Source organism: Balaenoptera borealis (assembly GCF_965194805.1).
Source record: "Balaenoptera borealis genome assembly, chromosome: 1".
In the NCBI taxonomy this organism is placed as follows: Eukaryota; Metazoa; Chordata; class Mammalia; order Artiodactyla; family Balaenopteridae; genus Balaenoptera; species Balaenoptera borealis.
Genome location: NC_138860.1, coordinates 150,068,160 through 150,195,185, shown reverse-complemented (window position 1 = coordinate 150,195,185; position 127,026 = coordinate 150,068,160). Strand labels below are relative to the sequence as shown.

Genomic DNA, 127,026 nt, shown 5'->3' with positions numbered 1-127,026 from the left:
AAACTAAGCAAAAAAGAGCTTTATCAGAAGGCTACTGGATGGCTCACTGAAATGATGGGGAGACTGGAGACCTAGACATGCATCAGGGGCAGCTGGGCACAGCCCAAGTTCTGCCATAGGCACTGTTTAGGGCAGACTCCACCCCAAGCCACACAGCCTCTTGCTGCTCACGACCGCAATGTGGGGCTCTGGTCCCCACTGCAGCCTCCTCCTGAAGTAATCTCTGACGGTCCTCACCCCTCTAACTCCCACCAGATTCAAGGCCCAGCTGGGGCACCAACCTGGCCCAGCCCAGACCCTCAGGGATCAGGTGAAGAGCAGCTGCCCCCTTCAGCTTCCATGTAGCTTGGAATTCCTCCAAGTAGGCCAAGTGTTTGGATTCAGAGCAGCCAAAAGTAGGCAGTGTCCACTACAGGTGTCAGCAATCTTGAATCAGGTAATATTACACTTTACACATGAAGAGACTGAGTCTCTGAAGTGTTTATCTACTGGTCACCCAGCTAGTAAGTGGGTACACTAACACCCACCTCGTAGGAATGGGAAAAAAATATGGATATGGGTCGTTAGCAAAGATTAATCCCCCTTTCCTCCTCAGTAGTAGCTCAGCCACGGGAAGAATTTTTTTTTTTCTTTTTATTATTTATTTATTTTGGCTGCACCGGGTCATAGTTGTGGCACGCATGCGGGATCTAGCTCCTGGACCAGGGATTGAACCCGGGCCCCCTGCCTTGGGAGCGCAGAGTCTTACCCACTGGACCACCAGGGAAGTCCCAGGGAAGGTTTTTAAAACCTTGTTCATATTCCCTATGACTCTGGAGCCGTCCCCTAACTTTCTGGCTATGTGCACAATTGTAATTTATTCCAAGAGATTGACTGCTACGCAGACAGATCATCATCACCATCCTCATCGTCACCACTACCACCACCATCATCATCATAGTCCTTTTAGCTCATTGGAGCCTCACAAAACCCTGTGTAGTAGGTATTACCTCAGTTTACCAAACGAGAAAACCGGGGCTCAGAGAGGTTTAGTGATTGTCCCAAGCTCACAAAGCAAGTCAGAACCCAAATCATGTCTAGGTCTCCTGTCTCCAGAGTCTGCTCTGTCACACGGCCTTTATTTCAAAGGAGCAGGCTGAAAGCAGGACATCCAGGATTCAACAGAGACACAGAATGTCAGGGCAGGAAGAGGTCTTAGCAATCTTTGCATCCTTTCGCTCTTTTCATTGATGGCAAAGCCGAGGCCTAGAGAGAGGAAGTGCCCTCCCCAGCCTCACACAGTGCCATCTATGAAGCCTCATTCAAGAGCCAGGGTTGAATGCAGTTCCCTTGCCTCCCCGTTTAGTGAGCATTCCCCACACCACTCTGGAGCTCATTTTAAAGTTGCTGTAACTGAGATGGACAGCAGGAGAATACGTGGCCCACGCAGCTGTTGGGATGAGGGCCTGGCTAAGGTGTGGGCCAGGAAGAAAGGGCATGGCAGCAGGATGGCCGGGAGGTAGGAGGCTTTGCACCTCCAGAACATCCTGTTCTCTCGTAACCAGGAAATGTCTCCAGACATTAGAGCCAATTATCTTCTCCTGGTTGGAAATGATTGCAAGAGACTTAAATTTGTCAGTTATTGGAATAGCTGGGGAGAGGGGTCTGAAGGCAATTATATTAGACCTGGACAGATCAAACTCGTGGGCCCAAAGAACTGGACAGTCTGCAATCGTTAGCACCTTGATCTGAGGCCCCCACCTAGATGCTAGGGAATTTCCATGTGCTTTGGCCCTTGAGGCTGCCTTCCCACCACACACGTGTCCCGCAACTGCATCCTGATTCCAGAGTCAGCTCAGACAGCATTCCTCTAGGAACACTTTTGAACTTCCACAGCCCCTACAACTTCCCTACGTCGCAGCCCTCACCACGCTGGGTTGTCAGTGTCCGTGCTGGTCTCTTCCGTTACAGACTGTCAACTCCAGGGCATGGAGTTGACATGGTCTGCCACCGGGGGACCTCAGCAAATGTTAGCTAACTGAATGAATGGATGGAGAAAAGGAGGAGAGAACATCCAAGAAGCCAGCCCTCACCCCAACTCCTTCTCCATTTCCAGTCTAAACTCCAGGCTAAGGGCAGCAGTCTCTGTCCTAACCCAACTCCTGAATTTGGCCTTTAGATCAGGTTCCTCTGGTAATGAAGCCTCAACTCCCCCGCAACTTATTCTGACCTGGCTTCCCCTTCTCATGATCAACTCCAAGGATCCTGAGTTGCCTTCAGCCTAACATCCCCAGAAGCTGAACTCCAGCCCTGAGAGCCCCATCTGCAGGTAGCCAGCAGCTATGCATGCCCTAGAGTAGCCATAAACTGGGCATGCCCCCTGGGCAGGCCCTGAGACAAGCACTGAAGACAGAGAAATGGACAAGGTGGTCTACTGGGGTCCTGAGTCTGCAAGGTATTTGAGATATATCTCAAAGAAGAACAGGCAAAATCAGAAAGGAATAGGCATCTCCGTGTGAAATTGACAGAAGCCCATGGGCCAGCCTGGTGCCCAATGGCACAAGGCTCCAGCAACCAATCTTCGCTGGGCTCTTAATAGGACACTGAGTAGGAGATGTGGAAGATATAGAGGCTGAATCAGACAGAAGCCCAACCCTAAGGTAAAACTAAGCAAGGAGGATGTCAGGACATCTAGAAGGAGGTGTTCTAGGAACACAGTCACACCAACATTCCAGAAATACTAATATTCTAACAAAATAATATCCCAGCACACCACATTCCTTCACCTTGCCATTCCATTATGGGGGGCCACTCCACCCCACCAGCCTTCCTCTCTCTGCCATTCCAATGTTCTGCCCTACCAACATTCCTTCATACCATCACTCCAACATTTTAAAAGACCATTATGTACTACAATTGAAACTTTCAACCTTCCAACTTCCTTTGACCTAAAGCATTTATTTGTTTTTTGGTTCACTTATACCAATGGCTCTTAATATTTTGGGGAATACAGACTCCTTTGAAACATTAAAATCCATGGCTCCTTCTCCCCAGAAAAACAATATATGTACACGTAAATTTTGCAGATCATTGCAGATTTTCAATGACTATGGGCAAGATAGTCTAGACTCTAAATTATGAACTGTTTACTTTTACCCTATTTTAATCCAGAAAGACATTTAAGTAAAACAAGATCATTAAGTTTACGACAGGACAAGATAAGTTTGAGAAAAACAAAATAGGGACGAAGTGGAGCCTGGAATGATGCAAAAAGTACAGAACATAGTGACAGGCACAGCTAAATTTGCGTCTCACGTTTTTAGCTCTAAGACTTCCAGCAGCCAAGGCAAAAAGGGAAAGCTGTTCACTTACACAGTTCACTGTGTACATGAGATAAAAACAAAGCACTTACTCCTCAGGAGACACACAACTATTCTTGGTCTGAAGATCAGACAAGAATTTCTCCTGAGAGCCTCACAAAGAATGACAGAATGGACCATGACCTCAACAGGGCTCTCACGCAGCCCCAGAGATGTGTTACGCAATAGAGAGACCAACTCATCCCGGTTTGCCTGGGACTTGCTCAGTTTTAGCACTGAAAGTCTCGCGTCCCAGGAACCCTTTAGTCCCAGGCACACTGAGATTGGTTGGTCACCTTATTTGTGAGTTAAAGGTCAGTCAAAGCTTACCTGGGCTAAGGTTCTACAGAATTGTGTGTAGTCAAGATTATTCTTGGAGAGCCTTTCAATCACCCATCAAGCAGGAGTATAGAACCATCTCTGAACAGCACAGCCAATTTGTCCTCTAGCAATGGAACAGGTTGCTGTTTCTTTGGGGAGGTTTCTGATGAAGAGATTGGCTTGCTTGGGGGCAAGAAATACTAGAATCGCACTCAGTGTGGTGAAATGTGCACACACCGTGGATTGTACGGGGCATGTAGGAACTGATACCAACAGAAGGAACAGCAGATTTACCTCTCCCATGACACAGTCATCCTGCGGCATATGCTGAGTGGGTGAAATACTTAATATATTATTGGGCTTTCTCTTTCCATCTCTCTTTTTATTCACAGCAAGTAAAGTTGAATTTCTGTCAGTTAAATAAAAACAGTACCCACCCCATGGGGTTTGTGTGAGAATTAAAAGAGTTAATATTTACAAAGCACTTAGAACAGTACCTGACACAGAGTGAGTGTTTGCTCTTATTATTAATATAGATACGGTGGCACTTCACTGTGTGTCCTACAGCAATCCTCGATATAAGTTGATAGCAATTTGGGAAAAAGATATTCTGTGGCAGGGACCAGTTTTAGGGCCCCAGCCCTCTGTAGTTGGAACTTCACGAAGGGATAATGTCTAAACTTCCAGAGGAGCTGAGGGCTGCCTGCCTTCAGACAATCTTCCCTGAGCACTGGTTCTGAATCCAAGATCTTAAGCGTGAGTGACGGTGAACACTGGTGAGGGCCTTGCCCCTTTCAGTCTACTCCTTGCCTTAGAAGATCCCCAAATAACCACCCAGAGAGCAGCAACTCACCAAGCTCCCCCATGGTCCAGACTGCACACTGCTCTCATGCAGTCTGCTCTGGTCCTAGGGCAGGTAGCCCTGGCTGGCTGGGATCTGTTCAGAGGCCTGCACAATGCGAAATGCTATGCAGATGTGAGAGACCAGGGTTAGTATACAGTGGTGCTAAGTTCAGAGTCCAGAGGGATAATGAGACTGGAGATTGGGCAATGCCCATAGGGAGGAAAGGAGGGAACACCTAGGCAATTAATTCAGAAGGCGTAGCGTGGGTCATACTTGATATTTAATTATGTGGAGGTCAACAATTGGTAAGAAATCCCAAGACAGCTGGGTTCCTGAATCCTCCTCCAGCAGAGCACACATTCCCCAGAGGCTTAGCATCTCAGAGATGAAAGAAATAATGACTAACTGATTAATTTAACAAAGAGTAGATGCTTACTCTGGTCTAAACAGTGGGCTAATTGTCATGAAGTCTGACCTAAGTCCTAAGGTGGAAGGTGAAACTTCCTTGACTGCTGGCCAAATCCCAGCTCTACCACTTACCAACTCTGTGATTAGCAAATACTGACCTTTTCTAAGGCTCAGTTTACGTATCTATTAAATGGGAATAATGCTAAATAATAGCTACACCACAGGATTGTCTTGAAGATTAAATAAAACAATAACTAACAAACACTTAGATACAAGTATATGTCAAACACTGTTCTGCTTTCCATATGTAAACTCATTTTTTTTTTTTTAGAAAACTGAATCTTTTTTCCCTTTACTGTTAATTGTAGTTGATTTACAATGTTGTGTTAGTTTCAGGTGTACAGCAAAGTGATTCAGTTATACATACATATATATACATATATTACATATATATGTGTGTGAGTGTATATATATAAATCTATTTTTTTTCAGGTTCTTCTTTTTTTGGTTTTTGTTTTTGTTTTTTGGGGGGATTTTTTTTTTTTTAATTCAAACTGTAAACTCATTGAATAACAATAATGCCAGGACGTTGGTACCATTCTTATTACCATTTTCCAGATGATGAAACGGAGGCACAGAGAGGTCAATTAAGTTGCTCCAAGTCACACAGCTAATAAGTGGTGGAGCCAGGACTGAAAGAAGGCAGTATGGCTCCAGAGCCTGTGTTCACGACCACTCTGCTGTCCTCTATGTTTTCAGTGGAGTGCTTAGCACAACTCCTTGCACATTGTAAGCACCCAATCAATGTTAGCTGCCAGTATTATCATTATATTTTTAACAGTTTTATTGAGGTATGCTTTATATATTGGGGTTATATTTTGACTATTAGAAAAGCCCTTCTCACACTGAGCAGAAACCCCCCTCAGATCATGCCTCTTCTCTGTGGGTTCCTGTTGTACCCCCAGAGCCTCCTTAGAGCCTGTCTTTCCCTTGCCCGGTTACAGCCTCTTAGAGATTTGCAGTCACAGGTCAGACCCATTACGGTGGGACTTGGTCTGGCTTCTTTCCTGTCTGTTGGTGACTCAGCCATTAGCCCATAGGATTTGATGAGCCTCTGACAAGTCCCAGGACCACAGCAGGTTGGGGGCGGTTGCCTCCCACCCCAGAGCACAGCACCTACACAAATAAACTACAAAATGTGTGGGGTCCAGTGGAATAAAAATGAAAATGCAGGGCCCCTTGTTCAAAAATTATTAAGAATTTCAAGACAGTGACGGCAGAGCATTAAACTGAGCATGGGGCCCTGTGCAAATGCATGGATGGCACCTCCATGAAGCTGGCCCTGGAAAGCACCCTGCATCTTCAGCTCTTCATCGCCCCACCCCACCCTCAGCCCGTCCTACCATATGCGCATGTGGAGGCAGGGCCTGGGAAGCTCCTGGCACACCTGAGAAACACAGGAAGAATTTGGCACCAAGAGAGTTAAAGCCCACTTGGGCTCTGGAGTCTATCAGTTAGTTAAACGCCTACCTTGAACCTCACTGGCTATAAGTCTCAGTCTTCCCCCCACCCTCCTTGGCTCCCTTTGTCAGAGACAGCCCTCTGGGTTTAGTGGATGGTGGTACAAACACCAGACTAGGAGTTGGGAACTTACCATTGCCTTGCTAGACCACTGGAGGCATTTCATGCCCTCTCTGGTGTCAGTTTCTTTACCTATTAAATTAAATGGTTAAATTCAGTATCAAATGAAATGTTTTTTCACTGAGCACTGACCAGGCAAGTTCGCATTATAATAATCATATCATTAAACTAACTACTTATTATTTGCCAGACACCATTACATTACCAGACATATGACACCACTGTACATTTCTCCATTTAATCCCCATGACAATCCTGAGGTATTTTCCAGAACTCTAAAATATGAACTTGACAGGGGTAGTGATTTTTGTCTGCTTTTTTCATTGATGTATCCCCAGCTACTAGAACAATGCCTGGCACACAGTAGGTGCTCAAAAGCTATTTGTGGAACAAATGAATGAGGAAACAGGCTCAGAGAGGCAGCGATGTGATTTGTCTAAGGTCTTATCATTAGGAAACGCCAGAGACAGGACTCGAATCCTGCCTGGCTCCAAAGTCTATGCTTATGCTTATTCACCTGACATGTGGGTGTGATTCTCATTTTATAGATGAGGAAATAGGCTCAAGTGAATGGGGATCTCTGCTGCCTCTCAAATCCTGTGTTTCTAAGCACACGGGCCCCACTTTGCAGGAATAACATTCCTTTGAAAACCGATGTCATTTGTCTCCTCTGCCTAGGACTCTTCAGGGGTCTAGAGAGTACTCTTCTCTTCTCACAGAAGCAGGGTCACTGGCAAAGGCACACCAGGCTCAAATCCTGCTCTGCTACATACTCACTGTGACCTTGGGCAAGTTCTCAACATTTGTGAGCCACAACATATTCATCTGTAAAATGGGTTCCATACTTCCTAGACCTTCCTCCAAGGATGTCCCCTCCTCCAGGAGGTGCCCTGCACACAGTGGGCCCTTAATAAACGTGGCTGTTATTACCCCACCCCAGAGCAGCTTCAGCTCGCTGCCACTGATGGCCGGAGTCCGCTGGGGCCTCCTGGAACCTGATCAGAGGCCACCGGCTTGGGGAGAGTAGGGTCAGCTGCTATTCTTGGAGTTGATGGAACCCAGCCGGGTTTCAAGTTCCCTCAAGGAGCCCTGACCCAGGCGGCTCAGCTGGTCATGTGAGCAGTGAGCTCTGACCTCAGCATGTTCTCCCGGGCCCTCCACATGGCCCAGGCTGGAGAGAACCCTGGGGCACAGAGCGTGCTGCAGGGAGACCATGTCCTCCTGAAGCTGACCTCAGCCTTTTAACTATGTTCATTAGCATCTACTTGGTGCCCAGAAGGGTGCTGTTTGGGGAATCTCCCAGAGACTGCAAAGAATTTTCAACATCTGGATGACAAGCAGGCTTAGACAGAGGAAAGAGGGATTAGGAGACAGGCAGGACTAAATTTTAACCCCAGCTGCACTACTTTCTGGGTCTGTGTGTCTCTTTGCAAGCCACTTTTTCTGTCTGGGCTTCAGTTTGTCTGAAAAATGGTGAGAATAAAAACTTCCTTAGAGGGTTGTTGAAAGGATGAGAGCATCTGGCACATAGTAGATGCTCAGTAAATGGTCATTATTTAGACTGTGAGCTCCTAAATGATGGGGAACTTGTCAGATTCAGCTATGTCTCCAGTGCCCAACCTAGGGCCCAACCGAGAGGACACTCTCAGTGTTGGTTGAATGAATAATGAGTTACAGAGGCACTAAATGGCAATACCTCATGGGGATCCCATCTTTCACCACACTCAAACCCACCCCCACCCCAAACCTCATGTAGAATCAGTCACCTCTGCATCAGCCCTGACAGGTGAGCATCTACCCTCGGCTTGCACACTCCTATGATGGGAAGTTCACCTCTTCCCATGTCTTCCCATTCTGTCAAGTAAAAAGTTCTTCCTTCTATTCAGACCTCTATGAACTGAAGTCTGTCTCCTTGCAGCCTCCATCCACGGGGCCTAGTTTTGCTCTCTGGAGCTGTACGGAGTAAGCCTAGTTCTACTTCCAGAAGAGAGTCCCTCAGCGACTTATTACACAATTAGAATGTGCCAGGCATTGAGCTAAGCACCTCACTTACTTTATCTCATTTAACCCTTTAACCCACTCTTTAGCCCTGAAAAGTAAATATTATCCCTACTTCAGAGGTGAGAAAAATGAGGCTCAGAGAGGTAACGTAACACATTTATATGTGGCAGAGAAATGATTTAAATCCAGATCCTTCTCCAAAGCACTACCTTTTCAATGCTCAATGGACCCACTGGAAAATAAGATTTATTCCCAGAGTCCCTTCCCTTCCCTTTCCTTCAATAAAGATTTATTTAGTACCTTATCTGTGAGGTCCTGAGCTAGGCCCTGGGAATAGAGATGAGTCAGACGTAATCCATGTGCTTGACACACTTACAGCCTATTCCAAACCCTGTGAAAAGAACTAGAGTCAGAAGCACAAGGACTGTCAGAGCATCACAGACCTTGGAAATCCAGGAGGGCTTCCTGGAGGATGTGACATCTGGGCTGAGTCTTGAAGGCTATTAGGAGTTGGCCAGGCTTGTCCCAAGTAGGGCAAGAAAGCAGGATGTTTTGGTGGAACTACTGTGCAAAGAGCTGAAGCTGTGGAGCCCAGACTGCGCGGGGGACCTGATGCCAAGAAGCTCAGACTATATACCACTTGAGCGGGTGCCTAAGAATCTCCTGGGATTTGCTTATTTAGAATCCTGATTTTTGGGAATTCCCTGGTGGTCCAGTGGTTAGGACTCTGCACTTCCACTGCAGGGGGCCTGGGTCTGATCCCTGGTCAGGGAACTAAGATCCCGCAAGCCACGTGGTGCAGCCAAAAAAAAAAATCCTGATTTTCTTTTAGTACGTCTAGGTGGACCCAAGAATCTCTGTTTTAAGTAGGTGCCCCAAGAGATTGAGGGGTAGGGGGTCACCGCTGCTGTAAGGGCCAAAAAGTCTTTGAAGGATTTCAAAGAGGACAGAATTCTTGGTCCCTATCTTTGGAACCTCATAGACTAACCAGGGAGACAAACAGGAAAATAAGTAATTATAATGAGGAGCAAAGACCATTAATTCTTAGAATTTCAAGAAAGATATTCTTATTATTCCAAGAGAAAGGTGTGGCATACTTGGACTTGTGATTCTTTAGCCATGAGGATATTAATATTGGTTTGCTGGCATTAAGTTACTGAGCATGTACTTTAGGGTGCCAGGGTGGCCCCGTGTTGGGTCCTTTTTCTTCATTGTTTCAAAACATTCTTTTTTTAAAAGACATCTTCCTGAATAGAATCCAAGAAAGAGTACCGATCCATTCATGTGCCAGCTCCGGCTTAGGAGCTTTTCTTGATAAGCAGTTAGTTTCAAAACCAGTACAGTCCTGCAGCTTACACCGGTTCTTGGATGTGCACAGAGGAGCCTGAGCCTGATTTGTCTTGGAGTGGTTGGGAGGCTAAGATGCCACTCTGTGCTGTTCATCTCAGCAAGCAGCCACTGTTGGCCTAGCATGTACCCAGGCTCAAGTCCCTGTTCTCCAGGAACTCAGAGTCTTGTTGGACGTGGACACCATAAATACACAAATAACACAGTGTGATCAGCACCGTGACAGATGGAAACTCCGGGCACTAGTGGGTAGAGAAAACCTCTATCCTGGCCTGGGGGATGAAGGGAATGCTTCCAGAACCTTAAAAGATGAAAGGCATTCTACTTAAAAGGTAGAAGGGCATTCCAGACAGAGGAACCAGCAAAACAAAAAGCACAGCAGTAAAAAACCAGCCTGGGTGTTTTTGTTATTACTTGTTTTTTTGGCTGGGGGGTGTGGGGGGCAGTGCAGAAAGTACAAGCAGTTCCCTGTTGCAGAAGCCTGTTAGGAACAAGATGGGGCTAAATACAGAGGAGGGACTGTATCATGGGGGTGGGGACACATGTGTTGGAGAAAGAATTTTGGCCTTTCCCCTTTAGACAGTGGGGAGGCCTGATTTATAAACTGTAACACAATCACCATTCCTCAAGCCTGGGGAGGGGCACCAGCTGGGAATAGTTTCCACTCTGGGCCCCCAGCAGGTGCAAGTCTTCTCAGGGACTCTGTCTCCACTGGGGCAGCAAGAGAAGGGAGGAGGCAAGGCAGGGCCCACCCCAGCCCCTCATCAGGCCTGCCTCCTGCAGCTGTTTGATGCCTGCACACCCCTAGAGAGCTGAGGCCCATCAGCTCCCTGGATGTGAAAAGAATGGCAGCAAAGGCAGACTGTTTTAGAAGCTAGACTACCTCACAAGCAAACATTGCCACTTGGAGAGAAAACAATTATCTAATTGTAAAATCTGGTCCCATAAAAATCTTTCTAAAGGAACAGTTATCATTCTGTGATAAGAGCTACTATTTAATCTTCTTAACAACCCTAGTAGAAGGCACTGTTATCCCCACGTGAGAGGTGACAAAATTGAGACCCAGAAGGTTGGGTAACTTGCCCAGGGTGGCACAGCCAATAAAGGGCAAAACCCACATTGGTACCCAGGTTAAGACCTTTAGACCTAGGAACTGGAAAGAGTCTGGTGCCACCAACCTCAATGTAGAATTCAAAATAAGAGATCTAAACTGCAAAACGAATATCAGGAAGCCAAGGCAGTTTTTTTTTTTCCCCCAAAGTGATTACTTAATGCTTTTTAAATACATAAAATTATTTTTTAATTTGTATTTTCTCATTCTTTAACACTTGCACTTAGTAATTCTTTGACTAAGCCAGAGTTGCCCACATCTGTAGGGCCTGAAGTCTAGGCCTTTTCCCTCTGCCATGCTCCCTCTCACAAAATTTTTCAAGCAATTTCATAAAACTTTGACAAATTAAAAATGTAAAGTATTTCTAAATTTTTTTAAAAATTAGCAAACAGCTTAAAAAAGTTTTTTTGTTCCCCTCGATCTCAAAGGCTCCAAATCAATACAGGTGGCTCCCCTATCCATCCATGTGCCCAGGCTAGAAATCTGGTTTTTTTTTAACCCCATGCTTGACTCCACCCTCCTCCTACTCCCACAGGCTCTTTAATCCATTTTCCACACTACAGTGATCTAATTTCCAAATGTCATCATCTCATTCTCCCGCTCAAAACCCATCAGTGACTCTGTATGACAAAACCCAAATCTCAAGACCCCCCAGCCTCCTCCTCTCTCTCTGGGACTCCTGATTCCCTTTCTCACAGCCCTGAGCACTACACTGAGATTTTAGTGAGAACACTAACGAGAACACAAACCACTGGTCAATTATGAAACTTCTTCCCCATTACACCATCCAGCTCAAGCCTGGGATGGAGGAAAAATGCTGGATATAGTTGCCTGCTGGCCAGAAGACAGAGTAATGATCTTGTCTGCTGAGACCAGAGTGTGAAAACCCATTTTCAAACCTTACCTCAAAGGTTGCACAGAAGTGAGAAACTCAACCATGCTGGCTCTTATCAACCTATTCCTTCCCATAGCAACCTGGATATGAAATGGCCTTGGACCCTGCTGGACAATATATTATTATTCTTTGCATTTTTAAAAAATACATGTATTTATTTTATTTTTGGCTGCATTGGGTCTTCGTTGCTGCGCACGGGCTTTCTCTAGTTGTGGCAAGCAGGGGCTACCCTTCGTTGTGGTGCACGGGCTTCTCATTGCGGTGGCTTCTCTTGTTGCAGAGCGTGGGCTCTAGGCGTGCGGGCTTCAGTAGGTGTGGCATGCAGGCTTAGTTGCTCCGCGGCATGTGGGATCTTCCCTGACCAGGGCTCGAACCCGTGTCCCCTGCACTGGCAGGTGGATTCTTAACCACTGCGCCACCAGGGAAGTCCCCGTTTCCACCTTTTGGCTTTTGTGAATGCTGCTACGAACATGGGTGTATAAATACTTCTTGGAGACCCTGCTATCAATTCTTTTGGATATAAACCCAGAAGTAGAATTACTAGACCATATAGTAATTCTATGTTTAATTTTTTGAGGAATCGCCATATTGTTTTCCATAGTGGCTGCACCATTTTACATTCCTACCAACAACGTATAAGGCTTTCAATTTCTCCACATCCTCTCCAATACACGTTGCAAAACTGAAAGCCCGAAAACATTAAGTGATGACAGAAATAATGATCATGTCATCAGCAGGCAAATGACAAGCTCGCCCCCTAGTGTCAAGTAAGGAAGATAACAGAAAAAGCAAACATTCTTAAAAGGCACAACCACCACAAAGAACATAATCTCTACCTTACCAAGAATCTGGAGCGAACACTAATAACACAAACTACTAATCAATCAAAATAGTTTATTCACAGGGACAGTTAAAAAGGTTCAGTTCTGAGGGACAAAACGTATCACCAGCCCTTGCATACAAATCCCTAGCTGAAGTTACCTTATTAGCTGTGCCAGATGAGTAGCCTGGGGATGTTAATTTTTACCGTGTGAATGTCTCCACTAAAGGAAGGCTTATGTTGTATCCTCTTTAGCAACCCTGAAGCATAACAGCCTTTAACTTTTACGTCACACGTAACTCCCAGTCTCTGAATTTGTTGAAAGATCTGACTCTAAAGGCAAAAAGGAAGCCCACACCCAATGATTAAGTCAGAGGGTGGCAGTCATGACTATAACTGTTCTTAGCTCCTTAAACCCGCTATTATGTAAATCAAGATACTTTCTGATTTTTTAAGCCCTCCCAACTAAAATAATGGTGATAATGATGATGACGTCTGATTCTTTCAGGCCCTGTGGCTGCTAATTTTTCCAACTCCCTGCTCTGTCTCTCCTGCCCACCCCTCCAATCTCTATGGCTCACTGGTTTGCTGTTTTTCACAGAGCTGCAAGAGTTTGAGAACCAAGATCCCATAAATGTGGATCACACCAGATAAAGGAATACTGATTGAAATACACATTTCAGACTACATCCCAGTAGGTGACACTCTGGGGCAATGGGTCTATACAATCAGAGCTACTGATATTAAATCCCAAGTCTTTCTGCTCCAGCAGGTCGACCTCCAAGGGCTGCATCAGAAATAGGAGGTGCCAGCCTCAAGCTGACTGTTGCCTAGGAGGGTGGGCCACACTACCCAAATGTTAAAGGCTGGACATTTTTCTGCTGCTCTTTGTGCAGCTGCCGGGCCCGATTTTTTAGCTCTTCAGCCTTAGCTTCGTCCTTATCGACACCATCCCCCAGCTTGTACATGCGGCTGGCATTGGCACAGGCCCAGACATGGCCTAGGTCACAGGCTTTCATTGAGTATTTGCATGCCAGGCCCATGTCCTTGGGAAAGCTGGGGGCACCCTGCAGGAACATGGTACTGAGGTTGAAGCAGCTAGATGCATAGCTGCCATCACAGGCCCTTGTGTAGTAGTCTCTGGCCCTCTCCAGATCGGGCTGGCCATCCTCATTGACCTGTCCATCATGTGCCAGGAGACCAACGTTGTGGCATGCCTCCAAGGACTTCTTTCCAGGCTTCTCACATGCCATCAGAAAGCAGCTGAAGGCAGCTTTCAGATCCTGGGTTAGTCCACCTGGGAGGAAGGAAAAAAAAGTCAACCTAAGCCAGGGCAGAACCTGAATGTCTCAGGCCAAAGTCAGGGAGCAATTCCTGAATAAAGTTTATATAGTTTGAGCTAAGGCAGCATGAAAAGAAGATGGCCTGGTATACTGCACACTTTCCAGCTTTTTTAGCCATGGAATCTTCTGTTCAAATGGTATCTTGTAAGGAAGCTTAAACAGGTAAAAAGGGTGAAATGATAATATCTACCTCTGAGGGTAACAGCAAGATCACAGCATCTTATAAGCACTTCATTAAACATTTAATTTTAATATATACTGAATGTGTATTATTTGCCAATTAATATGCTAGGTTCTAAGGAACAGATACTGTCCCTGCCTTTGTGAATCTTGTGGTCTAATGAGACAGACATTAAACAAGCACACAAGTAAATGTATGATTATAAGTGTGACAAGCATATGGAGAAAAAGTACAGAATGCTATGAGAATGTATCAGGGCTCTGAACTAGGAGGGAGGGTCAAGGAAAGCTTCCCCAGGGGCTTCCCTGGTGGTGCAGTGGTTAAGAATCCTCCTGCCAATGCAGGGGACACGGGTTTGAGCCCTGGTCTGGGAAGATCCCACACGCCTCGGAGCAACTAAGCCCATGCGCCACAACTACTGAGCCTGCGCTCTGGAGCCTGCGAGCCACAACTACTGAGCCCGTGAGCCACAACTACTGAAGCCCGAGCACCTAGAGCCCGTGCTCCACAACAAGAGAAGCCACCACAGGGAGCAGCCCCCACACAGCAACGAAGAGTAGCCCCCGCTCGCCGCAGTTAGAGAAAGCCCACGCAGAGCAACGAAGACCCAACGCAGCCAAAAACAAAATTAAATTTAAAAAAAGGAAAGCTTCCCCAAAGAAGGGACATTTGAGCTGTGATGTAATAGAAAAAAGAAGGAAAATAAAATAAAATATGGAGTGGAAAAAAAAAAAAAAAGAAAAGAAAAAGGCAAAGAAAATTGTTCCAGGCAGCAGGAATAGGATACAAAGAGAAAAGGAGCCCATGTGGCTAGAACCCAGAAATCACTACGGAAGGGAGGCTGGAGAGGCAGGCAGGGGCCAGATCATGGAGTGTCTGATGGGTCTCCTTAAGGACCTTGCACTTAATCCTAGGAGCAATGGGAAACTGCTAATGGATCACTTTAAGGAGAGGTGGTGACAGGGTTCACTTTTTTCTTTGTTTTTTGTTTTGTTTTGTTTTTTAATGGAACATTTCAAATCTCCATTCTCAAAAAGAGAAACATTTTAAGTAACTCAACATTTAGTTTTTAAAATCACTCCAAACATACCACCTAGAAATAACCATCATTATCATTAAGAGGACACTATCCCAGTCATCTTTATAGCATGTGTTCGAGTTAAATGTCGGCTGGCTGAATGGACAGCTAGACAGAAGTACAGTTGACCCTTGAATGATATGGGGGTTAGGGGCACCCACTCTCCACACAGCCAAAAATCCAAGAATAACTTAGAGTCAGCCCTCCCTAAATGTGGCTCCTCCACATCAGCAGACTCAACCAACAGAGGACTGTGTAGTACTACTGTAGTATTAATTATTGAAAAAAAATCTACCTGTAAGTGGACCTGCATAGTTCAAACCCGTGTTGTTCAAGGATCAGATGTAATTTGAAAAACTGGATTACACATGCTACTTGTAAATAAAAAATTTAACTTTGATTTTACTTGCATTTATCGTTAAGACAACCAAACTGAAGTGAAGCTGAAGAAACTGCTAACTTCAAATGAATATTTCAACAGAGAAATTTCCTAAATGAGCCCCTAGAGTTATAGATTATTAAAAGGTTAGCATCACTGTTTTGTTTTGTTTTGTTTTTTAACCAAATTTCAGACAGTATCGACTCATGAGGATGTTGTCACCTCACACTTCTCCCTACCTCTCTTGCCCTGCCTTCTATTTTTTGTTAGATACGTTATTTCAACTTCGGGAGACACAGAGCACAGTGGTTACCAAAGCCTGGGCTCTGTAGCCAGAAAACCTAGGCGCCAGTCCTGGCTCCATTACTTGCTGGCAGTGTGACCTTAGACAAGCTACCTAAACTCTACAAAGCCTCAGTTTTCCTCATCTGTAAAATAAGGACAACAGTATCTACTTCATATTCTGGAAGCTTAAATGTGTCATTACAAAGAGCCTAGTACATAATAAGTGCTCAGTAAATGCTGTAGTATTTTTATGCCATAAAGGTTTATATTATTTACATTCTATTCAGTAACCCTAATTAGCCCAACATTCATTCTAAATGGGATTCTGCTCATCACCAGTCTTTTCATCAGAGCTCCTCCATTCCTGAATTATTTCTCTTGATTCACCTACTTACTGGTTATCAGATAGTTTTTTCTAGAAAAGCATATAGATTCTACAGCCTCTGAGTTCTTTCCGTTTTGAGAATGCATTCTTGCCACCTTTCTATTTAAACAGTATATAATTAGGTCTTGCTTTTATATCCAGCCTGATAAATCTATGCCTTTTACTGGAGTGTTTACTTAGATTTAATGCAATTCTTGATATAGCTGGGTTTAAGTCTACAAGCTTATTTGTTTCCCATTTGTCCCAAATGCTTTTTGTTCCTTTTTTCCCTTTCTTACAATTCTCTTGAACTGTATATTTCTAATAGTCCATTTCATTCTCATCATTGGCTTTTTAGTAATACTTCTTTTATCAGTGGTTTACCTAGTGAAAATACTATATATACTTAATCACAATCTACCAAGAATTAATATTAAGCACTTCACATATAATGTAAGAACCTTACAATAGTACACTTTCATTTACCACATTTCTATCCTTTGTACTACTGCTGTCATGTTTTACTTCTAAATATATTATTTATTTGTTTGACTTCTATATAGTGTAAGCCCCATAACATATAACTATTATTTTTGCTTCAGTTTTTTAAAGACATTAAGAAATGAGGAAAAAATTCTTACATTTACATGTATATTCCAGTGCGCTTTCTTCTTTTGTATGGATCCTAGCGTCCACCTTTTTATCATTTTCCTTCTACCCAAATTTTTAACTTTTCTTGTAGTGTAGGTCTGCCAGCAACTCATTGACTCAGCTTTTGTTTATCTGAAAATGAATTTATTTCATTTCATTTATTTATTTATCTTTTTGGCTGTGCCACACAGCTTGTGGGATTTAGTTCCCTGACCGGGGATTGAACCTGGGCCCTCGGCAGTGAGAGCGTGGAGTCCTAACCCTTGGACCGCCAGGGAATTCCCCATCTTCATTTAAAAAAATATTTTCAATAAAGTAGAATTCAAGTTTGACAGTTTTTTTCTTTCAGCATTTAAAAGATGTTGTTCTTTTGTCTTCTGGCTTAATTACTTCTGATGAGAAGTCAGTGATTATTCTCACCAATGTTCCCCACAATGTGTTTTTTTCTCTGACTGATTTTAAGATTTTCTCTTTACCTTTGGCTTTCAGCAAATGGTAATAATGTGTCTAGGTATGATTTCATTGGTTACCCTGTTTGGATCCACTAAGCTTCATGGATCTGTGGAGTGGTATTTTTCATCAAATTTGGAAATTTTATACTGTTATTTCTACAAATACTTTTTTCTGCCCCAACCTCTTCTCTTTCTGGACTCCAATACATGTTATGTTAGATTAAGGGATAGTGAACCCCACAGGTTGAGGCTCTGTGTTGTTGTTGTTTTGCTTTTTCTCTCTCAGTGCTTCAGTTTACATAACATCTTCAATCCTGTCTTCAAGTTCACTGATCTTTCAAATTCACTGATTATTTCCTTCTGATGTGTCCAATTTGCTATTAAGCCTGTCCAGTGAATTTTTCATTTCAAATAGTACGTTTTTCAATTGCAGGATTTCATTTGGTTCTTTTTAATAGTTTCAATTTCTGTGATGAGATCTCCCATCTGTTCATTCATTGTGTCCATCTTTTATTTAAACCCTTTAATAAATTTATTTTCCTTGTTTAAAAATATTTGACTGCTAATTCCAACATCCCTGTCACATCTGGGTCTGTTTCTATTGACTGCTTTTTTTCTGTTTAGCAATTTCTTACTTTATGCTGGACATTGTAGATGCTACTTTGTTCACTCTGGTTTTGTTGTATTCATTTAAAGACTGTTATACTCTGGTTTCTCTTCAGATCACGTAAATCTTTCACCTTTTACTAAAGACTGTTGAGTTTTGTTCTCACAAGTAACTAATTCACTGGTGAATCAGCCTGATCCTTTTGAGGCTTGTTTCTAAGTTTTGGAACCTTTCTGCAGTCTGTATTCAATGAGGTCTCTCCACCCTGGCTGGTGGAATTCAAACAACTCCCAACACTGAAACCTCTGGAGTCTCTTTTCAGTTCACACCTCCCCAGTAGCTTTTCACTGCAAGGTCTCTCAGAGTCTCCTCCTATGCATGTGCAGCTTAACACTGAGCCAAAGACTTAAGAGCACCCCTATGTGGCTATCTGGAGCTCCTTCTCTGTGTAGCTCCTTCTTCTCTGGTATCCTGTCCTGCAAACTCTGGCAGCCTCAGTGGCCAGAAACTCTGACCTCTGCCTCATCAGTTCAGCAAGACTATCATACTCTACTTGGCTTCCACCTCTTTGTGCCTAGTCTGAAAAGTAACTCCAGGCAAAAAGCCAAAGCAATCATTCATGGGGCTCATCCTGCGTGTTTCCCTTTTCTCAGGAATCACTGTACTGCACTGCCTATTTTCCAATGTCTGAAAATAGTTGCTTCATATATTTTATTGAATCCATGGTTTATATCCTTAAAAGTTCATTTTAGTTGCCTTATGGAAAGAAGATTAGATACCTACATTAATGAAGCAGGAGAGGAAGGTGGCTCGGATAAATATGGTAGCAGGAAAGGGAGAGACAGGACAGATTTGAAACATATTTTAGAGCTAAACTGGCCACAAGCTACTAGGCAGGGAGAGATACCACTGGCTAAACTGGAAGACAACAGGGGTGCAATATTTGGGAGAAAAAGAAAACAATTAAGAATTCTATATTGGATTTGTTAAGTTTGCGATGCCTGTAAGAACTCCAAGTCAAATTTTCCAATAAACAGTCAACTATATGCAGTCTGGAGTGGTTTTGCCTAGAGATAAAGGTTTGTTTGCAATTATCATCACTAACTTATCATTCATCGCCACATCCTAGAGACCACCACTATTAACTTTTGGTGTATTTCCTCCTACTACCTTTTCAATGTAGTTTGGTCTTGTTTTTACATGTTGTAATCGTGTGTTCTTCACTCCCCATTAGAAACCCATCTTCATATGTTTTATTAAGAATATTTCATCAAAGAGATATATCAGAGTTACTTTCCACTTCCTTTCATAAGACATTTAAATGGCTTCACAAAAATAGTTAAAAGCTGATTTCACTGATGAAAACACCTGGGCAAAATATTCCTTGGGTCACTCTAAGTGTCCAATCCAAGGTAACTTCTGCAGCAACCAACATAAACCAGACCTGTTCACACTGATAGAATGTTTTACAATTTAACAAAGCAGTCACATATGAGTTCATTTGATGCTCAGAAAAATCCTATGAATAAGGTGTGAGCTGACCTTATTACTCCAATTTTGTCATTGAGGTATTTGTAGCTCAGGGAAGGAAAATGCCTTGCCTGATACCACACTGTCAATTAGCGCTCAGGATGAAAAGTGACCTCCCACTCTTCCCCACTGCCCCAAGCTATCCTTGATAAAAGGAGAGTTATTAACCAGTCTTTGTCAAGAAAGGACACTGGGTGTGTTTTCAGAACAGAGGGCAAATTCTCAGGCTCAGAACTAGGCAGGGGGGTCAACAGTATTGGTTTTTAGGCATGGCAGGGCCCAAGGTCTCCTAACCAACAATCCAAAAGAGTCTGAGGAGCAAAGATCAGCTAATGGGATCTCCTGTGACGACACCTGACCTCGAGGAAATTATTTAACAATGTCAGCTTAACAGAGGATCAAGTATTATTCTCTAAACACTCTGTGTTCTTTCACCTGCTTACCTGCTCTCTATTCTGAAGAGAAGACATAACTCTATTCTACCTCCAGCAAATAAAATCTGCTCTGTCCTTTAAGAACCAGTTTCAATGCCTCCTCCTCTCAGCACCCCCTGATGATGACATGCTCCCAGAACTGAACCCCCAAAGTACTTTACATGTCTCTCTATAAAGACACTTATCAAGCTCTCCCAGGTTAACAGGTATTAGTATAAATACTTCTTCCCTGGGGAGGGGGTGAAAAAAAAAAAGATTTCTTCCCCACACTGGTCCATCTTTGCTTCACTGTACAGAGTAAATACTAAAAATTTGCTCAACAAAGGAGCACTTAAGAAAAAAAAAAAGTCTCAGTGCACAATCATTAATCATATAAGTTTGTCAAAGAGAAGGGAAAATAATTTCACAACCTCCACAATCTCTTTTGTTCTCCTTAATTCAATAGGGAACTCAAAGTCCCTGTGGAAAATGCAGTAAAATATGATATAAAGACAAAAGGAACCCAAAACTTTACCAAGACACAAATTCAGAGACTAAACAGCTAGGAACATTTTTATTTTTGCACAGTGTATTATATAGCTGAGTTCACATCATATGTAATTTTGTGTTCAGCTTTCTTCACTGAACATTATATCATAAACCTTTCCTGATGTCAACAAAAATTATTTTAAAACATTATTTTTTTCTTTTTTCACATCTTTATTGGAGTATAATTGCTTTACAATGGTGTATTAGTTTCTGCTGTACAACAAAGTGAATCAGCTATACATATACATATATCCCCATATCCCCTCCCTCTTGAGCCTCCCTCCCACCCTCCCTATCCCACCCCTCTAGGTCATCACAAAGCATCAAGTTGATCTCCTTGTGCTATGCAGCAGCTTCCCACTAGCCATTCATTTTACATTTGGTTGTGTACATATGTCAATGCTACTCTCTCACTTCATCCCAGCTTCCCCTTCCCCACCTCAAGTCCGTTCTCTACGTCTGCGTCTTTATTCCTGTCCTGCCACTAGGTTCATCAGTACCACTTTTTTAGATTCCATATGTATGTGTTAGCATACGGTATTTGTTTTGCTCTGACTTACTTCACTCTGTATGACAGATTCTGGGTCCATCCACCTCACTACAAATAACTCAATTTCATTCCTTTTTATGGCTGAGTAATATTCCATTGTATGTATGTGCCATATCTTCTTTATCCATTCATCCGTTGATGGACATTCTGGTTGCTTCCATGTCCTGGCTGTTGTAAACAGTGCTGCAATGAACATCATGGTACATGTCTCTTTTTGAATTATGGTTTTCTCAGGGTATATGCCCAGTAGTGGGATTGCTGGGTCGTACAGTAGTTCTATTTTTAGTTTTTAAAGGAACCTCCATACTGTTCTCCATAGTGGCTGTATCAATTTACATTCCCACCAACAGTGCAAGAGGCTTCCCTTTTCTCCACACCCTCTCCAGCATTTATTGTTTGTAGATTTTTTGATGATGGCCATTCTGACCGGTGTGAGGGGATACCTCATTGTGGTTTTGATTTGCATTTCTCTAATGATTAGTGATGTTGAGCATCGTTTCATGTATTTGTTGGCAATCTGTATATCTTCTTTGGAGAAATGTCTATTTAGGCCTTCTGCCCATTTTTGGATTGGGTTGTTTGTTTTTTTGATATTGAGCTGCATGAGCTGCTTGTATATTTTGGAGATTAATCCTTTGTCGGTCGTTTTGTTTGCAAATATTTTCTCCCATTCTGAGGGTTGTCTTTTCATCTTGTTTATGGTTTCCTTTGCTGTGCAAAAGCTTTTAACTTTCATTAGGTCCTATTTGTTTATTTTTGCTTTTATTTCCCTTACTTTAGGAGGTGGGGCAAAAAGGATCTCGTTATGATTTATGTCAGTAGAGTGTTCTGCTTATGTAGAAACATTATTTTTTTATTTTTTTTTTTTAAATAAATTTATTTATTTGTTTATTTATTTTTGGCTGCATTGGGTCTTCATTGCTGAGCCCGGGCTTTCTCTAGTTGCGGCGAGCAGGGGCTACTCTTTGTTGCGGTGCGTGGGCCTCTCACTGCAGTGGCTTCTCTTGTTGCAGAGCACAGGCTCTAGGCGTGCGAGTTCAGTAGTTGTGGCACGTGGGCTCAGTAGTTGTGGCTCGCAGGCTCTAGAGCACAGGCTTAGTAGTTGTGGTGCACAGGCTTAGTTGCTCCGCGGCATGTGGGATCTTCCCAGACCAGGGCTCGGACCTGTGTCCTCTGCATTGGCAGGCAGATTCTTAACCACTGCGCCACGAGGGAAGTCCCAAAACATTATTTTTTAATGGGCTAAATAACATTCCAGCTGCTGGAAGTAAATTATTTATTTAACTAAACTGCTACTGTTGGCACATAGATTTTTTTAAAAAAATAACTAATATAATGCAGTTATATATTACTTATAAATTATAAATTAATGAAAATAAAATTCTGCCAGATAGATAATGCTGGGGTGAGAATCTTTGCATATAATCTTTATTTGCATTTCCAGTTATTTCCTTAGGAAAAGATACTAGGAGAGTTACTAAGCCAAAGAAATGCTCCTCTGCTCAAGCAAGGGAACCTGATATTCCTATTAATGCTAAACTTTCTTCAACTTTGAGATTACCACAGACCCCATGTCCCATGTGAAGGCAGAAATAGCGCACACAGCTCTAGAGATTTAAAAAGACATCCTCTTCATCAAACTTTCACTGAACATCCTTCTAACCAGGCTTCACTGGGTACTGGGAACAAGGGATCATCCTCAAGAAGCTCATGCTCTAGTGAGCAAAAACAGAGTTCCCTGTCTAAAGTCATATTCCCTATTTGTGGTGGTTTTAAAATATACCCATAAATTCTTTTTCTTTTTAATTTATTTAATTCATTTATTTAAATAAATTTATTTTTGGCTGCGTTGGGTCTTCGTTGCTGTGCGCGGGCTTTCTCTAGTTGTGGCGGCGAGCAGGGGCTACTCTTCATTGTGGTGTGCAGGCCTCTCATTGCGGTGGCTTCTCTTGTTGTGGAACACGGGATCTAGGCGTGTGGGCTTCAGTAGTTGCGGCACGCAGGTTCAGTAGTTGTGGCATGCAGGTTCAGTAGTTGTAGTTCGTGGGCTCTAGAGCACAGGCTCAGTAGTTGTGGTGCAAGGCTTAGTTGCTCCACGGCACGTGGGATCTTCCTGGACCAGGGCTCGAACCCGTGTCCCCTGCATTGGCAGGCAGATTCTTAACCACTGTGCCACCAGGGAAGTCCCAACCCATAAATTCTTGATATTCCTTCCTTCAACAGGTGGAATTTAAGTTTTCTCCAATTAGTGTAAGCTAAACTTACTGACTCATTTCTAATAAACAGAGTGGGGTAGAAATGAAAAGTATGTGACTTCCAAGGGTATAGTATAAAAGACACTGTGGATTCCATCTTGCTCCCTCTTTGGATCACTCACTCTGGAGGAAGCCAGATGCCATGTCACCAGGACATACAAGTAGCCCATGAAGAGATCCATGTGACAAGGAACTGAGGTCTCCTGACAACAGCTGGCAAGGAACAGAAGCTTTCACCAACAGCCACGTGAGTGAGCCAGCTTAGGATTGGAAACTCTGGTTCCAGTCTAACCTTCAAAGGACTACAGCCCTGGCTCCCTGGCTAATGTCTTGACTGCAACCTCACTGAGAGACCCTGAGGCACACAGCTCAGCCACTCCCAAATTCCTGACCCACAGAAACTATGTGAAATGATAGGTTTGTTGGGATAATTTGTTATTTAGCAATAGATAACTTAAACACTACTGAATACCAACTGCAATTAGGTCATGAGGAGAAAAGCAGATGGAAAGGAATTAATTATTGGTCCCTTCCTCTGTGCCAGGCACATGCTGATGCCTTTACCTACATTACCTTATTTAATCCTGACAACAACCCTACGAAGCAAGTACTATTTTTTTCTCCATTTTACAGGTGATATAACTGATGCACAGAGTTAACGTGACCGGCTCAAGGTCCCACTACTTGCAAACAGCATTCCTTAAGGTCTGCCTGACTTGAAAGGCTGTGCTCGTCCCTCCATCACTTTGCTAAACTCTTGACTCCAAATTTTCCTACAACATGCTTCCCCAATGCCTGTGAGGACCCTTCTGTAAAGAGGGCTCAGTATGAGCCTCAGGATGTGATGTCAGCACTACCATCAATGATAAGGACCAAAGAAAGCAGGCCCCTCCTTACCTTTCCCAGTCACATAATAGGCCCCCAGTTTGTAGCAGCTATCACTGTGTTTGTTCTCTTCACAGTTGAACTTCAACACCTTGGCAGCCTCATCAAAATTCTTCTGGATCCCTTCCAAATAGTCCACCAGACGATAGCAACCTGTGAGGAAAGGGCAAAAGCTGCTGTTCAAGTCTGGGGCAGTGGGGAGGGTCCAGGTGTGGCAGGCCAGATGTGCCTTTTATTTAGGACCAGGCTCTCTCCTCCTGAGGTGTGGCAAGGTGAACTCGCCACAAAGAATGCAGGTCGTGTTCAGCCACTCCTACAAATGGCACTGTCCACCCTCAGCCTAGGACAGAGCAATGTACAGACTGGGGAGACCTTGGCCCCGCACTGGCTCCACCACTCACTAACCCTCTGTTCCCTGTCAGCAAGGCCCAAAGACGCACTGGCTTGCATAATGAAACTTTGCTAGCTTTAGAACTTCTCAGGAAGTTCAGCAGTAAAACACTGAGAACCAACAGGGTCCATGAGCTAGTCTTCATAGCTGCAAGAAAGGGATGCTTTGATGACTATACCTTAATCCTTGGCCAGGCTGGGTACATTAAGAAGAAAGAGTCGAAATGGCAGCTACCAAAGGAGTTGGAAATAGACTCCCTCTCCTTGGCAGTCTCTAGTCCCAGCAAGCCTCTCCTTAAACATCTCTCTCCTCTGTCCCTTTTTTTTCATCCACAATAACACCCATCTCTTGTTCATTTTCATTCAACAAATATTTGAGCATCTATCTGCATCAATGTACAAGACATTGCTTTAATTGCTGGGAATACAGTCACTTGCCTGCCTAAAAATTACATTGTAGAGGAGGAAATACAATAAATAAGTAAATAGGTTAAGCAAGATGCATTCAAACCTTAATAAACAAATATGACTGAACTAAAACAGGATAAGATAGTTCGTTGTGCATGTTGGGGGAATGGTTAACATAGACTGGGCGATCAGGAAGGGCCTTATTGGGGACTTCGATGTGTAAGCTGAGATGTGAATAACATGAATGAACTAGCTATTTAAAGACAATGAAATGGGAAGGAGGCAGAAAGTCTCAGGCACAAGGAACAGTAAATAAAAAGACCCAAAAGAGGGAATAAGCTTGGCACAAATAAGGTATAATGTGGCTGGATCCAGGAAGAAAGAGGCAGGAAGTGAGGAGAAGGCAGGGACCAATCACAGGGCCTTATAGAAGATAGGAAGAAATTGGGATTTTACTCCAAGTCAATGGCAAACCACTGGAGGGTTTTAAGAAGGGAAGCAATATGATTCGATTTGCATTTTTAAAAGGTCATTCTAATATATATGTTTGTATGTGTCTGGATGAATATGGAGGAAGTTAAGTGTGAAGGGACACACTTCAACACTGATAGTAACAAAAATGTGTTACCTTGTCATTTAAAACTCTAATAAACATTTAAAATAACAAAATAAAAATTTAATTATCAGTCTGTGAGTAGAGAACAGATTTTAAGGGAGTGACGGTGCAAATGGAGAGTCAAGTTAGAAGGCTATTTCAGTAACCCAGGTGAGACATGATGATTTTGAAGACTAATATAGAAGTAGCTATAGTAACTACAGCCTCCTCTCGGGCTCTCCTTCTAAAGTGCTGCAGCCTGTCCTTCTTATATGCCCACCCTCCCCTACTTCACTGCTCCGTACATCTCCAGAGTACAAAAACATGTATGGCTTTCCACTGCCTACAGAATAAAGTCTAAAAGCCTTTCCGTAGCATTCAAGGTCTGACACACTCCATAAACAAGACGAAAAGACAACCCTCAGAATGGGAGAAAATATTTGCAAACAAAACGACCGACAAAGGATTAATCTCCAAAATATACAAGCAGCTCATGCAGCTCAATATCAAAAAAACAAACAACCCAATCCAAAAATGGGCAGAAGATCTAAATAGACATTTCTCCAAAGAAGATACACAGATTGCCAACAAACACATGAAAGAATGCTCAACATCACTAATTGTTAGAGAAATGCAAATCAAAACTACAATGAGGTATCCCCTCACACCAGTCAGAATGGCCATCATCAAAAAATCTACAAACAATAAATGCTGGAGAGGGTGTGGAGAAAAGGGAACCCTCTTGCACTGTTGGTGGGAATGTAAATTGATACAGCCACTATGGAGAACAGTATGGAGGTTCCTTAAAAAACTAAAAATAGAACTACTGTACGACCCAGCAATCCCACTACTGGGCCTATACCCTGAGAAAACCATAATTCAAAAAGAGTCATGTACCACAATGTTCATTGCAGCTCTATTTACAATAGCCAGGACATGGAAGCAACCTAAGTGTCCATGGACAGATGAATGGATAAAGAAGATGTGGCACATATATACAATGGAATATTACTCAGCCATATAAAGAAATGAAATTGAGTTATTTGTAGTGAGGTGGATGGACCTAGAGTCTGTCATACAGAGTGAAGTAAGTCAGAAAGAGAAAAACAAATACCGAATACTAACACATATATATGGAATCTAAGAAAAAAAAATGGGTTCTGAAGAATCTAGGGGCAGGACAGGAATAAAGACACAGATGTAGAGAATGGACTTGAGGACACGGGGAGGGGGAAGGGTGAGCTGGGACGAAGTAAGAGACTGGCATGGACTTATATACATTACCAAATGTAAAACAGATAGCTAGTGGGAAGCAGCCGCATAGCACAGGGAGATCAGTTGGGTGCTTTGTGACCACCTAGAGGGGTGGGATAGGGAGGGTGGGAGGGAGACGCAAGAGGGAGGAGATATGGGGATATATGTATATGTACAGCTGATTCACTTTGTTATAAAGCAGAAACTAACACACCATTGTAAAGCAATTATACTCCAATAAAGATGTTAAAAAAAAAAAAAAGGTCTGACACACTGTGGCCCAGGGTCCCCGTCAATCTTATTTCTGACTACATTCTGACTTCAACCTTCCAAAAGAGCATTTTCTTCTCTTCCTCTGCTCCATTTTATCAACACTACTTGCCTATCCCTCCTGACCTCTTCCAGAAGTCTTTCCCAACCATTCTGCTCTTCAGTGACTCCAACTCCTGTGAAATCTCCCTACACTCAGGACATAGACCAGCCCTCAAAGAACAACCCTGGGTTCTTTTTAAGCCATCATACACTGCAGAGCAACTCTGTAGTTGGTCAGCTTCAAGCTAGACTGCAAGCTATTTGAAGGTAGGGCCAGTGCCATTTTTTCCCCCCCTTTATAAAAATGAAGTAAGAAGAAGAAAACCACCCAAAGATACTGACTGCTCTGTGTGGCCCCTTCTGGACATCACCATCCACCCACACACTGAAGTCAACTCAATGTTCCCAGAACACACGGGGCACATTCACGCCTCAGAGCCTTTTCACTAGCTGTTACCTCTGCCTGGCATGATTCTCCCTTACCTTCTTCAACACTGTTCAAATGCCACTCTCCCAATGATTCTCCCTGACCACTCAATTTAAAATTGCCCTCCTGAACTCCTGATACCTCTCAGTCAGTTCTTTTTCCCACTGCACTTACTACCTTCTAACACACTATCTCATTTATTTTCTTATGTTTATTGTCCAATACCCCCTACTAGAACATAAGCTCCACGAGGACAGGACGTTTTATCAGTTGACTTATGTAGCCCCAGTCCCTCTACTCCAAACGCCCGCGCGCTTCTCTTCCTTCCAGCCCGGCCTCCAGGCTCGGTGCCGCCGGCAGAGTAAGCCCCGGCTGCGAGCCCCGCAAGTCACGTGGAACCCATCCCGCCCCTCCCCAACACACAAAGAGCCGTCCGCGTCCTACAGACCCCGCGTCTCCGGCCCGCGGCCCCTTCCAGATCCTCTCAGAGGTCGCTCGCGTGACCCGTCCAGCCTCCCGTCCCTGCGCACCGAGCCCTCACGTGTCCTTAAGGCCGTGCAGGCGGCGCTCACCGTCCGGGTCCTTCTCGCGGTAGCACTGGTAGTTGCACTCCACCTCCATGTTCTCCAGAAAGGACTTCACCTGCTCCTCGTCCTGGAAGTCCACCACGCCCGCCATGGCTCTTGCTCGCCCAGCCAAAATCACCCAGCCAGTCTGCTCATGGCCACGCCGCCCGCCCGCCCCACGGTCACGTGAGCCGGCGGAGGGGCGGGGCCTGGGAGGGGCGTGCCGCCGAGGTCCGCGGTCACCCGGGCGTCCGGAAGGCACCGTGCCCGGAGCCTAGGCTCTCCTCTGTCCTCATGCTGTTAGTCTTTGGCTGTCCCATCTTTCCCTCTGGTCAGCCCACTCCTGAAAGTGGTAGCAGTCTTTCTGCAGCACTGTGTGCCAGCCTTGTGGTCTTAATGCTTCTCTGCCTGCAGTCATTTATTCCATTCATTCGTTAATTCGGTGTTCCCTAAGCGCCTCTGTGTGCGTCACCAAGTGCTTGGCTTTAGTAATACAACAGCTAGGAAGTATGGTCCCTGCCTTTAAAGAGCTTGCAGTTTAGTAGGAAAGCATTTGTTTATTCATTCAGCAAGTATTTTGAGCACCTACTATGTGCCAGGTGTAGCTAGACAAACCAGTGTTCATAAGTCTGTACAAGTGCAATGAAAAATCTGGTTCATCTCTGCTTTCCTAAGCAGAGCTTTATACTAATACTATACTAATTCTCATGGCACTCATTGTGACCCTATGGGGTAGGAATTATTGTTATCCCCATTCTCCCAATGAGGAAACTGAGGTACAGAGAGGTTAACTTGTCCAAGGTCACACAGGAAGTGAGAGAGTTGTGCCGTAAATCTTTTTTAAATAAAAGAATGGGTACAGGAGGAATATGTCAAAGACATAGGAAGGAGGAGAGGAACTTCAGCTGGTTTTTGCTTTTTCTCCTGCTCAGAATCATTGGTTCCATAAAGCCTAGACTGAAAGCTCTCCAAAGACAGTCAGTTCCTATTCATCTTTGAGTCCCAGCCATTCCTCCTCTAGAGCCCTCAGTGGAGCTCAGTCCATGGTTTCCCATCACCTATAGCAATGCTTCCCAAATGGCTTCATTATTAACCTATCCCTAACGGCATCAGAGAGTGGACTACTTCCAACCACGTCCTTATTGTAGAGCAGCTGACTGTACGTGGGAAATGTCTTTGAAATCCCAGTTTTATTTTAAAAGTTCATTTGTTTTTACATTCAATTCCATAATACATCCTTCGTAGCATAACACATTCCAGTTGCTATGCCACATTTACTAGTGGTTTCTCAAACCCCCGATCACCTTGGGAGGTTCCCTCAGTACACATGTCTCAGATAGAGAAGCCCTGACCTTTGATTTTGAGTTCACCTTCCTTTGGCTGGCCTCCAAAGCCCTGTACAATCTAATTCTAGCCTCATCTCCTGCCTCTCCTCCCCCATATCCCACCCAACTTTCTGTTCTTTGGATGGGTCCCAGGTTTGTGTCCCTGTTTACTATTGCTCTTGATGCGTGGACCACCCTTCTCAAATCAGAGAACTTCTCCTCTGTAATGTCTTCCCAGATGCGACAACCATACACTCCTAGAGTAGATTTAGATCCTCTGACTTCAGTGTTCCACCCCACTTGGTCTATTCTGACATAATGTAGTAGGGGATGACTGGCTTTGGAGGGCAGACAGATCTCAGTCAGAGTCTATGTCCCATGTTTACTAAATTGTGACCTTGACCCAATCACATGTGTGAGCCTGATTCCTCTTCTGTAAATGAAGATCCCTTGTGGGCTTCCCTGGTGGTGCAGTGGTTAAGAATCCACCTGCCAATGTAGGGGTCATGGGTTTGAGCCCTGGTCAGGGAAGATCCCACATGCCGCAGAGCAACTAAGCCCTTGTGCCACAACTACTGAGCCCGCATGCCACAACTACTGAAGCCCACGTGCCTAGAGCCCGTGCTCCGCAACAAGAGAAGCCACCACAAAGAGAAGCCTGCGCACTGCAACGAAGAGTAGCCCCTGCTCACCAAAATTAGAGAAAACCCACACACAGCAATGAAGACCCAACGCAGCCAAAAATAAATTAAATAAATTAAAAAAAAAAAAAGAAGATCCCTTGTATGGCTGTCAGTAGGACTAAAATTGCATGTATGCAGTATGCTTAGCACAGTGCCTAGCTCAGAGTCATTCCTGTTCTAGAAATGTTTCTTGTCAAGCCCCAAAAGTCATGAAAGTCTGTGTCCCAACCAGACTGTGAGCTCTATATCTGTGTGCTGGACACAGGACCAAAAATAGAGCAGAACTTGGTTGAGGGTGATGTAGATAACTAAAGTCAGGGACTGGGCCACAAATATGTAATACTTTTTCCTTAATCATATTTGCTGAGTTGAACTGCATTGAAATGAGACAGCCTAAGCAGTAGAGGGCGATAGAGAGTTGGAGAAAAGATGGAAGAGAGGCTGGGCCAACTCGGTCACGTATTTTTAAATGAAATATAAGGTCATCAAAAGGGCAGCTAGCTTCTTTTTTTAGGCCTGTCCTTATCTCTGTAGTTTTATTCCCCTCTATTATAAATGCTTGCATTTACTTTTAAAAATATTTATTTTAATTATTCAAGTGATACATGAATATATGTTTATTGTAAATTAATCTTATGTTTTTCACCTAATAACCCTTTTTGATAAGCATGATACAGCTTGTAGACTGTTGCAGACAAACTGAAGGTCCGAGAAGTTAAGTGATTTACCCTAAAACACACAGTGAGAGGACCAGGAGAAACCAGGCCTCTTGGAATCCTAGCAACCATCCCAGATCCTAGAGGAAAGAATTCAAGGGCATTATAGTTCTCACTTCCTGACTCCAGACTTAGATTCAACTAATAATATTAATTGGTCACTAATTATGAGTTTAGTACTTTAGATATATTATCTCATTTATTCTTCACAACATTACACTTCATTCGTTCAACAAACATTCCCTGGATGTTTAATAATGACTAGGTCTTAAGGGATGCAAAATTGAAGAATGCAAGATTTCAACAAGAACATGCAATTCTTAGAAGAGCAAAAGCACTTGTCAACAAATATATGGTGAGATGCTCCTCCTAATCATTAAAGGAAGGCAAAGTTAAAACAGTGCAATGGTTTTCATCTCAGATTAACAAAGATTGGCATCCTGTGTTTGTGGTGGTGCTGAGAAACCAGCATTGCCATACGCTGTTGGTGGGAATATAAATTGATGCCTCCTCTTTGGAGAGCAATTTGGTAATATTTATTAACATTTAAAATGTGATTATAGGACTTCCCTGGTGGTGCAGTGGTTGAGAATCCGCCTGCCAATGCAGGAGACACAGGTTTGATCCCCGGTCCTGGAAGATCCCACATGCCGTGGAGCAATTAAGCCCGTGCACCACAACTACTGAGCCCACGAGCCACAACTACTGAAGCCTTAGCTCCCTAGAGCCTGTGCGCCGCGACTACTGAGACTGTGTGCTGCAATTACTGAAGCCCGTGTGTCTAGAGCCCGTGTTCTGCAACAAGAGAAGCCACTGCAATGAGAAGTCTGCGCACCGCAATAAAGACCCAATGCCGCCAAAAATAAAAATAAAATGTTAAAAAAAAAAATTTTTTTTTAATGTGCTTATATATTTTGGGGAGGGTGGGAGAAAATATTTGCAATCTGTCTTTACCACAATGGACTTGTATCCAGAACATATAGAGAACACCTACAGCTCAACAATAAGAAGATAACATTTAAGAAAATGGGCAATGTATTTGAGTAGACATTTCACCAAAGAAGACATATAGATAGGTAACGAGCACGCAAAAAGACACCCAGCATGGGGAAATGCAAATAAAAATCCACAATGAGATACCACTATAAAATTACTAGAATGGCTGTAATCAACAAAACAAACAATAGCAAGTGTTCATGAGGATGCAGAAAAAACCTGGAACCCTTATATGTTTCTGGTCAGAATGTAAAATGCTGCAGTCACTTTTTATTTTTGTTTGTTTGAATTTTACTTTGTTTAAGGACACTTAAAATGAGATCTACCCTCTTAAATTTTTAAGTATAGAAATATATTATCGTTGACTATGTGTACAATGTACAGTGTTGTACAACAGATTTCTAAGAGCTTGTTAATCTTGCTTAACTGAAACTTTATGTCCTTGATTAGTAACTCCCAGTTTCCTCTTCTGCCCAGCCCCTGGCAACCATCATTCCTCTCCTAGATTCTATGAATTTGACAATTTTAGGTACCTCATATAAGTGAAATCATGCAGTATTTGTCTTTCTATAACTAGTTCATTTCACTTAGCATAATGTCCTCAAAGTTCATCCATGTTGGGACTTCCCTGGTGGTCCAGTGGTTGAGAATCCATCTTGCAATGCAGGGGGCGCTGGTTCGATTCCTGGTCAGGGAACTAAGATCCCACATACTGCAGGGCAACTAAGCCTGCGTGCTGCAGCGAAAGATCCTGCGTGCTGCAACTAAGACCTGACACAGCCAATCAATCAATAAATATTTAAAAAAAAAAAAGTTCATCCATGTTGTAGCATATTGCAGAATTTCCTTCTTAAGGCTGAGTAATATCCCATATATATATATGTATATAAAAAACACTTTCTTTATCCATTCACCTGTCAATGACATTTAAGTTGTTTCCACATCTTGGTTAGTGTTGTGGAACCAAACTAAAATGAGTCACTTATGTCAGGGACAAAATGGAGATGGTCAAAGCAAGCACATAGGGAAAACTTAATCTAACCTTACTGGAACTTACAGCTCTTTTCAAAAATCAGCAGAGGATACCACCCAATCCTCAAACACCAAGTCTGTTCACACTATTTCTAGACTTTGTTCACCTGACTCAGCTGCCTTGATGCAAATAAGAAAGAAGACCACTAGGCAATCAATCAGCTGAAAAAAACCAAATAACTTCCACACTTACACCATAAAAATTCCTTAATCTGTGAGCAACTCAGAACTCATTGCTCCTTGTAGCCTTGAGTTTCCTCACTTGCAGGTTGAAAGCCTTGCAATAAACTCATCTTTCTGCCTTGTTTTATTCAGTATGCAGGGTTTGATCTTTGACACTGTGAATAGTCAAAACCAAACTCTGTGAACAGTGCTGCAATGAACATGGGGAGGTGCTAATATTTCTTCAAGAGGCTGATTTCAGTTCTTTTGGATAAATGCCCAGAAGTGGGAACGCTGGATCATATGATAATTCTATGTTTAAATTTTGGGGGAATCTCCATGCTGTTTTTCATAATGGCTGCACCATTTTGCATTTCCATCAACAGTGTTCAAGGGTTCCAATTTCTCCATATCCTCGATGTCACTTGTTGTCTTTTGTTATTTTTCATAACAGCCATCCCAATAGGTGTGAGGCAATATCTCACAATACTTCATTGCGGTTCTGATTTGCATTTTCCTGATGATTAGTGACTTCTGAGGCATCTTTTCATATACCTGTCGACCATTTGCACATCTTTGTGAGCTAGGGACCACTCAAGTCCCTAGCTCATTTTAAAATCATGTTATAAGTTTTTTGCTATTGAGATGTAGGAGTTCCCCACATATCCGGGAGATTAACCCCTTATCAGATATCTGGTTTGCAAACATTCCCTCCCATTCCATAGGTTGCCTTTTCATTCTGTTGGCTGTTTCCTTTGCTGTGCAGATGCTTTTCAGTTTAATGTAGTCCCGTGTGTTTATTTTTGGTTTTGTTGCCAGTGCTTTTTGTGTCATTAAAATGTGCTTACATTTTTGACCCAGAAATTCAACTTCCAAAAATGTATCCTACAGAAATTCTTACACAAATAAATAAATAAAATTTGCTGCAGGTTTTGTTGTTGCTGCTGCCGTTATAATAGAAACAACAAATATCCAAGGATAAGGGCTTTGACTACAATGTAGACATTTTAAAAAAATGAGAAAGGTCTTTTCTACCAACCTTGAAAGATGTTCAAATATATTATTAAGTGAGAAAAAAGTTGTATAGAATAACTTAATTTTTGTTTAAAAATAATCTTTTTATATTCACAGAAAAAAAACCTGAGAGGAAATACACTGAACTGTTAATAGTTAACTTTGAGCTGGGAGAAAGGGAGGAAATAGTGTACAAGGAACTTCCAGTGTTTGTATTCTATCTTTATTTTTATAATGTTACTTTTGTAAGCAGAAGAAAACAATAAAAGAAAATTTTATGGAGATGATGTCTTTTCTGGACATGTTCACTGTCTTATGGGTCATTTCAGGATAGCTATTAATATATCCATTTTATAAACGAGGTTCAGAGAAGTAAAGTGATTTCTTCAAGGTCACACAACCCGCCAGTTCTCCCCCAGAGGTCAGTTGACAGTGAGCTGACAGGACGCGCCCGGTGCTGAGAGAGAACCAATCACATTTGCTGTGAGGTCACTTTGAAGGCCTGCGATTGGCGCTGGTGTCTAAGCTGAGCCGGCAGTCAGCAGCCCACGCAACTGCGGGTGGCAGGAGGCTCAGGATGATTACACTTTCCTGGGGTTGTTCCGGGGGCACTAGTTCTGTCCTCTATAGGTCCCCTGGGGACCCTCAGCATTGGGTGGGCTAGCCGTGGAGACGCCCTGCCCTTCTTGCTGTTGCCAGTCAACCCCCCAAGCCCGTGCCGGCCTAGCCTGCAGCTGATCTCCCTGCATCTCTCCCACTGAACACAGGAAAAGGCCGTGACAGGTGCCAGTCCTGCTCAGACTCCCGTTTCAGCAGCGGTGGTTGCATATCATAAAGTCCCCGCTTGACCTGCCTGGAGCCAGCACAAGCGATCAGAGACAGGCTTTATGCAACCTCTACTTCCCTGCCTGTCTTTGAGGGTCCCAGGCTGTGCTGCAAGCTGGAGAGGGCCCTGCTTTATAGAGAAAAAGAAGGAGGGAGGTCCAGAGAGAGGAAGGGGTTTGGCCCAGAGTACACAGCAAGTTAATGACAGAGCCACAGACCCCTCCTTCAGGACAGTAAATTGGATGGTAAACTTTCCAACTTTACCTTCACCTCCTCCTAACAAATACCTTCACTCTTCTCTGACTCTGGCTTCCTCTGTGTCTCATGCCTGTAAAGCATCATCTGAAGGAGCAAGGTTTATCAAGAATGATAAGGACTTTAGAATCACGCTAACCTTGGAATCCCACACTTGCTGTAACACCTTGGACTTACTTGGCCTTATTTTCCTCTCTGCCATGGGATGTTAATCTCTACTCTACCTTAAGAATAAATGAGAAATTGAGAGGCAGTTTGGTAACTTAGTGGTTTTCAAAGTATGATCCCTGGACCATCAGCATCAGAATCACCTGGGAATTTGTTAGAAATGAATATTCTCCAACCCTACTCCAGATCTGCTGAATCAGAAACTTTGGGGCCCAGCAATCTATGTTTTAACAAACTCTCCAGGTGATTCTGATACATGCTAAAGTGTGAGAACCACCAGTATACAAAGGGTAAAACTCTTGGGTTTGGAGTCGGGCAGTTATGCGTTCTTCTAAAAGTGTCTTTGTTCTGCCTGTTACTATTTGGGAGTCCTCAAGCAAAGCATTTCACCTACATGCTCCTTAGTTTACTCATCTGGGAAATGGAGGTAATGGTTCTATCTACATAACAGTGTTGTTTATTTATTCATTCAACAAAATTATTTTGAGTGCCTATTATGTGACAATCATTCTAGGTTCTAGAGATACAACAGTGAACAAAACAGACAAAAATCTCCGACCTCATGTAATGTACATTCTAACAAGACTTTGAGGATTAATTAAAATAATTATAATAATGTATAAAGCTTAGTACAACATGGGCACATGTTAAGCATTCAGCAAATGGCAGCTATTATAAATGATGGAGAAATTGCTTGTAAGCAGTGACATGCTCTATTAGACTAAATTGTGAACTCCTAAGAATTGTCTGATTCATGCCTGTGTCATCAAAATCTAACATAGGGTGCTCGCCTCGGTAGCACATATACTAAAACTGGAATGATACAGAGAAGATTAGCATGGCCCTTGTGCAAGGATGACACGGAAATTTGCGAAGCGTTCCATATTTCTCAGAAACTAACACACCATTGTAAAGCAATTATACTCCAATAAAGATGTTAAAAAAAAATTTTTTTTTTTAATCTAACATAGGACCTGGTGCTGAGTAGGGCTCGGTAAATATTTGATGAATGTATGTACAAAAGTCAGAGATTAATGATATCTCTCTTGTCTGAATGGGTTTCTTTTATAATCCTTTAGAGTTGACGGCTCACCAGTAAGCCATACCCTCCATAAACCTTCCTCTCTCCCTATATTTGTATATCTCACTTGGTCCAGTTATTGAAAGGTAATGCTTTCCACATTAACATGTTGTGATGGGTCTGAAATGTAGTTGTTGTATGATAAATGTGTATAGAGTGAATGAGTGGATGCCGGAAGAAGCATAGAATTATATTGGAAATAGCACTGAAATAGGAGTCAGGAGGCTTCAATTATAATTCCAGTTCTGCCACTTCTATAGTGTTTGGTCTTAGCTAAATCCATTTTCTTTTCAGATCCCCAGTCTCTCCATCTGTAAAGTGGGGCTTACAATCCCTACCCCACCACAATGCTGGAAGAAGACAGACTAACTTTGGTACCTAAGTTTTAAGGATGTCTCACACAACCGTGAATGTGTTGTCTCCTTATCGTACCTCTTAAGAAGAATTGCTGAAAGCAGTAAAGGAGATAATGTATATCTCTTTGCAAACCTTAAAACACTGTAAAAATTAAATAAGATACTATTTCAAATCAGATAATCTACAATTTATAGATTATAGGTTGGAAACATCTCCTAATCCTTGATACTGAAAGTGTGATCTGCAGCATTGGCACCATTTGAGATCTTGGTAGAAATGCAGACTCTTGGGCCCCAGCCACACCAACTGAACCGGAATCTTCATTTTAACATCCCCAGGTGATTCAAATGCACAATAAAGTTTGAGAAGCACTGCTCTAAATCAGACTCATAGGACATACGCATTGAAAAGATTTTGAAGATCATCTTCAACTCCCTCATTTTACAGATGAGTACACTGGAGCCCTACAATGAAAGGGATTTTTTCTAAAAGGCAGATCTAACTGTGTCACCCCCCCACGTTGGAAACCAATGGCTCCACATTGCCCACATCCTTAGCTCAGCAATTAAGGTCCTCTCATCTGGCTGCTGCTGACCACTCCACTTAATAGTTCCCCACAGATGTTAGACAAACCAATCACTCTGATCCCTGCTCCTCTGCTCTGAACTCCTCAGGCTATTTTCTCAGTGTGGGCTGCCCTTCCCACTTCTCTCCAGCTTCTTGACACCAGCTCAGACTATGACACCCCCAGTCCTTATTTAGGACACTGGTTGACAGTGGGCATGGTTAGCCAGCTGAGATCTCCTCTACCTCCTGAAGCACTGTGGCCATTATCTATTTTTACATTACTTGTTTTACCAGTCTGCGAGCTCCTTAAGGGTAGAAACCAGGTTTCAGGTCCCAACACAGAGTCAGGCACTTTGTAAGAGCTCAATTTATCCCATATGACTAATGATCTCTAACGTGTCTTCCAGGTCTAACTTTCTGCATTTTTAGACTGTGAAAACCCAGACAGCAGTGACTTGATAGTCTCTTCCTTTTCCATCTAGCTCATGAGGCTCCATGTGCGTGAGCACAGCAGGCACTGATTCACCACCCAGGCTGACTGGTTCAGCTGTTGCAATAGTAGTCATTCCCATGATGTGCCCCACGACCTGGTTCACTGCAGCATGTTCAGGGAAGCCCAAGTGACCCAACGGGTTGCAACACCAAGGGCAGGGAAGGGATCAGGTTTCAGAGTAAATCATTTCAACTCTGGGCTGAGATTTAGTGCCTTCTAAAAATGCTCACAAGGGCTTTTCTGGTGGCACAGCGGTTGGGAATCCGCTTGCCAATGCAGGGTACACGGGTTCGAGCCCTGGCCTGGGAGGATCCCACATGCCACAGAGCAACTGGGCATGTGCGTCACAACTATTGAGCCTGCACTCTAGAGCCCACGAGCCACAACTACTGAGCCCACGTGCCACAACTACTGAAGCCCGAGTGCCTAGAGCCCATGCTTCGCAACAAGAGAAGCCACCACAATGAGAAGCCTGCACACCGCAGTGAAGAGCAACCCCCGCTCACTGCAACTAGAGAAAGCCCGTGCACAGCAACTAAGACCCAACACAGCCAAAAATAAATAAATAAAGTAAATAAATTTTTTTTTTAATGAAATAAAAAAATAAAAATGCTCACAAGAAAAGGGAACCCTCCTACACTGTTGGTTGGAATGTAAATTGGTGCAGCCACTGTGGAAAACAGAATGGAGGTTCCTTAAAAAACTAAAAATAGATTTGCCATACGATCCAGCAATCCCACACCTAGGCATATATCTGGAGAAAACTATAATTCATAAAGATACATGCACCCCAGTGTTCATTGCAGCGCTATTTACAATAACCAAGACATGGAAGCAACCTAAATGTCCACTGACAGCTGAATGGATTAAGAAGATGTAGTATGTTTACACAATGAAATATTACTCAGCCATTAAAAAGAATGAAATAATGCCATTTGCAGCAACATGGATTATCATACTAAGTGAAGTAAGCCAGAAACAGAAAGACAAATACCATATGATATCACTTATATGTGGAATCTAAAATATGACACAAGGGACTTCTCTGGCAGTCCAGTGGTTAAGACTCCATGCTCCCAATGCAGGGGGCACAGGTTCAATCTCTGGTCGGGGAAATAAGATCCTGCATGTCTCGCAGTGCGGCCTAAAAAAAAAAATCAAATATCACACAAATGAACTTATTTTCAAAACAGAAACAGACTCACAGACATAGAAAAATTTACAGTGCCCAAAGCGGAAAGGGGGTGGGGGAGGGATAAATCGGGAGTTTGGGATTTGCAGACATAAACTATTATATATAAAAATAGATAAACAGCAAGGTCCTACTGTATAGCACAGGGAACTATATTCAATATCCTGTAATAAACCATAATGGAAAGGAATATGAAAAAGAATATGTATATATATGTATAACTGAATCACTTTGCTGTACACCAGAAACTAACACAACATTGTAAATCAACTATACTTCAATTAGAAAAGTAAAATTAAAAAGTAAATGTACAAAATAAAATTAGGTACTTTACAAAAATAAATAAATACAATAAAAAATACAAACGCTCACAAGATTTCAAGCTGTGTCCCAAAAGTCAATTCCTGAGGCCTCCTGTCTCTACATACGGACTGATACAAGTAGGTGCTCAGTACATGTTGATAAGTGAATAAATGAATGAATGGGTAAATTGTTCTGGACTTCTAAACATAACCAAATGCTCTCAAAAAAAAACCAGTTGTGCAGGGAGAGAGTTATAACCAAATGTCACATAGCATTAAAGATGAAGTATAAGTTCCTTACCTTTGCCCACAAGCCCTGGTGTAATCTGGCCCAGCCTGCCTTGCCAGCTTTGCCTCTTTGCCTCCCATACATACTCTTTTTGCCTCATCCCAAACGATTTGTAGACCCTAAACATGTCATCTGGTTTCATGCTCCAGTGCCTTTGCATGCATGTTTCTCTATACCTAGAGTACTTTTTTCCCCCCCTCTTAATTTAGGTAATTCTTATTTGTCTTTCAAAGACCAGGTTAAGTTGTACCTCTTCTAGGAAGCCTGCTCTCACCCCTCAAATGGGCTAGATGCCTCTGCTGTGCTCTGGTAGGTGCCCTGCTTCTTTTTATGAGTACTGATCATAGTCTTTTGCTGTTGTCTACCTTTTCCCCCCAAAGACTTGAGCACCTTGAGGACAGGGACTAGGTCTTATTTATTTCTGTGTCCTCAGTGTCCAGCATATGACATGATACAAAGGAGAGATATTTACTGGGTACATTATCCACTCTCCAGAATGGAGAGTAAAAGAGTTATCATTAGTCAGGAGATTTGCCACCCACAGAATTCCAGGTTTAAGAAGGGCTTTGCAAAGTCTCATTATTTAATACTTGTTAAAGAATAAATTATTTACATGCATATGACCTCCTAGAAAAGGGCTAAGACAGCGAATAGTAAATGACAGGCAGGGATGCCTGGGGAAGTGGAATTTGACCACCACCACCCACCCCCCCCATGTCCATGGTAGATGCAGGAGTAGAAAGACATGGACAAATGACCGCTACAGAAAGATACAGTGGAGACAGGCCCCAGCAGTCTGACTGGAGTGACACTTCCAAACTAGCTGCCACTATTTCCTTTCTCCTACCCTGCCCTGGCAGAGAGTGGCAGAAAGGTTAAAGACAAGAAAATGTGCACCTAAAGTATGATATCTGGATCAGTTACCAGACCCGGGAAGCAAGTTAGTTCTATAACCTGGGGAAATTCACTCGTCTAAGCTTCAGTTTCCTCACTGTAAAATAGGAATAATAATATCTAGCTTGCAGAATTGGCAGGAAGATTTTATAATAATAGTTAATACTTATATAACACATATCATGCCAAGTCCTATTCTAATACATATACATTACGGCATATTATATATATGTATGTATATATACACATATATAGTAACTCAATGAATCTGGAACTCTATGAGGTAAGTACAACTTTCATGCAAACTTTATAAATAAATAAACTGAGACACAGAAATGCCACATAACTTTTCCAAGGTCATACAGCTAGTAAGTATGGAGCCAGGAGTAAAACCAAGGCATATTGGCTTGCTCCAGAGTCTGTGCTCTTAACAAGTACTGTACTCTATTTGCCTCTTCAGTAAGATAATTGTGTGAGAGTGAAGGTGTCTGGTCCATAATAGTACATAAGAAACAATGACAATAAGCAAAGTAATCCAGTACCTGTAGTTGATGAGATAGCATAAAACAGATTAATACTGAGGTACAATATTACCTTATTACTCTTTTAAAAAATGTCTTATCTTTAAACTGTTACATACTCCTGAGATTGGAAGAAGGTTTTCTGTATGAACAGTCTGGGCTATTTTAAGATGCCCTAAAGGTAAGGCGGCTTTGCCTTCTCCTGAGGAACTGGAACAAGTTCTTAGCACTTCAGCCAGAGGGCATTTGAGGGACATGAAGATCCCATGAAATTAATTCCTCCAGTCAGACCCTGAAGACAGAGACAAATTGAATCCAGTCAATGCTCTCAAGGAACTCACAACTAAATTAGGAAGGCAAACAAAAGAGACCATCTCAGTATAGCACTGCTGTGGGGGGAAGCTCGTAAAGGACATGTAACTTAATTATGGACACAGCAATCAGGAAAGGCTTTTCGGAGGAGGAGGAGACACATGAATCTAGTATCAAAGGGCAAGTGGAAAACATATTTGAAGAAAGCAAGAAGGGGTTTCTTGGCAGAGGGAGTGCTATGAACAAATGCATAGGGGCTTGAAATAGCACTCTATATTCCAAGAACTACAAGTAGTTCAGTATGGTTAGAACAGAGTAGGAGACACGAAATGGTAGTGCCAAGACATAGGCAGAAGCCAGATGGGGAAGTGCCTCACTTGACAAATTAAGGAGTTTAACCCTTATCTTATAGGTGATGTAGAGCCACTGACTCAAGTTCCAAACAAGAGTATAATATGGTTTAAAAGATAATCTTGGTAGCAAAAGGGGGTTAAATTAGAGGTTTAAGACTAGAGACAGCTTTTAAGCACATGAAAAGATACTCAATATCAGTAGTCATCAGAGAAATGCAAATTAAACCACAATGGATACAATTTCACACACTGGGATGCCTGTAATGAAAAAAGATGAACAACAACAAGTGTTGGCAAGGATGTGGAGAATTTGCAGCCCTTACACATTGCTGGTAGGAATGTAAAATGGCGCAGCTGCTTTGGAAGACAGTTTGGCAGATCATCAAAAGTTAAATACAGAGTTACCATATGACTCAGCAATTCTACTCCTAGTTATATACTCGAGAAATGAAGACATACATTCACATAAAAACTTTTACATACAGTTTCTTTTTTCTTTTAAATTTATTTATTTATTTATTTATTTTTATTTTTGGCTGCGTTGGGTCTTCGTTGCTGTGTGTGGGCTTTCCGTGGTTGCAGCAAGCGGGGGCTACTCTTCATTGCAGTGCGTGGGCTTCTCATTGCAGTGGCTTCTCTTGTTGCGGAGCACGGGCTCTAGGCGCACAGGCTTCAGTAGTTGTGGCATGTGGGCTCAGTAGTTGTGGCACGCGAGCTCTAGAGCGCAGGCTCAGTAGTTGTGGCGCATGGGCTTAGTTGCTCTGCGACATGTGGGATGTGGGATCTTCCCCAGGCCAGGGCTCGAACCCGTGTCCCCTGCATTGGCAGGCGGATTCTTAACCACTGCGCCACCAGGGAAGCCCCTACATACAGTTTTATAGCAGCATTATTCATAATAGCCAAAAAGTGGAAACAATCCAAATGTCCATCAGCTGATGAATAGATAAACAAAATATGCTACACCCATATGGAATACGTAATAGAATACTATTCAGCCACAAAAGGGAATGAAGTTCTGATACATGCTACAACATAGATAAGCCTTGAAAACATAATGTTAAGAGGAAGGAGCCAGGGCTTCCCTGGTGGCGCAGTGGTTAAGAATCTGCCTGCCAATGCAGGGGACACGGGTTCGAGCCCTGGTCTGGGAAGATCCCACATGCCGCGGAGCGACTAAGCCCGTGAGCCACAACTACTGAGCCTGCGCGTCTGGAGCCTGTGCTCCGCAACGGGAGAGGCCGCGACAGTGAGAGGCCCGCGCACCGCGATGAAGAGTGGCCCCCGCTCGCCACAACTAGAGAAAGCCCTCGCACAGAAACGAAGACCCAACACAGCCAAAAATAAATATAAATAAATAATTAAAAAAAAAAAAAAGAGGAAGGAGCCAGACAAAAGAGCCACATATCATATGATTCCATTTATATGAAATGTCCAGAATAACCAAGTCCATAGAGATATAGATTAGTGGTTGCCAGGGGTTGGGGGTAGGAAGGAATGCGGAATGACTGCTATTGAGTGCAGGTCTCTGGAATTAGTGGTGATGGTTGTACAAGTTTTTGAATATACTAAAAGCCACTGAGTTGTATAAAAAATGGGTAAGTTTTATGGCATGTGAATTATAGAAAAAAAAAAAAAAAGACTGGTGGCAGAGTGACCAGTGAGGCTACTGAAATGGCCTAAGCAGCAGACTTCAAACAGGGGAATCTACACCCCTGGAGGTTCATGAAGACTTTCCAGGGGCCACACAAGCATAAATAATTCCTACATCCCCAACTTTTATGTGTACATTCTTTTCTAAAACTAATCTGCCTGATAATGTGCCTTTTATTTCTCCTCTTTCACAATAGCTATTCTCTCATCTTCAAAGGAAAGAAATGCCACTGAACTATCTTGAGTATTGCTATAAGAGTATTGCCCTGGGAGTAAAAATGTCTGGAGCATCATTGAAAGGATGATTTGAATATACAGGGCTTCTGCTGGAGAGTCCCAGGACAGCAAAGCAAGAGTGTTCAGTAAGCAATAATTAAACTGATAGTAAAAATGTAGATGTCAAATTAAAAATGTGTGAGGAGGACTATAGTTTCTCAAAATTCTTCTGGAGAGTACCAAAGGATAAAATCTAGAATTAGCTTTACCTTAGGATCCCCTGGGGTGCTTAACATTCAAAACTCCAGTTTTGTGGTATATCCAGGCAATGGAACATTACTTAGCATTAAAAGAAATGAGCCATTAAGTCATGAAAAGGCATGGAGGAAATGTAAATACTTATCATTTTCATCAAGTAAAAGAAGCCAACCTTAAAAGGCTATATATACTGTATGATTCCAAGTATACAACATTCTGGAGACAGTTTCTCCAACAAAACTGTGGAGAGAGTAAAAAGATAAGTGGTTGTCAGGGGTTGAGGAGAGGGAGGGATAAATAGACAGAGCACAGAGGACTTTTAGGACAGTGGAACTACTCTGTATAATACTATAAGGGTCCATACATCTAATTATACAATTGTCCAAACCCATAGAATGTACAGCACCAAGAGTGAAATTCTAATATAAACGATGGACTTTTAGTGATTATGATGTGTCAATGTAGGTTCATCAGTTATAACAAACGTACCACTCTGGTGTGGGATTTGATCATTGGTGAGGCCATGCATATGCAGAGGCAGTGGGTATTTGTGAAATCTCTGTACTTTTCTCTCAATTTTGCTGTCAATCTAAAACTTCCCTAAACAAAAAAAGTCTTAAAAAAAAAAAGTCTCCTGTTCTGGAGACCCATCCCAATCCAGTTAAATCAGATTATTTAGGTGGTAAGCAAAGGCCTTATAGTTTTGAAACCCCCCTAGGTGATTCTGAAGTGAAGTCAGGGTTGAGAACCACATAAGCACTTGTGATAGGGATATTAAGGAGGTGGGAACAGGTTTGAGAAATCACCCATGGAATTCTTGGTCTGGGAAGGGCCTTACAAAGCCTCAATATTCATTGAAGAATAAATTGATAATTTACATATGGCCCTGTAGGAGCTAAATTGGTGGAATTTGGGTGATTGCTTGGTTGCAAAGGGTGAAGGAGAGGAAGGTGTCCAGGATGACTCCCAGATCACTCTTAAAAACTCATTTGTGAGCATCTGCTCCTGATATAGGGAGCACAAGAAGGGGAATAAGATTTTGGAAAAGATAGGGAATTAATCTTTGAGCCTGAGGCTATGAGATATCAGTGGGATATCCAAGAGGAGTCTTTCCTTTCTCTGTTCATTGTTCCTTTTTAATTAAGACAAGACAAGAAATACTTAATTGATTTTTCACCCACATTTCTCTTCTCTGGAGACATAATTTCTGATTCCACAGTCAGAAATGCTCACCAGTTCTCCCATAAGGGCTTGGAGCATCATGTGAAGAGGATTTCTCATGTACATTCTAATTTTTCAGAGTTCCTGTGGCCCATTAAATACTACCTACTCTTTGTCCACCCTGGAGGCATAGGTATCTAGGGAAATCAAGACTCCGGCTGGGTAAGTTCGGAGCCAGAATGTTAGAACTGGTAGAGGGACCTGGGAGGTCACCCTTCCTGACCATGTACCCCCTCAGGACATTTTACAGATGATCACATTGAGCCCCAGAGAGAGGAAAGATTTGCCCAAGGCCTTAGCATTTCAGGGTTCCAAATGAAATGATAAACTGGGATTTGATAAAGGTATCAAATCCCACCTCCCCGGTGTCAGAGCCAAGGACTGGAAATCAACCCGTCCGACTTCTGGCATAGTGTTCCTCAGTCTTATCCTGAGCGTACACTTGTGTCTCAGCAGCACAGAGAGCTATAAAATCATTCTGTTTTTCTCCTCAAATAACCCTCATTTGCCTTCTGGCATCTGACAGAAGATACTAGGAAGGAAGGATAGAGTGGCAGAGTGACTTTCCCAGTGTCTTCCTGGACCAGTATCATCAGCATCTCCTGGGAACATGCTAGTGATGCAAAATCTTGAGCCCCAACCCAGACCTAATGGATCAGAAACTCTGGGGGAGACACATAGCAAACTACTTTAACAAGTGCTCCAGCTGATTCTAATAGACACTAAAGTTTACAATGGATTCTAATAGAAAATTAATTCCACATTAGAAAGACCTCCTGTTCACCAGGTCCTTCCTGTCCTAGAGAAAAATTCCAATTCTTTTTTTTAAAATTTTTATGTATTTATTTATTTATTTTTGGCTGTGTTGGGTCTTCGTTTCTGTGTGAGGGCTTTCTCTAGTTGCGGCAAGCAGGGGCCACTCTTCATCGTGGTGCGCGGGCCTCTCACTATCGTGGCCTCTCTTGTTGCAGGCTCAGTAGTTGTGGCTCACGGGCCCAGTTGCTCCGCGGCATGTGGGATCTTCCCAGACCAGGGCTTGAACCCGTGTCCCCTGCATTGGCAGGCAGATTCTCAACCACTGCACCACCAGAGAAGCCCAGAAATTCCAGTTCTTTCCAAGGCTCTGAGGTAGTGGAATGAGCTCTGGGGTCAGAATTAGTTCTTACATGGCTGACTTGTGAGGTTTCCTATCTCTGAGCCTGTGTTTTCTCACCTATCAAATGAGATAGTCACCGCTTTTACCAGCCCCAGGGGATTGTTGTGAGGCTTGAATGTGAGGCTGGCTGATAAACTGCTTTCTAAAACACTGCTGTGACTTTTTAAGAGAGTGCTAGAGTTAATATTTGGATTGCTACTTTCAGTTTGAAAAAAATCCCTTTGATACAGCCTACCTCTACACAGAGAATAGCCAGCCCACCAACTAAGGTGGATTTCTCTTAATAGATAATGCTTATTGGAAACTTCTGCCCTGAGTCTTGGGTTCTGATGAGTGGTTGGAATGGAGCTCAGCACCTCATGCTCAGGAGTAACCAGCTGAAATTTCATCATACCCAATAAGTTTGTTTTCTCCCATATTGTTAAGGAGGAACTTGTTTATTTCTAACTGGGAGTCTTTTTCATTATCCAAGGGAGTAGTACAAAAGGCAGTAGACCTTTAGAATGGTCCCCTCCCTTAAAGATTCAGGGCACTGACTATTAAAAATAACAGGAAATACTGCCTTGGAAATAAGTGAGTTGTAATGAAATTCCTATTCTTTGCTTTTGTCGTTTCCCATTTAACTTTCTTGAACCACTGACTTTCAGAATTAGGAGGAAACTGAACAATCATCAAATCCACTTTAAAACTCATTATAGAACTCCCGTCTATTATATCCCCAATATTTTGTCTCTTAGCCCCTTTTTGTACACCTCTGGTGACTGAGAGTTTACTGCCTCACAAGTACACAGCCCATTCCATGTGAGACAGTTCTTGCTCTTAGAATGTTCTTCCCTTTTTTGAGCTAAAAATCTACCTTCCAATAGTTTCCCATCCTCTCTTTGCCTCTAGCTTTGCCTTCTAGAGCAAAATTGATATTCTCCTCATAATAAAAATTACAGTTATCATTTAAGAATAAAGGAATCTTCCAAATTCTGTAAACAATTGACTTTCTAGAGAAATAAATTATCATAAACCCTGAATACCTTAGATTCAGCCTTGATTATAGTCAGAGACCAAAGGCCACAAGCTTCAATAGCCGGAATTTTTAAAGGATACAAGTGTTTTTGAGAGGGTGAAGCACTCACTGAATTAACTATTAACTTCTGTTTACATAGATAAGAGGAAAGAATAGTGTTTAATTATGTGCCATTTATCACTGAATTTAAGTTAAAGCTATACTTAGTCTGAATCTTTTCCCATGAAATTGAATTTCTATGTTTATAAAAGGAACGGACCTTCCCAATAATATCAAAAGGTTTATTTTGATAGTTCCAAAGACTCTTGATTTGTAATCTTGAGATTACGAGTTGTTATAGGAAACTATGTCTGTTGTAGAAGATGATGTTTGTTCACTTAGTTATAAACTCTGTTTGCCAAAGGAGGTTGATTATATTCACCAAACATGATGAGTAACTACTGATCTAGTTCTGATTAACTCGACAATAATAAAAGATTGTACAGAATCTCTTAAAATTAACATTGATAAAGTCATTCCTCATTGTAAAAAAATTGTTTTAATTGTAAAATAAATAAGCAGCTCTAAGTCTTTTAAACTTTATTTATTTACTTTTAGAATAGGTAACACATTCTCATGATTAAGAAAATCGTAAGATACGAAAGGCTAGTCTATGAAGAGTCTCTCTTCTACCTGTGTCCTGCCGTCCACTTGTCCTCCCTAGCAGCAATCAGACAATCAAGGATGTCAGTTTCTGTTAAATTCTTCCAGGGATATTTTCTGCATATACAAGCAATCATGAATACATATTACTACCACCACTTCTTACAGGGAAAATAGTATGCAATATACATTGTTTAGGACCTTGCTTTTTCCCTTAACAATAGATCTTGAAGATCATTCTATATCAAAAAACTTTCTTGTTCTTTTTTATGGCTGCAGAGTAAGCTTTGTAGGAATACACTATCACTGTATTTAACCAGTTTATTAATAAACTCAATGTTTATGAATAAACATTTAAGTTGTTTCCACTCTTTTGCTATTACAAACAAAACTTGTACATATGCTTCAGCATATGTGTAGATTAAATTTTTAGAAGTAGAGGGAATTCCCTGGCAGTCCAGTGGTTAGGACTCCGCACTTCCACTGCAGGGGGCACGGGTTGGATCCCTGGTAGGGGAAGTAAGATCCTATATGCCTCACTGCGAAAAATAAATAAATAAAAAAAATTTTAAATTAATAATAATAAAAATAACGTCCTTGTGACTTAAACATTCTAAAAAACAATTTTTTTTTAGAAGTAGAATTGCTGGGTCAAAGGGAATGTACATTTAAAAATTTGATAAATACCACCTCCGAACTGTCCTCCATAAAAGTTGTTCAAATTTACACTCCCACCAACAAAATGTGAGACTACCTGTTAAAACCACCACCACACAGTGTCTTATCAGTCTTACAAATCCTTGTCAATCTGACAGGTAAAAAATAGTATTTCAAAGAAATTCTAATTTGCATTTCTCTTATCTTGGGTAAGAGTGAGCATTTAAGAGCCATTGCTATTTCTTTTTCTGTGAACTATTAGTTCATGTCTTTTGCACTTTTTCCCTGTGGATTTTTGTTCTTAGAGATTTCAACTCCGTTTATAAATATGACAATTACCCATTTTCCTATGATACAAAATGCAAATATATATATATATATTATATATATATATATATATGTATAGTCATTTTCATCTGACTCTTCTTATGGTGGCTTTTGCTTGACAGATATTTTTTATTTCCACATAGTTGAATTTATCAGTCTTTTATAGCATCTAAGTTTTGTTTTGTACTTTAAAAGACCTTCCTCACTTTGAGATTATAGAAACTCCCGTGGTTCCTTCAAGAAGTTTTTTTTTTTTTTTTTAACATTTAAATCTTTGATGTATTTGAAATTTCTCTTGGTGAACAGTGTGATGTGTAGATCCTCGTTAAATTTTTCTAGAATAACTGGCTATCCAGTTATTCTAACACCAAATGTAATGCCACATTTTTTACTGATTTGATACCTTTATTATACAAAATTCTCATGTATATTTGGATGTATTTTTGGCCTTTCTATTCTATTTCATTGATTACAGGTCAACTGTGTCTCCATTCTTTCTTGATGGCAGAGTCCTGATTTTTTTATGGTGATTTTCCTCCAATACCACCAGGTCCTCAGGGGAGGTGATTCTCAGATCGGACACAGACAGTAAATCATTATTGGTCTAAGCTAATATTTGTGGTCTTATTCCCTTTGCTATTTGCTGGTTTATTCATGGCCAGTAGACTTGAGGGGAACTCTATTGAATGGCTACTAGGAATAATAAAAATCTATTAGACATACAAAGGGGGATGTTTACAAGTTGGCAGTTGGATATATAAGTCTGAAATTCAGAAGAGAGGTCTGGAGTAGAGGTGTAATTTGGGGAATTGTCATTACATAGATCGTATTTAAAGTAATGTGATAGGATAAAATCATTAAGGAGTGAGTATAACTGGAAAAGGTAAGAGGTCAAAGTATTGAGCCCTGGGGCACTGCAGTATTTAGTGTTTTTTTTTTTTTGGCTGCACTGAGAGATCTTAGTTCCCCTGACCCGTGCCCCCTGCAGTGGAAGCACAGAGTCTTAACCACCAGACCACCAGGGAATTCCTGGCACTGCAGTATTTAGAGGTCAGAGAAATGTGGAGAGACCAAGAGCAGCCAGTAAGACAGAAGAAGAACCAGGGCAGTGGAGTGTCATAGTAGGCAAGGAGGAGGAATTGATAAGCTGTGTCTAGTGCTCTTGGTAGGTCAAGTAACACTGATTACTGATCGTTGTGAGTAAATGGACATCACTGCTGACCTTGACAAGAGCATTTCAGTGGAGTGGTGAGGGGAAAGCTCAACTGGACAGGGTTCCACAGGAAATGGGAAAAAGGAAGTGAAGACATCAACTACAGTACAGACCACCTTTGTGAGACATTTTGCTGTAAAAAAGAGCAGAGAAATGGGGGCTGAAAGGTCAAGCTCAGTCAAAAGAGGTTTTGTTTTGTTTTAAGATGGAAGAAATACATTCATTTTGATATGCCAATGGGAAAGAAAAACAGAAAAATCATGACATAGAAGAGAGGAGAATTGCTGGATAGGTGTCTTTGAGAAAGTGAAATGGTAGGAACCTAGCACTGTGCTACTCAAAGTGTGACCTGTATACTAGTGATGGTCCACAAAAGTTTGTCACCAGTTTGTGACAGAAATCAAGAGTAAATATTCAGAAACTTTTATAGCAATTTGACAGAAAAATTTTATGCCTATTGGATCTAATAAAAAAAAAAAATCTGACTGGCGTAGTCAAATTCATAGAGACAGAAAGTATTATAGAATGGTTGTTGTCAGGATCTTGGGGGAGGAGGGAATGAGGAGTTATTGTTTAATAGATACAGAGTTTCAGTTTTGCAGGATGACAAGAGCTCTGGAGCTGGATGGTGGTTATGGTAGCACAACAATGTGAATGTAGTTAATGCCACTGAACTGTACACTTAAGAATGGTTAGGAGGGTAAAAAATCTATATCTATATCTATATCTATACTTGGGCTTGCATTTTGTATGTCTTTTTAAATTTAATTTTCTAGTAATTTTTATTGCATTTTACAAAAATATAGGTTTATGGCTAATTGCGGGGAGAAAACAAGTCCTTTTGCACAGATAGTTTGAGAAGAATTGAGGAGGGTTTGACCTTAGCTAAAAGGCAAATAGTTCGTTTGTAGTAAGGAAAGGAAGGCAGAGTATAGGAGCAGAGTTACAAGCAGAGCAGAGTTATAGGTAGGTTGCAAGTTGTGGTGGTGGTAGTGGTGGCGGGAACTTATAGACGTTCTCTTTTGTTTGCTTCATTTCACAGTAAACTGGAAGCGACATCATCAGGTAAGTGAGAAGTATTGGGGGCTTCCCTGGTGGTGCAGTGGTTAAGAATCTGCCTGCCAATGCTGAGTACACGGGTTCCAGCGCTGGTATGGGAAGATCCCACATGCCACGGAGCAACTAAGCCCGTGCACCGCAACTACTGAGCCTGTGCTCTAGAGCCCGCAAGCCACAACTACTGAGCCCACGTGTCACGACTACTGAAGCCTGCGTGCCTAGAGCCCATGTTCTGCAACAAGAGAAGCCACCGCAGTGAGAAGCCCACGCACTGCAACGAAGACCCAACGCAACCAAAAATAAATAAAATAGATAAATTTCTTTTAAAAAAAAAGAAGTATTGGAAGTTTGAAGAGAGAGATATGAAATAGTTATCTAGTGGGGTAGGGGAGTGATGAAACTGGAGAAATGTAGTAGGATAGTCAAGCATTAAGGGCTTATTTGATGATAATGATATCAAATGTAGGTGGAGGCCAGTGAGTATGATTTTGCATTTTTCTCCACTCTACCCCCTTTTGCTACAGGATTACAGTTTCCTCAGGTGAGTACAGGGAAAGGAAAGAAGGACTGGAGAAATGAAAGTGAATACCTAGGACTGATTTTCATAATGGACATAGAAGCTAAGCTGTTCATGAAAGGAAATGAGGACATAGGATAGTGTGAAGAATAGTGAAAAGGTAGTAGGATTCTGAGTCTTGGTGGAGTTGAAGAATTTTTGGAGTTGGGTATTAGAGGAAGTGAGCTAGAAAGGAAGGAGGTTGAGGTGGGAGTGTTGGGTGATTAAAACTGAGATTATAGAGGAGTTACAGTTACTGGAAATGTGAAGACCTAAAGTATGAGCAAGGAAATGAGAGGCTGAGGCAAGGGTGATCCCTAGAGGAGAGGAACCTGAGAAGTTAGGGCATTGGAGGAATCATCTGAAACAACTGAAATCACCAAGAATTATGACAATAAGAATGAATGACAATGAACCAGAGCACGGGGGTCTATAGGTGACCGAAAGGAGTGACAGCTCAAATCTCCTGTTACGTCGTATATATATATATTTTTTTTTTACGTCGTATATTTAAAGCTCTTGTTTGTAAGCTCTAGTTATTTGAGTAAGTGTGTCTCCTTTAAGGGCTTGGGAGGGGGAGAAGCCAGAAATCGGGGGCGGCGCAGCTGGTGGGGGTTATTGTTGGGACTCCTCCGCCGAGTCTGCGCAGTGACAGAGAGGAGGCGGGGCCAAGCTCCGGCTGGCGGGCGGGGGCGGGGCCTCGGGGGCGGAGTCTGCGCTCCGGGTCGGGCTGCGGCTGCGGCTGCTGTCCTTCCAGCTTGTGAAGCAGGGAGGCCGAGGCCTGGGCCAAGCCCGGAGCCGCCGTTCGTCGGAGCCTCCTGGAGCCCCCGCGCAGGTTCAGCCTGGGGGCGGGCTCAGGCCCGGCCCGCCGCGGAACCCAGGACAGAGGCTGCATGCCCGAGGACCAGGCCGGCGCAGCCATGGTGAGGGAGCGAGGCCTGCCTGAGCCGCAGCCGCCAGCCACCCTGGCCCCCGCGGCCCTGCCCTCTCCAGCTCTGATACCCCGTCTGCTCCTGCCTTTACCTCCCCACCTTGTTACCTCCCCCTCGGTGACCGACTCCTTCTTCCCCTTGGTCCCCGGCCACCTACTGGGTTGACAACCCTCCTCCCCCTTAATCTCTCTCCACTCGGTGACACCCTTTTTTTAAATCACCCCCAGTGACAGCTTCTTTCGCGTTCCCCTTTGCCTATACCTCCTCGTCCTTTAACCCGACCTTCCTTTTCTCCTCTACCATTTTGCCTTGTTCTCTCGGGAAGTCTGCGCCGTCCTTCTTTTTCCTCCCTCTTTTTCGCTCCTGCTCTTTGCTCTCGCTTCTTACCCCCTTTCACCATTTTATTTCCACTGCCCTCTCCTCTCTGTATCCTTTCTCCTTTTCGTCCTCCACCATCCACATTTCCTCTCCCCCTTATCGGATGTCCTCTCTTCCCCGCTCTCACAGCTGTCCCCATTTCCTTCTACGGGATTCAAGGGTCTAAGCAGGAACAATTTGAGGACGATTGCTTCCCTGGAGCTGTAGGGCGGGCAGATAGGGGGTCGCAGGCTTTCTTCTTCCTTTTCTTTTTTGTAGAGGGAAGAGGGAGATTGGAGGTGTTGGAGAGAGCCTGCAAGCCTTATTACCTAATGTCAGTGCAAAACCTGAGTGATAGTGTGTTTTGGAGTGATGGAGTGAGGCTTGGGGTGAGGGCCGGCATGCATACTATGGCCTTATGAGATATCTAGCCTTTTGACAGAAATAACTTAAAATGTTTTAAAATGAATGTTTTTTTTTGAGTATCTTTTAATGTGGAGGTACAGTTTGGGAAATTTAAAAATATTTATTTACAAGCTTTACTATTACTCAGAACAAATGGGTTTTGTTTGGAGGCAGAGACCAGAGCATCTGGAGACCGAAAATCAGCTTGGCAGTCAGATTGTGACAGTCTCTTTAATACCTTGTATTATCTTCATTTGTTTTGCCCTCTCTGCTTTTAGTTGGGAGAGCCTTACATTTGCAAATTTTCTCTCTCCTTCCTGTTTCTCTTACCTGTTTGAAGCGTCAGTGGGTTTTTCATTGAGTTGGGTTACACATGGTTTGCAGTTCATTTAATGAACCCATTGCTCCATTATATGCAGCAATCTAAATTTTGATCTCTGGGAGGAATAAGACATTCTACTCAAAACGAAGTCCTGATAATTATGTTCTCCTAGGAGGTTAGTTAATTTCTGTTTTTTCCCCATCTGCTTTTTTGGAAAGTGGTTTATTATAAAGTTATTTAATCGGTGAACTTTCCCTAACTCACTGACTCTGCATTTTCAGGTTTTCATTCTCGTGTCTGCCTCCACAACAACCCTTCACATTCACAACTCATCACACTGTCATTGTATGTTAACCTGTTTCTTCCCCTGAAATGTGAGTTCTTCTAGGCAGTGACTATGCCTTACTTAACTCCTGCTGTTACCAGTGCCCAGGCCAAGTAGGTGCTTGAATGATTTCACTTTATGGTCTCATTTTCCTATCTGACAAATATAATCTTGAACTGAAATCTGAGGCAACTAGTGGACTACACAGAAAGAGTGAGTTTGAGAATCTTATTTTTGATGCAAAAAGGAAATTTAGTAAGATGTGATGATCTTCTTTTCAGAATAAAGAGCTGTCCCATCAGATACACCAAATGGCTAGATTTTTGGAAGTGTTAGCCTTCCCACTGAGAATGAATGTATGAGTACAGAGGGAGTTATGAACTCCTTTTTGGGTATTTAGGATCCAAAAGTGCCGTTTGAGCTGGGCCTGAAAGGTGAATAGGATTTATATAGATCATTTTGGGTAGGGGAAGAATGCTTTGTTGTGCATGTGAGTAGAAAGTAATTAGGATGTATTGTAGGTGGCAGGATTACCTTTATGTGACATGAAGAATGCAGGAATGAGGATGTGTAGTAGGAAATGAGACTAGAAAGACATTAGACATGGTTATGGTTTAGACTTTGTCTCCAACTAACTGGATTTTTCCTTACTTGTTAAAACACATACACACAGTGTAAAAGTATATGTATGGGAGAGGCGAAGAGAAGGCAAAATATTAGCTTATTATGAGCTAGGAATTATTCGTAGAGGCTACTTAAAAAAATTTCCCTGTGTAACAGGTGTAGTAGGCACTCAATAAATACAACCAAACATTATTATAAAGCTTCGTACTTTATATTTTTCAAAATTTTCATTGTTATGTTGTGTTTTGAATAGTTAGGGATGGCTTCCCAAAGGATCCTACTTTCAGGAAGAAACGTAAAGGATTAAATTACAGGAGTTGTGTTGTGGAAAACTAGATAGAACAAATAGCACATGTGAATGACCTGTGATAGTACTCTCTCTTGCCTGTTAACCCTGCATATCCAGGAGTTCTCAGCTCAAGGAAGTCAGGGAAACCCCAACTGCCCTGCCTACTCATCAGAAAAAACTCCCAAACAACCCTAAGTCACACACCTCCATTATGTAACTCTCTTTCATAGAGTACACATCAATTGTAATTTTGTATTTCTTGCTATGACTTTTCGGTTAATGTCTGTCTCTACCCCCAGACCATAAAAATCATTGATACAGAAGTGGCTTTTGACTAGCTTCTGAGGGCCAGGTAATGTTCTAGGCATTGTGGTTACAGTGGTTTAAAAAAAAAGACATGGTCCCTTGGGGTAAGGAAGATAGACAGTAAACAAATGTATAATGAGAATAGTTATAAATGCTAAGAAGAAACGAATCAGGGTAAGGTATAAAGTGACATCTATTTGTGTATGGCAACTATTTTAAATAGTATGGTTAGGCAGCAACACTAATAGCTAATATTCATTGAACATGACTGTGTATAGGCCCTGTTTTAAGTGCTTTACATATTTTATCTCATTTAATCCTCATAGCAACCCAATGAGGTAAGTATTAGCTCTTTGAAGGTAGAGACCGTGTTTGTTTGGCTCATATTGTACCTTTAACACCTACATAGTGCCTGGTGCATAATAAGTGCTTAATAAATATTTGTTGAATGGATGGATGACTTTGGGGAGGATCAGAAAAAGTCAGGGAGGCTTTGTTGAGAAGGGACATTTGAATTGGAGTTTTAACTTCTGGATTTTATTGGGTAAGAGCTTGGAAAGGAAAGCCATTCTTGGCAAAGGGACTAGCTTGAGCATAGAAGCTGAAACTGAAGGATGTATGCAGGGAAATGTATGATTCTAGCGTTAAGGGTGTGATAGGATGCAAGACTAGGTGAGCCTAGGGTCAAATTATGGAGGACCTTGAATCACAGGCTCAGGAGTTTGGGCCTCATTGTAAAAACCTTGGGTACCTTGAAAGATGTGAAGGAATTATCATAAGAGATTTTAAGGATGATCACTCCAAATCAATATGAAACATGATTTGGAGTGGCAAGAACTGTTGCACTAGTCTGGGTGAAAAGGAAGTGCGTGAACTTTCACCCTAACCTTGTGGTGGTGGTGGTGATGATTTAAATTGGAGGAAGGAGAGTATAGGGAAATGAAATAGGAAGATCTGGCACACCACTTTTTGGCTAAGTGAATTTTCCACAGAGGCATTACTAAGGAGTTATAGAATCACTAACAGCTTTGCAATTTTGCTCTCTGGGCCTCGGTTTTCATATATGCTGCCTTTAGGGATTTATGAGAATATGAAAACAAGGTAAATTTACCATACCAAAGTCCTTAATTTACAAACAGTAAGTCTCCCAAAGGTCAGGTGTTAGGTCATATAGAGGGAGAATTAGCACTTCCCAACCTTATTTAATTTTTTAAAATAGTTTTTGTGTGATATGAGAAAGGAGTAATTTTAATATTTATGTATTTAATGTATATATTTTATTTTTGAATTATATATATAGGTTATTTAATAATATACTGAACAAAATACCTTAAAACAAATTTCAGCCATTACTGTTCAACAAATGACACATTAACATAAGATAAAGTATATTTTTAAATGAATATCTATTACAGTGTAGATTGAAATTAATTATGCTTATGGCATCAAAATAGATAAGAACTGACTTTTTAACCTTAAATTAGGAATTCTTGCTTTTTTTGTACTTTAAAAATCAGTGGGTTTTTTTAAAATTAATTTTTATTGGACTATAGTTGATTTACAATGTTGTGTTAGTTTCTGGTGTACAACAAAGTGAATCAGTTATACATACATGTATCCACTCTTTTTAAAATTCTTTTCCCATATAGGTCATTACAGAGTATTGAGTAGAGTTCCCTGTGCTATACAGTAGGTCCTTATTAGTTATCTATTTTATATATAGTAGTGTGTATATGTCAACCCCAATCTCCCAACCCCCTACCCTGCTTCCCCCTTAGTAACCATAAGTTTGTTTTCTACAGCTATGACTCTATTTCTCTTTTGTAAATAAGTTCATTTGTACCGTTTTTTAAGATTCTACTTATAAGCGATATACGATATTTGTCTTTCTCTGTCTGACTTACTTCACTCAGTATGACAATCTCTAGGTCCATCCATGTTGCTGCAGATGGCATTATTTCATTCTTTTTTACGGCTAAGTAATACTCCATTTTATCTATGTACCACATCTTCTTTATCCATTCCTTCGTCAATGGACATTTAGGTTGCTTCCATGTTCTGGCTATTGTAAATAGTGCTGCAATGAACATTGGGGTGCATGTATCTTTTTGAATTATGGTTTTCTCTGGATATATGCCCAGGAGTGGGATTGCTGGATCATATGGCAACTCTATTTTTAGTTTTTTAAGGAACCTCCATACTGTTCTCCATAGTGGCTGTACCAATTTACATTCCCACCAACAGTGAGGAAGGTTCCCTTTTCTCCACACCCTCTTCAGCATTTATTGTTTGTAGATTTTTTGATGATGGTCGTTCTGACTGGTGTGAGGTGATACCTCATTGTAGTTTTGATTTGCATTTCTTTAATAATTAGACATGTTGAGCATCTTTTCATGTGCTTTTTGGTTGTCTGTATGTCTTGTTTGGAGAAATGTCTGTTTAGATCTTCTGCCCATTTTTTGATTGGGTTGTTTGTTTCTTTGATATTGAGCTGCATGAGCTGTTTGTATATTTTGGAGATTAATCCCTTGTCAGTTGCTTCATTTGCAAATATTTTCTCCCATTCTGTGGGTTGTCTTTTTGTTTTGTTTATGGTTTCCTTTGCTGTGCAAAAGCTTTTAAGTTTAATTAGGTCCCATTTGTTTACTTTTGTTTTTATTTTCATTACTCTAGGAGGTGGATCAATAAAAATCAGTAGGTTTTTATAATTTTTCTGTTTTGTTTCTAAATGACAAAATAAAAAGAATGGTTCTAGGCTGTTGCTTGCAAGCTTGTCTCCACAAATAAAACATTGGTGGTATGGATAGTTTATTTCTAATATTGAAAATCCAGGTTGGATATAACTATCATCACATTTCTTTTTTTAATACTTAAAAAAAATACTGAGATATCTTGATGTACCATTTAAGAATCCTGAGAAGATAAATGCACTCATTTACTCTTATTTCATCATCAGTGCAGCTTGTGTTTCCCGTCTTTAACCAACAGTTCATTCTAAGAACAAAAATAATTTAAAATTACTGTGTTGTTCTGTGTTCAGATGAAGTTATAACAACTGCGTGACTATAATATGATGAGTCAGTTTTCTCATTTCCACTAATTCATACATGTTCAGTGGATAAATTTTAGGATACTCTCAACTATTCTGTTTTTACAGGAGAAAAATTTAAATAATTATTTTATTAGATGGTAAAAAATATACAAATCGATGTTTACATGTGTATAACTGAATTACTTTGCTGTACAGCAGAGATTGGTACAACATTGTAAATCAACTATACTTCAATTAAAAAATATTTTTAAATATACAAAATGAAATAGATATAAATGTTGAATTTAATGATTGAATCATCCATGAATTAGGAAATGCTGGCTAGAACACTACCTTTTGCATAGATTCTAAAGCTAACCATTAAAAACATATAACCAATAAGTAGCAGAAATAGTCATTATCTGCAATAGAATAAAAGACATTTTTAATGCTAATAATTAAAATGGGAAAATAATGTTAAAACAAAATTCTTTTTCTTTTTACAGAACTTTTTTTTGTTTTTGTTTTTTTATTTTTGGCTGTGTTAGGTCTTCGTTGCTGTGCACGGGCTTTCTCTAGTTGCGGCGAGCGGGGTCTACTCTTCGTTGTGGTGTGCGGCCTTCTCATCGTGGTGACTTCTCTTGTTGCGGAGCACAGGCTCTAGGCGCACGGGCTTCAGTAGTTGTGGCATGCGGGCTCCGGAGCGCAGGCTCAGTAGTTGTGGTGCACGGGCTTAGTTGCTCCACGGTGTGTGGGATCTTCCCGGTCCAGGGATCGAACTCGTGTCCCCTGTGTTGGCAGGCAGGTTCTTAACCACTGTACCACCAGGGAAGCCCAAAACAAAATTCTTGAATGCTGGGACATTTATTTTAGAGAGCATGATCTCAAACATTTAGTGAGCACACAACGTATCAGATGATGTACTAATTAATCTTTACAGTTCCATGAGGTTGATGATGGTTTCTCATTGAACAGTTAAGAAAACTGAGGCTTTGAGAAATCAGGTAACTTTCCTATAGTCATATACCTAATAAGTGACAGAACAGGATTCAAGCACAGGTTTGTCCAACCCCTAAGTCTGTGCTATTTCAAACACCTTCCCTGTGCTCTATGAGACTGTAGGAATCTAAACTGAATTCAGGCATTTAAAATATTTGTACTATTGTTTCCATTATAAAAGTAATTCATATTTATTGAATATGTCAAAGGGTGTATATAATTTTATGGTTCTTGATCCATATTGCCAAATCGTCTTTCTACAAAGCATTTGGAGAGTATCAGATGTTGGTGGCATTCTGTGTTTAGCATTTAGATACCTTTTTAACATTGAAAAGCTTGAGACACATGACGGGAATATGCTTTTAGAATACATCAATTGGGGGAAAAAACCAAAAGGCTGGTAGAAATTAAGTATTATTTTAAAGTGATACTGCACTCTTAATTCTAACAGCATCTACTGTGCACTGATAGTGTACATTTCAAGATATTATTGTGGACAGAGCATACATGGTATGCATGTAAATTTGTGGACTCTTCACTGTGCTTAAGGAACCTACAGTTTAGGCCCCGCTAGTTTATAGTGGTCTTATAGCGCTGCTGCAGCCACATGGATTGTACTGCACAACTCAGGTGGCAGCTGTACATACGGCCAGCAATGGGTCTACAAAGATCTGTATCCTGTGTACTTGGCAGCATCTAACACATAGTGGGGGCTCAGCAAATAGTTTTACATAGTATACTAGGATTCTTAAGATCTAATTCTTTAATGAGCTAATCATTTTACGAGAAAAAGTCGTTGCATTTCCTGCTCAGTAATACTGAGCACACATGCTGTTTATCGTGCCTCTAGTTTTGCTTACACTGTTCCTTTATCCTAGAATGCTGTGCCCTTCTTGATTATTTAACCTTCAGGTGTCCCCTTAAACTCTACCTCCTTGTGAAGCCTTCATTTACCCTCAGGCAACCTTGGGTTCCTCCTTTCTTGTTTGCCTCCCCTGTACATTGTATGTGCTTTGGTTACAGCAGTTAGCCGGTGGTGGTGGTGGTATTTTTGTTAAGGAGCCTGGCTCTCTCTCCAGATTATGAGGTCTCTGAGGGTAAGAACAGAGTTGTATTTTTTCAGCTTCATGTCTTAAGCACATGGCATAATGCATGAGACACGGTAAGTAAATAAATATTTGTTCAATGAAAGAATGTGTGTATTTTGTAGAGAAGTGCATAAGGTGATGTTAACTGAGATGTGAATCATGAAAAAGGGGAAAAAAAGGTGAACACTCTGTACAGGTCCCCTGAGGGGAAACAGAGTTTTGATGGGTAAGAAATTTTGGATCAGACTAGTTTCTCTTACTAGCGTTAAGTGATACTTTTGACCTAGGATAAACATTTCTGTCCAGAAGAGTTCATCAGAAAGAGTTGGGAAAGAAGCCAAGTGATTTCAAGATGAATTGCAAAGCAATATCCCTTTGTATAAAAATTTGCAAATTATTTGTCTGTAATTTGTGGAGGTATCCTTCCGGAGAACAGAATATTTAAATACAGATAGTAAAGAATCAGTGACTGGTAAATGTAGAGGGGTGGTTAATTATTTAAACATTTTATTAGCTCTGTATAAAGATCTTTTTTCTTTTTTCCTATCTCCAGTTCTCCCTCGTATAAACACTTTTCTTAGCTCTCAAAAGCATCTTAATGCCTGTTCAATGTCATATTCTCCTTTTCTAGGGGCATTTTAAAAAAGTTTCAATGTTCTTAGTTACGTAATATCAGTTATATTCTTTTCATAGGCCTTTTAACCTATGGCAAATCGTTTTAGCTCTCTGTGCCTCCATTTTTAAATCTCTAAAGTGAAAAGGTTGTATTAAATCCTCTCTGTGATCCCTTCCACCTCTTAAAAAAATGTAGTAAGATTCTAGCATGTTAAAGGTAAATATTTTAGTAAAGTAGATATATTCTATTACCTATAGTACTATGGAATCAGGGCATGCCACTTTTTTTTTTTTCTTTCTTCTTTATAAATTTATTTGTTTTATTTTTGGCTGCATTGGGTGTTCGTTGCATTGGGTCTTTGTTGCTGCGCGCAGGCTTTCTCTAGTTGGGGTGAGCGGGGGCTACTCTTCGTTGCGGTGCTCGGGCATTTCATTGCAGTGGCTTCTCTTGCTGTGGAGCACAGGCTCTAGGTGCACGGGCTTCAGTAGTTGTGGCACATGGGCTCAGTAGTTGTGGCTCGTGGGCTCTAGAGTGCAGGCTCAGTAGTTGTGGCACACGGGCTTAGTTGATCCGGGGGCATGTGGGATCTTCCCGGCCCAGGGCTCGAACCCATGTCCCCTGCATTGGCAGGCGGATTCTTAACCACTGCACCACCAGGGAAGTCCCAAGCTGCTTTTATAGGTTTTAATTTTGTGTAAACTCCATTAATATATTACCCAATTTTTCACACCAGAAACCCTTCATTCAATTATGTTAATATTTCCATGGTACTTTAGTATTTTAAAGACACGTTCATACACATCCCATTTATTCTTCACCGCCATTTTGTGAGGTAGTCGAGATAGAGGTTTAGCATTGGTTTTACAGATAAGAAAACTGAGAAGTTAATTTATTTGCCTAAGGACACACAGCTACTAAGTAGCAGAGCCAGGACTGACTGCAAGCCCAGTGCTCTTTTCATTATTAACTGAGCTTCTCTGTTTACCATATTATATTTCAAAACTAATGCTAGGGGCTTCCCTGGTGGCGCAGTGGTTGAGAATCTGCCTGCCAGTGCAGGGGACACGGTTTCGAGCCCTGGTCTGGGAAGATCCCACATGCCGCGGAGCAACTGGGCCCGTGAGCCACAATTACTGAGCCTGCGCGTCTGGAGCCTGTGCTCCGCAACAAGAGAGGCCGCGATAATGAGAGGCCCGCGCACCGCGATGAAGAGTGGCCCCCGCTTGCCACAACTAGAGAAAGCCCTCGCACAGAAACGAAGACCCAACACTGCCAAAAATAAATAAATAAATTAATTAATTAAAAAAACAAAACAAAACAAAAAAAAAACCTTAAAAAAATAAAAACAAACTAATGCTAGTAGTTTAGAGGAAAATAATGCAAAAGTATATCTTTGAGTTGTTGATTCCTATGATCTGCTCATCTGCTCAGTGATTACTGACCTGAATTTTTGTTTGGTTTCTTAGAATAGCTTTATTACATGAGCTAAGATGGAAGGGAAGGGGATTTATTTACCTTTGCAGGCCTTGATCTTTTTTAGATAGAAATCTAGCTCCTTGCCCTTTAACACACAGCCATTTGCCACACTGCCCAAGCCTTGAAGTGGTACATGAAAGAAGCTTGCCTTACCTGCATTTTTATTTGGTGTCTAGGGATCTCTGAAGAGTAGTTGGTGGGTTTTTTTTGGTTGTTGTTGTTTTTTCTGGCTGCGCCACATGGCATGTGGAATCTTGTTTCCCTGACCAGGGATCGAACCCACGCCCCCTGCAGTGGAAGCGCAGAGTCCTAACCACTGGACCGTCAAGGAATTCCCTAGTTGGTGGTTTTTTTTAAAAAGAAAAATAATTCCCCTCAGTCCATGCCAAATAATTCAAAAGATCTGTACCCTTGAGCACAATATGTCTGTGCCTTTGGTACTACCTTCTTGACCTTCTTCCTCATTCGTAAAATGATTGTATTTGGGGAAAGAAGGTAAAGGGATTAGATCAAACCTAAGGTTACATTAGGTGTTTATTCCTGGAAGTCTAACTTGGTTGAATCAGTAGTAAAAAATACAAGGGGGGAAAAAAACCCCATAAACTAAAAAGAGATTGTCCATGGAATACTACTAAAATGAGGAATCAAAGATTGTTCCAATATCTGAAGTTTCTTATATCCAAATGAACTCAAATGACATTTGTCTGCTTTTCAATCCCATTGTTTAATTTCAAGGCTAGACTTGGGACTTAATATTTCTCTCTAGACATATAGTCTCTTTCTCTAGGAGCAAATAAGTATTTTAAGTACACCTAATAATAAATTTGTGCTTGACTGTTCAGTTATTCATTCAACAAACATTTAGTGCCTACTACGTAGTAGGCATTATTGTTGGCTCTGGGAATACAGCAGTGAGCAAAACATAGTGTTTGTTCTATGGAGTTTATATTGTATAGTAGTAGCTAACATTATTGAGCATTTAATATATGCCAGTCACTGTTCTAAGTGTCTTTCACCTAAAATTTATTTAATTCTGACAACGATCCTGTGATGTAGGTACTCTTATTGTCTGTATTTTACAGATCAGGAAACTGAGGTATGGGGAGATTAAGTACTTATGCCTAAAGTTATATTGTTTTGTAAGTGGTAGAGCTGGCATTTTAATCCGGGCAGTCTGACTCCCAAGCCCATGCTTTTCACTGCAGTGTTACATAGTCCTTCAGAGAGATGTCAGTAAAAAAATTTATTTCTAATACTGAAATTGTCAAGTTTGTAATCTTTGTAGTCACCTGGTATCTGGTCCAATCTTTAGGAAAAAATCATCCAGGGTTACAAAAAAAAGGAGCACTGTCAGAGCCATTGCCTTCTATTGGAGGATCTGTCAGTCCTAGGAGCCTTTCAGGTAGGAGATGAGATTTTTGAGCCTGTCATATGAGTCGGAACTGAGACAACTACATAAAGTCAGGACCCTAACACCTAACAAAATGCCCACACCGTTGGTGAAAATGTAGACTAAAAAATATCTGCCTGATGGTGTAGGGAAACAAAGGAACTTATTTATCTTGACATGGTCTCTGGATGGGAAAATTCTCTCTTGAGAATTTACAATCATGAACCTTCTGCCCTGTGTGTCTGAAACTTGAATTTATATAACTTGTGCAAGATCATGACTATTAAGTGAGAAGGGAACATTTACTGAGTAATTACTCTGTTAGGCATTGTGCTGGGGGCTTTAAACACATTTTTGCCCTTCATCCTGACAATAGCATCATGAGATAAGTACTAATATTATCCCCATTCTACAAAGGACAGGACTGAGGATCAGAAGAGCTAGGTAATTTGCAGTCTAACAGCACTGAATTCAAATCTTGGTCCAGTATTCTTCCTGCTAAGCACAATGCCTCTGGAAGCATCACTTCATTTTTGTGCCTCAGCTTCCTTAACTGTAAAATGAAATTTGTAATATATTTCCTTTTACTTCCTTTTGCTTCATAAAGTTCCTTTTTTACTTCATAAAGTTATCAAATGAAATAAAGGATGTGAATTTGCTTTATTCACTGTAAGCTACTGTTACTGGCATCATCTGTAAGGTGTATTTTTCCTTTTAATTAAGCAAAAGAGAGACCTCATTATTCAGCAGTTTTGAAGTCCACAAGGTCTGTCTTGAGAAATTAAGGCAATCTTAATACTTTTTGTGTCAGATATTTCCTGAAGGAGTTTCATGAGGAGAAATAAAATGAATTTTGAGATAAGTTACCATCTAGTAACTTACTAATTCATTCAACTATTAATTTATTGGATGCATTTTTGAGGACTTTAGTTCCCAGATATAAAAGATGCCTGATCTATGAGGCTCTATTTCATTTTTTATCATACCAGCAACAGTGGAAGCCCCAGTCTCCTCCAACAGTAGACTACAATTGCAATATGTAGTCAGTTCTCAGTGTCCCCCACCTCCCCACTTGCTAGAAATAAGTAGCCCACTGCTCAGAATGCTGAAATGCTTCTTTGTCATGACCCTGGCAATATAGTCACAGAATGAAGCTTTTAAATATATAAAACAAAGCAACCAACAAATTATATAACTAAGTCACAGGGACGTGACTGAGTATGCCTCTAGCTGAGTATTGCATAGACGACTAAATACTTCAAGGAAGGAGAGTATAAGAAAGAAAATTTAAAATTTAGGAAGATTAAAAGAAAGCCATGAGAAGGTTAGTAAGAGCTAATGAGTATCAATGTGTGATTCCTCAGAGACTCCTTATGAAGAAGTCTGTCTGATACTTGGAAGTGTTACAAAGCTCCTACTAAATATGTACAATACAAATGTAGCTTGTTGGAATTCCAGTAATTTCTTGGAAGAGAGCTTTGTAATCAGTGCCTCAGCAATGTTGTCTTGAGTTGATAGTAGTTTTTTTTATTGTTACTAGTTTTGTATCTTAATTGTGAATTATCATTGATTTAACTTTATTTTTAATCTAGTGTGTGGTGATATAAATTTGCATTAATAGAACTTTTGACATAAAAATTTCCGAATTTAGACTTTGACAATGTATTATTATTCAAATAGGAAACATTCATTTTATTGTTAAAGCAGATGTCTGTAAAAGTCCCTTGTAGTAGTGATACTTCTTTGTTAATATGGTTCTCCACTGGAACTTGGGAACCAAGAGGGATGGGTAGGCGGTGAGGTTTTTTGCCCCACTTAAGTGGGCCATAGACAAAAAGCATTTGAAAACTACTAACTTTCCTTGAATTCATAGTCTTGAGGGGGAGACGGCCATCTAAACAAATAAGTTATATACAGTGGCAAATTGTAATAGAACTATATACAAAATGTAGTGTGATTAAATCTGTGTTTTGGGATATGAGGGACAGCTTCATGGAGGAGTGGACATATATACTGGCTCCTGTAGTGTGAGTAGGAATTTGATAGATGGACAGGTGGGGAAGGGCACTCTGAGGAGAGGGGACAGCATATATAAAGAAGGGGAGGTATGACTACCACTGGTAACATTCCTTCTCTGAACCTCAGCTTCCTCAACAAAAATAATCTCTTTTCTCCTTACTTCATAGAATCATAATGATTGTTTTGAAAAGGCTTTATAAATTGAAGTGCTAGACAGATGTTTAATGATGAAGGTTCTCATTATTACTTACTTTTTTTTTTTCTTTTCTTCAACATTTGAAAGCCTTCTGTGTCTCCCCTAGGAGGTGTCATTTCAAGACCTCTCCTAACCTCCTTTCAACTTAGTTGTTCTTTTCTTCAATGTTATTTGTTTTTTTCTTTTGTTTTGTTGTTACTTCAAGGTTCTGCTTTGTGACATCTAAAGACAGGAGCAGAAGAGCAGATATGTGTGTATATACCTAGCTTTAATAGCAGGAGAAATTCTTTAATTGCTTATGTATAACTATTTAAGCTGTGATCCATGTAGTTTAGTCTCAGAGTAGTGTCATAATCCATGGAACATAATCCTGCAGCCAAAAAGTCATTTTGTAGTAACTCAAAGTCTTTATTTGCAGATGTTTGAACATTGTAAAATAGAATAGAGTTCACAGATATGCTTCTTAAAATTCCCTTTTTATTTCCTATCTACTTCCCTTTATACATCATAGCTGGTCCCTTGCCTTTCCCCTGAAAACCCTGCCAAGACTCCTTTTCCAACCCAATCCACCATTATTAGATGGTAAAACCTCTGGAGAATGTAAGACTGGGAAAGGGTATAGGAGCAGTGGTAAGAAGTTACATTATGGCCAATTTAGGAAAAATAAAAGTGTGTGTATATGTGTGTATATAAATACACAAGCACATGTTTTCATTCAAAATTAAGATAGTTTTATTGAGTCTAATAAAAAATGTCTTTACTAGTTTGAATACATATATTATTGAAAAGTATGGCTATCATTGATTCAGTTGACACTGATTTTTGGTTATCCTCTAATATTTGAAAAGCAGAAACATGAATATAGCTTTATTTACATTTCCACAAATTTTTACTTTTATCTTTTTTCATTTTTAATAATTTGATAATTTAGAAAACTATATGAAACATTTATGTAAGCCATGGAACATGGTAAACAAATATCTAAAGAGCAGCATCCAACTTAAGAAATAGAAGATAACCACTGCCATTTTTTCCCTTGTGTGCCCCATTCTTCTATGCCACTTCCACCCACCCCCAAGGTATCCAAGGTATTCACTATCCGTTTTGTTTTTTTTTTTTGGGGCCTTGCCAAACCTACGCCCCCTGCATTGGAAGCTCGGACTCTTTAACTACTGGACCGCCAGGGAAGTCCTGTCAACCATCCTTTTTTATTTTAAATCTTTCCCTTGCTCTTTTCTATAGATTTATCATAACATATTTTTTAGTTTAGAGGTAGCTTTATAATCTTCTGAAATAACTTTTCAGGCAATATCATTTCCTATGCCTGTATAGATGTTTAAGTGAAATCCTGCTGCATGTACAGTTTTTATTTTGCTTAGACTAACTTTATTCTTAGCATTTTACTGTCTTTAAAAGTTATTTAGAAACATACATATTGCTATGTAATTATCTATGGAGTTGATATACCATAATTTGCTTGCCATTTCCCCCCTGTTTTAGACATTTCTATATGTGGGTTTATTTTAGGGGGGGTCAGAAAAACTGATTAATCACTTTGTGTAAATACCTTTGTTAATATCTCTGATTATTTCCCTTTTCTTGTTTTTTTTTGGGTTTTTTTGGTAAATTCTTAGAATAAGTACTGGATTCAGAGACTGGGTGTTTTTAAGATTGTAATTAAGTCTTTTCTATCCAGAAAAATTGTGCCAGTTTATACTTTGACCAGCAGTATTTGAGAGGACTAATCTGGGTACACTTGATTTGAATGATTCACAATGTCAGGATTATATCCTGTTCTAGAAAACACTGTGTTAACCAAAAAAATTAAATAAAGGGCTGTGCTGTTCTTTCAGACTGGTGGTGTTTTTGCTGTTTTCCATAGGATATTTTTTCAGCCATTGTTCAGGGACCATGTCATTCTGCCTGCTGTACATGTGATAGTTAATTACAGGGCTTAGTTATCGCTTCTGATCACTTCCCCTGAGAATTTATCTATTCTTATGACTCCACTGTCACCAGTAGGGGATGATATTTTAATCTGTATATTCAGCTGAATTCTCTCACAGAAGCATTATTAGTTCCTTTTCTGTACTTGCGTAAGCAGGCAGACTCTCCACGGCCTTAACAAATTCCCCTGAAGAAATAATTCCTTGCCTTGTCTTCTTATCAGTCTTGTCAGTGACCTCATGGGAGTATTAATTACTATTTCATTTTTTATTTTTATTTTCTAACTTTTTATTTTGACAACTTCAGACTTATAAAAAGTTGCAAAAATAACACTAAGAATTCTCATGTAGACATTCACCCAAATTCCCCGAATGTTAGCATTTTATCCTGTGTGCTTAACTGTACTCTTTACACACACACACACACACACACACACACACACACACACACACACACACACACACACACACACACGTATTTACCCCTGGTTAACTACTACTTTAAATCATGGAGGTTTTGTTTTGTTTTTTTTTAAATCTCGACTTTTCCTTCCTCTACCCTTTTCCCTCCTTCATCTGAATGGCCTATATGGGATAGGAAAAAGGACATGGTATTTGGAATTAAATACTTCGGTTCAAAGGCCCAATTCTGCCACATTTTTAACTAGATGAACTTGGGTACACTGTTCTTTCTGATCTCCAGTCTCCTCATATACAAAATGGTGTCTATTATACCAGCTCCACAAAACTGTTGTGAGGGCTAAATGCGCTAATGTGTGTCAAAAGTGTGCTGTATGAATGCTGGTCAGTCCTTCAGAGAATACTCGTGTATCTAGTACAGTGACGGGCTTTGTGCTAAGTGCTGGGGATTCGGAAAAAATCAGCATCTATTTCCTATTTGGTCACTTACTGTATTTTGTCAATTCTTCCTTTGAATTATTTTTCACTTTTTTTTTTATTTTTTTATTTTTTATTTTTGTTTTTTATTTTTTTTATATATATTTTTTTATTTTTCACTTCTGATTTTTTTTCCATTTTCTTTGCTTCTACCCTAATCTATAGCATTATCGCCTCATGTGTGAGTCACTGCAACAACCAACAGGTCTCCAAGTTGTTTTTTGGCATTTATGTCAGTGACAAACTAATAATTGTCCTGAGGTATGGTACAGTATAGTGGAAAAGATATGGACTTCATAATCAGTAGACCTAGGTTTGCATCTTTGCCCCAGTTCTTACAAATACTATGACTCTGGACAAGTATCTTTACCACTATTCTAATTTGAACTCGTTCTTTTTTTCTTTTAACAGGGAAATATCAGGGAGTGTTTTGGCTGCTAAGGATATACAGAAAGGATTAATATGTTCCTTGAACTTGAACAGCATCATGGTCTAGTGGGGGAGACAGATACAGTCATAAGTAACTACGGTGTAACATAGAATTATAAAAGAAAACTAGCTTTGGAGTCAGATATAAAGGGCAGCTTATGTAGTGGTAAAAGCACAGACTTAACTCTAGAATCAGATTGCCTGGGGTCTAATCCTGGCTCTGGCACTTATTAGCTGTATCATCTTGGGCAAATTAATAAACCCCTTAAAGCCTCAGTGTCTTCATCTTCATAGAATGGGGATACTGATAGAACTTACAGAATTTTAATGAGAAGTAAATGAAATTATATATGTAATGTACTTAGCATAGTTTATTGCATATAGCACATAGCATATGTTAACAAATAATGATGCCAATAATTATGATTATGATATTATTATAGTATAGTGGCTTAAGAGCTTAAAAATATAAGCTTTGGCCTCATTTTTGAGTTGGAGTTCCAGTTTATCAACGTGCTAGCCATGTGTATATGGGGAAGATATTTAACCTAAACCTCAGTTTCCTCATTAAAATGCATATTGTAATGGTGCTTGATTCATAGAATCTAGAAATTGAAAGAGCTCATGTATCTAAAGAGCTCTGACCCAGGACCTGAGACATAGTGTTTCGTGAATGATAACTCTTGTAATTTTTATTCTTGCTCTGCCATCTGCTGGCTGTGTTATCTTTCATAGTAAATTAATTTTTCTGAGCCTTAGTTTACCTACTTTGTTCAAAACAAGGTTGTCTGGAAGATTGCAAGTATATATAAAGTTGCTGGATTGGTGCCTGGTACCACACAACTGTCATTCAGTACATAATAGCTAGTAGTTAATGGTGCAGATTAATTACCCAGGTGCTGAGGGTCAAATTAATTCTGCCCTGGAAATTAGGAAAGATATTCACAGAACTGAATGTTGAAGGATGTGTGAGATTTTGCCACATAGAAGGACTAATCTAAAAAAAGGCTCAGAGGTGTGAAAGTGCCTGTTACAGTGCTTAGGAAGTGATGGTAAATAGTAGGTTGCTTTAGGGAACACTCAGTTTAGTGTATCTAGTAGGTAGCATGTTTGGAGGGAGAAGGGAAAAGTAGAAAATGCTAGAAAGGAAGGTTGGAGCCAGTTAGTAAAACGTTTTGAATACCTTACTGAATTGTTTACACTTTATTCTTTAGGTCTCTGTTTTTCCAACTTCTAACAGCAGAGGTAACTAAATTTGCTGTGGGATAGAAAAGGGAATTACTTGAAACCAGTGTTACAAACAGGAATTTCTTGGTAATCTTGTGTTTTATCTTAAAATTCATGTAGTGTTTGCCTTTTACATAATATATTTGTTTCAGTACAAAAATATTTTAAGTTATTTACTGGTTGCATAACTTGATTCCCTCTCCTCCAACCTCCCATACTCTCATCCCCTCAAATAAGCTTCTAGTGTGTTTGCTATTCTAAAATGTGCGAAGTTAATACTGTAGCTTTAGTCCCCTGGCACACCTCTGCTAGGAACCCCTTGAATGTGTTCCCAGCATGAGAACTGTGCTTCTAGATGATATGGAGCCTTTGAAATTTTTTTTAGGAGAGTGTTAGGATAAAAGCTATGCAGTGAAGAGCTGGGTTGGTCCAGATTGAGTAGAAACCATTTCAATTAATTAGAAAGAACTTTCCTGTTTGTTCTTCCTAGAAATTGTTTAGTCTTTGAACTGTGTGGATTTCCTTATGATCCAAATGAAATCAGACTTGACCTTCTCTCCTTTCTGCTTTTTTTAGTAGGAACTTTGTTTTTACTTTGCCTAGGGTATGCCTAATTGGTGAAGGGAAAAATCTCTCTGAGCAGGAATTTCCAAGAGATGAATTGTTTAGACACGGAATTCCAGCTTCTGCTTTATCCTTTCTTTGTTAATCCTCCTGTGCTGCTGCTATGTGTTTAAAAATAAGGGGAATTCCCTGACAGTCCAGTTGTTAGGACTCGGCACTTTCACTGCCATGGCCCGGGTTCAACCCCTAGTTAGGGAACTAAGATGCTGCAAGCTGCAGCACGGCTTCTACTACTACTACTACTAAAATAGGAAATACTGATCTCTCAATACTTCTGTGTTAGCTTAAAGTACTGGAATTTGCAGAGTCACAGATGGCAGTATAGTTTTTGGAGTAGCTCTCAGATAATCTGAGTACAGTTCTAGTCCTGTCCTTGGCTTGATATATAATGTCTCTGTTTTCTTCTTTAAATGGAGATGATTATCCTTGTTCACATCACAGACCTTTGAGTATCAGGTGAGATAACATATTTAGAATTTGTATATAAAGTTGAAAAGGTAGTATATTATGGTGGATAAGGGCATAAGCTCTTGGAGCTACATTTCCTGGGTTTGAATCCTGCCTCTGACCCTTACAAGCTCTGTGTTTCCAGACGCACTGCCATTATTCTAAGTTCTTTGGTTCCTGTTTTATCTCATTGAATCCTCACAGTAACTTTATGAAGTAGGTATTATTATTATCTACATTATAAGATGAGAAAACTTAGGAGCAGAAAGGATAGGTAACTTGTGTAATGTCACACAGTTAGTAAATGAGAAGTTGGGATTTGCACTCTAGCTCCAAAGCCCAGGTGGATTAACTATTAGGCACATGTACTTCCCAATAGAAGAGCAGCTGACTAGAAAAGTCTTATGCTTACTAATAGGAATTAACATAGAGATAAGGGGAAGTTTTCTTTGAAAAGGAAAAATTTGTGGGGTCTAAAAACCTGTTTTTGTTTGTGGACATATTTTATCAATCGGAAAAAAATTTTTTAGAATGATTAATTAAATATTATAAATGTCCATATGTTACTACCTGGGTTTGTTCTGTTAAAATGACTTCTAAAAATTATGTACTCAGAAGGTTTAGATGTCTCCCCTCTGATAGTTACCCAACTTTCATTTATTTTCTCTTTTGGAAAATAAATAGATCATTTTGAAACTTACCAACGGAGGTCAAAGGGCATCTTGTTTCATCTGGGTGATGAATTTTAGACATTTAGAAAGGTGGTACAATGAAGAGTAGAAAAAGCAGAAAGAATTCATACTTAGAACACAGGAAATAAGACAGAATAGGCAAAGTTCTGTGATGCAGAAGTTGAATTTGAAGAATTACTTCCTCTGAACTTTTTCTTATGTGTCCTAGCTACACCTAGCTGCAGAGGATACAGAGATATATAGTCTTTGTTACAAGTGGTCCTGTGCCCAGGTAAAAATAAAAGGTTTTATTAACATGGAAGAAAAGAAGAACAAGTTTTAGGGTTGGCAGCTCACAGTCTCTGCTTCATTGGGCCAACCATTTAACTTTTGTGAAGTCTGTTTCCTCATCTTAAAAAATAATGTCTTTGTTGTCCATCTTCCTCAGTTATTACAATATCAAATGTGTCAATGTGAAAGCGCTTTGTAAACTGTAAAGTATGTAACCATTTTAATAACTTAAAAATTTTATTTATTTATTTATTTTTTGGGTGCATTGGGCCTTCGTTGCTGCACGCGGGCTTTCTCTAGTTGTGGTGAGCAGGGGCTACTCTTTCTTGCGGTGCGCAGGCTTCTCATTGCAGTGGCTTCTCTTGTTGGGGAGCATAGGCTCTAGGCGTGCGGGCTTCAGTAATTGTGGCACATGGGCTCAGTAGTCATGGCACGCGAGCTCTAGAGCGCAGGCTTAGTAGTTGTGGCTCACGGACTTAGTTGCTCCGCAGAATGTGGGATCTTCCCGGGCCAGGGATCGAGCCCGTGTCCCCTGCTTGGCAGGTGGATTCTTAACCACTGCGCCACCAGGGAAGTCCCAATGCTATTTTAAATGGAATTGTTTCCTTAATTTCATTTTCATATTTTTCATTGTAAGTGAATAGAAATATAGGTATTTTTATATATTGATCTTATATCCTATAACCATGATGAACTTGTTTTTGGTTTTTCTTTTTCAGATCTGATAGTTTTTTTGGTGTGAATTCCTTAGGATTTTCTTTTGCAAAATTATGTTACCTGCAAATAGAGACAGTTTTACTTTTCCTTTCCAATCTGTATGCTTTTTATTTCTTTTTTTCTTTTTCTTTCTTTTTGGTTTTCTTTTTTTTTTTTTGCCTAATTCTAGGACCTTTAGTACAATGTTGAATTGAAGTGGTGAGAGCAGATTTCTTTGTCTTATTCCTGATTTTAGGGGGAAAGTATTCAGACTTTCAACATTAAGTATGATACTAATTGGGTTTTTCATGGATGACCTTTATCAGGTTGAGGAAGTTCTATAAACTATGTATTTTTTAAAACTTACCTTTTAAAAAAAATTTTATTTATTTATTTATTTATTTGGTTGCTCCAGGTCTTAGTTGTGGCTCATGGACTCCTTAGTTGCAGCTCACAGGCTCCTTAGTTGCAGCTTGCTGGCTCCTTAGTAGCTGCTCCAGGGCTCCTTGGTTGTGGCTCGCCAGCTCCTCAGTTGCAGCAGGCGAGCTTCTTAGTTGCGGCTCATGGGCTCCTTAGTTGTGGCATGTGAACTCTTAGTTGCGACATGCATGTGGGATCTAGTTCCCTGACCAGGGATCGAACCCGGGCCCTCTGCATTGGGAGTGCGGAGTCTTACGCGCTGGACCACCAGGGAAGGCCCAAAACTTACCTTTTATTATAAGTATTTTTCTATTGATTAATATATCTTTGAACTATAATTTTTTTTTTAATTTATTTATTTTTATGGTTGTGTTGGGTCTTCATTTCTGTGTGAGGGCTTTCTCTAGTTGTGGCAAGCGGGGGCCACTCTTCATCGCGGTGCGCGGGCCTCTCACTATTGCGGCCTCTCTTGTTGCGGAGCACAGGCTCCAGACGCGCAGGCTCAGTAATTGTGGCTCACGGGCCCAGTTGCTCTGCGGCATGTGGGATCCTCCCAGACCAGGGCTCGAACCCATGTCCCCTGCATTGGCAGGCAGACTCTCAACCACTGCGCCACCAGGGAAGCCCTGAACTATAATTTTTAATGGCTGCATATTATTCAGCCATTAAAACATCACATGTGTAGTATAATATGATTAAGAGTTGTGTTCCTGAGTCAGGTTTTAATTTGAAGCTACACTTTGTCACTTACTGTGTGTAGAATACTGAGAAAGATGTTAGTTTTCTGAGCCAGTTTTCAGTTATGCAAAAATGAAGATAATCCTTCACTGCTTTGAAAAGTAGGGTTAAGGAATAAATGAAATAATGGATAATTCATGTTAAACACTCAGCAGAGTCATATAGAAAGCACCTAACGGATGGTAGCTACTATAATTATATTTTAGTTATATTATTGTTGTTGGGGACACTTAAAGTGTTTATTTCTGTAATTAAAACCCTTATACTTAATCTTTGTGCTTATTTGATTAGTTCTTTATTCCTCAGATTGGAATAACTGGGTTAACCTTTTTCTTTTTTGAGGATAACACCTATAGCACATTCTTTTACCCAAATAAACTGATCATATTTGAACTATTAGGTTGGGTTAGGAATTTTGTGGGAGATTAAGTTGGAAAGTAAATTGGGGCTAGATTTTGGAGGGACTCAGGCATCGTCATTCTAACAATCTAAGAATTCTGTCTTTTGTCTTCAGCCCCATGAAGTCCATTGACATTTTGAGCAGTGGAGGGTAATTTAGGGCTGGTAATTTAGGAAGATTAATCTGCTGTGCCTCTGAAGGTCTTCCCTGACCATCCTTGACTGATTAGGGTACTCTGCTATGTGCTTATGTGACTACCCAATATATCCTCTATATTTAGTATTTAATAGATTTTATGTAAATATTTGTTTAAATGTTTCTCTTTTCCTGCTTCTTGAGAACATAGACCACATGTTGTATTCCCACTGCCTAACATGGTATCTAGCACAAGATAGACATTTGAATAAAAGTACTTGCTGAACAAGGAAATGAATATTTTGTTCTCCACTTCTCTGGAAACTAACTTGTTGGCTTTTGTTTTCCCTTTGTTTCTTGCTGGGATCCAAGGAGGAGGCATCTCCTTATTCCTTACTTGATATCTGCTTGAATTTCCTGACTACTCACCTTGAGAAGTTCTGCTCAGCAAGGCAAGATGGAACACTGTGTCTGCAGGAACCTGGAGTATTCCCACAGGAGGTGGCTGATCGGCTGCTTCAGACCATGGCTTTTCATGGTAAGAAATGAAATAAATAGAGGAAACAAAAATTGTGTGCTGTTAATTGGCATTGGATTTTGAAGTGCTACTGTGGCCATTTAATGATTTTTGTAGAAATAACAGAAAATCCTAATTCTAGGAAAAGGAATTCATTTATTTTTGCCAATCCTGCCACTTACTTTATAATTTGTGATAAGCATTTTTCTTTTCTAATGTGGCAAATCATTTTTTTGTTTGTTTCTTCTATTCTGTTGTTTTGAGAAGCCATTCTCAGGGCAAAAATAACTTCTCTTCCAAAATAGCAGTTTAGAAGTCTGCTGGTCTAAAACACCTTACATTACCATTTGGCAGCAGGAAAATCAATAAATAAATACTACTATGGAAAAACTAGTTTCTGCTTTTGACCTTTGAAATGGGAATCATACCTAATTTATTACTTCTCTTTTCAAAAACAAATTCTGAAAATAAATTATGAAAGATTTATCTGTGAAATTCTGGTTATGTATATTGATAATTTTTGTTACCTCTATATAAGTTTTAAGCTGAAAGAGATATAATGCCTTTATATATTTAGGGTGTATAAACTCTTACAAGTAAGAAACACAATTTTCCCACAACTATAAAATAGAATGAAAATGTGGCAGTAATGATAATTATCATTTACTGATTGCCTCTTGCATGTAATAATGCCAGGTATTTTATATGCTTTTCTTGAATTTGACTTTTCTCAAAAACCTATAATGTAGCTATTTTTATCCAATTTATATACAGGTAAGGAAACTGAGGTTCAGAGATGTAACTTGTTAAGAGTCACAGTGTTAATCAATGTCGTGGTTCAAATGCAGATCTGTTTGATCCTAAATCTATGCTCTTTTCACTGCCACACAACCTTCCTACACCTACATTAGAGGTATTCCTGCTCCTAGATGCCTGATGACGGTATACACTTTTGTTGTGACTTTAAATATGTATATACACACAGACACATACACATCTATTGGGTTGGCCAAAACATCTTACGAAAAACCCGAACGAACTTTTTGGACAATCCAATAACAGAAATATATTTATAAATATTATATTTTATTAAATATTAAATATAAGTATATAAATTTATTATGTATACTTAAAGTCACAGCAAAAGTGTATACCATTATCTGGCACATATATATATATATATATATAGAGAGAGAGAGAGAGAGAGAGGGAGGGAGGGAGGGAAGGAGGAGAGCGAACACAAATGCAGATAATGCATTCCAAGGAAAGGTGGGAGAAATAAGGCTGTAATTGAGGTATTTTGGAATAATTTAGGGAAGAAGAAGACATCTACATTCCTTGGTTTTCACTAAGCTGCTCAAGTCTGTAGTGTCTTTGAATTCTTCCAACCTGCCAAAGGAACTAGGGTAAATTTCAATAGATACTATCCATGTTAAAGTTAAAGGTCCCTTACAAAGCTGCACAACAGTTTAAGAGATCATGCCAGTGCTAACATTTCTTTCTGGTCTCAATTTAATGATTACACTTACCCAGCTCAATTTAAATATTTATATATATAACTAGTCTTGTCAATCAAAAGAATAAATGTTAACTGAAGTTTTAACTTTGCCAGATTCCTTTTGAAATATGACTACTATTGGTTAATAATAGCAGCTAACATTTATTGAATGCTTATTATATACCAGGGACTGTGGCAAATGCTTTATATGGATAAAATAATGAAAGTAGTTTTTAAGTAAATGTAACTAAATAATTGTCCTCCAGAGTAATGTCTTGGGGAGGTTATATGCTTGATCAAAATGTGTTTTCTACCTCTTTTTTTCAAACTGCCTTCAGATGAGGAAAGAGAGTCAGAGAAACAATGTGCTGCCCCCATTTGTGTTTCCCCAATGTGATTACCTGCCTTTTTCACCAAAAAGTGTTCTGAATTATTTAATCTCTTTGTAAAAATCATATCCACCTTCAGTCAGGAGTGGATACTGCTAATATGCAAAAGAACAAATTTTTGTCACAATTTAAGAAAGTTGTTTGATAAATGTTTGTGTGTTTGAAAATTTTCATAATAAAATGGGAAAAAAGTTCTGTGAATTTCTTTTTTCTTTTTTTTGCTGTGCCACGCGGCTTGTGGGATCCTAGTTTCCTGACCAGGGATCAAACCCAGGCCCCCTGCAGTGAGAGCGTGGAGTCCTAACCACTGGACTGCCAGGGAATTCCCTATGAATGCTTTTAAAATTGATAATATATTTTTTTCTAATAGCCTAATGATTTTAAATAATAATTTATTTACATTAAAATTTTTTTACTTATTCACCTGATTCAAAGGATTAATGATATTGGTGGCAATCCTTATTAAAATAAGACTGATACTAAAGAGTTTTACTTATTTGGTTCTGTGATTCTCTTGTCATAATCTTTGTTCATTGTGTCTGTTGTCTCAAAGCTAAAAATCTTCCAGGAAATGTGTGGATAAAAGCTAGGAATCAGAATAAGAATTTTACCACCTAATGATAATGCTATTTAGCTATTATGAATATAATATCTAACTATTAGCTATTATGAATATAATATCTATTAGCTATTGTGAATATAATATCTAATATTATGAATATTATAATGCTGTAATCATCCATGTACAGGTCTTATGTGAACATAAGTTTTAATTTCTTTGGGATAAATATCCAGGAGTGCTACTGTTGGGTTCTATGGTAGTTGCATGTTTAGGTTTTAAAAAACTGCCAAACTGTTTCCAAAGTGGCTTTGCCATTTTACACTCCTACCAATATAAGACTGACCCAGTTTCTCTGCATTTTGCCAGCATTTGGTGTTATTACTATTTTTTATTTCAGTCATTTTGATAGGTATGTAGCCATTATTTCTTCAAATACTTTTTCAACCCTACCCTATTTCTCCTCTCTTTCTGGGACAAATAGCTCTGTTCAATTTTTTTTTTTTTTTAGTCTATTTTTTTTTCTTGTTCTTTAGGTTTGGGTAATTTCTATTTTTTTATCTTTTAGTTCACTGATTCTTTCCTCTGTTCCTTCTGTTCTGTTGTTTAGCCCAACCATTACTGTATTTTTCAATTCTAAAATTTTCCTTTGTTTATTTTATTTATTTATTTTTGGCTGCATTGGGTCTTTGTTGCTGCACGTGGGCTTTCTCTAGTTGCGGTGAGTGGGCTTCTCATTGCAGTGGCTTCTCTTTGTTGCAGAGCACGGGCTCTGGGCACACGGGCTTCAGTAGTTGTGGCATGTGGGCTCAGTAGTTGCGGCTCATGGGCTCTAGAGTGCAGCCTCAGTAGTTGTGGCACAAGGGCTTACTTGCTCCGCTGCACGTGGGATCTTCCCAGACCAGGGCTCAAACCCGTGTCCCCTGCATTGACATGCGGATTCTTAACCACTGCACCACCAGGGAAGCCCTCCCTTTGGTTCTTCTTTATATCTTCTATTTCTTTTTTGAGGCTTTTTGTTTTCCATTCGTTTCAAGCATGTTTGTAATGGTACACTTTAGCATTTTTCTGATGGCTCCTTTAAGATCTTCATAAAATAATTTTAACATTTGTGTTATTTCAGCATTGACATCTATAGATTGTCTTTTTTCAGTTTGAGATCTTACTGGTCCTTTGTATGATGAGTGAATTTTTATTGAAATCGGGACATTTTGGGTATTATGTTATGAGACTACTGTTTTAGTCTGTGTCTCTGACACCACTTTAGCAGTGGAAGGTGGAGGCACTGCCTTGTTATTGCCGGATTGGGATAATGTTCTGGTTCCCCGCTTGACTTCTGTTGACACCCAAGACTTGGGGCTCCTCATTATTGCTGTGCAGGGGATTGGCGTTCTGTTTCCCCACTAGGTCTCTACTGATACTGCCCTAGCTGAGGGAGGTATGAGTACCTCATTTCTCTTCCTCAGTTGGCCTCCACTGACAGCATGTTGGGGTGAGGTGACCTCATTACTTACTGTTGGGCAGTGATGAAGTCTCGACTCTACTAGGCTTCCTTTGACACCACTCCAGCACGGAGGGGGAGGAGCACCTCATTACTGCCAGATGGACATGAAAGTCCTGGCTCCCTACTCAGCCTTCTGTAACACCTCCCTGTGGGGAGACTGGGGCAACTAGTTACAGCAAGATTGAAAGTCTAGGTTCCCCTCTTGGCATTTGCTGGTGTGGGTGAGGGTGTGGCCACAGTTTTTTCTTTGGTGTTTGACTGAAGTAAAGTAGTTACTGTCTAAAAGTTGCCCGCCTTGCTAGGCTGCCCCATTCCTGATACTTTGGCTAGAGTGAGCAGATTTTGGGGGGGAGCTACTTTTGTGTGTGCTTGTTGGTATTTCCCAATTGCCCACTTCTTTGACTTTAAGCCTGGGATGTATGGTGCAAGGAAAAAACCCAGTATCCAACGTATTGTTCTTTGTGTCCCAAGACCCCTAGCTGGTCTGGTTTCTTCTCTTCACCTTTCAGAGTGATCTAGCCTCATTTCTTGTCTCTTCCCACTTCCATACTTAAATTTCCAGAAATGTACCATGTTCTCACTCATATCTAGGTTTTCCCCTATATTCTTTTTCCTCTCTTTACCAGGGAGACACCTTATCGCTCTAGCTGTTTCTTATGTTCAAGCAGTGTAGAGCTACTTGTTGTTTTCTAACTGTGTGCTGGGCTTTCACATCTCTAAGGCTGGTTTTTTTTTTTTCCATTTTTTAAATTGAGATATAATTGACACGTAACATTATATTAGTTTCAGGTGTACAGCATAATGATTTGCCATAGGTATTCTAAGGCTTTGTTGATGCTGTTTATTCTTCCTTTAATTCCCCTCACCTTCTTTCTCCGTCTTTGAACTTTTCCTTCATCTTTGAAGGACTTTCTCAAAGATCACCTTTTCCATGAAAAGATCTTTTTCAGATTCCAGGCATCATGGATTATTTCCTTTTCTTTGCTTTCATGATACTTTGTACTTGGCTCTGGTATACCATTGGCTAGATCTAGGCACATAGCCCCATCTAAGTCCAAGGGTAGGTTGGGAAACGTAGTTGTCCATGTGTCCAGTAAGGGGAGGAGAACCAGATGTTAGTAAATATCAATAGTGTCTACCACAGTCCTGATTCTGCCATGTGCTATTTCTGTGCTCTTGTAAGGCCACTTTTTTGAACCCCAGTTTACTCATCTATAAATTGTAGATAATCATATTCTTACCTCACTGAATTGTTATGTCAATTAAATGAAATATTGTTACATGGGAGTGCTTTGGAAATTTTAGCTATCCTTTAACCGTTTTTTGAAGTTAAAATGCTGCTTGTTTTTTCCTAGGTCTCCTGAATGATGCAACTGTAGGTATTTTTAGGGGCAACCAGATGCGCTTAAAACGAGCTTGCATTCGCAAAGCCAAGATCTCTGCCGTTGCGTTCCGGAAAGCCTTCTGCCACCACAAGTTAGTGGAACTTGATGCCACAGGTGTGAATGCTGATATCACAATTACAGACATTATCAGTGGGCTTGGCAGTAACAAATGGATCCAGCAAAATCTCCAGTGCCTAGTGCTGAACTCATTAACTCTCTCACTCGAAGATCCTTATGAGCGGTGCTTTAGCCGGCTTTCTGGCCTTCGAGCATTAAGCATCACCAACGTTCTCTTTTATAATGAAGACCTGGCTGAAGTTGCCTCATTGCCAAGATTAGAGAGCCTGGATATTTCTAACACCTCGATCACAGACATCACGGCTCTGCTGGCCTGCAAAGACCGACTCAAGTCTCTAACCATGCATCACTTGAAATGTTTAAAAATGACAACTACCCAGATACTGGATGTTGTTCGGGAACTAAGACATCTGAATCATCTTGATATTTCAGATGATAAACAGTTTACATCAGACATAGCTCTTCGATTACTAGAACAAAAGGACATCCTGCCCAACCTCGTCTCCCTGGATGTCTCTGGGAGGAAGCATGTGACAGATAAAGCTGTTGAAGCCTTTATACAACAACGGCCCAGCATGCAGTTTGTAGGTTTGCTGGCCACTGATGCTGGCTACTCTGAATTCCTCACAGGCGAAGGACATTTGAAGGTTAGACTTTAAAAATATATTCCTTTGTCAGGCTGACCAATGTTTTAGTTGCATAAGACTCCGTTAAGGTGAATGTCTAATAACATATGGAACATGTTCATGAAACAGGACATTATATAGTGGAAAGGGCTTGCTTTAGAGTTAGAGTCCTAATTAAAATCCCAGCTTACTTGCTTCACAACCCAGAGCAAGCTATGATGTAACTTTTTTGAATTTACATTTATTTATAAAATAGATATGATTCGTACCTTGCAAAATTCTTCTGAAGATTAATAATTATATATGTAAAGTGGAAGTCATATAGTAGGCCCTGGATAAATGATAGTTGACATGATGATAATGTTTAGATATTTTGAACCACTTAAGCATACCATTTCTAAAGGATCACTTCAAAGAAACTGGGGATGCTCCTTGTTGAATTGAGTATCTGAGGGGAGAGCAAGTTCTCCAAGGAGATCTCTATTGTAGAAATGGTAGAATTTTGCTTTTCTTAAGGTTTCTCATGCCTAATGGTTTAAATTCAGTTTAGGAAACATCTGTTGGACTTGGTACAGCTTGGGATTCAAAGATGAAAAAGATATAGGATTTGCCTCCAAGGAGCCCGATAGTAGTAGTGATGTTATAACTATAAAGCCAAGGATCAGTGTAGTTGCTGTAAGAAAGTAGGAGAAATTTTTTCTAGCTGGAGAATTTTAGACTTGATGGAAGATGGTATCTGAATCAGACTTTGAAGGATAGAATTATAACAAGTTAAGGAAAACTAGTATTCTTCCAACATACATTGTATCCTATAGGTGCTTTATATTGTATATGCCAATATCTATAGATAGGTATTAACTCCATTTTATAGGTGAGAAACAGAGTCATAGAAATTATATGATTTACTATTAGTGAGAACCAACATTTGGATCTACATCTGTCTAATTCCAGAGCCCCATTTTTTTTCCCCTACTTCCTACACCGCTTAAGCAGAAGTATCATTTGATCCTACCGGGGGCAGAGTCAGGGATGGCCTAGAAATGAATACTGTGACCAAAATGACAAGGTATCTTTTTTGAGCAACCATTATTTTATTTATTTTTTATAGAAGTATAGTTGATTTACAGTGTTGTATTAGTTTCTTGTGTACAGCAAAGTGATTTTTTCATATTCTTTTCCATTATGGTTTATTACAGGATATTGAATATAGTTCCCTGTGTTATATAATAGGACCTTGTTGTTTATCTATTTTATATATAGTAGTTTGTATCTGCTAATCCCAAACTCTTAATTTATCCCTCCCTCTTTCCCCTTTGAAAACCATAAGTTTGTTTTCTATGTCTGTGAGTCTGTTTCTGTTTTATACATAAGTTCATTTTTCTCATACTTTATTTTTTTTAAATAAATTTATTTTATTTATTTTATTTTTTGGCTGCGTTGGGTCTTCATTGCTGTGTGCAGGCTTTCTCTAGTTGCAGCAAGCGAGGGCTACTCTTCACTGCTGTGCACGGGCTTCTCATTGCAGTGGCTTCTCTTGTTGGGGAGCATGGGCTCTAGGCACGCGGGCTTCAGTAGTTGTGGCACGTGGGTTCAGTAGTTGTGGTTCGCAGGCTCTGGAGTGCAGGGTCAGTAGTTGTGGTGCACGGGCTTAGTTGCTCTGTAGCATGTGGTATCTTTCCGGACCAGGTCTCAAACCCGTGTCCCCCGCATTGACAGTTGGATTCTTAACCACTGCACCACCAGGGAAGCCCCTATCTCATAGTTTAGATTCCACATATAAGTGATATATGGTATTTGCCTTTGTCTGTCTGACTTACTTCACTTAGTATAATAATCTCTAGGTCCATCCATGTTGCTGCAAATGGCAATATTTCTTTCTTTTTTATGGCTGAGTAGTATTCCATCGTGTATATATACCACATCTTCTTAATCCATTCTTCTGTTGATGGACATTTAGATTGCTTCCATATCTTGGCTATTGTAAAATAGTGCTGCTGTGAGCATTGTGGTGCACGTATCTTTTCAAATTATAGTTTTCTCCAGTTATATGCCCAGGAGTGAGATTGCTGGATCATATGGTAACACTATTTTTAGTATTTTAAGGAACCTCCATACTGTTTTCCATAGTGACTGCACCAATTTACATTCCTACCAACAGTGTAGTAGGGGTCCTTTTTTTGTGCAACCATTATTGATCTCAAAAAAGGAGAAGGAAAGTTTAGTTATAAACATTTTAAAACATTTCACGTCTTAGATTATTTGTAAATGTAGACTTTAAAAAATAGAATGTAAGAAATTATTTTGAGTCACTCTTTTTTATTCATTCAATAAATATTTTATTAAGTGCATACTCTGTACTGTGCTGGACATGGGGATTTGATGGTGAGGCAAAACAGGCATGCTCTTGCCCTCATGGAGCTTGTAATTTAGTGAGGGAGTCAAACAATGAAGTTTCATATGTCGTGGGTATATGCTTTAAATATATGTATTTATATTTCATATACATATTTTTTAATATTTTTTTATTTATTCATTTATTTGTTTATTGGCTGCATTGGGTCTTCGTTGCTGCGCGCAGGTTTTCTCTAGTTGTGGCAAGCGGGGGCTACTGTTCGTTGCAGTGCGCGGGCTTCTCATTGCGGTGGCATCTGTTGTTGCGGAGCATGGGCTCTAGGTGCGTGGGCTTCAGTAGTTGTGGCTCGCGGGCTCTAGAGTGCAGGCTCAGTAGTTGTGGCACATGGGCTTAGTTGCTCCGCGGCATGTGGGATCTTCCCGGACGAGGGCTCGAACACGTGTGCCCTGCATTGGCAGGCAGATTCTTAACCACTGAGCCACCAGGGAAGTCCTCATATACATATATTAACGTATAATATGCATACATACATATGCTTTAAACTGCATAGTGCTAAGAATCTAGAAGATATACAATACTACATTTGAGAATGTTTAACGGAGAGACTCGACTTAGTTTAAGGCTTCTCTGAGGACTTGATGAATAAGTGAAGATCTTATGGATGAGTAGCTTGGTAGAGGAAATTCCAGGCAGCGAGAATGATATATGCAAAAGATGTGTGGTAGGAAGGAGCGTGGTACATCCAAGGAACTGCAAGAAGGCCACTGTGGCTAGAGTTCCAGAGTAAGAAGTTGCAGAGCAATGAAGTGAGGCTGGAGAAGTAGGTGCCAGGGCCAGATTTCGCCAGGTCACATAAGCCAGGTGCAGGGCAGCAAGAAGTTTGAGGAACTTACATACAACTTGTTATGGAACAAGATAGATTTCTAGCACAGGGCTTGTTGGTAAAGGAAATATAAACATTTAAATTACTATTTTAGTGTTACTTAACTCCCTAAGAAGTGGGTCAGACAGTAAAGAACTGTAAAAATCAAAGGAGAAGAATTCTTATCTCTGTGTACTGGGAGTTTCGGAAGGATTTCCCAGAAGATGTGAGCTTGACCTGTGTCCTGAAGGATGAAAGGAATGTGTCCCTAGTACACTACACTAAATAATCTTCTCAAGGCAAAGATCCTCTAATAGTTGTGATTCCTGAGCAGTACAATTTTTGCTGATTGTTCTTACCACCAACAGACCCTAGAGTGAATTAGCCTAAGTTTTTCAGTTGAGGCTAGTAGGACATCTGTGTTCCACAATGCCTCTGTGAAACAAGTTTGATTTCACAAATGGAACTGTTATTACTTCGAAATCTTGGCTCTAGGAAACACCTACTTTATTTGCTATCATCTGGTTTCCACCTCTGTAAACATTGAAACAGTGATTCTCAGCCTTGACTGTAACTAAAATTACCTAGAGTGTAATTATTTGAGATGAAGGATGTGTTAACTAACCATATCATGCTAATCATTTTGCAATATTTACATGTATCAACTCATCATATTTTACACATTAAACTTACATGATGTATTTGTGATATATGCATGTATAATATTATATATCTTGATAAAGCTGGAAAAAATTTTTAATTAAAAAAATTCATCTGAGGAACTTGAGGAATTAAATCAGAACCACAGGGAGGTGGGACCCAGGCATCAGTATTTTTTAAAGCTCCTTGGGTGATTGTAATATGCAGCTAAAGTGGAGAATCATTGTTTTAAAATAATTTTTAAAAAATAGAGATCATTGGAACTTTGCCCTTTATTCAACTATACACAAAAGTTGATGTTTCTTTTTTTTTCATTAGTTATCTGTTTTATATATATTAGTGTATATATGTCAATCCCAATCTCCCAATTCATCTCACCCCTCCTTTCCCACCTTGGTGTCCATACGTTTGTTCTCTACATCTGTGTCTCTATTTCTGCCTTGCAGACAGGTTCATCTGTACCATTTTTCTAGATTCCACATATATATGCGTTAATATACAATATTTGTTTTTCTCTTTCTGACTTACTTCACTCTGTATGACAGTCTCTAGGTCCATCCACGTCTCTACAAATGACCCAATTTCGTTCCTTTTTATGGCTGAGTAATATTCCATTGTATGTATGTACCACATCTTCTTTATCCATTTGTCTGTCGATGGGCATTTAGGTTGCTTCCATGACCTGGCTATTGTAAATAGTGCTGTGAACATTGTGGTGCATGTGTCTTTCTGAATTAATGGTTTTCTCTGGGTATATGCCCAGTAGTGGGGTTGCTGGGTCATATGGTAATTCTATTTTTAGTTTTTTAAGGAACCTCCATACTGTTCTCCATAGTGGCTGTATCAATTTACATTCCCACCAACAGTGCAAGAGGTTTCACTTTTCTCCACACCCTCTCTGGCATTTATTGTTTGTAGATTTTTTGATGATGCCCATTCTGACTGGTCTGAGGTAATACCTCATTGTAGTTTTGATTTGCATTTCTCTAATAATTAGTAATGTTGAACATCTTTTCATGTACCTCTTGGCCAAAAAATTGATGTTTCTTTTAAATTATTTGTTTGACTACTAATTTGAGAGCTGAAAAATAATAGGTCATGTTAAGGGAAGAGAGCTGAGATTGCTCTGTCTCCTTGTTTAGAATTTTCCAAGTTAGCAAAGTTGATGAAAAACTTGTCTGAAATGATTGTCTTAGTATTGTGATGCTTTAAACTAGTTTAGGTTGACATTTTTGGCTTTACATGTTTTTTAGACCACACTGAAAGATGCAGGAAATAGAGACAGTGTGACTCCCCAGTATTCCTTATGAGGCATTATATGGTACTCTTAGTGGGTGGTTATAAGAACAAAAGTTTTGTTTTTTCCACTTTCATATATATTATTTATTTTGATCTCTTGACTCTGTGTGGGAGGTATTGTCCTCAGTGGGAGGGAATGGCTTTCTTAAGGGTCACAGCCAGCTGATGAGCCTGGTATGTGTCCTTTCTACTACATCTCATTGCCTATATTTGAGAATCTTAGTTCTTTCCTTTCCTCTCTTGTTTCTAGTCCCAACACAGATGGTTTTCTTACCACAGAATTACCAACTCTGTCATCTCTGTTTCCCTACCCAATTTATTCATCTGTTAGCATCAGTTTCTTGAACCTTCCACTTCTCCACAATTAGGACTCTTATGTTTTTTGGCTGCCTCATTCCTAGACTCTGGGGTTATTTACCAAGCTGTGGTTCCCAGTTCCTGAGAATCACTGGTTGTGTGCTAAACCCAATATTCTCAGTCGTCATCTTATTTGATCTAAAGTGGCATTTGACACAGTTGATCTTGTCCTCCTTCTTGAAATACTTTTTTTTACTTAGTTTCTAGGATATCAGACTTGTCTTGTTTTTTCCCTACTTTTTGGACTCACCCTGGATTTCCTTTATTGGTTCTTCCTAATCTCCCAGGCCCTAAACCTATATGCTGTTGACTCCTAAATTTATATCTCTAGCCTAGACTTCTCCCTTGAGAACTAAGAATCCTATATTAAACTGCAGTAATCAACATCCAGTGAAGGTACATATAAGTTTTTTTAAGCAAAGGAGTCGATCCATTTTAAAAAACACTAAGTACTTTTTAAAGATGTCTGAGCTAGGGCCTCTGCCCTTGAGGAATTCTAGTCTCGTGGAGAGGAGGCAGACCAATTTAAAAATAGCTTTAATCCATTGTAAGAAATGCTATAATAGAGTTATATACTGAGTGCTATAAGAAAGTTTTTCCTTAGAATATACATTTTAGTTTTAATCAGTATATTAAATATTAATAAGGCTTAATTTAGTGGTTAGGGGTATTTTCTCTGTTTTAAATTGTTTGCAGAAACTAGTGCATACAGCCACTTGTTTGTTTTGTTTTGTTCGTTTTTTTTTTTTTTGATCTAGCATATGGAATTGATTGAATTGAAGATGCGTATAGTTTGAGGAGCCAGATTGCTTGATTTGAGGGTTTATCACTGGCTAGAGAAGTGTTGATCACTGAATAAACATACAGGCAATGAAATTTGGTTTAGAGTATTTACATTCCAGTAACAAAAGAGAGGAAGATTTCACTCAGAGAGGATATTATATTTAGTAGCCTTTTCCTGGGAAAGAGCTTGGCTTATTGAAAGATCAGAAAGACACTGTAGGGTGCGGGGGAGGGATAGATTGGGAGTTTGGGATTGACATGTACACACTGCTATAAAAATAAAAAAAAATAAAAGAAAGGCCACTGTAGTTACAACATTGTGAGTTAGGGGGAGAGGGTTACCTTAAGAGGCAGTAGGAGCCTAATCATGGGTAGTAAGACCTTATAAATAGTGTTACATATCTTGAGATTTATTTTAGGTACAGTACAGAAAATTTTACCCATAGACTTATAGTAGAGTCTGAGCCTATCTAATATACATCTCTTTAGCATATGTACACCTCCATAGGATGACTTTTCTGGAGGGATTGGAAAGTGATCATTCCCATTTGTTTCAGGCTTTGCAAAGCTACCCTGGATGCCATCCACACAAATGATGTTTGGATAGAGACAGTTAGAGGGTTGAAAAGAATCCTAAAAACTCATCTTCTGTCTATGTTCAAAGGTGTCTGGAGAAGCCAATGAAACTCAGATTGCCGAAGCATTGAAGCGGTACAGTGAACGGGCATTCTTTGTCCGGGAAGCTCTATTTCACCTTTTTAGCCTGACTCATGTGATGGAAAAAACAAAACCAGAAATTTTAAAGGTAAGAATAAGAAACTGCATATGAGAAATTTGAAATTGTCTTCCTAGATAGATGATAGTTTTGTGAAGAAAATTAGTGAAAATTTGCATTTAGTCTTTGGTTTTTTATAATGGGATTGATAATGTATAATTTCAGTTATTAGCCATAAATGAGAATGAGAGGAGATAGTTGCATAGTGTTACTGAAGTTTTATAGTAGTCTCATTTAAGCAATATAAATGCCTTCAAGTTCATATTTAATTGTCTAAAACCAATAATCACTGTGATATGTTTTCACCAGCTGTAGTAGAAAATGGAATATATGACTGGAATCAGGACACTGCTTTGTATATTACCCCTGTATTGCTTCCATATAGGCTTTTTTAAGAAATACAATATTGGAATTTTATAAGGCACTTTTCCATGCAATTTATGAACCTCCTGTGCTTTTGTAACTAATCTGCGTTATTCCTCAATTAAGATATTTTAACCAAGACAGCTTTTGAAAGGCAAGAAAGGATTCTTAATTTTGTTGATTACTTAGGACATTGTTTGTCAGAATGTGGTCCTCTATCCATCAGAAGTCTGGGATACTGCTTATTTTAAGAAGCATATTCGTGAGAGGCTTCCCTGGCGGTCCAGTGGCTTAGACTTTGCCTTCCAATGCAGTGGGTGCGGGTTCAATCCCTGGTTGGGGAGCTAAGATCCCACGTGCCTCGTGGCCAAAAAACCAAAACATAAAACAGAAGCAATATTGTAACAAATTCAGTAAAGACTTTGAAAATGGTCCACATAAAAAAAAAAAATCTTTATAAGGGGCTTCCCTGGTGGTGCAGTGGTTAAGAATCCACCTGCCAATGCAGGGGACAAGGGTTCGAGCCCTGGTCCGGGAAGATCCCACATGCCACAGAGCAACTAAGCCCGTGTGCCACAACTACTGAGCCTGCGCTCTAGAGCCCGCAAGTCACAACTACTGAAGCCTGCACGACTAGAGCCTGTGCTCGGCAACAAGAGAAGCCCCTGCTCACTGCAACTAGAGAAAGCCAGCGCGCAGCAACGAAGACCCAACGCAGCCAAAAAATACATAAATAAATAAATTAATGAATTAATTAAATCTTTAAAAAAATAAAATAAAAAAAATAAAAAGCATATTTGTGAACCTCCAAGAAATTTAGATTCAATAGGGCTGGGTACAGGAATTATAAGGAAAATTAAGAGTACCTCAGGAATTCATGAGGTACAGGAATCTGCATTTTAATAATCCCCCAAGATAATCCTTATGCACATTCAGTTTAGAAACCAATGAGTATAGGACTATATTATATTTGATACCTCATTTAGTGGGCACGACAATCCCAAGAGATAAGTTTTATCTCCTGTTTTACAGATTATGTACCTGAGGGTCTGTGAGGTTAAGTAACAGAAAGTTAGTGTCAGAGCCAGAAATGCGTTAACCTCCCAGTTTCTTAGATTTTGAGAATGGGGTGTTTGGAAAGGAACCAGTAACAAACATTTAAGTCCTAAGGTGTTACCCCCAACATCTGTCACCTCCTATGTACATACCAGAGGATGTTGGCACTTGGTATATGCATTATCATTTTTTGGTTTTGGTTACTGTGAACCTGAGTAACAAAGGACCAGACCTCTAGTCCTGATATGAAATATTTACTCAGTCATTCATTCATTCATTCAGAGAATGATGCAGAGAGAAATGTGATTCTTGCAAAGGAGAGCAAAGAAAAAGGTGGTAGTTGGTTGAAGAAGTGTGTGTTGTTTTTTTTTTTTCTTTTTTTGGATGGGAGAAAAAAATAGCTTGTTTGTATGCTGATATTAATGATCCAGTACAGAATAAAAAACTGATAACAGGAGTGAAAGGGGAGAACAGCTGAAGCAGTGTCCTTGAGTAGACAAGAAGGGAAGAATCTAGCATATAAGTGGAGGGATTACCTTTAGAGAGGAGCCCCAAAAGGTCATTTATGGTAACAGGCAGGAAGACAGCATATGCACATGTGTATGCTGGTAAGGAGGTACATGTGGAAGTGAGAATCTGAAGTTCTTTATGATTGCTTCAGTTTTCTCAGGGTAACTGGAAGCAAGGTCTTCAGCCAGTAGTGAGGAATGGGGAGGATTTGTTGGGGATTTGAGGAGAGAGGAAAAGGAGAGAAGTAGTTACGTCAGCCAGAGGGAAGTGAATGGATTTTATGGTACTCTAACAGTGTTCTTAAGGAACTGAATGTTGGGATTTGAAAGTGAAGTTTGCTTCTGGTTTACTGTCTTCAAGTCAGTAAGAATTTGTTTAGTGCTTAGCATATAATAGGCCCTGAACTAGGTCTTGGAAATACAAAGATGTTTTCCCTAAACAGAAAAGATTCTTTAGCCTTACAGAAAAATCTCTGGACATGAACAACTTGATACCTACCTTGACCAGGTGGACAGGAACTAAATATTGGTGAGTAACTGCTATGTCCTAGGCTCTGCACGTGAGGATAAAAAAGATACTTAAGACATCTTAGAAATTATTATAGATCAACAAAGTAATGCTGCTATTATGAAGAGAGCTTATATTTATAAGTTGGATCAAAAGAGCTAATTTTTTTTTTCCAGCTTGTGGTTACTGGGATGAGAAACCACCCCATGAATTTGCCAGTGCAACTTGCTGCAAGCGCCTGTGTGTTTAACTTAACGAAGCAGGATCTTGCTGCAGGAATGCCTGTGCGACTCCTGGCTGATGTGACCCATTTGCTGCTCAAAGCCATGGAACATTTTCCCAATCACCAGCAGGTAAGCATATGGGAACTCCCATTCAACTAGTCCTTTTAGTGTCTCTTACCCATCTCCCACCTCCATACAGTTCATTTTAGTAGACCAAGCCTGGAAATTCAAATGCCTTTGGAGGCTGTGAAGTAATAAATTTATGGTGTGACTGAGTGCAGGACAATAGAGAAGTAGAAAACTAGAGAATGCTTTCCTTGCCTAAAAGTATTTCAGTCCAAATGTTGAGGGAAATAAAGCAAGCCATACAAAACATCTTGCACCTAGACCTTGAGTTAGTGATAATTTCAGCAAACAGACATAGGCGTAGAGCTTTTGTTCTGAGCCAGGCACTGGTTCAGTACTCAAGTACTCAGTACTTAAGTACTGGGATAGAGAAATGAGTAAGACATGGATTTTCTATTTCTAGCAGTATAGGTAGACTACAAAACCTGTCCTGTCCTCAGGATGAAAACTAAAAATGCTGCTTGAATTACATTCTTAACTCTTAAAATTTAACAGTGAGTTGGCAAGTTAGTAAAAAATACTCAAAGGTGCAAAACCAAGTAAAAATGGCAACCCAGATAGGTGAGTGGGTCATTAAAGCCAGCTTCCCTCATTGAGAGCAATTGCCAAACTAGATGAACTTCAGGCTTTGGTGTTCATGGACTCTGGAAGCCAGGTGAACAGAAGACAAAATAAGACCCACCTAAAGGCCACCAGAAGGGAGGGAGATTAGCTGGAGTTATCCTATTTATTACCCTATTTCTCATGTAATAGAAAAGATTTAAAAAAATGTGCAAGTAAACTTATATGGGCCCAGTGGAAGTCAGTCTTTGAACAGTAGGTGGGCAGAATAAAGGTTTTAAGAAATAAGTGGTGTTTTATCAATCTTTCTTTTTTTATAGAGTCTACCCCTATTTAAAAAATAAAATAATATTTTATTCAGGATTTTTTTTCTCCCTTTGGTTCTTTAGTTACAGAAGAATTGCCTCCTTTCACTTTGCAGTGACCGAATTCTTCAAGATGTTCCATTTAACAGGCAAGTGATAGCACTAGAACTTAAAATGGGGCAAAATGGAATTTTAGAAATATGTCTTGGGTCATTTCTTACCATTCAGGATATTCCTGGTGTACAGTTAGTCAAGTGGGTGGGATTGTGCGTTGCCTTATAGAATGCTAAATCTACTTTCTCTAATTTAGTGCTTTGACATTCATGATAACAGATTGGCCCCTGTTTTCATAGCCCTTTGCATAAGAATTTATATTGATTATAGTTTTTAGAATATCTGCACAATATTGTGGGCTGAAGAAATTGAGGCATATAGAAATTCAGTGTCTTGCCCGTGGTTTTGTGACTAGTAACTGCTAACCTAGAAAGACTCAAGTCTTCTAGGCCCAGTGTTCTTTTCTCTGTATCATACCTCATTATTATTGTTATTTGATATTTAATTATAGAAGAAACTTTTTAAGCAGAGGTTAAGGGAGACCATATAGCTGGATTCCAGTAAGTATAAAGGGTTTCCTCGTTTTCTAAGATGTGATTTGGGAGCTAAACAGGTTTTTTTTTCATTTTACTATTTTAAAATATAATTTTTTAATGATGGTATTTTGAAGAAGAAATTTATACTTTATGATTTAATGAGAAATGTCTTTCTCAAGCAGTAATTTTACTGTGAATTACTTTTATTTGGGTAACAGTACACTGTTAACTGGCATGGCTGAGGCAATGAAGTATTCCATTTACTATTTGAAATAAATAGTTTGGATAAAAATATAACTACATATATCTCACGTAGATTGCTAATTTTATTTTATAAATATATTGAGCATCTGTATTGATCACATGAAGTCATAGGTAGAAAAGACATAATCTCCTAAAGAAAATTATAAACTACCCCAGGGTTGGCCAACTTTTTCTTAAAGGGCCAGATAATAAATGTTCTAGGTTTGTGAGCCATTGGGTCTCTGTTGGACCTACTTAACTCTGCCGTTGTACCTCCAAAGCAGCCATAGACACTTTATAAACAAATGGGGATAACTATGTTCCAATAAAACTTTAGAAAACAGGCAGCTGGGCCCACAGCTATTAAGATCACTCAAGGTAGGCTATCATTTGCCCTTGAGGTAGCCTGTGCACTCTGCTAGAATTGAGCTTCTTTGTGGTAAGAGACGGTGATTGGTTCATCTTGCCCCTAGTACTTAGTACTTAAGTGGATGTTTAATGGATGGATGGATGAATGAATGAATTATGAGTATAATAGAAGACAATCATTCATAGAAGAGGATGACAGAATGTACTGGGCCCCCAAGCAAAGAGGGAAAGATTCCATCTGCTTGGTGATCATTAAAGATTTCATGTTAGTGATGGTATTTAAGATAATAAAGATAACAACTAATGTATGAAGCACTTACCAGGCACTGTGCTAAGTGTTTTACATATGCTTATTCAGTCCTTACAGCAGCCCTGTGAAATTGTTACTCTTGTAATCTTCATTTTACAGATGAGGAAACAGAGGCACAGAGAAGTTTAGTAACTTGCTCAAGGTGATAAGATAGTAAGTAGCAGAATTTAGATTTAAATCCAGACTGACTCCAGAGCTTCTACTTTTTATATCCATGCCATATTGCCTTGAAAATGAAAGCTGGTTGAGTTGATTGTTTTGTGTTTTGGGAACTACACAGATAAAGGCACAGAGGAAGACAATACTAGTAAAAAATTAACCTTTATCAAAAGTTTGGAATGTGCCAAGTTCTGTACTAAGTCTTAAGCCTTATGTGTGATATCATATACAGCAGTCCTATGGAATAGATCATATTATTTTACAGACAAGAAAATTGAAGTTCAGAGAGATTAAGGAAGTTGCCCAGGGTCCCAAAGTTAGTAAATGGTGAAGGTGATATTTGAATGCAGGCTGATTCCAAAGTGTATCATGTTCTTAATGACCTGACTGCATTGCCTCACATGAAAAAATAGTTTATTTTATTATTGTCATTAACATTAGATAGAGCTAGAATTCCAACCCCAAAATTGAAAGAACTTTGGAATCTGCTCTTAACTACCAGGCTATATTACCTCATAATTATGGGCATGTTTGGGGACTAATAAAGTTTCCACATGTCATATCCTCTCTTTTCTTGCTTTCTTTTTTTCTCTATAGCATATGTCAGTACCTAAGCAAACCATATATTTTACTTATTTATTTATTATCTGTCTTCCCACTATCTGTAAGCTCTAATGAGAGTAGAGATATTTTCTGTTTTGTTCACTACCCTCTCTCCAGCACCAAGAACAGTATCTAGCAAAAAACAGGAGCTCAATAAATGTTTCGGAGTGAATGAATGAATGTTCCCATTGTGCTAGGTACTGGGAGGAACCCAGAAAATACTTTAAATTATTGCTATAGTATAGAAATCACTACAGAATAGAAATATGTTGTAATTCTAGAAGATGAATGCCAGATATTTTTGACCATATTTTCCAAACTCTTGTTCCTTTACAAAGTGTTGTCAGAATTAATAATGACACCATCCCACAACACTAAGTGCACTTGTTATTCTCTTATCAATTAGGAGGAATTTTCCCCTTCCTTCTCACCTACCTAAATTGTAGCATCAATTCCCAGCTGGAGCTTTGAAACTATGCCTGGGGCCTCCAGGATTAATTCATGAAACTCTGTGTGTTTTCAGGTTTGAAGCAGCCAAGCTTGTCATGCAGTGGCTCTGCAACCATGAGGATCAAAACATGCAAAGGATGGCAGTTGCAATCATTTCCATCCTGGCTGCCAAGGTGCCTGAACTCTTGTTGAATAATTTTCTGTAGGAAACTATTTCCCATGACAGTTACTATTTTTCCCCAAATCTGTGTGCCAGTGAGGTTTTGGTAAGCCAGGTAACTTACACAAGCTGTATTCGGTATTGTGGAATTCCAGGTTGATCAGAGATTTTAGTCTGACCTTTGGAGTCTGTTACAGTGAATGATATTAAACTCACACTGGTGAATTCTTGGACATTTACTTTGTCTTCTGCTTGCTTGCAGCTTTCTACAGAACAAACTGCACAGCTTGGTGCTGAACTCTTCATTGTCAGGGTAAGTCTGTACAGACTCCTAAACAGTTTTCATTTGCATTATTTTCAGGCAGTGTTGTGTATCTTCTGACATTTTATATTTTAAAAGATTATTTTTGTTACTTCTAAGTGAGTGAATTAATTTCTCTTCATTGAGGCAGCTTTACTCCTTAACAGAGATGGAAAGAGCCCTGAACTAGGAGTCAGATGACCTGGGATCTAACTTGTAAACTCACTTTGTGAATTTAGATAAATTACCTGGACCATTGGGGCCTGAATAAACCTTAAGATCCTATCTAGTTCTAAAATTCTGTGATTTTGTTATTTATGAAGAAAATGTAGAGTCTCTATTTTAGGCATAAGGTTGTGCTAGATGCTTTAGGGAAGAAGATAGTGTAAATAGCTGATATATGATTTTACTTGCTTCATTTGAGGACTTAATGTAGTGAACAGTGAAAGGTTAAAAGCTTTAAAGAGAATAAATTTAAACCATGCCTTAGGGAGGACTGAAGGAAAAAGTCCACTTAGGAGCTGCTTGTTACAATCCTGGCGTGAGATGTTTGAATAATAATAGTAGATGGAAAAGTCAAACGAGAGACTCCCTTTTTCTATAACTTACAAATTATGTATGTAATGAGAAAGTAAGTCACTCATTGGTAAATATGTATAGGATACTCATCAGGTACCTACCACCTTACTAGGTGTTAGGGATCTACACTGAATTATATCTATAATTCCTGCCCATAAGAAATTCACAGTATAGTAGAGAAAATAGCTATGTAGACCTGGTCGTAATACAGTAATGCAGTCTAATAAATATATAATAATAAGAGTGATATGAGTGAAAAAAGCAGTGTAAAAAGAGGTAAAGGCTGTGATGGTATTAAGGAAGGAGTAGTCAATATATCTGGGCTTATTCCCAGTTCTATCACTTACTAGCTGTGTGATTTAAGACAAGTCACCTAAATTTTCTTAGGGATGATAAAATGTTTTATACAGTTGTTATGAAGATTAAATAAAAAGGAAAAAAAGATTAATTGAAGGGATATGCTAAGTGCCTAGCACAAAATACGATACGTATGTTAGATGAGTAGAAAAGGATGCTGATTTTATTTATTTTTACTCTTTTCAGGGATGACATTTTAGTTTTAAAAATGGCTTTTTATTGCTGTACATGTGTTTCAGTAATTTTGGCAGGAGGTGTACTCAAAGATACTAAGGAAGTAGTACACTCATATGCTTTGGGAGAAAATTGTTTAGTTTAAGTAGGAATTAGCGGGAATTAATAGTAGTAGTAATGATGATGCTAGCTAACTTTTTTTTTTAAGCCCTTAATTATCACCCGCAATTTACAGATGAGGAAACAGAGTTAAATTGGCAAACAAGGTTACACAGTTAGTCAGATGCAGAGATTATATTTAAGCTCAGGTAGCCCAATTCTAGTGCCACACTCTTAGCCACTATGCTATTAAGTTACATAATTGCAACTAGATGTTTGTGTTTCTTAAAAATTTTTTCCTGAATTGTACATAACTTCAAGCAATAGTGTTTGTTAATGTTACTTGTATCTGTTGTTGCAGAGCTCCCTTTTACCCTCAAAAGTGTAAACTAAAAATGGAATTATGTATGCCCCATGTAGGTCTTAAAATATTTCTTTTTCAAGCTTAAATTTCTTAGGTTAAAGCTATGATAGAAATAATTTACAAATGGAATTTCAAAGCTATTATCTTATTTAAATCCAATTTAGACTTTAATTCTCTTACTATTGTATGTAGTTTGTCCTTTCTTTTTTTCTGAAGGAAAACTTGGAGTTAGAGAGAATTAGGTCTTCCAGTTCTTACTTTCTCTTACTAAGTTGACTCTGATCAAATTACTTAACATTTCTTGGACTCAATTTCCTCTCCTGAAAAATGGGGATGACAATATTACAATAATAGGATATGATTTGCTGATGTGTAGTAAATATTAGATTCATTCCCTCTTCACCCCCTCCACCTTTTTTATCCCAGGATCTGAAATGAGTATATGTTGTGACCCGTTGGGTAAGATAGTTGGTCCTAAGCTTTAATCATCTTGCTTTTCATTTCATTTACAGGCGATTAGATTATAGGTATGATCAGAATATTTTAAAAGTATTTATGAAAATCCTCTTTTTTTCTTGTTGAAGGAAAAGTCTGATCCAAGAGGCTGTTTGTTGTCCTTTTAAGAACCTTTATAGGAAATGTTTGAAGCCATGAAACTAATCCTCATGGACTTGTTAGTCACTGTTATTACCAGTAATTAGAAATTAATGCTATTTTCCTCCTTTCAGCAACTTCTTCAAATAGTGAAGCAGAAAACCAATCAAAATTCAGTGGACACTACTTTGAAGTTTACTTTGAGTGCACTTTGGAACCTCACAGATGAATCTCCAACCACTTGCAGACACTTTATTGAAAATCAAGGGTTGGAACTCTTCATGAGGGTTCTAGAGGTTAGAATGGGAATTTAGCCTACAGTTTTTGACATTCATTTATTGATAGATTTGAGCATTTATTTATTATATTTGGTTCTTTAGTTATAGGTTTCTCGTTCTTTTTACAGTCATTCCCAACTGAGTCATCCATTCAACAGAAAGTCCTAGGACTTTTGGTAAGATATAAGCATTTCCTGCTAATTTCAAGCTGTAATTATTTTCCATCTGAGGTAATACATAGAAAGATGCTACTCTATTTGTAAACACTTAATGACATTAGAAAATATATATAATATAATTAAGTGAAAAAAGCAGACTACAAAACTATATATACGTATTAAGATTTTCACCACACTAAAAGGAAAGATATAAATTACATACTTTTTAAAATATATTTTGGTATAATACAAAGCTTCACTGTGAGCATATTTTACTTGTATAATCAGAAAAAAAATGAAAATGAAAAATGTGACATGAAAAATGTCACTAACCTACAAGTGTTCTTAGATTCTATGTTTGGTAATTGATAATTACCGCTTAAACAACTGTTTAACAAATCAGATATTCCATAAATATACTGGATATATGTTAAAGTGAGCCCTCTAGGATTTTTAGACAAAGGTGAAGATCAGATATTTTATCACCTTTAATCACTGCAACAGGAAAAGTACCCATATGGTAAAGCCCATTTCAAAGCAGACCTCTGCTCTTGAGGGATTAGATCACAGGAGGCATAGATTAGTGTTTGTTTTCTAGATGCAGGATTATGAAAGATGGATTTTTGGGAAAACTGAGGGCTGGCATTTAAGGAAGACTATTTACTGTAGTTTTAGTTATATAAAGCAGAAAATGTAAAACTACCTAAATGCCCAGTAATGGAGAAGTATTAAGTAAATTATAGTATTTGATTGTTTTATTCTGGGTTTGTAGATTATTAGATACACAATTTGACTCAAGTCATTATAAAAGGAAAAAGGGAATTGATTTTAAATATTCAGAGAGATCTTATAGGGCTTAAAAAATGCTTTTTAAGAAAATTTCATGAAGAATACATGCTGGGGACTTCCCTGGTGGTGCACTGGTTAAAAATCCACCTGCCAATGCAGGGGACACGGGTTTGAGCCCTGGTCCGGGAAGATCCCACATGCCGCAGAGCAACTAGGCCTGTGCGCCACAACTACTGAGCCTGCGCTCTAGAGTCCGCATGCCACAACTACTGAAGCCCACATGCCTAGAGCCCATGCTCTGCAACAAGAGAAGCCACCGCAGTGAGAAGCTCGTGCACCTCAATGAAGAGTAGCCCCCGCTTACCGCAACTAGAGAAAGCCCGTGCGCAGCAACAAAGACCCAACACAGCCACAAACAAATAAATAAATAAATATTTAAAAAAAAATAAGAAAAGAATACATGCTTATTGTAGCTAGTGAAACCGTGCAAAATGTATTTAAAAAGTTTAAGGTTTTGTCCCCAACATTTCTTTATTTTCATCTCTGTGAGGTAATTAATATTAATACAACTTGGTGTGCTTCCTTCTATATCTTTCTCCATTACTTTGTGATTGAATTTTTTTCAATAATTTATTTTGAGATATAGATTCTAATTTAATTTTTCATGGTCAGAGAACATACTTTGTTTTGAGTCCTTTTGAATTTATTGAGACTTGTGTGTGGCCCAGGATATGGTCTATCCTGGTAAGTCTTCCCTGTGCACTTGATAAGAATGTATATTCTGCTATTGTTAGAGTGTTCTATAAATGTCAGTTGGGTCTCTAGTAGGTTGATATTATTCAAGTCTACCACAGGCTTACTGATTTTCTGCCTACTTGTTCTAGCAATTATCATCTTCTATCAGTTTCTGCTTCCTGTATTTTGAAGTTCTGTTATTAGGTTCATAAACAGAATTGCTATGCCCTCTTAATTTTTTTTTCTTTTTTAATGATCGATTTTCTTTTTTTTTTTAATTAACTAATTAATTTACTTATTTATTTATGGGTGTGTTGGGTCTTCGTTTCTGTGTGAGGACTTTCTCTAGTTGTGGCAAGCGGGGGCCACTCTTCATCGCGGTGCGCGGGCCTCTCACTGTCGCGGCCTCTCTTGTTGCGGAGCACAGGCTCCAGACGCATAGGCTCAGTAGTTGTGGCTCACGGGCCTAGTCGCTCCACGGCATGTGGGGTCTTCCCAGACCAGGACTCGAGCCCGTGTCCCCTGCATTGGCAGGTAGATTCTCAACCACTGCGCCACCAGGGAAGCCCTATGCCCTCTTAATTAATTGACCCGTTTATCATTATGAAATGACCTGGTATATTCTTTACTTTGAAATCTCCTTTGTCTCCTTAATATAGCTATTCCAGCTTTCTTTTGAATAATGTTACCATGGTTTATCTTTTTCCGTCCTTTTACTTTTAACCTATATTTGTCTTTATATTTAAAGTGTGTTTCTTATAGACAGCATATACTTTGCACCCTGCTTTTTTATCCAATATGAGAATCTCTCCTTTTTATTTGGACTGTTTGGATTATTTACATTTAATGTAATTATTGGTGTGGTTAGATTTGAATTCATCAACTTGGTATTTGTTTTCTCTTTGTCCTATCTGTTCTTTGTTTTTTCCTCTTTTTCTGCCTTAAAAAAAAGGCTTAATTGAGTATTTTTTTATAATTCCGCTTGATCCCCTTTCTTGGTTTATTAGCTATTACTCTAATTTGTTGTGTTAATGATTGTTATGGGTTTATAGTGTACATCTTTAATCACAGTCTCCCTTTAAGAGATTTTATATAATTTCATATATAGTATAAGAACCTTATAATAGTAGATGTCCATTTCTGCTCTTCTTTCCTTTATGTCATCATTGTCATGCATTTTATTTTATATATGTAATAAACCACATAAACATTTTTTTTAATATCAGTTATCTTTAAGGAGATTTAAATAATTTTTAAAAATTTGTATGTTCACCCAAATAGTTACTATTTCTGATGCTCTTCTTTCCTTTGTGTAGATCCACATTTCCAACTGCTCTCATTTTCCTTCTACCTAAAAAACATCCTTTAACGTATTTCGTAGTGTGGGTCTGCTGCTGATGAATTCTTCAGCTTTTGTATGTCTGCAAACATCTTTATTTATTTAACGTTCATTTTTGAAAGATTTTTTTGCCAGGTGTAGAATTCTAGGTTGACAGTACTTTAAAGATGTTTGTTACCTTTTTTCTGATTTGCATCTTTCCAGTGAGAAATCTGATGTCATTGTTATCTTTATTCCTCTATATGTATATGATTTTTTCCTCTAGCTACTTTTAAGATTTAGGATTAGCAACAACAGTTCTGAGTAATTTGATTATGATGTATTTTAGTGTAATTTACTTCATGCTTCCTGTGTTTGGGATTCATTGAACTTCTTGGTTTATAGTTTTAAAGTTTGAAAAGTTTTTGGCCATTATTTCTTCAAAAAAAAAGTTTTGCACCCCCTTCACCCCAACCCATTGGAGACCTTTGGAGTCTCCAATTTCTCATATATTAAGCTGCTTGAAATTCACAACTTATTGGTGCTTTTAAATTTTTCTTTGTTCTATTCTCTATGTACATTTCAGTTTGAATTGTTTCCATTGCTATGCCTTCTAATTCAGTAATTGTTTCTTCTGCAGTGTCTAATCTGCTGTTAATCCCAGCTAGTGTAGTTTTTATCTTTAGACATTGTCATTTTCTCCTCTAGAACTTCATTTTGGGTCTTTTTTATATCTTCCATATTTTTACTTAACTTTTTGAACATGTGAAATATATTTGTAATAACTGTTCTACTGTCCTTCTCTGCTAATTTTAACATCCTTGTTAGTTCTGGGTAAATTTCAAATGATTGATTATTCCCCTCCTTTAGAGTTGCATTTTCCTGCCACTCTGCATGCCAGGTAGTTTTTGATTGGATGCCAAACATTGTGAATTTTACCTTGTTGGTTGCTGGATATTTTTATTTTCCTATTAAAAATTCTTGAATTTTGTTCTGGGATTAATTGACTTACTTTTAAACAGTTTGATCCTATTTGATCTTGCTTTTTTTTTTATTATTAAAAGTTTGCTTTATTTTTCTGTTGAATCAAGTACTACCTCCCAATTACAGTTAGATTTTATGCATTACAAACATTAACACAGTTACCATCACCTCATTGACAACTGAATAATAAATCAAACTAGGTCCCAGTGGTTATGTCCACATCTAGGTTGTTAGGGTGATCAGAACTCTTTGTTTGCTTTAGCTTTTAATCCTTGGTTATATCTCCAAATACGAAAGAGCTGAGAGGCTCCTGCTGTCCCAACAAAGAAATTAACAGCAAACAGACTCCAGTTTTGGGGAATAATTACAAGTGAGTATCTTGACCAAATAAACCTTGTAGCCATCAAAACAGCAGATTGGGCTGTGCTGAGTTTTTCTGCAGGTCTGACCATGTCAGCCAATCCAGCACACACCAACCCCCATTTCATAATTGGAGCCCAGAAAAATACTGTTCTGGGACCTGCCGGTTGGTTGTACAACGACCTCAATTTCTCATGCAGCAGGAGTTCCACTTTATCAAGTACCTGGTGGTAGGTGGCCCGCAGGCCCCGGGTGCCAGCGGCTGACATTTCTGCAGACAAGTGATCATGGGCAGCCGGGTAGGGCAGCGGCCGCGTGCTCATCCCTAGCTGGCAATGAAGGGCAGCTGGTCACTTTCCCCTGCCTCAATGCCTCGCGCCCTCCTCTTCCCCAGGGTGCCCTTCCTGCAGCTCAGCCTGCTCCCCTGTGAACCACCCGGTAGCCCGCGCCCGGAGAAGTTTGTGAGGGTGGAGCTGATCTTGCTTTTATGATATATTAGGAGGATCCAGAGTAGTGCTGAGGCTAGGGCTGATTATTCTGTACTACTGAAACAAGACCTTCCTGAGTACTCTGCTCAATGCCCTGTGAATGAAGAGTTTTTCCAGAATGGATGGTGAGAACAAGCACTATTCCTGGCCCTTTGTGAGTGCTGGGAACTTTTCTCTAATCTTTTTGATGGCTCTTTTTCTTCCCTCAAATAGTTTTCTCACAGTCATGCTCTGATCAGTACTCTGCTGAATAGAGTGCTACTCCCTGCAGCTCTCCGGATTCTCTCCATGTACATTGTCTTCTCTCTGGTACTCTGTCCTATGAATTGCCTTCGTCTCCCTGGACTCTCAGCTCCATCTCTTCAACTCCATGAGCCCACTGGGCTCTGCTTTTAGTTCTGTATCCCTGTGCCACAGCCTGGAAACTCTCTCAAGGCAGCATCTCACCTTGTTTGTTTTCCATCTCTAAAGGTCACTGTTCTTTATTACCTAACGTCTAGTATCTTGAAAACTGTTGTTTCATGTTGTGTTTTTTCAGTTGTTTTAGAATGGAGAGTAAATCTGACCCCTTTTCGTCCATCTTGGCCAGAAGCAAGAGTCCTCATCAATCTTTCATTAAAGATTTAAGAATGAGAAATTTGTCTTTTATACTTAGCCACGTATTTCTCATACTACTCTTTCTTTTTTTTTAACATTTCTTTTAGTGTAGGTAAGCTGGCAATGAATTTTCATTTAGGTTTTATGTGAAAAAGTCTTATTTTGATTTAATTTTCAAAAGATAACTTTTTGCTCACTCTTGAAGTCCAAGTGGATATTTTTCTGTTGGGTTTTGAGGTTTATAATTTTCATAAATTTGAAAAGATTTTGGCCATTATTTCTTCAAATATATTTTTCTGTACCCTCTCTTATCTCCTCTCTTTCTGAGACTCCAATTACAAGTATGTTAGATTGCTTAAAATTGTCTCAAAAGTCACAGAAGTACTCTGCTGGCTTTTTTGGCAGGTTTTTTTCCTTTTTTCTATCTGTGTTTTGACTTTGCTGTTTTCTGTTACTGTTTTTTAGTTCACTGATTATTTTTTTCCTGCAGCATATCATCTGCTGTTAATCTCATTCAGTATATTTTTCATTTCAGGTACATGTATATATTATTTCTAGAAGTTACATTTAGATCTTTTTTATATCTTCATTTTTTTTCTCCTCAGGCTTATATTTTTCTTTCATTCGTATCATATTTATAACATTTATAATAGCTGTGTTTTTTAATTAATTATTTTATTTTTTTGGCTGCGTTGGGTCTTCGTTGCTGTGCATGGGCTTTCCCTAGTCGCGGTGAGTGGGGGCTACTCTTTGTTGCAGTGCTCGGGCTTCTCATTGCTGTGGCTTCTCTTGTTGCGGAGCATAGGCTCTAGGCACATGGGCTTCAGTAGTTGTGGCATGCAGGCTCAGTAGTTGTGGCTTGCGGACTCTAGAGCACAGGCTCAGTAGTTGTGGCACACGGGTTTAGTTTCTCTGTGGCATGTGGGATCTTCCCAGACCAGGGCTCAAACCCATGTTCCCTGCGTTGGAAGGCAGATTCTTAACCAGTGTGCCACCAGGGAAGTCCCTATAATAACTTTTAAATCCTTGTCTACTGATTCTACTATCCCTGTCATTTCTGGGTCTGTTTTTATTGATTGACTTTTCTCCTGTTTAAGGATCATGTTTTTCTGACTCTTTGTATGCCTGGTAATTTTTAATTGGCTGCAGTCATTGTGAAATTTAATTTACTTTGTTGATTAGTAGTTTTGTTGTTTTCCTTTAAAGAATCTTGGACTTTGTGCTGGCATTCAGTTAAGCTACTCACAGATCAAGTTGTTCCATTCAAAGCTTATTTACAGGCATACCTCATTTTATGCACTTCACAAATACTGTGTTTTTTTACAAATTGAAGGTTTGTGGCAACTCTGTCGAACAAGTCTGTTGGCACCATTTTTCCAACAGCATTAACTCACTTTGTGTTTCTGTGTCACATTTTGATAATTCTTGCAACATTTCAGAATTTTTCATTATGATTATATTTGTTATGGTGATCTCTGATCAGTGATGTTTGACGTTACTACTGTAACTTGCTGAAGGGCTCAGATAATGGTTAGAATTTTTTAGCAATAAATATTTTTTAATTAAGGTATTTACATTGTTTTTTTTAAGACATTATGCTTTTGCACACTTAATAGACTACAATATAGTGTAAACATAACGTTTTATGCACTGGAAACCAAGAAATTTGTGTGGCTCACTTGATTGCAATATTTGCTTTATTGTGGTTGTCTGAAATCAAAGCCACAATATCTCCAAGGTATGCCTATATTTGCTTTGTTAAAGTGGCTTCAGATCAGCCTTTACCCTACTACTTTATCCTAGTTACCCCACTACTATCAAATGTTTTGTTTATTATGAGATCTCTTCACTCTGGCTGGTGAGAATGTGAACTATTCCTAACCCTGCGTGACTTTGGGATTTGTTCACGTACTGCTTTCTGGTGGTTCTTTCCCTGGCCTCATGAAGTTTCACTCCGTATCAGTACTCAGCCAAAGATTTTAGGGGATCCCTCTGCAGATGTCTTTCTCTCTTTTTCTTTCTTTGGAACTTTTTCCTCTACATTGCTCTGTTCTACAAATTTTTGCTGCCTTGGCCACCCTGAAGACTGATCTCTGTCTCCTCAACTCAGCAAAACTGCCAACTCTTTAGGTTCCCCTTATATGTGTAGCAATCTAGAAACTGCCCCATTTGAATATCTTCTCTCAGGGATCACATTCCTGTATAGCTAGTTGTCTGCTGTCTGAAAACAGTTCTCTCATATATTTTGTCTGATTTTCCAGTAACTTGTTTATGGCAAGAAAGAATGGCCATAATTCTTTTGATGTTCTATTCCAAATCTTTCCTTATCTGTTTTTAGTTTTAACGGTGCTGTCTTTTGCATTTTCGTGTGTGTGTGTTTAACTTTTTAAAATCAGATACTATCTTATATTACATGAGGTTCTTGGGAGAGTCTAATTTTCTACTGTATTTGATGATTTCACTCATTATGGATTGTTTTCATTGTGAATTGTAATTTATCACCATCTGTGGGGCTTTGAGTACAAGGTGTGTCCTTCTCAGAGGGTCTTTATATTTCTTTCTATCAAGCTTCCCCAAGCTTGAAGGAGACAGAGGACTATCTTTTTTTAATTTGTTTATTTTAAAAGGCATATATATCTTTCCTTTTCTTGTCACTATAAAATGATACATGCTGTGTTAAAAAACATAAATAGGGAAGAGTATAAAAAATGAATGTGAGGGCTTCACTGGTGGTGCAGTGGATAAGAATCTGCCTGCCAATGCAGGGGACACAGGTTCAATCCCTGGTCCGGGAAGATCCCACATGCTGCGGAGCAACTAAGCCCGTGCGCCACAACTACTGAGCCTGTGCTCTAGACCCCGCGAGCCACAACTACTGAAGCCCGCGTGCCACAACTACTGCAGCCCGTGTGCCTAGAGCCCATGCTCCGCAACAAGAGAAGCCACCACAATGAGAAGCCCAAGCACCACAACGAAGAGTAGCCCCTGCTCACCGCAACTAGAGAAAGCCTGCATGCAGCAACGAAGACCCAATGCAGCCAAAAATAAATAAATTAATTAATTTTAGAAAAATGAATGTGAAATGCCTTTTCTTGTTTGAATATGTGAGATTAGAGAGGGGCATAGGAGTCATTGATTTATCACTAATGCTGATGGAAAGGTACAGGATTATACACATTCATGTAGTGAGTAAAGTTACACTTGTCCCTTCCATCCTCACTCTTCCATGATTGGAAAAGAAAACTTGTTAGTCGTTACAGAGAATACATTTGGACACAATAACTTTCATTTTCATTTGTTACAGAATGACTTAAGCTAGGGAGTGAATAGTTTCTTACCAACGAAAAGGCCAGGGTTTTTGGTTCCTAAGAAATGGAATCAGTGTGTTAGGAAGAGAATTATGATTTCATAGTAGATCAAATGAAGTTTTAAGAATGAGGATTAGGGACTTCCCTGGTGGTCCAGTGGTTAAGAATCTGCCTTCCAATGCATGGGATACAGGTTTGATCCCTGGTCGGGGAACTAGGATCCCACATGCCATGGGACAACTAAGCCCATGCGCCACAACTACTGAGCTCGCGCGCCTCAATGAGAGAGCCCGCATGCGGCAAACTACAGAGCCCATGTACTCTGGAGCCTGCACCCCACAGCTACAGAGCCCACGTGCCGCAACTAGAGAGCCCGTGCACCGCAACTGCTGAGCCCACTCACCAGAACTAGAGAGAGATGCCTAGGCGCTGCAACAAAGAGCCCGTACGCCACAATGAAAGATCCCACATGCCTCAACGAAGATCCTGCGTGCTGCAACTAAAACCTGACACAGCCAAAAATAAATTAATTAATTAATTAAATTTTTTTAAAAAATGAGGATTAATCTTCAGAGTAGTGAGATAAGTTGAATCTTAGATTGTTTTGGAGAAGATCAAGCACAACCTAAGTTGGCCAGAGCCCAGATTACTTCTTTTTTATGTACCTATGTCAATCCACTCTTTTACTGAGGTGTAATGCTTTGAAAGTTCTTGCCTTGTATTAGTTCCAATCTCTGGCCCTTACTTTTGCCCTTGCATGTCTATTAAAACCCAGTTCTCTTGCCCGTGCAGGCCAGTGATAGCCTGTTATGCTTTAGTTTGATTCCCTGTTTACATTTTGTACCACCAAAAAAGTTACATATTTAAAGTTTGTTTGCCAGTTTTTACCCAGCACTTCTAGATATTTTATAGCAGGAAATTTTTAGGTTATCTAGTTTACTATTTTACCTGAAACAGAACTCGCTGCTGTTTCTTTATTATTTTATTGTTTGGGGAGGAGAGGAATAAAATCACCTGTAATCCCACTGTGCTAACATAGCAACAATATTCGCTTTTGTCCATACATATTTAAATCATTGCAGTGTCATTTAGCCATTTATTATACATATTATTTTAATTTTTATGTCTTCTTTTTTTTCCAGAACAATATAGCCGAAGTACAAGAATTGCATTCTGAATTAATGTGGAAGGATTTTATAGACCACATCAGTAGCCTTCTACATAGTGTTGAAGTGGAAGTCAGTTACTTTGCAGCTGGGATTATTGCCCACTTAATATCTAGAGGAGAACAAGCTTGGACATTGAGTCGTAGCCAGAGGAATTCTCTTCTGGACGATCTGGTAGGGTAATTTGGTGTATTTTGGAAGCATGCAAACAACATTCATAATGGTTAGACTGTCAAACCCTCATAATGCAATGCTAAATAAATATTGTAACCCTTTCTTGTGTGCTTTGTGTCTTTCAGCATTCAGCGATTTTGAAATGGCCAACTCCAGAGTGTGAGATGGTAGCATACAGGTAACTAGCAAGATAATTAATATTAAGCCAGTAATCTAGTCATTTTGCTTGTGTAGAGATCATTCCTATTAGATGTAGATTTTACCCTTTGGCATCTATCTTCGTACTGGCTTTAAAATAAAGTATTTTTAATTTATTTTGCTACCTATCATTCATCAGTCTTTCCTTCATTCTACATTTATTGAAAACAAGTGCCAAGGTCTTGTTCTATGCTCTTGAAATTCAAAGATGAGTAAGATATGGTGCCTCCATACAAGAACTTTACAGTCTTGTGATGGAAACCAGTTGTAAATCAGAAATAATTCACTCCTATGCTAGTTATGTACATAGAATGCTCTGAACGTGCACTGGAAAATGGTAAAAAGCTTCCAGAGGAAGTAGATTGTGAGCTGAGTTTTGAGAGATCATTAAGTAGATACAGAAGATTTTAGGAAGAGTATTAATGCAAGGAGGTCTAAAACGAGAACACATTTAGAGAACTAGAAGTAGCACCTGATTTGTTCAGGGAAACAGTTTATAATAATTTATTAAAGGGCGTACTGGATTCTAACTCTATTTATGACAGTTAGGTGACTTGATAGATAAGTTGCTAATATACCAGAAGTATTCCAGATTGCTGCATAAATATTATTATTGCAATTTATTTTGTTGTCTACTTTATAAATGCTGATGCTGCCAACACTTTTGATTCCAACTTATGTTCTATACATTTTGGGGCAGAAAACTTGTAGAAATAGAAAGACTAATTCTAGAGCTCCGTCATGGTGGTGTTCTGGTTAGTTATCAACTAACTTCTCCTTATCTAAGTTGCCAAACCAAAGTCTGCTATTCTTCAAATGTGTATCTTCAAGACCAACAGGTGCTTTTGAGAAAAAGTATGTTGTTCTGATCGCCTTCCATCTTCTGTACCAAGACTTTTGTCTGAATATACTCGTTTATCAAATGGCTAAGACAAAGAAAAGATGTTCTATAGAAGCTCATTTATATTATATAGTTTAAAAATAGCAGGATGAAATTTCTGGAGCAAAAAGCTCAGGAAGCATTGCTTTAGAAAATGACACTAAGTATAGGATGTAACTTATATTCTTTTCTTTTGAACTTTTAGGTCCTTTAATCCATTTTTCCCATTACTTGGCTGTTTCACAACACCAGGAGTCCAGCTATGGGCAGTTTGGGCCATGCAGCATGTCTGCAGCAAGAATCGTATGTACCGAAAAGAGAACTGTGTTTTTCTTTTTCAAGTGAAATTCTCCTTGCACAGGAAAGCCATTTCTAAATTGTGTTTGATTTTTAAGGACACAGACTTTTAAAAATACAGTGTAAGAGAATCTTAAGTTATGAACTAAGTTTATACTTTCAGAATGAGCTTGGCAATATTAGAAATCAATGACAGTGGTGAATGAGACTTACACTGTTCTAAGAAAGAACTTCAGAAATCTTCATAGGAGTTTCTTGAGTCTTAGGCTGTGCATGCCTAGGGTGAGACTTCCTGAGGCCTGAGAAAGAACAAATACCAAGGAGCTGCTAACTGAACAACACATGGAGCTTACACAGGTTAGAAAATATTCAAATTCCAAACAGTGGAAAGAACTTGATACCCAGGACATTCACTACAGATGCCAGAAAAGATTAAACTAGCCCTAAATTAAAGGTTTCTCTAAGGCAACCCTGTGAAGCTTAAAAGCAAGTCTTAAAATGATCAAGCTGCTCTGCAAGTAAACTGTCAGAGAAAAACTAAGCACTCTTTTAAAACAGACAACAAAATCTATACACTCAACAGCATGTTTAGTTATATGGTAAGAGCTGCTAGATGAAAGATGAAGCAGAAAAATATGACCCATAACCAGGAGAAAAATTAGACAATTGAAACAGACCCAGAAATGGTAGTAATGATGGAATTAGCAGGAAAAAAATTTGAACTTTTTTTATAGATATGATCCAAGATTTTAAAGAAAACATGAAATTAAGAGGGGAAAAGTAATGTTTAAAAAAAATTAAAATTTGACATGAAAAATATTTGGGTGAGCTTAAGAGTAGATACAAATAAGAAGAGGTTGGTGAAATTGAATACACAGCAATAGAAAATATCCAAACTGAAAGAAAGCTGGTTTAAAAAAAATTAGAAAGCAAGAACACCAGAATTATTCTGATATCAATACCAGGCAAAGACATAAGAAAAGAAAATTACTGAACAATATCTCTCATGAGCATAGATGAGGAAATTCTTTTTTTAACAAATGGAACCCAACAGTATATAAAAAGGACCAAGGAGGTTATTCCAGGAATGCAAAGTTGGTTTAACATTTGAAAATCAATGTGTTTCATCCTATTACCAGACCAGGAAAGAAAAACAATCTGATCATCTCAGTAGATGCAGAAAGAGCATCTAAGGATATCCTACAGCTAACATCAAAATTAATAGTGAAAAATTAAATGTGACTGTTTCCCCTCTAAGATCAGGAACAAGGCAAGGATGTCCAACCTCACTGCTATTGAACATTGTAATGAAGGTTCTGTCCAGTGTGATCAGGAAAGAAACAGAAGGCATCCAGATTGGAAAGAATGAAGTAAAACTGTTTTTATTCACAGGTGACGTGATATCTATGTAGAAAAATCCCATGAAATCTACAAGAGGGCAACTAGACTTAATAAGTGAGTTTAGCAAGGTTCCAGGATACAAGATCAATATACACAAATCAGTTGCACTTCTTTATATTAGCCGCAACCAATGTAAATGAAAAAATGACATATACAGTTTTACCAAAAACTATGAAATACTTAAGGATATATCTGACAAAGATGTGCAAGACCTGTACACTGAGAAAAACAAAGCATTGCTGAGAGACATTAGAGAAGGGCTAACCAAATAGAAGGACAGCACTTATGAGTTAGAAGTTACTGTTGTTAAAATGGCAATTCTCTCCAAATGTATTGTAGATTTATATAGTCCCATTCAAAATCTTAGCAGTCTTAGCAGAAGAGAAATTCACAGGCTGATTCTAAAATTCATACAGAAATGCAAAGGACCTAGAATATTGAAACAACTTAGAAAAACGAAGAACAAAATTGGAGGAGTTATACTACCTGACTTAAAGACATACTATAGAGCTACAGTAATCAAGACAGGTGTTTTGTGGCTCCAAATGTGTGTTTTTTCCATACCTCATCAAGCAGTTCTCTAATTCTCAGCAGACACTGACTGGGTGTCCAACAAATTTAACTCAATTCTGACACTGTCTACCTGGAGATAGTGTCAGATCCCACAGGTTAAGGGCTCAATCCCACAATACTGCTGTCCCCACTTCAGATGCCAATCCCAAGTTTATGTTGGTACCTGTGCTTCTGACTGACTAGCTGTAGATCTGAGGTTCCCACGACCCCCCACCTCTGGTTCAATTAATTTGCTAGAGCAACTCACAGAACTCAGAAAAACATTTAATTATATTTACCAGTTTATTATAAAGGATGCAGATGAGCAGCCAGATTAAGAGATACATAGGGCAGGGTTCTGAAGGATTCTGAGCACAGGAGCTTCTGTCCCCATGGAACTAGGCTGTGCCACCATCCAGGCATGTGAGTGCATTCACCAACATGGTGAATGCTCCCTTGCCCTGGGAGACATTTTTATATGATTAATGACTGAATGGGACTCTAGTAATGTGCTAGTATCTGTTAACTGTTACAATCATTTTGTTTTAAGGGATCTGTCATCAAAGACCAGAAGATATAATAAGAACTATATTTGGTCTTTGTTCCTGGTTCCTAGCACAGAACTCCTCAAACCTTTATAATTTCCTGAGTGATAGGAGTGTCTTTTGTCATTCATAAGGATCCCCTTTTGACATACGGTAATGAGGTGACAGAGTGGGATGTCTCCCAGGGCAAGGTCACTGAGGTTTGCAGGCTTCTAGTAGATTTTGTAAGGCTCCAAAAGCAGAAGTGGTCTTAGGGTGAAGCCATATATTGCTCTTAAACTAAGAGATAATATCATCTCTTGCTCTGAGCCTTTTTTGATGTGTTAATGTCATATTGAATTTCTCTTATTACATAGCCTATTTATTCATTCCTGTACCCTCAGCTCCTATTCCTTCTTCTCTTCATGTACACTCAAACTTTTCCACCTTTAGAAGGGACATTAATTTTGGCCACTGTGTTGGTGTAGATTGCCAACAGCAATACTAGTCTAGCAAGTGTCTCCCCCTCAGTCCCCTGTCATTCAGATAGGGTAAGATTACATAGGTGCAGAACTAGTGGGCTGTTTTTACCACGAGGCAATATAGTTGCATTCAGTGTTATTCCCAATTTTGCCAGATGGAGTTAAGGCATAACCCAACCCATTAGGCCCTTGGGAATCCTGACAAAAAGATTTTACAACATAGTTACAGTGTCTTGCTTAAGAATCATCCCTGCTTCCAGCATGTGTAGTTGCAGCCCTGGTTCTGTGACCACTGCACCAGGTAGGGGAATTAAAAAACGTTGTGATATGGGGAAGAAGAAGAAGAAAGTATAATCATTATACCAGTATCCTACCTTAGCAAGAATCACATAATCATATCAACATCCTTTCCCACTCCCTCTTCCCCAGGTTCCCCAGAAAAACAGGAGAATATCTAGTGGGGACATTCTTTTTTAAAAAATTATCTATGTGTATCTATCTAGTTGTGCCGGGTCTTAATTGCAGCTCACCAGCTCCTTGGTTGCAGCATGTGGGCTCCTTAGTTGCAGCTCCAGGGCTTCTTAGTTGTGGCATGTGGGCTCCTTAGTTGTGGCATGCATGTAGGACCTAGTTCCCTGACCAGGGATCAAACCCGGGCCCCCTGCATTGGAAGTGCAGAGTCTTATCCACTGCTCCACCAGGGAAGTCCCTAGTGGGGACATTCTTTTAGCTCCACTCATATTGAGTGTGAGCATACATATACTCGTGAAGGTGTGAAAGCTAGCCCTTCAGGCCTATATCTCCCCCCTCCCTCCCACCTCCGATTTTAGATAACTAATGTTTTAATTGCCCATTCCAATTCTCTATCAAACTATTACTCTGAGGAGGATATCTCTCTGCCCATAGTTGGACACTGTAGGGATAGAAAACGTTTTCCTTGACTCTGGCACTTTGTGCCTCAAAATGCAAGAGGAATATGTCTAGATTCAGTCCATTTCTGCATTGCTGCAGTTCCTCCATATCCCCTCATTTCGTGGACTCAGGTGGCCACCTCAAGCAAGCACATTGGGATATCTGCTTGTCAGTTCCAGTCAGCTTCTGAACATGGAAGAGAATTCTTCTGATGGGCACAGATATGTCCTGCCTTAATGACCAGGTTTCCATTGCCCTTGTATCCACCCACACAGCTAGACCATTGGCCACTGCCCATGAAAAAACCCAAACAGAGGCTTTTACCACTATTCAATTTTTCATCCTTGCTGGGAACACAGCATGCTGTTCAGTCCACAGGGCTGTTTTGGTTTTACCTTTTTCAATCAGAGTGGTGGCCTTCCAAACAGGATGTTGTCTGTTTACCTTGGAACTGCTATCCACAAACCAAGCAGCAGTTTGTTGGTTGTTGGAGAGCTGTTTATAGGGCACTGTCCAAGTGACTATAGAATCTGGCAGCTCCTTGTGCAGTTCCAAAGTCAGTCCTAGGGACTGACTAGGGAGAAAGAGGCTCCCTGCTCATGAGTATCTCCTCCTTGCATTCTCCAGGTAGCACGATCCTATATAAACCAATTCCGTTTTATTATGGAACTCCTCTGGGCACTGCCATCCCCATTAGAGTGTTTCTCTGACATCACTCAAAACGTCTTGGGTATTTCAGGTTTGAAGATCATTTTTTGTCCTTCAGTCATGAGGCTAGCTTCAATTAATGCCAAATAGCAAGGTAGTAAATGCCCCTCAAATGGAAATTCTCAAGTCCAAAGTCCCAGTAATCATCTCTGGTAGGCACTCACAGGCTTTTGCCATAAACCCCACTCAGTCCTTCACATAGGGCTATGGCACAGAGAATTTGTCCCTGCCAGCACTCCAGCTTCTATTCTACATTGCATTGGCTTGGGCAATCTTACTGGTTCCCATTTAGCATGTCCAATTAACATTGCTTGAAAGGTGGATTTACATGCTTTCTGTTTTATGATGTTAGGTAGTGGAAACATTTCCCAGTCAATAAAATGTTCATCCTCATAATACCATCAGGTAAAAGAAATGTAACCACTTCACATAAAGTCTCTTCAACCATACCAATTCCCCTACAGACTTTTACCTTAGTTCTGTTAACCCTTATATTCCTAACTGTAATCATCCACAGATTTTGATCTTACAGTACTAGATAGGAGAGTGTTCCCCAGCCAGACATAATACTCATTTCCATAAAATATTGAGGCAAAGGAGACACAACTTCTTTACATAAAGTCTGTTTAAACATTCCAACTTTCAGGACTTCCCTGGTGATCCAGTGGTTAAGTATCTGCCTACCAATGCAGGGGACATGGGTTCAGTCCCTGGTCGGGTAACTAAGATCCCACATGCCTTGGGGCAACTAAGCCCGCAGGCTCTAGAGCCCATGGGCCGTAACTAAGACTCGATGCAGCCAAATAAATACATAAATAAATAAACAAATATTTTTTAAAAAACACTCCCAACTTTCATAATCCTATCAATCCTTACATTATTTTTTTTAACTCTCTAATTGTAGCCCACATCAGGACTTCACCAGGAACTTCTCCACTTCCTGACTAAGTTACTCACTCTTGTGCAAAAGGCTTTAAGTCCCCAGTAAGGAGTCAAGTCAAGGAATCCTGGCCTTTTGTCAATCTTTGCCTTGATTAGATAAAGCAATTGCTGGTCAGGTTTGAATTCATCTCTAAATTCCATTGGTTGGGACTTCCCTGGTGGTGCAGTGGTTGAGACTCCATGCCCCCAGTGCAGGGGGCCCAGGTTCGATCCCTGGTTGGGGAACTAGATCCCACATGCATGCTGCAACTGGGAGTTTGCATGCTGCAACTAAGGGACCTGCCTACTGCAACTAAGACCCAGTGCAGCCAAATAAATAAATAAATATTTTTTTTAAAAAAACAAACATATAACAAAACTCTTAAAAACATAAATAAATACAAAAATAAATTCCATTGGTAACTTTTACCGTTAGTAACGGATTGCAGCACAGCTGCTACTCCACATCATGGAGTAGCCACCCAAGAACCAAAGGTTCCTTGTCCCTCACCTTTTTATCCTTTCTCTTCCCTAACCACATGTTTCCATAAGCCAGGACCAGGATAGCAAATCCCACTTCTGACACCAATTCTGATATGTGTTTTTTCCACATCCCACCAAAAAGTTCTCCATTTCTCAGCCGACACTGACTGGGTGTCCTACAAATTTAGTTCAATTCTGACACTATTTACCTGGAGATAGTGTCAGATTCCACAAGTTAAGGGCTCAGTCCCACAAAACTGCCCTCACTTCAGACACCAATTGGAAGTCCAGGCATAAACATAGACAAAGAATGTTCAAAGGACCAGAATAGAGAGTACAGAAACAGACCTATACACATATGGTTGGTTGGTTTTTGACGTAAGTTCAAAGCAATTCAATAGAGAAATAATAGTCTTTTCAACAAACAGTACTGCATCAAGTGTATCTCTATCTGCAAAAAAAAAAAAAGAACTTTGATTCATACCTTGTATACAAAAATTAACTCTTGGGACTTCCCTGGTGGTCCATTGGCTAAGACTCCAAGCTCCCAATGCAGGGGGCCCAGGTTTGATCCCTGATTGGCGAAATAGATCCTGCATGCATGCTGCAACTAAGAGTCCACACGCCACAACTAAGAAGCCCACATGCCACAACAAAGATCCTGCATGCCGCACCTAAGACCTGGCACAGCCAAAATAAATAAATAATTAATTAAAAAAATTTTAACTCTTAATTGATCATAAGTCTAAATACGAAACCAAAAACTATTAAAAGTTTCTAGAAGAAAATGTGACAAAATATTTGTAACCTTGTCTTAGGCAGATTTTTTTTTTTAAACATCTTTATTGGAGTGTAATTGCTTTACAATGGTATGTTAGTTTCTGCTCTATAACAAAGTGAATCAGCTATACATATACATATATTCCTATATCTCCTCCCTCTTGTGTCTCCCTCCTACCCTCCCTATCTCACCCCTCTAGATGGACACAACACAAAGCATGGAGCTGATCTCCCTGTGCTATGTGGCTGCTTCCCACTAGCTATCGTTTTTACATTTGGTAGTGTATATATGTCCGTGCCACTCTCTCACTTCGTCCCAGCTTACCCATCCTCCTCCCCATGTCCTCAAGTCCATTCTCTATGTCTGCATCTTTATCCTGTCCTGCCCCTAGTTTCTTCAGAACCACTTTTTTTTTTTTTTAATTCCATATATATGTCTTGGCATACGGTATTTGTTTTTCTTTCTGACTTACTTCACTCTGTATGACAGTCTCTAGGTCCATCCACCTCACTACAAATAACTCAGTTTCATTTCTTTTTATGGCTGAGTAATATTCCATTGTATATATGTGCCACATTTTCTTTATCCATTCATCTGGCAATGGACACTTAGGTTGCTTCCATGTCCTGGCTATTGTAAATAGAGCTGCAATGAACATTGTGGTACATGACTCTTTTTGAATTATGATTTTCTCAGGGTATATGCCCAGTAGTGGGATTGCTGTGTCCTATGGTAGTTCTATTTTTAGTTTTTTAAGGAACCTCCATACTGTTCTCCATAGTGGCTGTGTCAATTTACATTGCCACCAACAGTGCAAGAGGGTTCCCTTTACTCCACACCCTCTCCAGCATTTACTGTTTGTAGATTTTTTGATGATGGCCATTCTGACTGGTGTGAGGTGATACCTCATTGTAGTTTTGATTTGCATTTCTCTAATGATTAGTGATGTTGAGCATTCTTTCATGTGTTTGTTGGCAATCTGTATATCTTCTTTGGAGAAATGTCTATTTAGGTCTTCTGCCCATTTTTGGATTGGGTTGTTTGTTTTTTTGATACTGAGCTGCATGAGCTGCTTGTAAATTTTGGAGATTAACCCTTTGTCAGGTGCTTTGTTTGCAAATGTTTTCTCCCATTCTGACTGTTGTCTTTTCGTCTTGTGTATGGTTTCCTTTGCTGTGCAAAAGCTTTTAAGTTTCATTAGGTCCCATTTGTTTATTTTTGTTTTTACTTCTATTTCTTTAGGAGGTGGGTCAAAAAGGATCTTGCTGTGATTTATGTCATAGAGCGTTCTGCCTATGTTTTCCTCTAAGAGTTTGATAGTGTCTGGCCTTACGTTTATGTCTTTAATCCATTTTGAGTTTATTTTTGTATATGGTGTTAGGGAGTGTTCTAATTTCATTCTTTCACATGTAGCTGTCCAGTTTTCCCAGCACCACTTATTGAAGAGACTGTCTTCTTTCCAGTGTATATTCTTGCCTCCTTTATCAAAGATAAGGTGACCATAGGTGTGTGGGTTTGTCTCTGGGCTTTCTATCCTGTTCTACTGATCTATATTTCTGTTTTTGTGCCAGTACCATACTGTCTTGACTACTGTGGCTTTGCAGTATAGTCTGAAGTTCAGGAGCCTGATTCCTCCAGCTCTGTTTTTCTTTCTCAAGATAGCTTTGGCTGTTCGGGGTCTTTTGTGTTTCCGTACAAATTGTGCAATTTTTTGTTCTAGTTCTGTGAAAAATGCCATTGGTAGTTTGATAGGGATTGCACTGAATCTGTAGAATGCTTTGGGTAGTATAGTCATTTTCACAATGTTGATTCTTCCAATCCAAGAACATGATATATCTCTCCATCTGTTTGTGTCATCTTTAATTTCTTTCATCAGTGTCTTATAGTTTTCTGCATACAGGTGTTTAGTCTCCTTAGGTAGGTTTATTCCTAGGTATTTTATTCTTTTTGTTGCAATGGTAAATGGGAGTGTTTCCTTAATTTCTCTTTCAGATTTTTCATCATTAGTGTATAGGAATGCAAGAGATTTCTGTGCATTAATCTTGTATCCTGCTGCTTTACCAAATTCATTGATTAGCTCTAGTAGTTTTCTGGTAGCATGTTTAGGATTCTCTATGTATAGTATCATGTCATGTGCAAACAGTGACAGTTTTACTTCTTCTTTTCCGATTTGGATTCCTGTTATTTCTTTTTCTTCTCTGATTGCTGTGGCTAAAACTTCCAAAACTATGTTGAATAATAGTGGTGAGAGTGGGCAACCTTGTCTTGTTCCTGATCTTAGTGGAAATGGTTTCAGTTTTTCACCACTGAGAATGATGTTGGCTGTGGGTTTGTCATATATGGCCTTTATTATGTTGAGGTAAATTCCCTCTATGCCTACTTTCTGGAGGGTTTTTATCATAAATGGGTGTTGAATTTTGTCGAAAGCTTTTTCTGCATCTGTTGAGATCAAATTCTTAAATATGCACAAAAGTATGATCTACAAAAGAAAAAACTAGGGACTTCCCTGGAAGTCCAGTGGTTAAGACTCCACACTTCCACTGCAGGGGGTCGAGTTCAATCCCTGGTTGGGGAACTAAGATCCCGCAAGCCACACAGAGCAGCCAAAAAAAAAAAAGAAAAAGAAAAAAAAAAAAAAAAAAAAAAAAACCTGCTAAATTGGGTGCGAACAAATCAAACTTAAGGACTTCAGCTTTTTGAAAGACATTGTCAAGAAAATGAAAAGTCAGTGCACATACTGGGTCAAAATTTTCAAATCACATGTCTGATAAAGCGTTTGTGTTCAAAATATACCATGTACTCTCAAAACTTAATGATAAGAAAACAATACAAGAAAATGGACAAAAGAGTTGAACAGACTTTTCACCAAAGATTTACAGATGGCAAATAAGCACATGAAAAGATGCTCAACATCATTAGGATAGATGTATAGATCAATGCAATAGAATTAAGAGTCCAAAAATAACCATGCATCTATGGTTAATTGATTTTTGACAAGGGTGCCAAGACAATTCAGTGGGGAAAGAACAGGTTTTTAAACAAATGGTGCTGGGAAAACTGAGTAGGCACATGTAAAAGAAAGAACTTTGACCCTTACCTCATACCATATACAAAAATTAACTCAAAAATGGATTACAGGCCTAAGTATAAGAACTACATTTACATATACATAAGTATATAAAACTTTTAAAAGAAAACATAGGTATAAATCTTTATGATGTTGGATTAAGCAGTGATTTCTTATATAGGACACCAAAAGCATGTGACAAAAGAAAACTAGTCTAATTGGATTTAATAAAAAATTTTAAAACTTTTGTGCTTTAAAGGACACCATCAAGAAAGTGAAAAGACGACTCCCAGAATGGTTGAAAATATTTGCAAATTATATACCTGATGAGAGATTTGTTTTCAGAATATATAAACACAATAGTAAAAAGGAAAATAACCCAGTTTAAAAATTGGCAAAGGATCCAAATAGACATTTCTTCAAAGAAAATATACAAACGGCCAATAAGCACATTAAAAGAAGTTCAGGACTTCCCTGGTGGTCCAGTGGTTAAGACTCCACGCTTCCCCTGCAGGGGGCAGGGGTTTGATCCCTGGTCGGGGAACTTAAGATCCCGCATGCCACAGGACGTGGCCAAAAAAATAAATAAATTAAATTAAAAAAATAAAGATACTGTCATGATGGCAAAAAAAAAGTTCAGCATCATTAGTCATTAGAAAAATATAAATTAAAGCCACAATGAGGTGTAAGCCACTTTACACCTGCTAGGAAGGCTGCCTATAATCAAAAAGATGGATAATGACAAGTGTTGATGAGGACATGAAGCAACTTTCTCTTTCATTGCTGATGGGAATGAAAAATTATACAACCATTTCAGAAAACAATTTGGTGATTTCTTATAAAGTTAAACATACATTTATGGATGGATCTAGAGACTGTCATACAGAGCGAAGTAAGTCAGAAAGAGAAAAACAAATATCGTATATTAATGCATGTATGTGGAACCTAGAAAAATGGTACAGATGAACCGGTTTGCAGGGCAGAAACTGAGACACAGATGTAGAGGACAAATATATGGACACCAAGGGGGGAAAGTGGTGGTGGTGGGGATAGGCGTGTAATGAATTGGGAGATTGGGATTGACATGTATACACTGATTTGTATAAAATGGACAACTAATAAGAACCTGCTGTATAAAAAAAATAAAATAAAATTCGAAAATAAAATAAATAAAAATAAATAAACATACATTTAGCATTTGCCCATCATTTTAGGTATTTTCTCAAGATCCAGGAAATGAAAAGTTCCCCAAAAACTTGTGAAAGAATGATTATAGCATTTTTAGTCATTGTAATGAAATGCTCAGGGAGAGAGAACATCCAACAAATGTCCATCAGTACAATAACATTAAAACATGTGACGTACTTAATGCAGTGGAATACTTCTCAGATTAAAACAACAAAAAAAGATTACATACAGGTAACAACTTGGAAACATCTCGAAAACATCATGCTGAGCAAAAGTAGACAGACACAAAAGGTTACATACTGTCCATTTATATGAAGTTCTAGGCAAAAGTCTATATCACAGAAATTAGAACAGTGGTTACCTGGGATGAGGGGTTCAGGGGAGACTGACTTCAAAGGTGCACAAGGAAACTTTTTAGTTGTTGAAAATATTCCATATCCTGATTGTGTTGGTGGTTACACAAGTGTGTACGTTTGGCAAAACTCATAAAACTATAGATTAAATTAGGTGTGTTTTACTTTGTGTAAATTAGACTTTAATAAATATGACTTAAACTAAAAAAATAAACTTTAAAAGGCATGTGTAAAAAAAGGCAAAAGGAAAAAATATTTAAAAATAATGAATACTGCATGTACAATATGACTGCTATTAAATTTTTATTTATTTATTTATTTTTGGCTGCGTTGGGTCTTCGTTGCTGCATGCAGGCTTTCTCTAGTTGCAGCGAGTGGGGGCTACTCTTCGTTGCGGTGCGTGGGCTTCTTGTTGCAGTGGCTTCTCTTGTTGTGGAGCACGGGCTCTAGGCGTGTGGGCTCAGTAGTGTGGCTCACGGGCTGTAGAGCGCAGGCTCGGTAGTTGTGGCGCACGGGCTTAGTTGCTTCACGGCATGTGGGATCTTCCTGGACCAGGGCTTGAACCCGTGTCCCCTGCATTGGCCGGCGGATTCTTAACCACTGCGCCACCAGGGAAGCCCTAAATTTTTTTTTTAACATAGGAAGTGCATAAAAGTGTAACAGTACCCATCTTACTCATGATTTGGGGTCAAAGAAGATTGTCTATGTCTTATGGTTATGATTTTTTTTATATATTATATATATAATATATATATATATAAAATGGTATATGTATTATCTGTGATCTATGTGTGGGCCTTGTAGTGTAGGCATAACATCATTACAGAGATATTTTTCAGGCTCTAACTTATGTTAGTGAGCAATAACAAAACAGCTTAAACTTAAGCAAAACATAAAAATTATTCCACAAAAAAACAAATTAAGTTTTTTAAGGAAAGCTCTTTCTCCTGTTTTCTTTCAGCCTCAAGGTATTGCAGCATGCTGATTGAGGAAGGAGGATTGCAGCATTTATACAACATCAAAGAACATGAACAGACTGATCCTCATGTCCAACAGATTGCTGTGGCCATTCTGGACAGCTTAGAGAAACACATTGTACGCCATGGAAGACCACCTCCCTGTAAAAAGCAGCCCCAGGCCAGACTAAATTGATAGCTATAGGTAATTGGATAATTGAATCACAGAAATTCTTTTTGTGATAGGTTCACTTGGAATATCTTACCCTCTCTGATGTTTTGGGGGTTTCTACAACAAGTCGTAAAGTGAGTATGGGATTGATAATGTACAGTACTGCCCATGTGAACAGTCTCTGATTTGTTTTGTGATTTTTAACTTATTAGATGAGAAGAGTCTCTTCCTTCATTGCCTTTTAGGAAAATTTCCACATCCTTCAGTGTTTGAACTTAACTGTGCTTAAAATTCTACAGTTTTATGGGGAAGTTTGCACGGACCCTTAGGCCAGACTTTTCTGATCTTACAGTCCCTTCAGTCAATTTGCAGCTTCAGATAAGCTGTTAACCTGATTTCTGGCACTGCTTCGATTGTAAATTTTATATTGCTTCTGTATAAAATGCCTTTATTCTCTGTCTGTGTATCTTTTATAAGATGTCCTTCTTAGTGTGAAAGAATGGAAATCTGAGTCCTCTCCTTGTGAAAGCTACTCACTGGCTGGTGCCCGGATGGCTGGCAGAAAATATATTAAAAAGAAAAACTACTAAGGGAAAATAGAGTTTAGGAACTGGGAAAAGGTCTGCTCTTGTGGTATATAGTTTTTAAACTGGGACTGGCTAATCTTCTGGAGCCCACCTCTCCTGAGGCATTGCGCAGTAGCTTGTTCTTCATATTTATTCCTGGAGGCATGGGCTGCTGCTTCCTACACAGACTGCTGGTTACTCTCTAGAAATATTTCCCCAAGCACTACAGTATAAAATATTACAGCATTCTGCGTTAGAGTTTAACTGTCTGAATTTCTTTATGTCATATTGTTGTGAAAATGTGAATTTTACAAAAATCGTCTCTTGCTCAAACAGACCATCCTTTTTTCCCTCTATTTCAAAGTCATTCTGTTCAGTGGAATAGAGACTACCCATGGTATTACCTGCTCACTTAAAATACAATTAACAACAGAAGTTAATTTTCTTTTGTTTCAGACTACATGTATCTTAATATTTTCATGTTGGGGAAGGATATCCACATCTCACTGCCAAAAGTAAACAAGAAGAATTAGACTATTGTTAAATGTAATGATTCTAGTTGCAGTGCATAAAAGGAAATATTTTGAGATGGGTTATTTTTTAGACAGTTTCCTTTCCTTTAAGAGAGTTGTTACAGTAGAGTAAAGAATCAGTTATCAATAATGGCAGTTGGGAGGCAGCAAGTCACCAAGAGAGTTATTTTCCATTTAAAAAAAAAAAGGCGAAAGATTTATACGATCTGAAGAGAAACCAGAGTATCCATCTTAAATTTTAGTTTGTGAATAAAGTTAACCTGCAGTCTTAGATGACTGCGTTTTTTTCATAGATGGCCAAAATGTTTTCAATAGAGATTTTAAATAATACGTTTAAAATCATGATGATTATTCAGAAGCACTTTTATTTAGAAAGGAGCTGGCTTATTAGTATGCTGATAACATTTTTGACATACACGTTTCATACCACTATCGCAGTAGTCATACTTGAATTATTTGGTACTCCTTCACAGGAGTGAAAGCTTAAACTAAATGAAAATAGATGTTTAGAATCATTAAAAACCATATTAATTCTGACTTAACCGGTTTAAGGAATTTTTATAGGTGTGAGATAAATTTTCACAGATTAATTCTATTTCAGAGGAAATGGAAAATTCTTTTAAAAATTTCCCCCTTTTTCTGGGTTTTAAATATCTAAGGCAAAATGTAGAAAATAGGATGGCCTACAAATGCTTGGAGTCGCTAGCTATGTAGACCATTTCTAGGTCTTCTAGCTTGTGTAGTTAAGGAAAAGCCTGTTTGAGAAGTTTGGCTTCAAGTTTCTGTGGTATCCTATTCAAGACAAAAGTACATGTTCCTTCTAGGCTAATCCTAGGTTTTTGTCTTTATAAATTGTTTTCAAAAATGGCTAAAAATGTATGGAAAACAATAAATCCCTTCATTACTCAGAATAACTTGTTGATAGATGAAGACTCAAACATATTTAAATTTAAATTGAAATTTACTACTTTGAGCACTGGTAATGGCCAGATACTTTTGAGTCTTAAAAGCAAAATAATTAGGCACATCCCAAATATATAAAAATTTTAGTGCCTCTGTGGTTGGGATGGCTCTTAAAATTGTATATCTAATTACGGCACAGAATTGTCTATAAGGTCTTCAATCTGGCTACAGTACAGTATATATGTGTATGTATATATACATATATACATATGTTTGTGTGTATATATATATATATATATACACACTATATATAAATTGAAATTATGAGGTGTAACTGGCCTGTCTCTACAGAAAGACTCTATTAGGCCTCCCGTTTGCATTTGTACACTAGAATGTAACAGAACTTGGTGCCTTCAAGGGTTACCTCTTCAGTGGCTTAGAGGTGCTGTTTCAAGCACAATTTAGACTAGGGTTGAACCACTCATTGCTCAAATCATTGGTGTGCTCAGATATTGCAAATTATCACTACATCAGTCCACAAGCAACAGCAAGGTTTAGACCTACTAAAGGAAAAAGGAAATGGAATTAGACTTTTTAAACTATAATGATGCATGTAGGTATTATTGAGTAAAACAAGAACAGTCTGAAATTAAAGCAAAAATAATTAAGGTATCTCATTCTTGCCATCAAGTTTTGCTGTTCTCTTTATACTCTAAAAAATCATTTTTTCCTTTTGCAGTTGAAAAGAAACATAAATCAAGTAGTAATAAGGGGTTAATTTACTCTCTGGCCAAGGACTCAGTTGTTACTGATCTTAGTTGAGAATTTAAAAAATCATATCAGACTCACAGATCCAGGAATTGACCTTAAATATTTCTGCTCCTCACCCTTGGACAGAAATGCCGTTTAGTGGCACTAGTCAATTTAAGTGAATTACCCAAGGTGGAGATGAATCCCACAAAGCAACTATGGGAATTTAATTTCATGATATCTTTTGTTTGCAAGCCTCCAAAGAATCAAGGATTAATGTTTTAAAATATCAGTGCTGTATATCCAGCCTAGGAAGTTGATCTTGCTAGTGGGACCTTTTGAGTTGGCCCTTTTTCTCCCCAGTCACTTTCATTTGACTATATTTTAAATTATGCCATGGTCAAGATAGTATTGGGCCATCATCTAGACCTTTGGAGCACATTTTGATGAAAACATATTTTATTATAGTTCATTATGTGCTAAATTAGGGTAGAATTGATTAATGAACCGTGGTTTGTGCTTAGTGCTTTAAAATGCCTGACACCCACCCTGTCCCCCCATAGAACAAGGTGCAGCAGTACCCAAGATTGAAAAGAGGTCATGAGTAGCCAGGAAAATAAACTTACAGTGTTGTACATGTTGAAACCCACCCCTCTCCTGCCCTCTAATGGTATGTTTACATTATTTGGTTATTGTGCAACTTTTATCTTGAGATAAACAGTATTATTAAACTGAAGGTGTAAGTTAAAGGCAGTATCATACTGTTGGCTGACGTGGGCAGTTTTATCTGTATGTTACTTATTTGGGGGCTTTATATGGCTAGGGCTTCAGAGTAGTGTTCCGAGATGGCTTACAGAGAGGTTTGCGAACTTATGGTTTCCCTCTCAAATCCATTGTAGCAGTTTCAAATGACTGTGTGGATATTGGATATTTAAATTTTACCATTTGCTTTGTATTGACACATTTTTCATTTTTTGTATTAATTCACGAACTGTTTATTTAAGTAATAATGCAAATCCAGACTTCATCCAGTGATGAAAACAGCGGTATGATAGGAAATTTTGCTGAGTGTGCTTTAAATGAGTAATTGCTTTATCTTTTTTTAGTATTTCATAGATTTTGTGTGACATGTACACTCCTAATTATGCATTCTTCGGTTTCCAAATCTTAACCTAACACATTCTTATGTTAACTGATTGATAGCCTAAGAGAGAACTTTCTCTGCCTGTTTCTCCCCTCCCCCAATTTTTTTTTGGTAAATTATGGGAAAATCAATGCTATTTCTCATTTCTCTGGATGAAGCAAAGCTCCTTTGGACAGCACAACCTAACTTCATAGCTAGACAGAATGGCTATCGAGAATATTTAGAAAATCCAAATTTATCAAATTATGAGAAATCATAAATGTAGTTCATTAATAATATGTGCTTAATTTTGAACTTATTTTGGAAAATTGTTCAAATTGGGTTCTTTTAAGCTTACTTTAATCAGCTTAGAAGCAAGAAGCTACTTTGCTAATGAAAGCTGAGACATACTTTCATAAAAGCAGGAAATTCTTGAGAGCATTTAAAAATGGGAGGATGTTATGTCAAGATTTATACTCAGATAATCTGTAAGAATAAAATTTTTAAATCCCTGACTTTTGTACAATTCCCACTGTCAAATTCTCACTGACTTGTGAGTATGGAAAAAGCTATCTTTTGCTTGAATTCTGATGGAAGAGTTTAACTCGTTTCAAAGGTTATGAAAAATTCATTGGAAAGTGTAATGTGTATACATTTCAAAGGCTGTCGATTGTCTGGACTGAAGGCACTGTTCTTACTGTGGCCAGATGAATGGGAGTGTCCTGTACATGAATCATGTTGTGTTTTAAATCAGGACATCACTTAGGTATTAATGTTGTGTATACAGATTTTTGTTTTGGGGATTTTTTTTTTTTTTTTGCCTAAATAAATGTTACAAATTTTATGTAAAGTGTGTCTTGTCTACATTTATTCTGGGCATTTGATTTAAAATTTGAAACTAATGCTGCAAGATTCAGATTCCTTGGTCATCCATTTGTAACAGTTGCTTTCTGGAAAAGGCCAGTGGTTTCACTGCAGAAATTTCTAATTTTTTTGCAGGACCTGGAACTCCATTCATTCATTTCATTAAATACCTATGCTAGGTACTATTTATGTGTTGGAACTTGCATAATTTATAAATCCTTCAGAGAACTTAAGAGTTTTGTGGAGAAGAGGAAGTGTCAAATAAACAGATAAATATTACATAACATTGTATTACAGACCAGTCCACGGTACTTGTTATAAAGCCACAGAGACTATACCTAATCCAGACTGGGCACCCATCAGACAGCCCAAGAACACTTCCTAGAGAGCTTATCTAGGTTG

At 39.4% G+C, this 127,026-nt stretch overlaps 2 protein-coding genes, 1 long non-coding RNA gene and 1 pseudogene across 5 annotated transcripts; 2 read left to right on the top strand and 2 right to left on the bottom strand.

Moving 5' to 3' along the window:
- Positions 1-12,783: 12,783 nt before the first annotated feature.
- Positions 12,784-28,392, bottom strand: COA7 (cytochrome c oxidase assembly factor 7). Its single transcript, XM_082371950.1, has 3 exons — positions 28,207-28,392; positions 24,261-24,401; positions 12,784-14,023 (listed from the first exon to the last, which is right to left on the bottom strand). Exons 1-3 carry the CDS (start codon positions 28,310-28,312, stop codon positions 13,575-13,577), a joined length of 696 nt encoding a protein of 231 aa, XP_082228076.1. The 5' UTR covers positions 28,313-28,392; the 3' UTR covers positions 12,784-13,574.
- A 6-nt stretch (positions 28,393-28,398) lies between these two features.
- LOC309618448 lies at positions 28,399-38,456 on the top strand. Its single transcript, XR_014238488.1, has 2 exons — positions 28,399-28,976; positions 29,015-38,456. It is a non-coding gene; the product is annotated as an uncharacterized lncRNA (long non-coding RNA).
- Positions 38,457-52,414: 13,958 nt separating this feature from the next.
- On the top strand, positions 52,415-126,610 carry ZYG11B (zyg-11 family member B, cell cycle regulator). 2 transcript variants are annotated; one of them, XM_082370851.1, is made up of 14 exons: positions 52,415-52,633; positions 75,379-75,544; positions 80,829-81,583; positions 88,541-88,681; positions 91,264-91,440; positions 92,388-92,452; positions 95,101-95,200; positions 95,450-95,500; positions 97,790-97,951; positions 98,062-98,109; positions 107,813-108,010; positions 108,136-108,188; positions 109,294-109,391; positions 121,719-126,610. In XM_082370851.1, the coding sequence occupies exons 1-14, from the start codon at positions 52,604-52,606 to the stop codon at positions 121,907-121,909; spliced, it is 2,235 nt and encodes a 744-aa protein (XP_082226977.1). In that variant the 5' UTR covers positions 52,415-52,603; the 3' UTR covers positions 121,910-126,610. The 2 variants fall into 2 exon arrangements, with proteins under 2 accessions (XP_082226977.1, XP_082226978.1); XM_082370852.1 differs by lacking the exon at positions 98,062-98,109.
- LOC309618390 (mitochondrial pyruvate carrier 2 pseudogene) lies at positions 98,116-104,196 on the bottom strand (annotated as a pseudogene). Its single transcript has one exon. The product of its transcript is annotated as a mitochondrial pyruvate carrier 2 pseudogene (transcript).
- Positions 126,611-127,026: the final 416 nt, after the last annotated feature.

Coding starts and splice junctions, on each gene's coding strand:
- COA7 (XM_082371950.1), bottom strand. CDS start 28,312: ATGGCGGGCGTGGTGGACTTCCAGGACGAGGAGCAGGTGAAGTCCTTT. Junction 24,402..28,206: donor CCGCGAGAAGGACCCGGACG/GTGAGCGCCGCC, acceptor CTTTCCTCACAG/GTTGCTATCGTCTGGTGGAC. Junction 14,024..24,260: donor CTATTATGTGACTGGGAAAG/GTAAGGAGGGGC, acceptor CCTTCCTCCCAG/GTGGACTAACCCAGGATCTG.
- ZYG11B (XM_082370851.1), top strand. CDS start 52,604: ATGCCCGAGGACCAGGCCGGCGCAGCCATG. Junction 95,501..97,789: donor CTGAACTCTTCATTGTCAGG/GTAAGTCTGTAC, acceptor TCCTCCTTTCAG/CAACTTCTTCAAATAGTGAA. Junction 98,110..107,812: donor AGAAAGTCCTAGGACTTTTG/GTAAGATATAAG, acceptor TTTTTTTTCCAG/AACAATATAGCCGAAGTACA.